The 144,179-nt window shown below is 45.2% G+C and overlaps 1 protein-coding gene across 2 annotated transcripts; it reads left to right on the forward strand.

Moving 5' to 3' along the window:
• Positions 1 to 27,412: 27,412 nt before the first annotated feature.
• On the forward strand, positions 27,413 to 92,763 carry SV2B (synaptic vesicle glycoprotein 2B). Of its 2 annotated transcripts, XM_055793753.1 has the most exons (14): positions 27,413 to 27,741; positions 33,267 to 33,439; positions 64,853 to 65,739; positions 76,917 to 77,097; positions 77,735 to 77,886; positions 79,745 to 79,878; positions 81,051 to 81,140; positions 83,246 to 83,356; positions 84,471 to 84,559; positions 85,295 to 85,459; positions 88,047 to 88,180; positions 88,856 to 89,056; positions 91,326 to 91,485; positions 92,436 to 92,763. In XM_055793753.1, the coding sequence occupies exons 3-14, from the start codon at positions 65,223 to 65,225 to the stop codon at positions 92,617 to 92,619; spliced, it is 2,118 nt and encodes a 705-aa protein (XP_055649728.1). In that variant the 5' UTR covers positions 27,413 to 27,741; positions 33,267 to 33,439; positions 64,853 to 65,222; the 3' UTR covers positions 92,620 to 92,763. The 2 variants fall into 2 exon arrangements, with proteins under 2 accessions (XP_055649728.1, XP_005242480.2); XM_005242423.3 differs by lacking the exon at positions 33,267 to 33,439.
• The last annotated feature ends 51,416 nt before the right edge of the window (positions 92,764 to 144,179 follow it).

Consider the following 144,179-nt stretch of genomic DNA (forward strand, 5'->3'; position numbering starts at 1 on the left):
CCCCACCTGCCGGCCGTCACCTGGCCGCGGCCCCCGCCCCGCTCACCGGCTGCCGGGGGGATGCGGCCGCCGGCCCGACCGGCCGCGCCGCTGGCGTGGAAGGACGCGGGCGCCTTTTTACGCTGCCAGTTTATTTTTATTAGAGGGGGACGCTGCCTTCCCACGGGCTCGACTCCGGCATTAAGGGCCTGTTTCCCTCGGGACCCCGCTTCCCGTGCTCCCACCTCCGGCACCTCGGTATAAAGCCTCTTGCAGCGCCCCGAGCACGGGCGGTCCGGCACGGGTGGGATCTGCGGCACATGCTGCGGCACATGCGCACCCATCGCAGGTCCTGCAGCTCCACCTGAGCCCTCCAGCCAGCCCACCGCCTGGTCCTGCTCCTCACCCCCTTCCCCGCTTCCTCAGGTGTGTACATTTGGTGGAGGCACATCTCCCGCACCGTTCCCACGCCTTGTCCCAGAAAGACACGGAAATGGCAACCCACCATTAGCAAAGGAGTTCATGTGGCCTGTGGTCCGCGTGTGGCTGGGCTTGAGGAGGCCCCTGGGAATGAACAGGCATGATCTGTTGTGGTGGTGGCTTGCCGTCAGTTACCATTTTTGCTGGAAGCCCTTTGGAAATGCCTGTGCGTGGTGGCCCAGCGCTTCCACTGGGCTCAACCTACTGCGCACACGTGTATCCCGATAGCCCTGGCCCTGCCCGCATGATTGTGCCCACAGAGACAGTCACAACACCGAGTTTAATGTATGTGTCCTGCCCCACTGCAGCTGGGCAGCCTCACTTCATGGCGATCGACCCCAAAAATGCTTTACAATCCTTTCCAAAGAGACCTTGCTGCTGGCCAGGGCGCTGGGCAAAGGTAATCCCGTACATCGTGTTCTCTCCAGGTAGAACAGAAATAACAACACTGCGTATGGCGCGTATGAAAACCCCGTGTGTGAACGTGGCATTGTCTTCCAAAATATGCACTGTTGATTCCATTTAAATCAACTGAAATAATAAAAACGGTTTCAACACTTGTGCACGTGGTCATTTTGGAGGCTGGAACATACCAGCGTTGTACACCCTTTTCTACCAGGATGTAAAGCAGTAGTTTTTCTTATGTGGCTCCAACAGGGTGAGACAAATGAGAGCAGGGATGCTGGAAACACATTGTCTTTTGCCTTTCTCCCACCCCTCTAAGAAAGGTTTATGAGGCAGATCACCGGGAAGGTCCCAGGATCAACAAGAGGGGTCAGGCACCGTGATGGCTCAGGAAAGAGCACCATCTAGTGAAAAGCCAATCTCGCAGAAACCGTGTCCCCTACCAGTCTCAACCAAACAATGACTAACCCAGCCCAGCCCAGCCCAACCTACCTCATCGCATCTGAGGCAATCCTGACCGAGGTAGCATGGTAACCGATAACAGATGCCTAAAATTTTCCATAACACACACACCACACCGAGATCTTTAGCTCTACCCTCTTGATTGTCCATCAAGGGAACATTTCTTCTCTGCTTGTCAGCTCCAGCCTGGCGTGTCAACCTGCCTCCTGCTGCCTCGCCTGGAGCTGACACAGCCCTGGTTTTGCTGTAGGGGCTCCCCAGTCACACTGGGGGCTCTCCAGTCACACTGTGGCGATCAGAAGCCCCAAAGAGAGGGCTCAGCCTCCCGCTGAATTTGTGCCGGCTGCATGCATGCCCATGCATACGGACTCACATGGGCGGCTCTTGCAAATAGTTTGGAAATGCTTTTGGAGCGTCTTTTCAGCATGGAGGTGCAAAGGTGATCTGCCAGCAAGGCTGTCCAGGAGCATTTGCCACAGTCATAAAATTCCACACCAGGTGGCAAGGAAATTGGCATGGAAGATATTGAGGAAAGATGATGCAGCAGCTTAGCACCAAAGCAGGAGGATCAGCAGATGGGCCCCATTCATCAGAGGTGTTATGACCCTTTCAGTCAGGGAGGGTGAATCAAAACACAGGCAAAGAAGGTGTAATTTTTCCTATCAGAAATACTTCCTGCAGAGTAGCCTTCTCCAGCTGCCCACATATCCCCAGAGTGCCAGGTGCTGGCTTAAGGAGGGAATTGGCAAAGGTGGGCAGGGCTGTGAGACCAGTAGACAGCTCCCCGGACTACCAGGGGGCCGGACAGTGGCTCAATTTAGATCTGAGCCCAGGTCCCCCTTGCCTGTGGGGGGGCTGCTGGTGCCCCAGGACCAGAGACCTGGAGCATCTGCCACAAAAAGCCTGTATCAGCCACTTCAGATGCTCAGCTCTCCTGCTCTCAGCAGCACTTAATATACCTTCTTACCTCTCCTTTCCCCAAGACGCAGTCTGCACTCTACTTCTATCTTTAAATTGTTATCCACCCCCAAATTCTTTATCTCAAAATATCCTGTCTGCACCCACGTATAACCACAAACCAAAAAAGAGAGGCAGCAGATGAAGGGAAATTTGTGCAGCAGCTTTGTGGATGCCAGCCTCCTGAGAAATCATTTGCCTTCAAATCATCTCTGACACTAGTTCCCCTGGGCTTCACCATTTGCCATACATCCAGGTCTGCTTTTCAAACACTATTAAAAAAGAAATAAAATATATCAGATGTTCTTGCATTGCCTCTTTCAGGTTTTAATTTGTCACAAGCTTTGCTGCAGGGCTCCCTACTTCTTGCTAGGGAACTGGATTTAAGTGCGAGTTGCACTCGTGAATGAGACTGGAATTTGGATCTGCACAACATAATCTGAACATTTGTGTGTAGTGGCATGAATTAGCAATATGAGCTCATTGTTCCCATTTGCTGGAAATTAGCTGTCCTTGCAACTGAATAGAAAACAGAGTGCAATGTAATGATGGAAGCAGCAACTATTAAAGATTTGTTTTCATCATGTTTAAGCAGCTACAAAACTGAGACACTGAGCGTTAATGTGGCTGACAACAGCACGTGGCATTTTCTTTGTGTTTGTACTTGTTTGAAGCCAGTGCCTGGTAGATAACAGCAGCTACATCTGAAGATATTTTACCCTCATTTTTCTTCTTCAAACTCTGCTATCGTCATCTCTAAAGTCCTGTGAATTGTACAATCTTTGCTGCATTTACGGGCTGTGGCTAGGAGCAGCCTTCAGGAGAAGTTTCCCCATTCCTGCAAACAATATATCTCAGTTACCATCATGTCACAATCATCAGGTATTGGAGCTCGCCCTTGGGACAGGAGATAGCCAGGAATGGGGGAACTGCAATAAAAACCACCCAAACAACAAGCATTTACGACCTGCAATAGTAAATTAATGATTTTTTTTCATAAATAAAATAATAATAAAATAAAATTTAAAAAGAACATTTCCCTGGGTTCTTCTTCCACACTTCTGTGGGAAGTTTGTGGGGCTTTGGTGGGACAAGTCTGCTAGACTTCTGTCTTGTACCTAGCTGTCACCCACCACGTACCTCAGCTGCTCACCACTGCTTCTTCTGATTATTTCTCAGTTCTGGGAGGCAGTGCTCATCAGTTGCTCATGTAAATGTCATTTTAATTAGTCACTCAATCGGTGGGCCACATCTAGCAGATCCATCTCTGCAGCTCCTGGGGACCCTCCATGTGCTGATAAGCTGTGCTAACACCACGCCTTCAAAAGTCCCCCTTACATGTATCATCGGAAGCCCTGATATAAGCACTGCCTTTTTCTTCTGGTCAAAATTTTCCAGTTACTAATGTTTAAAGGACCTGAAAACAGGTAAGGGAACATCTCTGCTGACAGCCCCAGCAGAACCACACCCACACGCATTTGTGACAGGCACAAATAATCTTATTTCACATTGTATTTGCTTTAAATATTCTCAAGACCAATGAAATCACCTGGTGATCTCCGTGTTGTACCTGTACCTGCTGCCTCGCTGGGTCTGTATCTGCCACTTCCAAGCAGTTAACACAGAAACAAGAAATAAAAGCAATGGCAGAGTGAGAAGAGCTCCACAATCAGCTTTGCCATCCCACAGGGATAAGGCGTGTGCAGCGGTATTGCAAAGAAGGTGACATTTCATCCCCTTTGCACTCCTGCCTGGGCTCAGAAATAACAGTAACTATAACAATAATAACTCCCACAGCCTCTTACTGCCTCTGCCACATCTTTGGAGATCTGACAGTGTTTGCTTGTCCCAGCAGATAGACTCAAAGCCATACCTGTGGGCTCACCCGGTGCTCAGCCCTGTAGCATAGGTGCTCGATAGAGCAGAAAGCGAGGGAGGAAAGCAGACTTGCAGACTGCAAACACTGTTATCGTTAAGCCTCCTGGGGTGCTTTTCTCTTGCACTTTGGCTTTATACTTCATGCTTTGTCAAAGGACACTGCTAGCAGGCGTCTGCTCTGGCCATCCTGTTCTTTTCAGTATCTTTTAATTGAATACTCTTCTATTTCCATCTTCAGCGAGGGTTGTTGTCCAGTTACGTGCGAAGCAAAGGATAGGCAAATCTGTGCCAAAAGGCTTTATTGAAGTATCAGAAAACATCCATCATATCAATTTATTAAACTGAATTATGTGGGACCCCAGGAGTAAAAAATGACAAACACAGAGAGTTAAATTGATAGCAGACCAGGATAAAAGCTTTTGGTCAATGCAGGCTATAAAATTAATCAAATACAGTATACTCCCTAAAAATTAGAGCAGTTTCCCCATCCCCTGCGCTCTGCTCAATTTCAGATCTAAATAACATACAAAGTAGATTAAAATTAATCAATACAGCACATCCCACAGTAAAGCAACTAATCAAGAAAGCAACACATGCATTTGCAAACAATTATTTATTGCCATCACCACGTGTGGCCAGGATGTGAACGCATATGGCATCCCTGGCTTCTCTTGAACCAATGCCAGAGCTGATGGGTGTATTTGCTTTTTGTGTGAGACAGTAAGAGAAACTGTCAACATCTAGGTCACTTAGAAATATTTACTTAAATCTTGCAAATATTACAAAGGATGAAACAGGCCAAACCTGTATGTATAGTACAGATTTGCAAGGGTATCATTTTCTCTGCCTAGGACATGAGTTCTCCATCTCTGACTCCTGCTACTCAGGTTTTCGCTGTAAGTGTACATGGGCTGGATGAGACCTCCCAGGCTACAGAATGTGAGAGGGGAGAGTCCTCCAGGTGTTGGGAACCAATAGCCAGCCCATAAGTGATGGCTGGTATTTCCAGCTTATCTAAACATGTAAAGACCGTCTCCCTTTCATATCCTTGCGTTAAATACCTGCCCAGACTTTTCCTATTGATGTTCATGAACCTGCCAAAAGGAAAAAGAAGTACAAAAGGGACGCCTTGCTCGGAAAGGCGAACAGGGAGCATGTGTGTTTTACAGAGATCCAGGTGCAGCTTGAGAACTCACATCTCGGACCATGGGCTTCAGGCATATTCACAGAACCTATGGGCTGAATATGAGCTGCTTTAAAAACTGCTCTGAATTTCCATCATCAGCCACCCACCAGCTGTGTTGCCAACACCTGTGTGTTACAACATGTACCTGCAGCAGACTGTGGTAGTTGGCTTCATATCTTGAGAACGGAGTAGACTCCCTTTATTGAGATTTTCAGTGCTAGAAAGCCAGCAAGTTCCTCTTCTCGTGTCATGAAGCCCCATTTTCTCATACACAAGTCCTGTAGCTGATGCCAGTCAGCTCAGCTCCACAAGGTGATGTACACCCACCAGATGGTCCTAGTACTTCTGCACCAGAATTGCTGGTGGGCACAGGGGTCAGCAAAAACGCTCCGTGCTTTTCCTCAGCTTAACACACTTCCGAACTACAAAAAAGTACAAAAGGCCATTGAACATCTCTGCTCAGCAGCATGAACAGTTGGCCTGTTAACAAGTGCAGATCTCTTGTGGCAGTGGATTAATATAACTTCAGTTCTCCAGAGGGGAAAAAGAAAGCTGCTTCACCATGCCCCGCAAACCAATGTCCTGTGGGTCCTAGGAAACCACAGATACGTTGCCACGAATCCTAGTGCCAGGAGGGACAGTGGGGACTTGGACATTCGCTGGGTGCTGTGCACGCATGCAGTGATGAAGTATACGATCCAGCATAGCAAGCGTAATGTCGTGACACATGAGGTGCCACTGGTCATCGACTTCTATTATCACACTGCTTCCCTCTGCCCTTCCTCTGAAAAGTTAGTTCTGAATATATAAGAACAACACATGGCTTCGGTGGGGTGGTTGCCCCCACTGCCAAAGGACGTTCTTGAGGACAGGCCAGGCTCACGGACTCCCTTCGCTCCACATTCCCCAGACCAGGAGAGCCACTCTAACAGCATCACTTCTCCCATCCCCTTTGGCTGCATTAGCTCTGGCTGCCAGGGGCAGCCTGGGCTCAGCTGGCTATTTGCAGCAGCAGGGATGTGGGACATGCTGTGAGATGGACACCCCGCCGGGCTGCCACTCTGGCTTGTCAGGGTCTCCTCTCGCTCCTGTAACGCTAGTCTGCTTCTCAGCCATTTCTTAGCAGCCTGGGCTAGGAAGTCCATTACATCGACTGTGTCAAGAATGGAATACGGCATCTCTGGCATCCTAGGCTGGGTAAGTTGTGTTTTGCAACACACACTGATGTGCTTTTGTGTGGAAGGGATCTATTTCACATCCAGCAGCCGTCATACAGTATTTTTGATCACCACCTGTAAGCAAATCCAAGCAAAGCTCATTCCAAGGTCAGCTGGGTATTTCTGCAGACTTATCTCCAGCCTTGCAGGCTGCGGAGCAGCCCATCGCACTGGCCATTTAAATCTCTGATAGATCAAACAGAGACAGAACTGACCGGACTGGCAAGAAAGAGATTAGAATCAAACAGCCCCCTCCGTCCCTGCAGCTCTGTGTGGACAGGTGTCCAGGATGTCATTACAGTTGGCAGATGACTTCAACTAGTGAGGTCTTTGTCTTCATAACTTTTTTATTTTTTTGCCAACACAGAGCAGTGAGACCATCCTTAGACACACTTGAGCTTGCTCTCAGCGAAGCTGGTTCAGTACATTATTGCGTACCTGCTCCGTAGCGAGGCGGGCAGGGGCTGTGGCAGCAGCTCTCTTGGGTAACCTGAGAGCCCAGAGAATTTGTTTGTGACTGATTAAATAGCCGTGTCATCTGAGAACTTCAGCTAAATCTGTATTTCCTTTTTTATTAACTTCTCCCTCCTCCCACTGTCTGCATGGGTTAGCCGAGAGCAGAGTAACTTATGTGCTTACAGTAACAGACTGGAAAGTTGAGAGGCACCTCATCCAGCAAGATCACTTGACAGAACAGGAGATTAAATGCCTTACATAATAAAAGTCTCAAATATAAAAATCCCCTTGATGTTACACAGATGGACGCAGGATTTGGTGGTGTTTCTCTTCCATGACTATGCCCTTCAGAATCCTTTGCTTTGATTTTCATTCTCTCTCTTTTGCGGTGTGTTTCCAAATGTTGGCATCCATTTTGTCATGTTTGTCAGAAGCCAAGAGCGTTGGTGCATGTATATGTTCAACCCTAAACCACAGCCAAGGGTTTAGTGTTACATGGTGAGAGAATCAAGTTGACATCCCTGAAACTGTCCCTCATTTATTCCCACCAAGTTGGGAATAAAGGTGCCTGCAGCAAACTTTGTCCTACAAAGCATTAGGCACCTTGGGATGGTGTTAACATTGCTGTTTCTCATTGAAGATAGTGAAATTACACTCTTTACAAACTGGGAACTGTTTATTTGATTGGCTCATGAAATGCTGTTGAAAGCCTGCATGTACACAAACAGACAGGTCTCTCCCTCTATCATGAGTCTGATTTACACACTAATCCAAATATCAATAAAACTATTTGTAGCTCCTTTACGTCTGTGTAATTACTAAAACCACAGACACTCCTGCCACACTATGTATCTGATTCTGAAAGTCAAACCAGGAGGCTCATCCCTCTGTGCCGTTGTACGGCCACATCAGGTTACTCCTGTAATCACATTCAATTCCTTTTTCAAGCATCTTTAAAATGAAAAGAGGAACTGAGATATTCTCTCAGCTGCTGTGGCAATCAGAAGAATAAAGCGGACATTGCAGCTTATGCTGAAACCCCTGGGTAAAGAAATAGTTTTGGGTCAGGAGTTTACAGCTGTGCCTGAAGACATCTTGCTGCGCATATGTAAGGCTACTTTGAAATAATCTGTACTTTAAGAACAGTTTTATAGCTGAGAATTCATGGGCAGAATTTGCCTGCTCATTTACTTTGACTCTATACGCCACCTGATAATTACTTCTGCAAATAATTGTTTAGATATTGAGCCGTTTATCCTTACACAGAATTTAATTGTACAAGATGTGACTGCTAATGATGGAAGAGCAATCCCTTCTAAATATCTGGGCCTCAGCTGATATCTACAGTCTCTGCATGGCAGCAATTTTTTTCATCTCTCATTACCTTCAGATGAATCACGGCAGTCCCCTCTTCTCCGCTACGGCCACAGCATCCTCTCAGCTACCCCCCGCAACCTGCACCAACTGCGTGTCTGGAGAAGAGCCCATGGTGCTCCATGCGCCTCAGACCTCTCAGCACGCTGCTTTCAACACCCATCTCTTCTAGCGCAGGCAGCAAGAACCTGGAAATCCAATGGCCTAAAAGCCTCTGAGAATTTTTCCTAGCAAACATCTAACTACCCACCCTGATGTAATTTATCCTAAGTCTATAGGAGAGGACAGGAGACAGCTCCAGAAACTTAAAGGACTATGGAGGGTTTAGATGTTTGTGCAATACTGCTTTGCTGTCCATTGGAACAAAGCACTGTGATGATTATTATAAAAGTGAGAATGAAGGTTAGACTAATCACTTTCCCTCATCTATAAAGGGTGTTGGTTGTTTTCAACATTTTATCGTTGAGTATGGCTGGTGTAATACGGCAGGCTGGAGTTTGTGCTGAAAGACTGAATGAAGAAGGGACCTGGTTATGTTTGGCAGGGAAAATACACATGATGTGTCTCGTTACTATGGCTTTGTAGGATCACAGAAGTTAACATCTATTAGGTCATGTATACGGCTTCCCCACACCCTCACACTACTTCTGCTAGTTCAGTTAGTTTCCTGAAATCCATTTGTAGTGTTTTATCAGTTGAACTTTCAGTATCTCAAGCAATGAAATAGCCATCTTTTTTTGCTTGTTTGTTTGGTTTTTTTCCCTCAGAGATTCCTGTGATCTAACACCTCACAGATCTGTGTCTGACTCTCCTGCCTGAAACCCTTTTCTCTAAAAGCCGTGTAGCCATTTGCATGTGATCCACACTCACTAGATGGAGAACAGCACCACTTTATTTGCTTTGCATCCCTTGTTCAGCTCTTGCTTGGCTCTGAGCCCCTCAGGGCTGGTCACGGTAAAGCCATTACCTCTGTGCACGTGCACACCACATGCCTTCCCTGTGCAAATTCTGCTGCAACTCAGCATCAGCTGCTTAGCTCAATGCTTGAAACAAGTACAATGAATTAAAAAATAGGGTAGCAGGAAGTATTATTAGTCCCCAGGGAATTTGCTACCTCCTAAAGCACTGCTTCCTAAAGCTTTTAGAGCAGATCTTGCCGCTGTTGATTTCTTTTGCTCCCGCTCTTGTAAGGAGTCCAGTGTCTTTCCTATCAATTACTTCTTGACCCTGGACTCCCATCCAACCAGCCACCGTCTCGCCTTGCCTTGCTACTTGTTCTAGACAGTCTCTAAACCAGGCTTGCACCTTACATTTGTGCTGCGCTTTCAGCAGAGCTGTTCACAGGTATCCTCAGGGAAAAAAACCTGTTATGAGAAGGTACACCCTCCGGCTGAGGCTGCAGGGGCAGAATGACTGTCACCTCTGGTGCTCCACTGCAAAAGGAGCAACAGCCAGACACATATTAAGATCAGTTTTATGGGTTAGAAGTAACATTTTTAAATTGCGTAAATTATCCGGGTGCCAGCACTGATGGTGTAGCATCAGTTGATTAACATTAGTTCTTCACCCAGTACACCCATGCTGCTCCCTGGTTCAAGCTGGAAAAGGAGTGACTGCAAACCTACAAGTATTCCCAAGGAATAAAAGCATCGATAGTCCCCTCTGGGCTGAATTTTCTGTGGTAGGGGACTGAAGGACCCGACTTTTTATTTGCAGCACAACAGGCTGTCGATAAGCGAGCTACTGATCTCTTGCAGAAATGAGCTGCTTATGTGAAACAACTGAGAAGAAAATACTCACGCTGCTGCACGTGTTCTTTCTATTTAGGGATGGAAAGGAAAGTGATAACCGGGGGCAATTAGCTTCTGGGCTTGGCACCACCTTGCCAGTGGGCTGTGAAGTCATGCTTTCAGTTCTTGAACTGGGCATGAGATTATGCAGGGACGTAGATGGGAAATGAACAGTGACCCACCCATATATTAATAATAGCGATTAATTAACGCTTACATTCAGAACTGCTAGAATAGCTAATCAAAGAAGCCAGCATTGCGGAACAGATGGGTAAACTGAGACAGAAAGTAGTAAACCTCAGCCTCATGTCTGTTCTGGCCCTAAGTGTCCTGCAAGGTTGATGGCAAAATTGAGAACACTCTGAGCTGGACTGAATTTTCATCCACATCTAGCAGCTCCTTCATTAGGCAATACTGCTGATTCGGTGCCTGAATCCCAGAGGGCCCGTGGGGAAGGCATCTTCCCCGCACATACACACCCTCTGATGACTGCATTTCCACTTGGAGAGCAGGAAGAGGTGTAACAGCAGCTGGAACAAGCCGAATGCCTTCAGCCAACTTTCATTATGACCGAGACAGACTGGGGCACACCATCTCCATCCCAGTTCACTGTAAGCACTCTGTTCCCCCTGGTACTGGGAGTAATAAGATGATAAAACACAGGCCAAAGAGCAAGTTTGTCTTCATAAATCTAAAAGGCAGATATTGAAAAAATGCCATATTGCTGAAAAATTAACACCCTCTTTCATTTTCTAATGAAAAAGGCCCTCTGTCTCTTAAAAAAAACCAACACATTTTGAGCTATTCTAAAATACATTGAAAGCTTTTTAAAGAAATTCAGTTATTTTAAAAAGAATACTGATGGTGCCCTACTTATTTTTCCACATTGGTGCCTTTTTTAAGAGTAGCAACCGGCATTCATAGTCACCTCTCTGTTTATTTCACTAAAGGCACAGCTCGGCTTCGTTTTCACAGATCCAAGCCATTTAAAACATCAGAGGCACCTCACATATTGCTCCATCACTGGATGCATATGAACGGACCTGAGCTGTGAAACTGCAGCAGGGAAGCGATATTTTTATGTATTTCAATGCCCAGTCCACTTCGTATCTTTTTTATATCATCTTAGTAAACACACAGAAGGTTAAAAGCTTTGACAAGGGTCAGCTCAAAGCAACATTATCCCAGCTGGAAGGGCAGGTGCCACGGGCTGCAGGGAGGGCAGCGTGGTTGGGGCAGGAGAGCAGACCATGCCCTGGTGCAAGGTAGCCACATTTTTGAGGTTACGGTGTCTGAGAGACTCCAGACTTCATTTTGCTTGCCTTCTTATAAAAACTCTTTATATCACATAGTCTTAAAGATATCTGGGTTGGAGTGCAGTAGCCCCTTGGGGCCTGCGTTTACCAGCACGGCTTACTGACGGCTGGTCTGGTGACGATGGTGAGTTTGGAGGCGAGGAAGGGAGGGACGCAGCCGCTTGCATCACCCCTTTGCAGAGCGCAGAAAGCGTGGCTCTGACCCAACGCTTTGCAACACGCCTGGGGATCCTGGAGCCAAGACATGACACCACGGAGAAGAGAGAAAAACATGCTGGAGAGAGGAGCATGCTCCGGAGCGAAGACCACACCAGAGACCTTAGCCCTGGAGTTATTTTTAAAGCATACAGCAGTGGCCTCTACCGGCTCTGATCAGGATGTCAGGTTTGCTTCTTTTTGCCGTTTTTCTCCCTGCCCTGATGGGGCTGCCTGCAGCAATGGCCAGGCTTTGCAGGGCACAGGTGCCTCTTTCCCAAGGGAAAAGCAAGAGCTGGAAAAGGAAGAAGTGATTTTGCAGGATGCGTGACAGCACTCATTGGAACCCCGAAACTGACAGGGCTGGTTTGGCACATCCAAACTGCGTCTGAGGAGGGGTTTGACGAAGCTTGGTCCAAGTTCCTGAATAGTTATCTGAAGTAAACCTGTGATGTGATGCCTTATGAGGCTGAGCAGTCGGGTCTTTTTCTGTGCAGCTTTCCTGATGTCTGTGCCCAGTCTGAGCTCTCCTCCCAGCCTTGCGGCCAGCCTAGGATCAGGCACCACACTGCAAGGCAGGACTACAGGTGGCAGCCCAGCTTCTTCCCTAACGCTCCCCCTCCCCATCCTTGCCAAGGGGGGAGACCCAAGTGGAGCGGAGTACAAGGGCTGCCCTCCTTCCACCAGCACACCTCTGAGTGATGGGGCTCTCGGGAGCTGCCTTTCCCCTTGAAGGACCTCCCAGCCTCACGCCATGTTTCTGCCGGTGCTGCCTGCGGGCAGGAGTGACAGGCCCACACAGGGACTCACAGAGCAGTGGCGTGTGCTTTCCCATACACATCTTCAGTTTCAAGATCCATTTCCACCCAGAATCATAACTCTGAATCACGAGTCCTTCAGCCACTGAATTTCAGATAGCTTCAAGAGCGCTGCTGCTGACCTTCCTGGCTTCTTCCTGCCATCCCCACTGGGAGCATCCCACACCGCTCCGTGTTTCAATGAGAGGCACGGGCAGACGAGCGCCATGGTCAGCATCACCCAGCCTGGGTGGGGATGGGGACAGCCGCCAGAGCTCCCAGCTCCCCTTTTAGTGCCTCGGCTGCTCGTTCCACCACCCACCATCGCTGCTGGGACCCTCTCAAGAGCACAGACCAGGCACCTTCCAACAGCAGCTACTCCTTTAAGTCCACGTTACATTTATATTTATGTGTTTATGATCAACAGCCCAGAGCAGCTGATAAACCTTAATTGCTAGGGCTATAGGCAGACGTGTGGAAGACTGCCTGCATCTGCTCCCCAGCTGCTCGCTCCCCCCGGCCATCCGAGAGGATATTGGGAACGTGGCTAAAGGCTTGTGGGAGAGCTGCAGCAAGCTGCCCCCCATATTAAGCAGCCTTTAATTTGGCCCTGGCTGGGAGGAAGTGACAAGGACAATGCAGAGATCAGACACTCGAAATTTTTGTGCTCAGTGTGAATATTTTACATGCTTGTCAAGCTGTGCAGTAAACGATGAAGGGCTGTAGCCAGCTGTAATTCAACACAGTGGGATCAATCCAATATGAAGAGCAACAGACTGTATCTTTCCTCCATATGGGCATCTAAACAAACGTTTTATTGATTTAAACATTTCTCATCATTCATGGGAACAATTTATCACCAGGGTCTTCTAAAGCATCCCATCTTGTACTTTAAAGCTGTAGATGGGTTCAAGGATCATACAAGCTTTTTCAACTTAAAATTATTAAAAATTGCAGCAGAACAGGGGATGGCCCCACTCTGAGGACATCTGCATAATTATTGCTCTTAATTACTTGCTTTGCACTGAAGTTGCTTTTAGCACTCGATAGGACAAAAAATTGAAGCAGCTCCAGATCCAAAGAAGTTGCAATTGAAATGAGAGAGCCAGAGCAGAGAATGCATAGGGGTCTGGGGGCTGCGAGCACTGGGGACATCTCTCCACCCCTCTGACTGCTTTGTAAGACTCCAACACGAAGCTTCTTACAGCAAGCATTGCAAAATGGCAGGTGTTTTACATGCAGATCCTGCAACTCCTTATTCTGGAGCACTGATGCATCAATACCATCCACATGGTCTAACCTTGGGACAAAGGCAGGGTTACTTACTGAGCTTAATTCTCTTTTTAGGGAGTCTCAGTCTTCACATTTTTAATTTTAAGGTTATCTCTTGACCCAAAATGTGCTTTACCTTAACTACTGAACCCAGATGTTCTGCTTTGCTGGTCTTTCTGTCAACATAAAGCAATGAAAACCCAGGCTACTTAGAAGTCTATATTCCTTCTGCAGCATCTTCTTAGCTGAGACTATTTTTTTACCCCTTTAAGGGTCTCCTTCAGCTGCTAACAAGTTCTGTTTTCCAAAACATTCAAAACTCTTTCTCCAAATAAAATTGACTTAAAAATTACCGGATTTGAAGTAGATACACTGGTTCATTTTCTTTGTAGATTTGAACCTGTCCCACTCACAAGCTTTTCTTCTTAACAGTGAGGAGTAGAAACTGCTGTTAAAATCAGAAGCTGAGTTGCCTGCTTAATCCCATGATTCCAGAGGTTGGGACTGTAAGAAAGGAAAGCAAATGCTATGAGGCTTGTGATAACATTGCAGGAGTTGGCAACAGCGCTGGTGTTTAACCGTGGGTGTTGCTGTGAATATTGGCTGCCATTTGGTTTCACGTCTCGGCAGGGGATGGAAAATCCGGCAAAGCGGCAAAGCTTTTTTTTATTTTATTTTATTTTTTTTCTGCCTCGGTTTGTTGTTGCAGGAACAGAAGCGTAAATCACAAGTCCTTGGCACCGGGTGCGATTTTGCACTCCACTAGGTCCTGTGCTAAATTACATTCCATCAGATCGGTTGCTCCCTTGTTCATCAGCCAGCCAGAAACATGAGGCTGTGAAGGGTGTCTGCATGTAGGAGTGTGTGTCTGTGCGTGACTGTGTGTCTGTCTTTGGTCCCACACCCAGCATGGTCAGGGCCAAAACGTACTAGTGAAGTGTTTTAGAAACAGTATGGTAACTTAGATCACTCTACCTCCACTACAATGACAGCAACATGGGGTGATGCAGTAGTGGCCAGCTCGTCCAACCAAGAGTTATAACAGGACGCTGTGTGGTGATGAAAATTGGAGATAGGCAAGTCTGGCCAGACCTGGGACTCTCAGTGCTTTGTAGCTGTGCTGAACCTCATTCGGCCCCAACATAGATGTCCAAAGAGTGACTGCAGTCTAGCTGCTCTCTGGTCCAATCTTAAAAAAAATCACACAATCTTAAAAAATCACACTGTAAAGGGTCTTAAGGTCTTCCCTGCTACAGTCTGCCACCCCCAGGCAGGGCAAGGTCCCCTTGCCACCACCTGGCAGCATCCATGTGTCATTTCTGTGGCCAGCATCCCCCCAGTCAGGGGCTGGCAGCCCTGGACCTGCAGCTCAGCTCTGTGCAGTGACCAAGCCATTGCTCTGACCCAGCCCCACTTCAATTCTGTTATTCACTGAACCCATTTTGCTACAGTTGTGTCTGAGCTGCGCTTTGGTACCTATTAACATCCAGCCATCAGCCAGAAAAGATGAAGTCTAAAAAGATGCTCTGAGTGTTCTACAGAAGCTAACCCCAAACTAGAAGTCACAGGGGTCCCTGTGCCTGAATCAACTCCATGCAAGGTTTTGAAATAGCCACATTTGTAAGTCAAATGCTGCTAAAGACCTGAAGGCTGAGGAAGGAGCTGGGTGCCCTGCCACCGGAGCTGTGCTGCTTTACCCTCTCAGGACTGGCCCCAAGCAGAGCGGCAGAGGCAGGGTGAGCGGGTGCACAGCAGCGATGCTGGCCTGGAGAGAGCAGCCCCAGCTGCAGACGCTGGCCGAGATGAGCCAGATAACACTGATTAGCCAGCCACTGACGGCTGTTGTTATTATTTTGCTGTTTCTTCAGCTCTGAGAGGCTGATCTCACAGCCCAGCTGTGCCAGGCACTGCACGTACCATGGAGGAGAAGAGGCGTTGCCTGCCCAGGAGCACACGCAGTCACAGCAGAGAGCAGAGCAGGAGCTTTCCCATGGGCAGGAGAGGGGCAGGCACAGGGACACCCAGGTGAGCAGCGAGCAGACCCCTGCACCCACATCCCCACTCCCCCAATTCTCTTTGGGGGCAATTTTCAAACAAGAAAGACTTGCCTAGTGCCATCTGAGAGGTTAGGGATGAAGCCCACATGTTCAACATCTCTGGTTGTCCCTGTACTCCTTCGGACACCAGCGGCAGCAATTTTCGGCGGCTTTGGAGTTTAGGTAGTGCAGACACAGCCTGACAGGAGCTCATTCCAAAGTGACATCATTTAGCAACAATTCCTAAGAAATAGGTCCCAACTAGCAGCAAGGAGTTGTGCCTCCAGGCAAACAGATGCTGGTTCAAGGCTGTTATCAGGTAAAGAGTGTGGGTGAAAAACCTTCTCCACAGCTTGTCTGTTGCCATGAGAAGCAGCAAACAAAGCAGGGACAAGGCTGGACTCCAAACAAATGAGGCTGCTGACTGGCTGGCACCAAGTCCCTGCTAGAGACAGTGATGAGATGCTTCCTTCTCATGAGGGCTGGGGCTCTGCAGTATCAAAGAAGCGTCTCAGCTCTTGGCAGGCAGCAGCTCCAGCAAGAACAAGCATCTCCAGATCCAGGGACCCAGCAATCCCAGAAACGTAACTGGTGCTTAGATGCTTACAGAGGGAAAAAAGGTGAAAAGAAGTTGAGTTTACATTTGTTTCACTTCTCTCTTCTCCCCTGCTATACACATGCAGCAGCAGTGGGTCCCCTGGGCACTGCCCATGGCGGGAAGCATCAGCCATCTCTTCTTGTGTCCCCTGTTCCCTTCTGTGGCATGATTTCCACCTCTTGGATCATCCACGCACTGAGTTGCTGCTGGAGTGATCCTGCTGAAGACTGCAGGTCATCCCAGAGGCGTGTGTGTGCCTGAGCAAGCAGATGGATCCTGCTTAGTATTGCCATCTTGGCTGGCTCCAGCTCCGTGCTTGCCTTGGGCTGAAGGGTTGTTAAAAGGCACCAGAGACCTATCTGTGACCTAGTGTGTTGGTCCAACCAAAGGTCATGTTTTCAGAACTCCTTTCCCACCCCTCCACCCCCCCTTAAACAAAAAAGAGAGCAATGAAACCATGTCCAGCATTTGCCCAGAATTGGCTTCTCCAGCTTTTTTGCAGCACCCTCAGGCATCCAAGAATGGGGGGAGGAAAGAACCCAGGAAGATGTTTTACATGTGGATATGACATAGTGCAAGGATTGCTAGCGAACTACAAGGCAGTGATTTCAGGCAGCAGGAGTGGAGCCCCTCTCCTCTTTGCGTAAGGAAGTGCTGTGCTAACAGAGAAACGTCATAGCTGATCGTTTGCAGAGCTAAGAAATTGCGTGCATTGGAAGTAAAACTTTTAGACAGCAAGTACACATCTGGGCAGATGTACACATATGGTGGAGGGAGATGATTAAGGCAGTGGGGGGTAAAAGGGGTGGGTTTGGCACATGATCTGCTTCTCAGACTGTTAGAGAGATGGGGCAGAGACAAGGCTGCAAGCAAGTGCTGGAAAGGAGGCCATGAACTGAATCTGCAGTGCCCCAGCAATCCCACCACACTCATTTTCCTCATTTAGTCTCCAAAACCTTAGGAAAATCCATCTGCTTACATGTCTGGCAGGACACCGAAGGCTCTGCTAGGGTCAGGAGCTCACATCCTTCCTGCTCACTTGCATGCATCCACATGAAAAGTGTGTTGCTTTAAATGTCTCTTGGATCTCTAGTGAAGAAAACTCCCTTCATGGAAGGAAGGGCCGGGTGAGCTTACCTGCATGAGAAGACTGGAAGCCCTGTTTCACTAGGAGGTGATGAGTCCACAGAGTGGGCAGCATAATACCGTCATCAGGGAGGTCGTTAGGGACCCTGGTGCCTCCAGATGAAATGTATTTACATCACATGTGCCAGGTCACACCATGGAGAGCTTCAAGCTGAGTGCACTGGATTTATGCTGTGCTGTAGCTTCTGGAAGAGCTTGCTTCTGGTCCATACACAGGAGGAAGGAAAGGTTTGAGCTGGGGATCAGATAAGGGCTCACCAAAAGAAGCTCAAAGTCTCCGATTCCTTGGAAGATCTTGTGTTTTACCTACTGATAGAAGATACTGAGTCTCTCTAGTTCAACTGGTACTCGGGTGTCTATCAGCTACCATGTTTAGGTTTCTGCATATTGCTTAACAGTTCAAGCTCTGTGTTTTGCACTAAGCACAAGTGCCTGGTTGTTGTTCTACAGTGGTGCTGCACAGCTATTTTTAGAGAAGCCATCTACATGACGTGGAGCCCTGGTCACCCCGAGTGCTCTCCCAGTGACATTTGACAGTGGACTGTCAGCTTGGGCCAGGAGCCAAAAACCAATGGATGACCCAGAAGCTCAGAGCCAGACAGGGCACTATCTCTAATGTCATTTCAGGCTAACGAGTTGCTGTACATGGCTCAGTCTCCAAGAGGACACCCGTGACAAATGGAGACCAGTGAAAAGTGGCATTCCTCAAGGGTTGGTATGGGGGACATGCACCGTTCAACATCTTTCTCAGTGACATGGACACTGGGATTGTGTACACCCTCACCAAGTCTGCCAACACCACCAGGCTGTGTAGCGCAGTCAACACGCTGGAGGGAAGGGATGCCATAGAGGGACTTTGACAGGCTTGAGAAATGGGCCCGTGCAAACCTCAGGAAGTTCAACAAGGCCAAGTGCAAGGTCCTGGGCATGGATTGGGACAACCCCAAGCACAAATACAGGCTGGGTGGACCATGGATTGAGAGCGGCCCTGAGAAGAAACACTTGGGCTGTTGGTTGACAAAATGTCCTGTCCCAGCACTCTCGAAACTAGCCAGCTGCAACGAGGTTTATTTTACCATCTCATACCAACAGACTCTTCATGCCAGTCCCTCTGCTGCCTTCTCCTAGTCTCTCCTCATCCATGGTGCAGTCATGTTCTCACACTCTGTCTTCTCTCTGCTTCTTTCTCCTCTCTCTTCCTCGGCTGTTCCCTCTTCCTTGGCTGCCCAACCTCTTAACAGAACCAGCCACACTTGCACTTTATCTACATCAGCCACCCCCCTGCCCCTGAAGCCAGCCCACAGCTGTATATTATCAATGTTAATTAACCCAGCTTCATTCCTCTACAAAGCCCAACATGACCCAACAACACATGCTTGCAGCCCAGGAAGCCTACCATACCCTAGGCCGCATCAGGAGAAGCGTGGCCAGCAGGGTGAGGGAGGCTATTCTCCCCCTCTGCTTCACTCTTGTGGGACTCCACCTGGAGACCTGCCTTCAGCTCTGGGGTCCTCAACATAGAAAGGACATGGACTTGTTGAAGTAAGTCTAGAGGAGGGCCATGAAGATGAACAGAAGGCTGGAATATGTCTCCTCTGAAGACAGGCTGAGAGAGTTGGGGTTGTGCAGCCTGGAGAAGAGAAGGCTCTAAGGAGACTTTCCAGCACTTTCCAGCACCTAAAGGGGCCGGCAAGAGAGCTGGAGAGGGGCTTCTTACAAAGGCATGTGTGACAGGACAAGGGGGGTGGCACTGAGCTGAAAGAGGGCAGGTTTAGGTTAAATATTAGGAGGAAATTCTTTTCTGTTATGGTGGTGAGAGCAGCTGTGGGTGCCCCGTCCCTGGCAGTGCTCAGTGCCAGGCTGGATGGGGCTGGGAGCAGCCTGGGCCAGCGGGAGGTGTCCCTGCCATGGTGGTGGGTGGAACGAGATGGTCTTTAAGGTTCCTTCTGACCCAAACCATGCTGTGATTCTATGATTTTGTGATATGAAAAACATGGTCTGGAAATCACATGAGAGCCAGCTTTCTCATGGGGTATCCAAGCAGTCCTGTTTCCAGCTGGATAAGACAAAAGCGTCTTTATCACCGTTGAGCAAGCCTGTGTGCCCATCCATACTGAGAAGATCAAACCCTGTGTGTCTTGGCAGTGGTGTTTGTGGTCATATGCTGACCTGTCACACTGTCTGATGAGAGCTTCTGGCACTGGTTTTACACGGAGCTGGGGGGGTATAAGCATGAGTCACATAGCCCCCAAACTGTGTGTTTTCTTCATTAGCTCTAATAAAGAGCCATCACGCATTTTACAAAACCAAAAGCTTGTGGATTTCCTTTTTGTTTTACCCTGGGGGCTGGGTGAAAGGAGGAGTCTATCTAATCCCCGCTAATGACATTCCTGTTGCAAGGCGCACATGGACATGCAACTGGCATCCAGCTGGATCCTGAGGAGAGAGGGAACACAGTTTGGGGAATGGTCAGTTAATCATGGGGCTTTGGAGAGCAACGAATGAAGTGTTGCACCTGAGCAGTTCTCTGAAGGACGTGCAGCTAACAGGAATGGCAGTTGTGGATATGGATGGTTCCTCATGTTTATTTATATGTAACATTAATAGTAAATGACATTAATATTATACCAAAGTCAGGCTAAAAGTAGGGAAGCAAGTCTCCTCCCTTTTCTTCTTGAAAGTAGCTTATGTGCTGGCCCAGGATTGCAACCGAATACTTGCGTCCCCACCTGCACCAATGAGTCTGGTCCAAACAGGAACGTTGCATTCAAAATACGAGCCAAGCTGAGGCAGGGGCTGACCTCAGCACACACTATACCCCAGAGCTCACCTAGAGGCCTTTGTGAAGGAAAACACAGCTTCTCAGGGGACTGCGATACCTGGATGCTAGGACAGAGCTAATGCAATAGCTATAAAATAAAAAATAAGTGCTAGTGCCTATTGGCTGCCTTAATAATGTAATGCTTCCAGCACATCACCTAGCTGCTATCTCGGTTTTTTATGCTAAGTGATCTGTCGATTTTGTGGTTTCATTTTATTTTTTTTTCTTTTTACCTTTTTTTCTGGTGGACAGAAGTTATCAGGAGACCTGAATTCCCCGTGCCGTACCACGGATGCCCTGGGCACACAGCAGCATCCTTTGCATCCACATCCATCCCGGCTCACTTGCTGCCACCTGCTAAGGGCAGGTCCCCGCTGTAGCCGCCTGGGCCAGCACCCGCTACTCCTCACTCCAGCCTTGTGGCTTCATATTGATGCTTTTCTCTGCTTTCCTCCACCTCCTCTTCACTTCTGCTCGGGGAAATTTCCCCCTTTCTCTCCCTTTTTATATCTAGTCTCTGTCCAAGTGCAGGCACAACCGGTTCGTGACAAGCCTCGATGGTGTTAGATAATTTCACGAAGTTATAAGCCAGCGGTGCAAATATGTGAAACATTTCTAGGATCATCAGTCATTCCATTTTCATGCACTTTTCAGCTGAATCCTGTGAAAATATCTCCCCATCCCTTTCCCCCTCCAGTTGCATTACTGGAAAGCAGGCTGGCTGTGGTGCTTTCTGCCCAGTGAGGCTTCTGGCTGCTGGGATGCCCAGGATGCAGATGAAGCCCAGTGGCACATTAAAATCATTAAAGTCCTTTCTGATACCGCTTAGAGCAACCTTCTGTTTCGGGTGTGAGTCAAAGACATGATTAAATGGCTAACGTGATTTTTGTTTGAAAATCTCAATGTTCCTTTTTTCCCTTGAAACAGAGAGGCCCCTCTGCTTCCCTCAAGGAAATTGCCCAGAAAGCATAGCTTCAAGAAAAAAGGCTTTTCCAGATGAGTAAGAAGAAATGAAACCTGAACTCCACCTTCCTCTGTCTCTTTGCATCTGGAATTACAGGGTTGTATTTGATTTCTCAGTAATGTAAAATAGCACATTTTCTTACACCCTTAGATGTCCACATCTAACAGAGAGTTCCTGAAAATTGCTCAGGTGAAATAAGTGCTGTAGACAATTTCACGTAGTTACAGAGTAATCATGGAAATATGGAAAGGCTTTTCAAATATAGCATTTATGGGCAATTTAAGTTGAAAAACAGCCATAGCGCTGATACCTGGAAAGCCCACTGACAATGCTGATATCTGTTCTGTACAGGGGAGCAGGATGGAACCGTCTATGAAAGCTGTATCACGATGGGTACATAGGAAGGACAGATTTAGGATTAATATTTCTTTAATGTAACATATAGAATAAATATGTTTGTGTGTACATATACACATAGAAGAAGAAATATTAATGATTTAGGGTTCACATTCTCAATGTACTTAGTTGTCTAACTCACAGGAAATCTGAATAAAAGATGTGAGTCTGAAGTGACTGTGCTGTACAATGCCTGCTCCTCAGGGGCTGCTGTTTCTCTGAGTTTTCTATGTCCTACTGTTACAGGAATAATCATGACTTTGCAGGGGATGTACGCTGGTTTTAGTCTGTTAGATTTTCCCTTTCATTTCTCATACAATTAATACCTATGTATGCACACAGGGCGAGAGATAGCAGGCAATAACATTAAAGAAATCATGTGGTGAAAAAAGCCACAGAGCGCCATTGCAGTAATTTCTTGCATGTATTATACACTACACATAAATGCACAGTTTCTTGACAATTGAGTTACCACACATAAAAACAATGTCTTTTCTGCTCTCTGCTTTCCACTCAGAGAACTCCCACAAATAATGCTTATTCAATTCCCAGCAGCTTCTGATCTCCTGACTCAGCCCTCCCTGAATAAGTCAGGCATGCACATAACAAAGGACGTTAAATATTAATGCCGAGAATTTTGTCACTGATTGTGCTATTAACATGTAGGGAACCATTCATCCTTTCCACACAAATAAATTCTGCCTAATGCCTTAGAGCTCTGCAAACTCAAGAGTTAACCTGACAATATATTCCTCTGTTTCAAAAGATGAAAACAGGGAAGCAAGAGATGTGTGAACTGCTCTTTAATGGTTCACTGCACTTGCACTTGGGATTTTAAACCTAGACCAACAGAACCATTAGAAAAAGAGAAAAAAAAATGTTGAAGGTGAGCCTGGAGGATGCAGCTGTTAGGTGGGGCTTTGCCTTCAGCAGAGATTTGCATGAGACAGCAACATGCTACGCTTGAGCAGGTGCCGCGCTGTCAGCACAGGTCCTGCCGCCCTCATTAGCCTGGCCTTTGCACCAGGACCTGCCGACGTACCTGCGCTTTTCTGCTTAGGCCTGTCTTACGGAATGGTTTCTGCTGGATTGGAGAAATTTAAGCACTCTCATCCCTTTACATTCAACCATTTACAGGCAGTGATGCTGCTGATGGACGTCATCTGACATCACAACTCCTGGCCTGTCACAGCACGCAGCAGCAGTACCTTTTAAGAGCAGTGGCTCTTTGGAAAACTGAAGCTTCTGTGCCACAAATAGTTTTCAGATAAGTGCTTACTATAATGCTCATTTTCTGTTTTATTAGTGTGGTACAGCCTCTCCAGCTCACATTTCCAGTTCAAGTAAATTGATATTTCCTCAGCAACTGTAATTTTGCCCTGAAATCTCAGTGTCAGTGGCGTCGTGTGGGTTTTAGGTGGTTTTAGGTGGTTCGGGAGCCCCTTTGGTTCAGAGGACACAAATGTAGGTGGTGTTTTGCAGCCCGTACTCTGCGGAATCGCCTCGCTGAGGCGGCCACGGGGCTGGTGCCCCGGAGCACAGGTTGTGCTGGGATTCCCCGGTCCTCCTCGAGCTGCCGACTGTGCAGCTGTTTGGGTTGCTGCAATAATCAGGAGCTTGTGTCAAGCAGAAAGTGACAGGTTAATTTTAGTAAAAAAAGTATTATTTTGCTTTCATTAAACAGAGCCTTAGTCAGACAAGCTCAGAATTTCAGTGGAAAATATAAAATGCGCTGGGATTTTTTTCCCCCCCATTTCTCCAAGTTTCAGTAACTCATCTCTCCTTTTAACATTTCTGTGCAGCACGTTAGCGATGTGGGTGGCAAGTCGCATGCTGCAAGTATTACAGCATCCAGTAAGGGTCTTTTTCTGCTCCTGACCAGCCCTGCGTAACGTGCCCCATCCAGCAGGTATGTGTGTGTGTGTACATATCCGCATACCCCAACTGAACCATGGGCATGGAAAGCTTTCACAGATCCAGACCGTGCCTCCAGCATGATTTCACGCTGCAGTGTGTCGAGTGTAAAAGCCTGGCTGCCCCGGTTTGAGCTGGGCACCTCCCCAAAGCAGGCAGCCGCTCGGTCCCCCGATGCAGTGCAGCCCGGCTTCACTCCTTGCTGGATGCTGTGTCCTCCTGATTTATTTGTCGGTCTTGGCAACGTAATCCCTTTGCAGCAAGACCTGCAGCTCAGAGGACTGACAGCTATTTTATTGATATCCAGATTTTTTCCATATGCTTTTTACCTACGTCTGCCAGCAAACAAGCAGCAATACCAATAATTAGACTTCACTTTTGTACAGCTTTTTTACGTTGTATTCATTATCCGTATTACTAATGCCACTTACTGGGTATAACAGTAAATGCAATCAAACATTGCCTGGGACTCTCCCTTCTATTAATGACGGATTCTGGCTTTCCTAAGTAAAGTTACATTAGCAGAAGTGGTGGAGGGAGGGGGAGGTGAGGGCTGTTTCTAGATTGATGACTGTCACCAGTGGAGAGCAGCAGACACCAGCCTGCTGGCACCGCACGCCTCAGAGAGGTAGCAATGTGCAGCTCCTGTGGCACCACACTGCAGCCCCCAGCCTCAAGCCCTGTCAGCTCAAGGATTTGCTGTGACACCCCTCAGAGTTGTTCAACACCTGCTGGACATTGAAACTGGCTTCTCCTGGCTCCTGTTTGGACAAGGACATCTCTGGGGCCAGGGTGCGGGAGCACGTGCTGTCACACTCCTGTGCGTGGGGGCCCGTGTCGCTGCTCGGTTGGGGCTCCCTGTGCAGACCGTGAAAGAGGGCTCAGGGCTGGAGAGGGACATGTGAGAGTGCGTGTGAGTGTCTGTACCCACACACACGTATGAATGCCCATGTGGGGAGGGAACCCTGAAAACCATGCCAGAAAGCCCTGCCCTGAGCATCTGCCCATCTCTCAGCACCCTGTGATGCAGAGTACCTTTGAGGGCAAGCGCCCTGGCGTGTAAGTGATTGCTCTGGCAGAGCCATGAAATATGCATTGTGTGTTTTCAGAGTCATACTTTTCTTCTAATTATCTTCCTCTCATTTGAGAGCCTGCAAGCCATCAGAGCTCCAGCCCCACTTAACTTCTTGCTTTGCTTCAGTTTCCCTTGTGCGCCTTCCCAACAGCGCCTGAGCACTGCTGAAGGAGGGTACTCGGGGCTGCCTGGCTCTGCACCAGCGTGCAAGGGTTCCTGGTGTCCTGTTCATGCAAGTCCTGATGCTGCAGGCGGGATAAAAGAGGAGAATGGAGTGATTATGGCTGTGGGGCTCTGCTGCACTCACACAGCTAGGCCAGATCTCCCATCCCACCCCCCTGCCCAGGAGGTCTGGGGCTGCTCTGTGAGCTATACATAGGGCTACATCAACCCCCCTTTGCCTGTCTGTGTAACCATGTTCATATGTATACTTGTGCGATTAACCCTTACACAGACACCTATTTCCTTGCAGTAGGAGAGTTTGTATCATTTTCTCCATCTCTTCGCCAGGTCCTTGTTCTTTGCAGCTCAGCTTTGTCTGCCATTTACTTCTTGCAACTCTGAAACAGTTGGATTGCTGCAGATTTCATCAACGTGCTTTTTAAAATAGAAAGATATTAGGCCTCCCTGCCCTGCTGCCTTCAATGTCAGGCAGCCTGTGAGGATCAGGTTCCCTGCTGGCACCATATGGCACTGTGGAAAATGGTTCTTCTTTCTCTGAGGTACCTGGATACAGCCAGCAGTGATTAACAGAGTTTCACAGTTGTGCCTAGGGTGCAGAGGTAATTAAAAATGCTGATAATCACAACGCAATGGTAAAGGACATCTCCCAGATTTATTGCCTCCCTCCCTGTTGATCCTACAGTGAGATTTAAATCAAATTTACTCAAGCTAGACCTATCCTGCATAGAAAACAGTAAGCAAAGTGGATGCAGGGAGTTTTCTGGGAATTGAGAAAAGCCCAGCAGGGACGTTGGGGTGCTCGTTTGGCTAGTCTGCCACATCTTCCCTCGCTTGCAATCCCATATGCAATGAAAGATGACATGGGGCAGAGCAACCTTCTTCCGATAGCAGCGGCAATGGAGCTTGGAGAACATCTCCAGGACTGCCCCAAAGCCCTCTCTGGGGAAACGCAATTATGAACCGTGCTGCGCTTTCTGAGCGTGACCCATGCAAGGTGCAGTAGATCTGACACATGCAAATAGAGTTACTGTGATCTGAAGAATTTGAAGTATTAATGAGCTGGAGAGCTCAGAGGAAGAGTGACAGACAAGCAAAGTGGTACTCAGTGGCACGGTGACAGACTGGCTTGCTTTTTAGTTTTGCCAAAGCCTTGATACTTGCCCTATAGATGACAGGAGTACTGATAACAATTTGACTTCTAAAGTGTTCCCACATCAAAGCAATCAGTGCGCTGTACCAAAACCAAAATGCAATTAAACTAATGTATCACACTAGGAGGGATAAAGCTGAACTTCAAATCTGAGTTCCAATTTTTAAATGAGTGGATGTGAAAAAATTTAAATTAATTAGCTACCACATTTTTGCTGTGGAAGTGGTGCCACCATGCAGTCACAGGAACTGTACCAGCAAAGAATTAGATAAAGAGAGACTTTCCAGGCCCAATTTTCAATGCTGTCAACAATTACAAACACACCTGAGCTGGAGATTCAAATCAGGTGAGCTGAGGGGAGCAGGTTATAAAATACAGGACAGAGAGGTAAAGGCAGAGTGTGTGTCTGGAGGGGCCTTGGAGACAAGTAAAGAAGTTATATTTCCTAGTGCTTATATAGCCTGGAGAGACCAGTAGCACTAGCACCGCTTTACAGGTGAGGAAACTGGGGCACAGAGTGTGAAAGTAGCTTTCTAGATGTTAGTGGCTGACGGAGCCAGGATGAGTGGCTGGATTTTTGGTTTCACTACTTTGTTCTATCCCTTTAACAAGTGCAAGGAGTTAATGCTGAAAATTAATCTCTGTTTCCCTTTTGAGAAGCCTGTGTCTCCATATTCCTATTTGGTTATAGGTTATTAGAAGCAGCAATGGAAAGCTGCTAGTGCAAATCTTTATTGCTGCCATTATCTGGGTAGTTTGGGTATTTCTCTGCATGGAGAGATGTTGCAGGGTGTGGACATCCCCACCGTGTCCGCTGGCAATGCTTTCTTAATAGTTAGGAGCTGTGTGCTTTGTTCCTCGGTAAGACACCTCCTTGTGTTATCTGGTTATCTCTTCTAATAATACAAAATGATCGTGGATGGATTTCCATGGCAGACTACATTCCCCACTGTTGTGTCCACATGGTCTCTTGTAAGTATAAAATTGTATGGACAGTAGGGTTTTTCCTGCTGCTACTTCTCTCCTGGCAGTGGACTCCCAAATTATAAACGCAAGGGGATTTTTAAATAGAACAGACTTATCCCACAGTAGGATTATCCCTGAAACATGGCATTTTCCCTAGCCTTGCCCTTTAGCCACAACAGGGAGAGGGGTCTCAAACGTAGCAATGGTCTAATATATAAAGTGGAGAGATGAAGGATGCCAGCATAATAACCAGTCATGCTGGGATTCCCTTCTGCTTACAGCTAGAAACATTTAAAAAAAAAAAAAAAAGCCCGAACAGAATAAAATCCTCCTTCGTTGCATGGAGAACTCTAGTAGAGAGCTGCAATGTTTAGCACTAGGCTGGATTTTATTACTGTGATGAAATTACACAAGCTTTGCCTCTCTCTCTCTTTGCCTGCTGTGCAGCTTCTCGCGTTCTCCCCTTCTCTCTGGCTGCCTCCGCACACTCCCTCCCCGCACGCTTTGCGGCCAGGGTGGGGGAGGCAGGGATGCAGGTAAGACAGGCAGCACTGGGCTCCCTCCCAGCCCTGGGCTCCCTCGGCTGGGATCCCCAGGGCTGCATCATTGGCATGCTGCGCCTGGCAGGACTGCATCACTGCTAGAGAGATGCCAGCGCGGAGCATCGCTGCACCGCACGCCACGCTGCGCCGCGCAGGCAGCACCGCCGGCAACTTGGGGAGCCCCAGGTAAGAGAGAGTCGCTCCCTCTGCTTCTTTGGAAAAGGGGGAGAAGCAGTTGCTGGAGGGCTGGCAGCATGTGGGGTCTCGGTGCCGAGCGCTGGGCAGGTGCTGAGGCAGCTCTAGGGGCACGGGAAAGCTCCCTGTAAAAAACTAAAACAAAAGATGCCGTGGAAAAGGGGATGCTCAAGGGTGTGGAGTCGGTGTCTGAGTTGGGATGAATCGGTGGGGACTGTCAGGGACTCTGCTCGCTTGTTGAGGTTGGAGAGGTCAGAGCAGGGGCGAGCGGAGCAGCGATTTAAACTGGCCCTGCTGCGCTGCCTGGCTGCCCTGGCTCTCTGCAGAGGAGCTGCTGTGCCTAAGAGTTGTAACTCGGGCTGAAGCAATTTTTAAAAGCGTGCTCCTGGTGCGTGTCCAGCTTGCAGTGGGGTGGGGGGAAGAAGGAGAAGGTGTTTGCATGGGGAGAGGGGCAGCCGTGTCCGCATGGGAGCTGTGCATGCCTGTGTAGGTGGTGGCACCCCAGGGCTGGGGGGGTGTGCTGGTACCTGCACGCACCCCGGCCCCGTCTCCCCCGCTGGTTACCACACTGTCAGCACCCATTTTGATTGTCCTCCCTTCGTTATCCTCCCCAGTCTCCAGGAGAGCTTAAATGCAGCTAAAGCTGCAGTTAGTCACCTGCGTTAGGAAGCGTTAAATGAAGGCACAGAGAGAAAGTGATGATTTTAGGGGCTGGCGGGGCTGGGTCTCTGAGCGGTGGCTGTAGCAGGACCTGGTTTCTCTGGTGAGAAGTTTCCGTGCGTGTGTGCATGCCTATAGCACATCCTGTAACACATCCAGGCGTCTGTCTCTGCAGGGACTATTTTTCTTTTAGAGGACAGGTGTTGTTCAAAGGAAATTTTCATTACATGTGTCAAACTGCAGTAATATGATCTATAACACCAAAACCCCATTAAGAATGGTGGGTGGGAATGGGGTTCATAAGGATATTACTGGTCAGGGATGACCTTTTCTCAGGAAAAGAAGAGAGTAACAACCTGATGGTTATAATGTGTAGGTGAGGAGCAGTGCGGTGCCCCGTGTGCACCGCAGGGAACACTCGCTGGGTTTAGGTCAGGCACTCGTAAACACGTATTAGAGCTTAAAAGGGGTCTCCTGCCACGAAGAGCCACAGCAGGAATTTCAGGTAGGGTGAGAGTAAAAATCATGTGTCTGACATGGCATGAAAACTGCTGTTTCATGACTCCTCTGGCTCTCTAGTGTTATTATTTGGGGGAAGAGAGAGGAAAAGGGTTAATTCTCTGGCTTTCTTAGCTAGATATTGAGTATACAATAATGCTGCAGTGATCATGCCTGGCTGAAAGGACTGAGCCAGATGTCTCCTCCTCATTTGGAAATACATCTTAGTGCCCCTGCCCTAAATGACGTGTGGCCCTAACGCTTCACTATGCCCATGGTCAGATTGCCCTGTCCTACATGAAAACCTGGAGAAAGGAGTGGGAACACCGTCCAGGGCTGCTTCTGATTCTGCTTCCCAATGGAAAAGCCTTCTTCCACCCCCCAGCAGAAAGAGGGGGGACACGGGAATACCTCCCTCCCCTGCAAGAGAGCTGCCACAGGCAGCAGTCACCTACACAGGGGCCCCGGGTCTCGAGCTCCCCGAGGTCCTAGTTAGCTCCTGATGCATCCCCTCTTCAGGGCATGTCCACTGATATTAGCTGAACTCAGCTGGGGATCAGATCTGCAATGACACCTTTGCTTTCCTGACACGATTTTGCAAATGTGTCATGCGAGTGCTGAGGGAACCCTCCCAGAGCATCAAAGCAAGACCCAGAAAGCAGCCGACGGGAGACAGCCTGCCTGTCCAGTTTGCCCAGTCATGAGAGGTCTGCCCCATGAAGCAGCTGTGCTATTTGCGCCCATTTATGTTCCAGAGCATCTTTGAATGAAACTCACTGGTACCTGACAACAAGGGGGCTGAGCCAGGGGTGGAAGCCCAGTTTTTATACCTCTTTGTGCCAGATTCTGATACAGCCCCCAACCTGCACATGCACAGCTGGATGCTCCCCAGAAGTCAGCCTTGCACATACAGATGATCTCTGCAAATCTGGCTGCTTGTCTGTAGGCAGCGTGTGGGCACCAACTTCTGAAAGTGTAGTCAAAGCAAATGTGGAAAATCCCATGAGAATAAGAGTACATGAGCTGGTGTTTGGTACATGGGGTGCATGTGTTTAACTTCAAAACAGGAACTGATCCAGCCTGTACCTGCAGGGAAAAGGCAGGATGCTGAAAATATACCCCTTTCTTGCTTGTAATAACCTCTGAGCTGGGAGCATTGCTTTGGGTGAAATGAAGTAGGAGAGATGAAAAAAACCCAGGAAAATCCCTCATGATCTGTGGTGAAGCTGTGCCACCCATACAGCACGCTGCTGGGCAAAACTTGGTGAGGCAGGTCTGGTTTTTGAGGCATAGCCTGCACTTGGTGCAGCATGAGCCCAACTCTTTCCTTGCCTGCTCTGGGTGCCACCCTCCTCTGCTCAAAGCTGTTGTGGGTGGCCTTCTCCTGGCCTGGCCACAAAGTCCCAGGGCTGCTGACAGCCCTGCTGGGGAAGCCAAAAGCCAGCCTTGAAAATCCTCTTCCTGCCTTGTCAAGTCGGCAAATTGATTTTCCAGATCATGAGCTGAACCTCCGAAATTGTTCTCTTCTGAAAAGATTATGGAATTACTCCTGTGCTAATGAACGCTTTAATGTTACGGTGACTAAAAGTCCCATAAGGACTTTAACAGCAAAAAAAAAAAAAAGAGACGTTGTAGGAAAGAGGAGCCTGTGGTGGCTGTGTCAGACCTTACTTCACCATCTGGGGCAGGGGGGAGGAGGAAGATGACAGACTGGAAAATGAGAGGAGGGTGAGGAGAGAAGCGTGGTCTGCTGAGAAGCTGCTGAATCCATCAGGGATATCTTCTGCAGCTCCCAACTTTATCCCTCGTTCCGCGAGGGCAAGCTGGGAAGGTAACGTGTTACCTATTGCTTTTCCTTTTCAGCAGAGCCAGGTCGCCATGCCCAGCTCCCCAGGGCGGGCTGCTGCAACCTGCCGTGGGATTATCTGAGTTTAGCACTTACCCTTCGGCCCTCCTGATGCGCTGCTGTCAGGCTCTGTAGTTCAGGACCGTGACACTGGTTTTCAAACATACAGTAATACAGTATGTGCCCTGACCCCACCAAAGGAGCTTGGCACTTATTAGGGAGAAAATATGCTTCTGCGAATGTCTGCCACAATCCTGCTGGCTTTCACAGAGCTACAGTCTTGCCTCTGCTTTACTAACCCTGATTTTATTGCACCATAACTCTATGGGTTAAAACCGGGTTGTCCCAGGTTTGGGGGAGAGCAGGGTTAACCCCCCAAGGTGGGACAGAGCAGCAGTGCAGGGAAAATGTCTCCTGCGATGCAAGGGGAAGGCTGGTCTATATTTAAGTAAGGGCTCTGCACAGAATGGGTAATCCTCTTTCTGTGAATTATCCAGCCTGGGGATTAGACTGCTTTAAACCCCCCCCCAGGCCAGCCCTGCTGCCGGTGGGCTGGGTGGGAGCCAGGGGGGCAATGGCCAGAGGGAGGGAGGTGCGGGCAGGTTGCTGATGACTCATTTGGCCGCTGCCAGCCTTGCCAAGCGCTCGCTCCAAGAGGTCACTGCGGGCCCAGACGCAGAGTGACACACGAGTGACGTGCAAGGCAAAAGGGAACATTATGGCATCCCGATTAGGAAAGAACACAGAGCTTTATAAATAATTGTGGAGGTGAGGGAGTGCGGCAGCAGGTAGGAGGAGGGACTAGAGACCCAAAGCAGCAGTTTTCCAAAGTGTAATATCCTTGCCAGACTTTTTCAAGCTGTTTCTCTAACCAGAAAAAGGGATGCTTTTTGAGCTGCAGCCGATACATCTGAGAAGGTGCTCCAGACCCACCTGCTTGGGCTGGCTCTGCAGATGCAATTCTGGCCATGCAAGTCAGGTTCATCTATTTGGAGTGCGACTGGATCACTGTCAATAATCCATTAAAATGTTGAATGGAGGCCAATGACACAACTCAGTGACAGTGAGGGTTGCGGGGGGGGGGGGGGGGGGCGGGGTGGGATGTGAGGGGGGAAGCAGGCTGAATTGCACCAAAACCTGGATATTTCACAGTTATGGAGCAAGTGCCCTGTGCATAAAGATGACAGATTTCTGTCCTTCACCTAGTCCACAGCTGCTGGAAAAAAGGAGCCCTGTCACTAATCTCACCCTGGGGACTCACACATGCCATAGAGGAAACGTTCTTGTCACCCTTGCAAGTGGGTCTTGGGACCAAGCTTTGGTGGGGAGAAGAATGAGAAAGGCTCGGCTGTGCCATGCCAGGCTGTGGCTGTGGCTACCACCCAGCTCTGCAGGGATGCTAAAGGCACTCTTCCTCTTGGTACTGAAGGCAACAGAAAAAGCGTGTGTGGGATCTGCTTGTGAAGCAGGAACAGCGTCCTTGTCTGGGAGACCGAGATAGCTGGCACTGCTGATTTTCTGTGTCTGGGTTTGTGGTGGGGCCACTCTTTTTCCTCCCCTAATCTCTAGAAGCTGGGCTCTCTCTCCAAGTTGGTATAGTTTGTCTTCCTTCACTTAGCTTTCCAGGCTTTAACTAAGAAATTGGTGCAGGATTACGATTTCTTTAATTCCCTTCACATTTTACTGCTGCCTGGACACCCTGTCACCTTGTCGTGGAGCTGTATCCCCCTGGATGCTAACCCTAAAAGCACAGCTGCCACCCCTCAGACTCACCCTGGCCACCCTTGTCTGAACTGCTGAAAAGTCAGGTTTGCTCATGGGGAAGTTAAGAGCACCAAGGCACTTTATTTTTCTTGCCTTTAAATCAATTTATTCTACTCTGTGCTGCTTATCCTACATAACTTAAATCAGGATTTAAAACCTATTGTATTTTCCCCTGCCCAGACCTGGGACAAATTGAAAGCCTTGTCATGCTGTTCAACGTTCCCACTTTTACTCACATCATCTAGAGGATGCCATTTAAATAACTTCAGGGGAGACTGAGTTGAAGGGGGAATAAATGTCTGGTCTCCCAACTCACTGCTCGGATGGGAAATACCTTGGCTGGCCCTGCAGCTCCTGCCTTGCCCAGACACACAGGCAGAGTCAGTGCAACCCAGGCTTGTTTCTGTGTGTGAGGTTAGAGCTAAAAATCACCAGAGACAGCCTGGATGGGAGTGGAAGAGGGAAAGCAATGAAGGGAAAGACCAGGGAAAGTCTTCTCCTTTAACATGAGCTAGTGTCTTTCCTCCCCGTGTCGCACATCCTCAATTTCCTGTTCAACTTAAAGTCAACACATCTGTCACGTTAGCATCTCCGCTGCCTGGTTCCCCAGCCACCCCCCTCCCATCTGCTCTCCCTCCTGCCTCCAGCCTCCCTCCACTCCCATTGCTTTGTGGCTGGAGTGTGTGTGTGTGTGCGTGCGCCTGTGTTTTCTGCTGGCTGATGGACTTTTCCATTGATTGTGCTTCAGTACCTGGATGCAGGCGCAGTGGGATGATCGGCTTGGCTTGCAGAGCATTTACTTCTAATCTCCGGCTTGTGACATCCTAGCAGAAAGGGGTGACCCTTTCAGAAGCAGCTCCAGGGGCTAGAAAGAGGGGAAATGGCTGGTGAACGGCTGTGGTGAAATATTTCCTAGTTCTGGTAAGCGATGCTTTTCTCTTTGGTCCCTCTCTGGGCAATCAGTCTGGATGCAAAAGCAGTAAGGCTTAAGGGGGTAAAAAGCAAAAGGAGGGGAGCTGAAAAAGAGACAGAAAAAACCAATGAAGCCCATTCAGTTTGTACTGAAGCTTTTCCAGGGGTCAGTGCTCATCAAAGCAATTTAATTACTATTAGCGAGAGGTTGGGAGCCGATCAGATCAGACAATGTGTGTGTGTGTCTGGGCAGTTGGAGCTGCTTTCACTCACATGCAGCTTCATCGCCCACTCTGTATCTTTTTTTCCTACATGATTTCCAGCTTGGTCTGGGGCACATTTGAAGCTCATGACCAAGCATCAGTGATACTCTCCGTGGGGTAGTCCTAGGTGAGCTGCTACCCGAATGCTGCTTTTTCTGCCCTATGCTCTTTACTGCAGGAGCTTTGGAAGGTCATTCATGAATTCTTGCCCCTCAATTTGCATAAAGCCCCTCAGCTTTTCTAGCTGATAAACTATAATATCCATCATGAAGGCTAACTGCATTTTACCCTGAAACTGGTCCCCTAAGTTCTGTGAATAGCTGATATTGAGATGCATATAAAGATGCTTGGAAGGACGAGGGTCTAGCTGGACTACAGTGTTGGGACTGTGAGCTATCTGATGTCCTGGACATTGGCTTTTACCCTAAATGTGAGGTTTGTGGGTTGGTTTATCTCACAGGGCTCTCAAAATGGGTGTCCTGCTTCTAAGTGGAGTGATTGCAAAGCTCTTACACTGGGGATGAATTTAGGGCCCTTCTTCAAAGAGGATCAGGAAATAATAAACCCAAGAGCAGCCTTTGCAATCTGTCTGTATCGAGTCTGCAAAGGTCTGTACATAACATACCTCTGATGACAAAAAATCAAAGGAAAAATACAGTGGTAAAGCTCTGGCAATTTGCTGGCAGGTACAAAGCTATGACCCTCTTGACAGACCTGTGTTCCACCCAAAAACTGCTGCAAAATTTGGTTTGGGAATACCAAAACAAATTATTTCTGGATTCATTTATGACAGGCAGCGTTAAAAATTACTCCTGAAGAACATTTCAGAGATGATTTGTTTATAAAAATATTCCTCTCATGATGTATTCATACAGAAACCTCCACTTGCTAAAAATTCATACATTTCCTACTCTTTGATGTTAGATACTGTGCCACTTCGAGTGGGACACTCTGGTTATTGCACTAATTCTAGAGCAACCCTGAAGTCTCAAGCACCAGTTACTGTAAATCTAAAGAAAAACATCCTCCTCTCCTAAGCAGTGAGTTTTGGCTTGGATTTTTGTTTCATGTGTGTTTCAGCATGACAATCTTTTGTACCAAATCTACATCTGACAATCAGTGGGTGAAGTGAACACAGGAAAGTGGAAGGGGCTTTGCGTGACTAGATCCCAGCACCATACGAGAAAGCGAGACTGTGGGAATTGCCATGTTTGTTGTCTTGGGGGGGGGGCGCTGATGATTGTATCTGTGAGGAAATCTTCTTGGAGAAGGCAGCTTTTGCTTCCTTTAACCAAAATATCTTGGTTTCTTTCAAAAACTCAGAAATCCTTCATTCCATGTTTCCTAGAAAAACACTTCTGAGCAATAGAAGCTTCTATACATTGTTTTTCTAGTTAAATTATCTTCTAAAGCTTGCAGGAATGTTGATGTCAGAGTACTTTTGCTGTCAGCTTTGTGCTGGTGTGCACTTGACTTTTCTCCCACATTCAGTCTGAGGTACTGGCCAGTGGTGACTCTGCTTTCCTGGTCCCTGCTGTAGTGCTGCCTCCAGCACTAGGTTAATTTCCCCTGTTTAATTAATGGCTCTGTAATATTTATAAAGAGAAAATCCTCATACCCATCTGTGGTAATTTCGGTATGTCTGCCAAGACAAAATTCTAGGGCCAAATGAATATTGCAATATGCTAGATATACAGATTTTTATAGCATCCCAAAGATATTTCCTGAGAGACACTGATTTGATGCTGGGGAAGTGAAGGACAGATCCTAAAGTCTTTGACTCTGGATGGAAAGAGAATTGAATGTACTACAGAATTAATGAATGTTATGACTTCCAGTTGAAGTTTAGTCTTCTCATGGACGTTTGGGATATGAAAGATGGATTTCTCTTGTGAAAAAAAAAAACCAAAACATTTGGTAAGGGCAGGGAGTCATATGAGATCCTAAGTGAAAAGTACTGCAGATCATTCCTATGAAGACACTTGGCATCAGTGTCATTATGTCTTCAGGACAAGGTAATCCAGGAGATGGAAGATGAAACTTTCCTTGCCAGGGAAACTTGGAATTGGAATCCAGTCACCTCTTGCTTGTCTCTCTAGATTTTTCTTACCACATCTGCTAAATTACCACCAGCTATTTGCGTTTTAAATGAGGGCTTCCTCCCGCACAACCCATCTGCTCAGCCTGTTTGTTCTTCCCGTGCAGTCACGACTTTGTGATCACGTTTATGTCAGTAGAAACACACTGGTGTTGGAGAGAGAAGGAAGAGGGGAACAAGATGACCTTGCAAATTCCCTGGGCTGGATTGAATTCAAAAGAGGACTTGGGTTAAAAGAGGGGGAAGAACTCTTACGAAAGAGAATTAAGCCAGGGCAAGGGAGCCAGGAACTTCAGGCTACTTTGAGGATAAATCTTCTTTTTTTTTGGTACTGTCCTAGGCAATCTTTATGATTAGACATTGTAGACTCTCCCGCATCTAAGGTGACATAGCTCACCTCATCTGGGCATGTTTTTGACTGCCTTAATGCCAGGGAGGAAGAAGAAAGTAAGGCTTTTCTTGCTTGGAGGTGGCTGGAATGTGAGAGTACTTTGTGGTATTTTAATCTGCCTCATTGAAGTGGAGGGCCTGCAGGTTTTCAGAGATGTTTTCTGCAGATATGATTATAGATACAGAGGGACATGATAGAGTTCTACAAATTTGTGACATGGAGACAGTGAGTAGGGCTGTTGACTATCTCTTCAAGGCCAAGACCCAGGCAACAGAAGAACTAGCCAATAGAAGCCAGGTACAGACCAAGATGCCTCTACCCACCCATCCAAATGGGAACTAGTCCTGGCCCATAATCTAAATTACCATTTCCAAATAATAAGCACTCCTATGGCCAGCATGCCTTCCAGACCAGAACTACGCTATGGCTAACCAGCTTGGATCTATCTGTACCCTTATATAGATAAGATATAGATATTGATTGTGCTTTATAAGATGCCGCCCACCTCCCACAAAAAAAAAAAAAAAGCTGGATGTGCTGAGATGTACTCAGCTGTGTTTTCTTCTCCCAACATTTAAGAGTGGGCATCAGCAGGATAGCTCCCACAGCCGTGTAGACTGTGTTCCAGATATTTGGGGTGTCATGACCTGGCTTAGCTCAGCTTATATGACAGTCACTCATGCCTGGTGTGCATTTTCTATAATGAGAAGGTTCTATAATCAGGGGGATTGCCCACCCATGGCAGAAAGCAGCTGTCCTTTAGGTAGCACGTAGCAGCCAAGAGAGCAGAATATGTTATATTCAACAGTAGAGATTCTGGGAAAGAATGGAAAGCAGTATGTGAGCCCCAAAGTGATCCTTTTGACTGAAAAAACTGCTCATGATGGGCCATGCATGAACACAACCATGTAAGAGATGCCCTCTCCTAGCTCCTGCTTCACAGTCATCGTTGTCCTGCCTAGGAGAGAGCCCAGCGCTCTCGTGCGAGGGCTGTGGCCAGCTGATGCTGGGCTGGCTCCTACAGGAGATGCTGCAGGACTGTGCAGCAGCTGGTTCTGGATGATTCAGTGTTTCCAGTTAAACCTGGTGTTTTGCTGTGATTCATGGCAGCTCTTGTGGGAGATGGCTTTGCAGGAAGCTGGAATTCATCTGCTCCCAACTGGGTGATGGATGGATTTGTTCGAGTTCTGGCTCCCGCCATGCTGCCAGCACAGCTGTCTCCCTGGCCTCCCATCCTCCCAAACTGACAGAGGGTGAGAAGAGTGGTGTCCTCAGGACAAGGCAGCTCTGGTATTTCTACGCAGCAGGGCCCTGGGCACCACTGCGAGGTGGACAGTTTCCCATTCTTTGCTTGGAGATGATCCCTGCTGTTTTGTTTTTTAAATGTGGGAGGGTGAGTAAAATCCCTGCGGGAGATTCTTGACCATGGAGAAAGTGCTATGGGAGCCAATCTGCTCCTGCGTGTGACATGTATGTTTTACACCCCTCCTACTCTCGAGGGCTGAGCTCTGACACTGCAGTGGTGGGCTGATGGCTGGTCCTCTGCTGAGGTCACAGCCACGTCTGAGGGACTGCTCCCACCACATCCCTCCAGGCAGCAGGGAAGCACCTGCCTCCTCCATGGGACATTTCTCTTGCCCTTTATGGCAGGTGGTCAGGTTGCTGCAGCTTTGCTGGCTTTAACTGCTCTAATTATGGCAGTTTACAGGTTCCTGACTCCCTGAGCTCATACCCATGCCCTCCTTGGGCATTTGCGATGCTCCTGGTGTCTCCCCTCTGCTTTGGCACTCGGAGAAAACCTCCACAGAGGTGGTGGTGGTGGTGGCTTCTTTGAGGAACTTCATTTATGTAGCAGTCCTACAAGTAGCGGTGGTCCTCAAAGAAGCCTGATGACATCTAGGTTGGCAGATCCTCCTCTGAGGCACATTCCCAGGGGGATTAGCACAGCCAGAACATGAGGCAGATTGAATTGGCTGCCTCCACGAGGGTGATTGAGGGATTAGCGAGGCTTGGGGGACAAGAATGGAAGTATGCAAAAATACTTCTCCAGCTGCACTTGGCACAGAAGATCTATTGCACTGGACGCTCACACTGATGGATAAAAGCTCTTTTAGATTTACAAGCTATCATGGATGGGTGGATCCTGATTTTAGTCTCAGGGCTGTAAATCCAGTAAAATAAGCAAAATTCCTCTGGATTTATACCAGAATAAAAGATACATGGGCTACTATGAGGGATATGGCACCTCTAATGTAATAAACACAAAAAGTGACCATTCTGCTCTCTGTACAGGTGGGGCCAGGGTTCTGTCTGCCTCAGAAGACGTGGGAGGGAAGAGAGAGTGATTTGGGCTCATGGCTGCTTAGGGCCAAAAGAGGTGGGGGCTTTTTACAAAGCTCTGCAACAACCAGGATCTGGTTTTGAAATGCTTTCAGCCAACTGCAAGGGAGAAAACCTGACCCAAATTCCTGTCGCCTACTTCCACTGAAGCTCAGAGTGGACACTAGTGAGATCAGCCACTTCTTGAATCCTGGGGTCAGCACTGGGCCCTCACTGCAGGGGGGACACTGAGGGGCTGCAGCGTGTCCAGAGCCGGGCAGGGGCTGGGGAAGGGGCTGGGGCACAAGAACCATGGGGGGGGGGCTGGGGGGGGTCAGCCTGGAGAGGAGGGGGCTCAGGGGGGACCTTATCGCTCCCCACAGCTGCTGCAAGGGGCTGCAGCGAGGGGGGTCGGTCTCTTCTCCCAGGTCACAAGTGATAAGACAAGAAGAAATGGCCTCAGGTTGTGCCGGGGGAGGTTTAGATTGGGGATTAGGAAAAATCTCTTCACTGAGAGGGTGCTCAAGCCTGTAACAGGCTGCCCAGAGAAGTGGTGGAATCCCCACCCCTGGAGGTGTTTAAAAAAGATGAAGTGCTCAGGGACATGGTTTAGTTGGTGGCCTTGGCAGTGCTGGGTTAATGGCTGGACTTGACAATCTCAAGTCTTTTCCAAACTAAACGATTCTATGATTCTATTCTTGGGGGGATACATTTGTCCTCGTCCTTCTGCAGCCCCCCATGCCACATGCACTCACAGCCCAAATTCACAGGTGTTTTAGCAGGGCTGTCTCATGGCAGGGATGTACTGTGCATCGGTTATGAGCATGCGTAGATGAGATGTTAAATGATTTATACACAGGTCCCAACTGAGAAATCCCAGTGGTTTCTTCTGATGTGTAGCTGCTGTTGGTGATTAACCGAACTTTCCTGGCATTCAGGACCTGAGGAGCCTTTTCACTTGTGATATAGACCCAGTGTTGCCAGGCTTGGTGGAGGCTGAGCCTCCCTGGTGAGCCAAGGCTAGCTGTGACCAGCATGAAATGAGCGTGGAGCCCATTTCCAGTGGGGCTGGCACATGTGTCCTGCCATCATCGCTGCCATTCATTAGCCCTCTGGGGACTGCGGCGATGCTCTGATGTCTGGCCACCCCTGGGAACATGGGGAATCCCTTTTGCATTCTCAGAGCCAGAGAACTGGAATTCAGAGCAGAGTATTTTTAATTAATCTTGTATTTATTATTTATCACAAATTGAATATGCTTTTGGCTCTTTTTTTCTTCTTTTAGGTAAGGGTATTTAGGGTCGGTTATTAGTATCTATTTTATAATGTTAGCAAGACAGGGTTTTTTGTTCTTAAGAACTCAGACACTGCAAATCATCAGAGAAGCTGCCTTTGCTGTGGTCGTGGCGGGCACGGTGCCCATGGGTGTAGGGCAACATGGGCACCTTCAGGGCAGGGTGTCCAGCAGCAGGGGACGGAGAAGGCAGAAGCCAGAGCCTCGCTGGGCTGCTGGGGGGCTGCAACGGGATGGGGAGGGGCAGAACTCAAGGGCTCTTGTCAGAAATGCTCATGGACCGTTTCTGAGCAGAAGGCATTTGGTATTTTGACACATTTTTGAAAAGCCAGGTATAGCCACTGGCTAAAGCAGGTCACTTTGGGGCTCCTGCTAAAGGCTTTATTTTAAAGCAACCCTCCTTCAGCCCAGTGGCTAAAAGAGTCTGTGCTGAATGCTGCGGAGCCAGCCCACTGGAGGATGATGTCCTTTCAACCTCTCTGATCCTCCTGACAAACATAGGACAGGCACTAAGAGAATGAGGAAAAATTAGGAAAAAACTGAATTTGCCACCCTGTGCTCCCCCCCGCCCCATGCAAGTTCTGCAGAGCCTTGTCTGTAGCTGAGATTTACAGCTTGCCTGCTTTAAAACCAGAAAGGAGTGGGAGAGTGCTCCAGTCCTGCTGACTTACAATTACGGGGTGCTGAGCACAGCAGTTTCCCAGCCATCAGTAGGAAAGCAAGTAAGATTTACACCTGGAAGTCAGCTGAGAAGTTGGAAGAGAGGAATGAAAAGTAAGATGCTTCGAAGCCATGCTCTTTGAAGGCTGCTGGGGCTAAAGCAGCAGGCTGAAATGGGGCTTCTGTTTGGCTTTCTACTGCAGCAAGTTTGTGAAGGAGGCAAATGCTCAGGATGGAGAGAGGCTCGGTGAGGATGGGAGCACTCACCCCCCCGCAAGCTCTGTGCCAGGCAGCTGCTGCCAGTCCTCACTGTTTCAGGCCATGCAGCTGATTAAATATTGAAAGGGTTTGGTTGCTGTTGCTTGAAAGCTTCTGTCTGGATGAAAATGAAGTTACACGAGGACAAGTTTGTGCTGGTGCAATTAGTCTCGGTTTAAATACAGTTGACCGTAAACAGACCAAAAATAGCTTTGTGGGTTTTAACGTAAAAGCACCGTTAGGATGTGGGTTTGGGTTACTCCTTTTGGGGGCCAAGGTGTGGGAGAGCTCAGGGAGGGGGGATATTGCAGATGGGGTCAGGCTGAGTTCTCAGAGAGACCCTGTGGCATTCAGAGACTGTTGCGGGGGCTCAAAGGCTGGTTGTGATGGGAGCTAACACCTGAGGCTTGCATGTTCACACAGCAGCCTTGCTGCAGGCTCACCTCCCACACACCCCTGGCACCCTGGGAGAGACAGTGATGGATGGAGAGGCAGGCAGAGAGGGGAGGGAGAAGGGCTTTGCGGTGGGTTATAGGGTTAGGCAGAGGCAGGAGGAGAGCTGGGATTACGGCTAGGGGCCAAAAGTGGGTGGAGGAAGAGATGAAAAGGGTTGATGTTTCTGGGAAGCTGCTTATAGACAACAGGAGAGCTCTATGAAAAATCAGGCACCAGAGACCTTGAGGTACCTAAGCAGCAGCAGAAGGAAGCCAAGGGTGGAGGAAGAAGGTCCTTCACTGACTAGTGGCACAGCCAAATCTCAAATACTGATAAGAAGAGTTGCTTTCCTGTGAAAGTAGAAAAACTGACCGTTTTTCTGCTCTCCAGCCAGGCCCACGGCTGCACTTTCATCTTCTGTGAGGATGTGGAAGGCATTTTCCAGCTTGTTAGCTGCACACAATCAGGAGCATCCTGAACTTTAATGGCTCGGTGCCTTCCTGACAGACCACCAAATGGGCAAGCCTTCACGGTCCCCATCCGTGAGTCCTACAGATTTCCAGTCACCCCCTGAGCTTTTGGATAACCAGGGTGTTGGATTCACCCATGGAAGTCCCAAAATCACTAGTAACGCTTGTTTGTGCTTTCATGGGTTTGTACAAAATTGCTTCTTTCCTGCATCTGGCCCCAGTGAGGATGCAGAGATCTGGGTGTCTCTGTGGGCTGTGTGCTGCAGGGAATGTCACCGCAGGCACAGGGCAGAAGGGCTTGGCCCCAGGCATTTAGTCACTTGGAGCACTCAGACCTTTGAGCCGGAAAAGAAAGTTCCCTTCATTATCTGAGTGTTCAGACTGGAAAGTCAAATCTTCTGTCCTGTGACCAAGGGGAAATTTTGCAAAATCTCTCTCCTCTGGTTAAGTATAAATATATCCAGAGAATAGTTATCCATTTGATTTCAATGTTGCACAGATGCTGGATAGTCTGCCATCCAAGTGCAAGCCACCCAGCAGGCAGAGTGGCCATCCAGCCTGGGGAAAAGGGCAAGCTGGGTGCATGGTGCTGGTCCCACTGGTTCACGCAGAGTTTGGGGCACAGAAAGTGTTTCCACCCTTCCCGCAGGAGGAATTTAGTCCTTTCATTGGACTGTATTTGTTTTAATATATAATCATCACTTAAAATGGGTTTCTGGTCATTTTCATCTACAATTTCAGTCAAATCTGCCATAATTTTACTAAATATTTCTAGGTTTTGATGGTAGCATCCTATAGCAGAGGAGACCTCTAGAAACTCCTGTGAGTAAATGTCCAAGCAAAGTAAGCTTTGCTTACTTGCAGCCTTAGTGAACTGGACAGGATTTGCTAAACCAAACAAGGAATTTAGCAGCTCTTTTTTTCCAATGGTCAGGGAAAAGGGATCATATTTATCTTTCTTGTTCAGACTAAGGTGGTGTGTCTGCAGCAGAATTTACTGTTCACATTTTCATTATTCTTTAGAGCTAATTGAAACTTGATTTAAAAAATTACGCTAATCAGTTCAGCTTGCAGTAGCCATTGATCACTTTGTAAGTGCTTTTTAATGGTGTTATGTGACAATCGTTAATTGTACTTGATTAGAAGAACATGATTACAACAGGGCTGCGGGATGGATGGATTGTCAGCTCAGCAAATCTGGATTAATCTACAGTCCTGAGGTTCTGATGCATAACATATTTGAAATCAAAAATACGGGCTAGTGTTATTAGAATGGGATGTGTGTTCATGGTGAAAGTCATTTGATATAATTTTTGCATATTTTTTGTTCTTTCAGAACATCTAATGTAGCTGTTCAGTTTCAATTATTGTTTCCCAATTGTTATAAAAAAGTTGTCTTTGCACTGGGAAGTATTCCATCTGGAAGACTTCCAAAACAAAATATTTCCTTTGACATTTAAAAATCAAATTCTGGAACAGATTTTTATTCCTACTAGATTTAGATGTGACATTTGATTAAAAACCATCCAGAATTTCCATGTCCATGTCCAAACAGTGTACAGTAAAATGCATACTGATAGTAATTCTTTAATTAACCATTGTTGGGTTTTGCTTCCTCATACCTGCTATGAAACAATACCACGGTTTTGGCAGGCTTACAACATCTGAGACCACGTGGCTCAGCAGAAGCGTGTGGCATGTAAGGAAGAAAACACGATCTGTTACATCTATGTCCCACACCAAGTGGGAAATAACACCAATCCCAAAAAGTTGCAATAAGGCTTCCCAGGCAATCCGTTCAGCTCAGAACAGATGTTTCCCAGGGGTCTTGATCTCCTGTGCATCCTCCTGGCCCAGGACTGGCTGACTAAGAGTATTTTCCCCTTCTGATGCTTTGTGAGGGCAGCAGCTGGGGCAGAAGCTGAGCCCTGCTGTGCACAACCTGCTGTCTCACCAAAACGAGCTCTTTAACTCCCTCAGAGGCTGTGGCACCTGAATGACAAGAGACAACTTTTGTCTCCTTCCAATTAGCAAGTCTAGCTGGTGTTCAGTTTCTTCCTTGCTTTCTTTCCTCCTTTCTTTCAGTTCAAAGTGCATGGGAGGCCCTCACCATGGAGGGTTCTCTTTTGGATGGGAAAGGCTATCGCAGGGGGACGACTGCAGGAGGGACAGTGCTGGGCTCGGGGACATCCACCTCCCTGCCGGGGAGCCTCAGTGGCCTTTCAACGGCAGCAAAACAAGCAGCTCCTCACCCTGTCTTTACAGTGGGCTGGTGGTGGCAGCTGGTCGATCCCTACCCTGTGGGAGTACAGGAGATAATGGAGCTGCTTCCTTGATTAACTCTGGCAGCGGCTGCTGAGTTAATTAGTGGCCGAACATAGGATGCTGGCAAAACAGCATTGCTAATTTGACCACAAATGCAGCTTGGAGCTGAGTGGGATTGGGGTGAATTTCATTCCCCCCTGTTAGCAGAAATATTTTTCAAGATCCATTTCAAAATGAGTGAGCAGGAGATGCTATGGCTATTTCCACTGTGAGGTTCCATCATGAGATTCAACCTATGTGAAATTTCAGTGCGGAGTCTTCCTACATGGCTTCATTTTGCATCCATCTGGCCCTGCTTGCTCATGTCTGGATCGTCTTTGCCTTGCCAGAGGTGGTCATTCAGGTTTCATCTTCCCACTAGGAAGGGGAATCTTGCTTGCTTCAAGCGAGGGAGATCTAGTTAAGCACGAGAGGCTCCTGAGAGGTGTCTAGAAATAATTCCTTTCCTGTGGTTGCAAAAGCAGATGCTTGCTCTGACCAGCCATGCACGGTTAAAGCACATACATAAAGGCAGAGATCTCTCAGGATCCAGCTCACGTGCAAAGGACAGATAGGATCCATGAAGCCTTTAGTAATTTCACAGGGAGACGACCATTCAGGTTTGTGTGCACTCAGCATCCCAGTGAGAGTGCCTGTCCTTGCAGCTGGAAAAGAGCTGTTAACAAATGTTCCTTACAATAGTAACCATTTAGCCGTTGGCTTGTCTCCATGCCAGGATCTGTGCATCAGCAACTCTTCGTTTCCGGCTGGTTCCAGGTAGACAGATGTTTTCTTTGGGGGTGCTATGGAGACTGTAAATGGTTTGGATCAGGATATTGCGCCTGTGCTGTGTCTGCTTTCATCAGATGCGCTTTCTAAAGGGCATTGGAGATAACATCTTCTGAGTGGGTGATGGAAGAAAGGTGGAGTGAAATGGGAGAAAGGGTGAAAAACGGAGTTGCTTGTTCAGTTACTGCTCAGTTACCGAACACAGAGGAGAGTTTTTGTTTTTTTCTCCTCAGTAATTGCTGAGTCAAATGTGCATATCAAAGTTTACTGAACAAGCCCTTTCTGCATCCAACCTTATGCAAAACATTTCTTGCCTGAAGACAGAGCCAATTACCATGCATGTGTTTACCCAGCTCCAGGAGCCTGCCTAGCTCCTATCTATATTTCATGAGTCCCGACACTCCCCGAGGCTTGCTGCACTCTGCTCTGCCTGCAGTGAATGGCTCCTCAACTGCAAAAGCCGCAATGACTCAAGAAAAAACACATAAACAGAGGAAGCTCCCTGGATTTACCTCCCCTGGCAGCCTTGGCCTTATCCCCTTAATGCTGGGTGGCATTTGGATGCTCTTTCAGAGCCTGCCAGCAGTCAGGCACATGCAGGAGCCACCAGCTGGTTCTCAATCTACCTGCCATTGGGCCGATGTAGAAAACAAGCTGCTCCTCAAACCCTACACGAGGTGGTAGCCCATAACTACCAACTTACCAGCCATGCTCTGCTGTCTTTTCCATTTTTAATTCATGGAAGGGTTAAAGCAAGGTCTCTTACATCTGGATCAGCCGTACGGTCAGCGCGGGGCTCATGCTCACAGGATACTTCCCAGCAGTTTGTCTTTGATTTTTTCAGGAACTCCAGTGATGAGGTTTCTGTCTTTCCCTTTGAGGTCCTGTCCTTCAGCCACAGAAATATTGCTGTTGGGAAGCTTTGCCTAAACTTTGACATCAATTTGCATTTCAGGCTTTCACATCTGCTGCAAATGCCCCAGCACCTGGCCAAGCTGAGCTCTCATCTGGTGTGACTGGGAATAGATCAGTAGCAATGCAGCTTTCCAGCTTGCTCCCCTGGTATATTCCCCATGCAAACGTAGCCAGCTCTGTTTGGGAAGTAGACAGGGTGGGGTTTTATGACTCCTTGATTGCTTAGAAACTTTCTTTTTATGCCCAGTTGAAATGTCTTCCCAGCCAGTTGACATTCTCCTTGTTCTTGCATTGATGTTGAATTTGGAGCGTTTTTTCCATCCCTTTTCTCTTCCCCTGCTCTTAGCACAGCTGGGTCCAGCTGAACAGTATGGATGGTCTATTTACACTGTCCAAGGAAGCCAATGGATTAGTGTAAAAGAGAAGCTTCTCATCTCTCTTCAGAGACCATGCTCCTTCCCTCTGGTCAAAGAACGTTCATCCAAACATTCTATTCTCAAAAGAAAAAGATCAGTTCTGGACGAATCAGAAATGCTCGGGAAGCAAATGTTTCCTTTTGTCTTTTTTCACTGAAAATGATCGAACCTACTGCAGAATTCTGAATCCTTGGGGAAAACCTAGTGAATTTTGAAAAAAATATATTGACTAATATGAAGGAAAAGTTTATTAGCATCTCTTTTTTTCATATAAAATGAGACCATTTTTTGACCCTTTCTCCCTGCTTTATCTGCCTAGATGAAACAGACAAGCAAGGAGCAGAAAATGCTTCAGACTGATTTTTTTTTTTTTAATATTCAAGGTTTTTCCACTTGTTTCTAGTAGATTCCCCATTTGCTGGGCTCTCTTAGTCAGAATCATGTGGAAGAAACAATGCCTGTTCCTATCAGCAGAGCTGTATTTTTAGAAGGGATGCAGAAAATAGAGGTAAGTTTGTGTGTCTTCAAGTAAGATGTGGGCTTTCCGATGGTGCTTTTTTTTTTTTCTTATTTTAAATTTACTTTACAACTGAAACACTGTGGGTCTTGGCTGGTATTTGAATCCAACTCTGTGATTTCTTTATGTTGCTTTTATTGTGGAAAGAACAAATGACACACATCAGAAATCTTCAGTCATTGACAGTGCAGCTTGCTGTTCTTCCAGTTGGTATCAAGCCAAAGGAATAATGTTTATCTATGCAGTACATATCTCTGAAATCTGCAGTTCACATTGCGATCTTAACCCAGGTGATTTTATGACTGCTAATAACCACTGTAATTAGGAACCTAATTAAATATCCTCTGATCTTACCCTTCTGAGTCGATCAGCTCAGGGGGCTGCTTTGGATTCTCCATATTCTCTCCACACAGCCTCATACAGCAGGTAAAGCACAGATGATTTTTAGAATCCTTTGAACTATTAGATACTGCTCAGCAGCATCCCAGAGCTCAGGGATGAATAGACCAGCAGCACGAGCCGATGTGGCTAGCAAGTTCCTCCAAAGTATATTGAATGTGCTAAAAAAAATAAATCACCCAGAATGACAGAGCCAGGAAGGGCAGGAAAGGTTCGCCACTTCCCAGCAGAGAAAGTCAGTCGTGCCTCAACCATCTGTAGCAGCACAGCAAATGATTTGTCAGGTTGGCGTTAAAACAGCTCTAAGAAGGATCTAATCTGTGGCTGGGGGCAGGTGCTGGGGGTGCTGTACAGAAGGATCAGCAGTTTTGCCTTCACTTGGCAGCCAGGGTTACTCTACCAGAAGAAATCAGAGCTGTCCATGAGCCAAGGGAGCTCTCTGCATGATGTCATGCTGCAGGGGAACCCCTTGCTGCAGAGACCACAGGCAGCACTTCCCTTCTGCAAAGCACACAAGGTGAGAGAAGCAGAAAGAAAAGTCAGGCAAAAATTCTCTGCCCGGGCTGGGGGCTGTGGGACCTTGGGCTGGCTCTCTGGGAGGGGTGGGTACCCTGAATGAGCTGGGCAGAAGTGGCTGTTGGTCTGTAGGAACCGCACTGAGGCACCCTTGGGATCATGTTGGGTCAAATATCTGGGATGAATTTGGGTTCACCAAGCCCTGCTATGTTTTGCAGTCACTGTGCTGAAGAGCACATTTGTGCTGGCCACCCACGTCCGACCACAGGGGAGTTCCCCCAGACTTTGTACCAGTCAGACTCAGAGCAGCAGATCGGGGACCCCCTGGAGAGAAACATTTGCTCAGCTTCTAACGAGTGAGGAGACTAATTTGTAAGAGATCAGGTGGAGTTACTTCCCAGAGAAAATCCTGCTCATCTCACAGTAAAAGTTCCAGGCACATCGCTTGCAAACAGGAAATGTCTGCAATCTTCTCTACTTTGCATCAAGCTCTGGTACCCCAAATTCAGGCACTGTGCAGCTGGTGTTGAACAGAGACCTCCTGCAGAGCCTGGATCTCCACCAGCCTTGGAAAGAGAATCCTCATGAGGACAGCTGGGCGGGTGACACTTAGGAAGCAGGGAAAGGTGTCACCTGCACTCCGTAGAGGACGGACACTGCTTTTAGACACCAACTTTTACAAAAGTTATGGTCTTACTAAAACCAAAAAAACCATGATGGGCCAAATGCCTTACCTGGAGGATGTGTATCTGGCTGGGGTTAGTTTGGAGGTGTACTGTGGGTCGGCTTCTTTTTAGCTCTCTGGCCCTGTGGAAAAAATATTGTACCTGGATCCTGCGTGGTGGTGAACAGACTTGTACAGCAGTGCACGACAATGGAAAGCAGTGAGCTGTGAGCATCCACGTGTCATGTTGAGGCAGTCATGGCCCATGAGTGCCTCCACTGGAGGAAGTTCTGTGCTGTGGTTTAACCCCAGCTGGGCACTAAGCACCAGCAGCCACCGGGTCACCCCCACTCACCCCCAGAGTGACAGGGAGGAGATTCAGGGGAAAAGGTAAAACTCATGGGTTGAGATAAGAACAATTCAGTAATTAAAATAAAATATTATTACAATAATAACAACAACAATTGTAATAAGGAGAGAGAGGGAGAAAGGAATAAAATCCAAAAGGCTAAAAACACCCCAGTGATGCATAGCACAATGGCTCATTGCCTGCCGACTGATGCCCAGATGGACGTCGAGCAACGATCGGCTGATCCCTGCCAACTCCCCCCGATTTATACACCCAGCATGATATTCTGTGGTATGGAATATCCCTTTGGCTAGTTGGGTCAGCTGTCCTGGCTATGTCCTCTCCTGATTTCTTGTGCCCCTCCAGCCTGCTCGCTTGCACGGCCTGAGAAATGAAAAAGTCCTTGACTTAGTATAAACATTACTTAGTAACAACTAAAACCAGTGTGCTATCAACATTATTCTCATATAAAATCCAAAACACAGAACAGTACCAGCTACTGAGAAGAAAATTAACTCTGTCACAGTCAAAACCGAGACAGTCTGGCGCCAGCGCTGCAAAGCGAGGAGGTCTGGGCAGGATGCAGCCCCAGCCATAGTTCATCAGTAACTGTGGAAGCCTCCACTGCCCGGGGCATGTCCGATCCTCTGCTTCTCTACAGGGAAGTGAGAAATGTATTCTATTCGGAAATAAAAGATCCTTCCACAGACCAGTTTTAAACCCCATCTCATCCCAATTGCAGCAGCAAACCCATTTACCGTTGAGCAGAAGCTTGGCCCTCTTCCAGCACCGAGCGTAAAACACAACAGGCACGTCAATGCCTTTTGCTCACAGCTCTGCACCCATCAGTAGATCCGTTTGTGGTTCTCACGCACGCAGGAACTGTAGAGACTCAGAGCTGTCCTCATTCCATATTCATTACCTGGATTCCTCATATCTGCGCCTTGCAGGAGAAAGTTAACGAGTGAATTTAGTGCTCAGGCGAAGCACCAGCTCTACAGCCCTGAAAACCCACCTCCTCTACAGCACAAGAGTACCGGTTTTCCCAAGCAACAGCCTTTTGGCTGCCCTCGTCCAGCTGAGATACAGCATTGCCTGCTTCTGTCCCCAGGTATCCCACAGCATACCTGGGAGGCAGACAGCACTCTATCCCACTCCCAAAACGGGAAATAGAGGCAGAGAGAGCAGTCACACAGAGCCCTACAAAAATTTCTGTTGCAGAGAGAGCGCTTTCTATATAAAATGTCCAAACCTGATGTGTTAATCATAGGTCCCTAGTTGTCTTCCTGCTGTCACTGCTCTCCAGGGATCTCAGGCAAGCAAGGGATCAACTGGTCAGCTCTTGCTCCTGATTAGCTTGCAGTGACAGGATCTGTTACTGCAGGCTTGGCACCGTGGGCTTCGGTGCTCTCGCTGCTTATTCCTGGGTAACCACAAAGATTTTTCAACCACCAGCAAATTTTGCATTCGTCTTTCTCCCTAGCCCGTCTGGGTAAGATGAAAGCCTTGATATCCACCCGCCACCCGCGGGCCATTCCCCGGCTACCCATCAAGTAAGTCTGATGTTACGCTTTGATAAATAACTTTTAACATCACCTCCTTCTTGCTACTTTCTTCACCTGGGATATTCTACCCTCTTTCCCCTGAAGAGGCACCAGCATGATCTGCCTTGAAGTATTTGGTATCCCCTTGAAATGTGCCAGCTAATCCCCCCAGGCTCATCACCTGGAGGACACTTGCTCTCACACTCCATTTCTTGCCTGCCTTCTCCCGTATATTATCCAGGATTCCTGCTCCTAGCAAAAGTCTTGAATTTATTTTATCTTGGATTTATTCAGGGTGTGATAGACCGTACTTCTGTCCTCCCCCTCGGGAGCAGAAGCCATTTGCTGTGATAACACTATCTTCTGGTGTCATTTCTGTGTAAACAGTCCCAATGTAGCCGGTCAAGGGAAAGCCACTTCACAGCCGCCTTGTTACTGCTTCCCAGGATCGACCACCCAGGGAACCCTCTAGCCTCGGATCCCCTCTCTCACAGTGGGCACCAGTAAATACATGTAAGAAGCTCCTCAGTGGATAGTTACAGAGTAGCCTACACCAGCGTAAAGTTCTCTTGATGTTTACCTGATGTCTTGCAGATGTCTTGCAGAGGAAAAACTTATTTCTCCCAGTAGAAAAGAAGGTTGTAGAAACTCAAATGGAACTCATGTTTTCCTTTCCCTTACATACATCTAGTCTCTGCTTTCAGTGCTGCCAAGACCTTGCCTTTTATTCCCAGGAGCCCCACAGGTGACTGTGTAGGTAGGGCTTTCCTTGTGCAGGATTTCAGCCTCTTGCCTTTCAAATTCCCTGAATGTCCCTTTGTCTCCTATTATGAGACTGCAAGTCCCTCTCATTTACGTTTTTAGGACAAAGAGACTGATTTTTTTTCCTTTTCTTCCCTGTTGCAAGAAATACTTTTCACGTCCCAGAGCATTGCTTGAAAACCGAGCTCACACAAGGCGTAAGGCAGGCAGATACTGCCAGGTGACCCCTCACCAACCTGCTCTTCCCTTCCACCCAACGGAGGGCTCAGGTGCCTGCTGATCTGGAAGCCACTTAGGCCACCAGTGCCGTCCACCAGTGGGTGACTTCACCCGGTCCCGAGAAGGCGTCTCACAGGAGCGTTGCCAACTGACTTGGGGTTGAAGGGAGGAACGACAACAGAGCTCTGCGCAGCAGTGCAGGACGTGATCTCTGAAGCGAGGTGGGGATAAACAGTACCAGCAGTAGGAGTAAGTGCGATCAACACATTTCAGGCTGCACCGGGCTGCAGACTCTGCCAAATTCAGGAGTTCCCCTATGAGTACTGGGGAAAGCAGGAGCTAGAGGAAAGCCCGTGCTCTCTGATCCCACTCATCTGCTCACCAGAAGCCAGGTGGAGGGATGCTGCTGTGGGGACAGTTTGCAACAGGTGTACTTGAAGCCCAAATCCTGGCAGGCAGTCCCTAGCATGCTTTTCAAGAGCAACTTTACATGCTCTTTAAGGCCTGTTGTGCCTGACTCTGCAGCACAGAGAGCACGGCCAGCTCTCCTAAATCTCAAGACTATCAAACTGACAGTCAAAAGGACGGGCAGTCAAAGTGGCCCTGAGGAGCCTGGCAAGGTTTGGTCTCAGCGTGTCAGGACGTGGACTGGAAGCTGGATAATAACATGCTGACAGATGAAATCCTCAGATGGGGCCAAGTGCAGCTGCCCACCGCAATCCCACAATACGCCGGCTGACATAAAGAGCCATGCTCCAGCTGAGGTTTAGAGAGGCATGAAGGATAGAAGGCGTCCCGGTGCCAAATAACGTTTTTGCGAGCAAGCTAAGGAGAAGTGGAGGCCAGCCAACTGTGTGGGAGCAGACAGCTGCTGAAGAGGCATAGCCTTGAGTCCTGTCTGTTGGTGACATGCACAAGGGCACATGGTGACAGTAGCAGTGGGATACACTCTGTCCCCAGCTCCCAGCAGGGAGGAAGATGCTGAGTTTCTCAGTATGTGAATCTTGCTAAAAGTCAAATTCCTCCATTAAACTCATTTCCAGCAAGATTGCAGCTGGAATTTCTGCTATACAGCCCCTTGGCAGGCTGGGTCAAAGAGGCTGGGCTTTGGGAGAGGGTGGGGGGATTCCCTTCATTTCAGCATCTGCAGGAAGGAGCATGCTTAGACCAGGGACAATGAGGAGCAGTCCCTGGGTCACAGGGTACCTGCCCTCCCCCTGGGAATGCCAGAGCAGCTTCCCTGCATGAGGATGCCAGAGTTTCAGGATCCCTTTCCATTGCCTTTCCGTTTTTAAGAGTGTCTGATGACTATTAGTGTCTTTAGCATGTCTCTTTGGGTAGAGCTGAAATAAGAAGAGTGGGAGGACCACTATGGAACAGGCTGGAAGTATTCTTGATTTTGGTTAGACACAGCACATTGGAGGTCATTCATAGGAGACTCTGTCCTTGTGAGGATAATTTCAAGGTCACAGTTTTGGCAAGGACAATCTGAAGTCCAGAAAGCTGAACATTTAAGCTCTCCATTAGTGGTTACAAGATTCACTTTTCAGTTATATATGTGTCTTCCCTGCACAGTCTGTGATAGGTAAATAAAGTAACTTATTACAGCTATTTTGCAGACAAGGAACTAAACCTAAGAGTAACTAAATGTCATCTCTAAGGTTAATTGAGCCATTTGTGGCAATACAAATCCGTACAGAGTTCTTGATGCTGCCCAAGACATTAAGCCATCTTTTCTCTAACCAAACCTGTCTGAGTCCTGACAAATAGCTGCACAAGCATGCATTTTTCAAACCGTTTTCTTACCCTTTTCATATTTTACAGAAAAATTACAGGTAAAACATAACCAGAAGTAGCCTGAATTCAACTCTCCTGGCATAAATTACCCTGATGGCAATTTGACTGTAACTCCCATCTGTACTGTCGCACCCCTACCCACAAGCATGAGTCACACAAAGCAATAAATAATAACTAAATCCATCTTCTGCCTCGACAGGTGATTTTGAGGATTTTTTCTCTGTGTACACATGAGCTATGATGCTATACCTTGATGATGTATTGTAGCTATTAATTTGGGGAGATGATGCTTTTTCATCATTAATGTCCAACCTGAACACAGGAATTTATTAGGCTGTTTGGGAGGCAAAGACACAGCCTTCTCACCGCTGTGAAGTGGAATGCCTAATTTCCTTCCCCACCTCCCCTTTTACTGTCTCAAGGCAACATTACTTTCCAAGGCTGGGGACTCCAGCTACTGTTATGCCTTCTCCTCTCCTTTCCTTGCTGACCTCCACCCTCCCACCCCGTGCCTTGTCCTACCTCCTTTGCTGTATCTCACGCTCTGTGGTTGCTATTGCGCATTCTTTGGCTCCTGCAGCATCTGCGCCTTGTTTCAGTGGTTTCCTCCTCCCCTATTGATCAGAGGCACGAACCTCATTTCAGCAGGCTGTGAGACAGTAGGTGACCCATGGCACAGCTGAGAACCACATGACTTTGCACTGTCAAGATACTGCCCAAGCTTAAGGCTCTGCATAAATGAGCTGCTGTGGCAAATATCCATGCTAAAGACTCCTGCAGGGACAAGAAAAGAGTATGGGATGCTTGGGAAAAACCACTGCCCAGCAACCCACCTTCCCATAATGTTAGGGGCCCCACCACGTGTGCTTGAATTAGCCACACTCCTCTTCTGCTGTACAGCACAAAAAACCTGCCAGGGGCTCTTTTGAGTTGCATGTCTCCATATGGGTATAAAATATGAGTATAAATGTAGTGTTGCTATATGTGAGGTCTTATGTTACTGTTAAGACAGTGCCAACATATTCCAGGCCCTATGATAATTTTAGTTTATGCATCTAGTCAATAAAAAAAAAAAATATCTATTTTTGTGCTTTTCTGTAAGATGCTTGTTTCAAAAGCAGGTTCTTCAAAGATCTGGGAATCTGAGATATTCAAGATAGAGTCTCCCAGCTAAGACAGGCTTTGCAAATTGCCTTCATCCAGAAGAAAACATCACTTTGTGGGTATGTTTTGTTTGTGCTGCAGTGATACATGTGATGCACTAGTGAATTTGACAATCAAATAATGGAATCTGTTGAATTATCATAAATGTTACAAACTTCAGCTCTCCTCAGTAGTGTTTCATATTCAAAAAATGGTCAAACTAATCAAAATGCTATGAAAATGGATGAAGCAAAAGCAACAGCTCCAGTGTTTTCCCTGCTACATAACCTTGAAAGGAACCTCAGAGTCAACACCTCTTTAAATCTGCTGCTGCTTGCACTTTTATTTCTCCACAGGCAAGGTGCATAATGAACAGTGTATTTGCAATTTTGAAAGCTCTTGTGGTCTCAAAACAATTGTAATGGAGCGTTCACGCAAAAAAGAAAGAGGATGAGTTTAGTTTGAGAACCACCCTTCCTGTTTGATTCCACTCTTAGCATCATAGTAGCTGCGCTCCTCAGACTTGATTTTTGAACAGCTCCAAAGGGAAACATAAGTTTCAAACCTGTTAAGGAGCATGGAGGAAACATAAGGTTGGCTGTGACAGGCTGCAGCACAGGGGATTTCTTGGAATGAGCCTGAATTCTGGCATGGCCAGTACCTTGGTACATTTCCCTGGAGCTGGCAAGCGGGGACTGATGCCTGAGCATCCTGAGCTGGGAAAAAGCTGTTCCCAATAGCAGGAATGGTTCCGAGCAGGGAGATCTCTCAGCCTCTGGAAAAGTTTCTGCTACAGCCCTTTCTTAACAGACTCTGATACTATGGTGGAAAACAGGTGACAATAACCCTGCAAGGGCTGCTGTGAAGCGCAGTAAATGGTTTGTCTGTCTCCAGTTTGTGGGCAGGTTTGTTGGTCCCCCCAGCAATGGGAAGGTGGTCACGGACAATAACGGACAATGCTTTTCAGTCCCTCAGACACTGCAGTCATTGCCCATTTGAGACACGAGATGATGAGACACTGCATCCTGGCCGCAGCAGCACGTTAACTCTGGGAAAAGAGGGGTTTTGTGGCACAACACACTAAAGACACCTTGACTGCATGGAGCCAAAGGAGAGGGGGAGCTTCAGGCTTCAGCAAGGCAGAAAGTAGGGAAGGACAAAAGCAGGGAGTGCTGGGGATGATGAACACACGCAGCAGACCTCAACACTGCACTATTAGCCAGACGCAGAAGAAAGAATGAGGTATTTAGTAAAGATACTTGCTCAAATAAAATCCTTTCTGGAAGAAAGCAGTATTTAGAAATCACTCTGGGTTGTGTCTACTTTCATGACCGTCACTGGAGCAAATCTATTCATCACAGGCATGCATTAATGAATTAGTTAATTAAGTGGCTTGTTATTTAATAACACAGGTTGCAAGTGTGATGAAATAAAAGTCCCCTTTGTAGCTAGAGGCACATCCTTGCCAATAAGCTAAGCGGTTCATAGTTAATCAGGCATGTTTGCTGTCTGACACAGGCACAGTTTGCTGAATTGCAGGCAGTTTATTTCCAAGGTTATTGCTTACACTTATCTCTCAGAGCTTGTCAGGGCCTCCAAGCCTGGTAAGGTTAGACCTAATAAGCTGTCCAAGGGCAAACACACATAGAAATGCTCAAACTTATTAAAGGGCACCAGGGCACCGTTGTTTCTGAATCAACACTAAATTACCTATTGGTTTATACTGCCAGGTGCAAAGCTGTTAGAGAGGATGGTTTATTAATAAGCAGTAAAGCCTCTAAGACTCTAGCTCTCTATGATATTGAAAAAGACAAGGACATAGCAGAAACATGTGCTGGATGTTTGGCACTGATATGGCTTCCCTCAGTGATCTTGGGAAAGCTTCTTGATTTACATCTACATTGGCACATCTCTGAGTATTCCTTGGTATCTGGGTCAGGGTTTGTGCCTCTGCTCCACATTAGGAAAAGATTTGCGGGGCAGCAACGCTCGCTTTTATCTTAGTCACCATGACAAAGATAGCTGGGTGTGAAGACTGGAAGGAGGCCGTAGCTTACTGGTCTGCAGCTGCCACGGGGGTATGGGACACAGTGCTCAGCACTTCCATTTCAGTGCTCAGATGAAGTTTCAGACCATCTTGGGTCAGGATGTGTGAAACAAACCTAAGAACTTTTCCCAGCTTTTCACGGAAACAGTGAGCACTGCAGGCTGCTTAGGTGCTGTGATAGTCAGAGAGGAGGAGAAGAGGGAATAGAAACCCAGGAAAAAGTTTAGAGACCCTTGGTATTTTCTCAGCTAAAAGACTGTTAATCTCAATAAGATGGCCAAATTCCAGTTCAGGCATATGCACTTCTAAGTTTTCTTTGGGTAAATTATCATCTCCAGCAAACTGTCACTTGAAACCAGACAATCCTCTCCCACCAGTCCTCCTGCTGTGATTCTCCTCCATCCTCCATGGTTTTGTTCTTTTCCCCTTCACCACCTCCCTTCTGAGTAAGCTCTCAGCTGTGATTTCTCCCTGCTTTTGCTCCTTGAAGCAAGTCTGTTCATTATTTATTAGCTACCATACTCTTATACCATCTGTCTCAACTCATTATCCATATTCAGCTTGTCAAATTGACCTTTTATGGCCTTTCTCTGGGATCCGAATGTGAAGTCTGTCCCTCCTTATATAGCTTTGTGCTGCTAAGCCATTGCTTTCCAACTCCTACTGTTAAACATTCCCCTTTATATCTCACGAACACCCAGCTTGCTAGCCTGCATCCTTAACTTCAGAAAAGCTGTTTATTCTGCTTGACTGATGCTTGTTCCTTGTTTCATCCACTACACGCTCACTGTGCCAGCTTGTGGCAGCACATAGTGCCTTAGATATGACCTTTAACGCATCTGCACCGATAGAGTATCAGGGTTTAAGATATAACCTCCCTTTAACAGTCTGGGGGACTTTCTGTCCCTTAGTTCATAGCATAATGTGGTGGATTGCACATTAAATTCAGCCCACAACCTCTTTGCTGTGAAAGTCACCACCACATAAGGCAATGGCATTTTAGTGCTGGGAACGAGAAATCTCCCCCAGCGTGCTCAGGATGGGCTAGTATGAAAAAGCGTAATGGCATTAGGGCAGGACACCCAGATGCTTACTCAACAGAAATCAGGACAGCTCCATCAAACACATCGGAACCGTTCGTGCTCATACCACGGCCAGCTCCGCCTGCAGATTGGTGAGCTATTGCACACGCCTCATCTCCAAACATTAGAGCTTCTCTTCACAGAGCAATGTGCTGCTGTAGCAAAGTAATGCAGGACTCCAGGACCAGATTACACAGTAGGTGTTTTGTTGTGGTGGAAGAAAACATACACAGTCTGCACCTACACAGAAATGCGTAAAACCCACCACAGATCAATGGAAATTATCCAGAAACTGTAAAACGATTTAAGTTCAGTAGACTCTGTAGCAGAGGGGTTTGAACTAAAATGTTTTCTCTGTTAAATAATTAATCTGATCTGCTGGTAACGCACTAAATTGCTTCAGCTTTCTTTTCCCTTCATATCTCAATATATCCTGACTGCATCAGCACCAATTTTCTTCCGATCTGCCGCATGAGAAAGGTGAATAAATGAGTCCTGTCCCAGAGACCTCGGCAGCATTTTAGAGCAAATCGATGATTTTTACACTGAACTTTTGCCCTACGTGTCCTGCCTGTGCTGCAGGGCAGCGATCATTAGGTGCCATCCCTGTACTGCTGAAAGTCAGTTCTTTCAACCAGACGATTTCAAGTCAATGACTTTCAAATATCTTGCTCTTCATTTCACTCGCAGCTACCAATACAGAATCAGTGGCACAGATAGCTTGCTTAATAAGCTCCATGGAGAGTTTTTGAACATGTGTTACATACCTATCAAATAACTTCTTAATAATAAAAAAAAGAGTCTCAGGAGAAACTTGTTTTTATCCTTAGTTTTCACTTAACGCAGCGCTCCTCTCTGAAGTCACAACGAAAGACACCTCTTCATCCAGAGTTCAAAGCAAACTCTTGTTAAGGTAGGCTCTGCTACAGACTTGGATTTTTAAATCTCATGTTGTCCAGACCCGGATAGCCTCCTGGTAGTCTCTGCAGCCACAGTTGATTATTGTAGCCATTAACACATAACTTTACACTTTAAAACCATATATTGGCATGCTCACCACATAATCGTGGTGTCTTTGCTGACAAAGAAGCTTCTTTTTGCTTCCAGCTACCACGTCACTGATTAAGAAAATTAGAAAACTCACATATGTGCCTTGATTTTTCTGAACAAGTGCAGAAAAAAGAACTAAGAAATTACATCTGGAGCTGACGTTCCTCCAGGTGCAAGGGGTTTCCAGCCTGGGACTGTGATATACTCCTCCCTCAAGAATGACTGATGACCATAGTTTCTTTTGGACATTAATCGCAAGGGCAAATATTACTTCCAGTCTTGTGAGACTGGAGAAGGAATGGGAGGAATCAGGTTTGGGGTTTTTTTTTCCTAGTGTGTATATAGTGCTCCCTTACCTGTCTGCAATCATACATAAACTCGCATCCCAAGGACTGATCTATATTTCAAAAAGAGACCAGGTCTTCAGCTGATTAAATCACACTGATTTACTGGCCAGTGTTCAGACCTGAGAACATCCTACTGGAAATTCCCCAGGGACTCATTTTGCATCAACACCAACTGATTAGGATATTTGATGGAAAGGCAAAGTAAGGAAAGTGACTGCTGAAGACCTGCAAGAGATGTGACCTATTTTGATACAATCACACTGTTAAATAGCAGTCCTTTTTTTTTTTTTTTTTTTTTTTGACTGAGTGATGATCCCCACAGCTAACTTCTTCCAAAAGTGTTTCAGAATCCTATGCTCTGAGACTTTTGTCCCTGTCTGTTTATTACTTTGGCAGCGAAACAGAATTGCAAAAAGTCAAGCAAGAATCAGTAAGGATTAGGGCTGAGCTCTAACAGAGATGGCCTGAGATAGGTTTATAATCCTTAGATATGAAGGCGAGAGCTGCTATTATTAAGCAGTAGGTATCACTTTTTTTTCCCTGCAGTTTGTGGATCAATATGTCAGGGCTTCCATCCTTCCCTGGCTATTTCCCCTTTTATCCTGAGCACAGTTTGGACCATTAATCCCCGTTCTGGCTCTTTGACTTCCTATTTCACTTGGTTTCTACCTCTCTGCAGCAGAAGCCCCCTCATTTCCCTTTTCTACCTTCGCTCACACATATATTCTCTCCAAATCCTGCTGCTTTTCCCTCTGCAGGATCCTTGCCAAGAACCCAGCCTTGCCATCTGTCCAGGAAAATGATGGTACTGCTCATCTCTCTTCTGGATGTTGAATTGTGTGGCTGCAGCAGCAAGGTTAATGGTAGCAAAAGAAGAATAACCAGAGCTCTTTTCTGCCTCATGGCACAGAAGTCAGATACTTTTAGTCATACGCATATAACTAGCGAGATTGCTTTTCCTATATTATATTTGTTTATATTGCCTTCTTAAACATGCACCCTAGACATCATACCCACAGTAAAATTGGAGAGTTTCTGATGCAATTTTTGTTGATAAGAAAATGCCAGTTTTTGAAAACCTGAATTTTTTAGATGAAAAAAATACAGTATCAACAAACGTTTCTAATAAAAAATGGATCAAGCAACTGACACACTGGCATTTCCTAAATTAAATGTTTGTTGTTCAGTTAGAAAGAGCTCTCCATGCACCTGCCTTTTTTTTTGTGCCAATGAAAAGGGCAACCTTTTACCATAAAAGATGAAACATTTTAAACCGACTTGATGTGAAAGTATTATTTTTGTGACTTATGGAGTTGTAAATTAATTATTTTTTTTTAATTTTAAAAATTATTATTATTATTTATACTGGTTGGAAAGACAGGAAGTTTCAAAACTCTCCTGAGGGAAAATAGCAGTTTTCTTGGTTTAAAAAAAGGCTCAGCTGTGAAGCAGGGAGCACAGGGGCCTCTTTTCTCCAATTTCTGGTTTATTTAGGCTTTTGAGGATATAAATTGCCATCTATTCATATAGCTACAGCTGCAAGGGGGTTGAGTGATTGATCTGCAATTCACCCCAGAGGAAGCCAAAAAGCCAAGGGATGGACCCGGGGATGCAGCACAGAGCTGTGTCTCAGGCACTGCAGCACTGTACCTCCATCTAGCAACACGGTGATCAGACACTGCTACAGTACTCAGTCTGTCTAATAATATTTATGCAATTGCTGGCTGCCTGAAATCCAGGATACGGCTCCCCTGGGAGCAGTGAGTTGTTAAGCATCTAAAAAATCTGGTCCTTCGTGTGTACAGATGCATTCATTAATTGCATCCTCACTAAAAGTCTGGGGTTGGAAACTCACAAAAACTATCCACACCTTTCCTTTCTTCTTTCAGTGGGGAAAATTTCCTCTCAGGATTTTTTTTAGAGTCAGCTATGTGACTGCAGAGTGTCCTTATGGTCACTGTAGGATCTGGGCATCTTCCCGTTACTGCCAGCAGAAAGCAGCTCTGGGAGTGAGGATGTTTTGCTAGAGGACTTGTCCTTCAGGCATAATATTAAACCTCTTTGCCATCTGTTTTACATGGATTATTCTGTGAATGCTAAAGATCACTTGAAAGCATTCTTATAGTGTCCCTGTACTGCTCCTTATCCTTAGCATTCACATAACCTCTCCCTTCAGCTGTTGTCTTTGAGTGTTTTCCCTTTACTGAGCATGCAAAGTCAAAGAGAAGGATCTGGAAGTCAGCTCATCGCCTTGCCCCTCTCCCTACTGCATATACACATGCACCCACAGCTCCCTTCAGCTCTGGCTCCTGCAGAGCAACAACCTTACTCTCTTTACTTTTCCAGAAACTCCATCAAGCCCCAAGGTTCAAAACATTTCATCAGAAATCACCTCTCCATAACTGCCCTGCTTACTAATTTGCCATAAGGTCTGTTCTCTGCAGGAGCTGAGCTCTCCAGCAAACCCTGGGCTCTCCATGTAGTGCAAGGCACTCACCCCTCTGTGCATCCCCTCCAAGCTCTGCCGCCCTTCAGCTGACAGTTCATCACCTGAGCCTGCCGGGCACCTCCCTTATATGCCCTTTCACAGGGGCAAAAGCAGGTGTTAAGCTCTCTACTTAAAGGTTCCTTTTCCTAGAGTAGATACCATCTCTATTACGAGTATATCCCAGACTTTAGGTTACTATTTTAAGTTTCAGAGCTCAAAAGGCTGAATTGCTGGCTAAGTATGCAACGTCTGAGCTGAGTAAAGAGCTAAAGAGTGCTAGAAAACTGCAGGGTGAATAGTGTGTATTAAAGAGTTGCTATTAGATAAATGTATAAATAAAACAAATGTGCAAGACACAGGACTAAGTGAAGGATGCTTGCTAGCATCAAGGTAACTGATGAGCTAGACTGGTGAGGAAAGACGTTTAAGCAGAATATAGAGGAAAAGCTGTAGTGCAAAAATTACTCAGAGGGGGGAAAAAGCAAGATAATGTATTGAGGAATAAGTACTGTGCTATGGAGAATTACAAGAAGCAGAAAGAAACTGTATTCCCAGGTATAAGATGTTTCTGTGCCCAAAGCTCAGTTTAATGGGCTACTTTGGGGCGGCCCAGGATGAGGCTTCCCTGGCTCTGCCGCTCCCTCCCCTGCAGACTCCTGCCTTATGGAGCCTTAAACCTGCTGCACGTTTGTCTTGCTTGCATGTCTCAGCAAGGTAGCTGCCAGTTTAAAAGGGCCCAAAGCTGTAATAGAATTATAAAACCATTTATGTTGGAAAAGATCTTTGAGATCATTGAGTCCAACCATTAACCCTGCCAAGGCCACCACTAAACCATGTCCCTAAGCACCGCATCTACAACCTTTTAAACACCTCCAGGGATGGTGACTCCACCACCTCCCTGGGCAGCCTGTCCCAGTGCTTGACTATCCTTTGAGTGAAGACATTTTTCCTGACACCCAATCCAAACGTTCCCGGGGACAACATGAGGCTGTTTCCTCTTGTCCTGTTGCTTCTTACTTGGGAGAAGAGACTGGCCCCCACCTCGCTAGAATAGGCTCGGTGTGATGTGTATATTTGTCTCAAGCTCTCATGCATCACTGTGAAGGGTAATTATAGCGATCCAAGTCTGCAATCTTTATGAGAAGTCATGATTTCACATCTAAATGCTAAATGGGGCTGCTAATATGAGTGAGTGCAGCTCAGCTTGAGTGAAAGGGTGTTAAAGAATCAGGTCTAGAGTGAATCAGCCTGTGCATATGTGGCAACGAAAGGAAATGCGTAGTATGAAGTGTCAAAGTAATGTATTCAAGAGTCCTAAGTTACAGCCTGCTTCTGAGCACTGCCCCTTCTAGGGTGATCCCAGAAAATATCCATCCTACAAACTGGATGGGAACCCAGTGGCTATTATTTGCCATGACCTTTTTTTTTTTTTTCTGAATTACACCCTCTTCCTGACACAGGTGGCTCTCACTGGTCTATGACACTTGTCAGCTCACGCCATTGTTTCCCACGCGGCCCAAGAAGTAAGTGAACCCATACAGTAAATAAAAACATGTGTACCAGCAAAAGAACAATCAGGGATGCTTCAATAGGTATTTTCTATGTTTGTGATCTTCTTTGTTCCTGTTATTGTGGGAGACAAAGAGCCCAGCTTCCATCCTTGGCAGCTTTTTAACAGAGAACGAAAAGATTTCCAGCACTTGCTCTTCAAGAGCATACTTTTACCTTTTGGAAAAGTAGGTGTCAGGCTAGGGGTAGGGTCTGTGGAGACCCTCAATCTGATCGGTTAACTGTTATTGATCATCAATTTTATTATTATTTCATTTCCTGAGATGAGTTTTCAATGCACTTCTGTAGCAACCAGGGAGGGACAAACACGGAGAGGTCACTATGTCCTGCTCCAACCTTTCTGGTCGCTTTGAAACATGACCTGCCAACACGTGATATTTAAAGACTTCCAAAGCAAGGCCTAATGTTCCTTAGCACATATTATTCTTTCTTTTTCTTCTTCTTTTTTTTGTTTTGTTTTTTCTTTTTAAAGAAAGGCTCTTTCCCTAGCTTGTTCAAAAGAAAATATGTCTGTGGAACTACATTTTTACTGCCTTGGAGAACATGATGTGCAGTCATGACACAAGTCTTTGTGTAATCAGGAAAGTTGCTTCAAGACTGGGAGGTTCTGAGACTCCAAAGTACTCTTGGATTTTTTAACCATCATCAGTGACACTCCAGCACTGAAACAAGAGCTGTAGAACCCACTCAGGTACTTCTGATGGCTCCCCTGCACAGTAACACCTCTACTGGGGATGCAAATACTTCTCTCTACTGGTGCCTGCACTGTATCTCCTGATCTTTCTAACCTGATCAGAGTGTCTTTAGGATATTTATTTTTTTTTTTACTTTATTGATCGCTCTCTCTCAGCTCTGGAAGAATGCCCTGCTGCCTTTCTAACTTCATGCCAAATGTATTGTGTGATTCAGCATAAAGAAAGAGAAGCGGAAACACGTTGAATGCAGTGACAAATGGCAAGAGGGATCAGAGAAAAGGAGGATGCTCTGGCAGGGCCTGCAGAGGCTGTGTCATAATTATGTGCCATAAATATACAGGTAGCTAAATCAATATGCAGGAGAAGCTTTTATGAAGCTTCTTGGGGCAGTTCCCATGAGCAGCATAGGCAAGGCACGGCCATGACTCCAGGCAAAGAAGTCCAGCCTCTGCTCTTCCCTTATCCTGGCAGCTGGGCTGCCACAAAAGCATTTGCAGGAGTGATGCCCTTCTGAGCATTTTGTAAGAGTGCTTCTACTGAATTTCTCCTCTAAAGTAATTTTATCTGCATGTTGTTTAAAGCCATACTGTCTGCCAAATAAGATGCTGAAGTGCAGAGGTAGCACCGGTATTTACAGTGTGTGCATTTGTGTACACTTCCATAGGTCCACTGACTGTGTGACGCCCACATACACACAGACATGTGCCTGCCCATGTCATTTCATAGCTCATTTACACTTTATTTAGGCAAGTAACTCAAAGCTTGAAGCTAAGTCCACATTTTGTGCATGCCTACGCTGTGCTGGCTCCTTCAGCGTGACTGCTCAGTTTCCCACGTGAGTCTCTTTTCAAACTCCTTGTCTACAGCTGCATGCAGCAACAAATGCAGAGGAACACTGGAGAGCCAGCTGGCTGAAAACCACTTGAAAAATAATGGAAACCAGGTGTCCAAAATGAGAATACGTTTAGATGTGACTTGGATTCCCTTGGTTTTCCCTGCAGAGAGCAGTGATTCTATATTAGCTTTGTTTTTTGCTCTCTGTGAAAATCATCCTTCGTTGATGGTTAGATATGGGAAGAACAGAGCTTGGTGTGACTTTCAGTGACTTTATCTTGGCAGACACTGCGTGCTAGTTGTACATCTGTCATACAGACGGAGAGACACTAGGGAAAAAAAGAAGCTGTTAAATAAAATTAAGTTTGAGATCTGGATGAAAAAGAAAACCAAGCTCATAGTTTGTGTCATGATGATGTTAGCCAGCTGTAGGTACCAGGGATAAGTGTGTTCTGGGTAGATGGACAGAAACACATTTAACAACCTGACAATTCCCGCAACCCAGCCCAGTACAGTTCTGCCCCCTGTAGAAACCAGGACCACATGTGGGAGGCAGGACTTTGGGAATGACAGAAATTGGGACCACACATTACATTCTGCTTTAGGTTCCTGCTTGGTAAGTTTTAATGCTTTTGAGTTTTGATGATGCAAAAACATTCCTCAAACACTTTGTTGCCATTTTTTTTGCAATGGAAAAGCATGTATTCAAAACACAGGGCGTTATATCTCAATGCATGTGTGCTCGCAAACTTATTGCTTTCTCATTGCTATTGTTTCCTCCTTCTCAGGACGTGACCTTCACCGCCACAATGAATCAGAAAAAACCTGTCAAATCCTTCTAGCTGCCTGGCTGTGCAATTTGCTGTTCCCTTGCTATTCACCAGACTGCAGCTCTTCCTACCCAAAGCACAGAAGAAGCCAGCAAGTCACAAATGACAGCTGAAAAGTGAAGCATTATCAAAAACTGTGTGAGACTGTCAACGAGAAACTTTATATAGTAATTCTCCTTCTGAGCCTGGGAAACTGTGTATCCCATCAGTTGCAAAGAACATAGAGAAGATATGTTCAAGTAACCAATACCAGAAATTGCACAAATCAATATAGATATTATAGTATCTACACGCAGTGATCTAGAGCATTCAGAAATCTCCATTCAGAATGGAGGATGGATATAAAAACACAAACCTCTATCAAGGGGGCAGGGAGGCAAACCAAGTCTCAGATGACTACAGGTACCAGGATGGTAACTACGAAGGGTATGCGCCCAATGATGGCTACTACCGTGGCGGGGATGAGCCCGCTCAGGAAGAAGATGCTCAGAGTGACGTTACAGAAGGTCATGATGAAGATGATGAGGTCTATGAGGGAGAGTACCAAGGGATCCCACACCCAGATGACATTAAAGAAAAGCAGAAGAAGCGAGCTCCTGCTGTGGCTGATGAGTACAGAGACCGTGCTGATCTTATGGCAGAGAGGATGGAGGACGAGGAGCAACTTGCTCACCAGTATGAGAACATCATTGAGGAGTGTGGCCACGGACGCTTCCAGTGGACCCTCTTCTTTGTTTTAGGGTTGGCACTGATGGCAGATGGGGTGGAAGTGTTTGTGGTTGGATTTGTTCTTCCCAGTGCTGAGAAGGATATGTGCTTATCCAGTTCAAACAAAGGGATGCTAGGTAAGTGCCACTTGTGAACAGCTATTCTAATGCAGTAGACAGTTGCTAGAGCATCTTTTTCTAGTGGCCAACTGATTTCAGGATCCTCCGATGACTCTTTTGTGTTGTATGCCATGCAGAGTCATGACTGGGTGGATCTGACTCAAGAGCAGTTTGCATGCTGCTGAGAAGGCAGCTATTCAAAAGCAGCAAAATTGCACCACATCTAAGCCCATATTATGAATGTGCTGAGGCCCCAGTACTGGTCACTGCAGGCTAGATCTGAACAAGGCAGCTCACAGTCAGCAGGTCCACGAGGCAAAACTCATAGGGATGTTCAAGTACAAATAAGTGAAAGGTCAAAGGTGGCTTTTCCTACCTGAGGATCTAGTGACTCAGATTTGACTGCTTTTAGAGACTACATCATAGTGAGAAGTCCAGACAGCAGGTACCAGCCAAGCATGAGAGTTAAAGAAGACAGGGGTCTGTTTGCTCTGGATCACTTGGGTGTTACGTTGTGGTTCCTGATGCTGTCCGGCTCTCCAGTTTTCTGCTTTGCCCAGGTTACCCTTTTCTTCAGCTCAAAGTCCCAACTGGTAAATCAGCTGCACAGTTGGTTCCTTCTGCTTATTAACTTCTCGGTCAGAGCAGTTTGCTCATACATACTGCATCAGATGCAGCTAGTGGAGGTTCCTCCTTAGGTTTGAGGAATGCAATTAATGTGCTGCATGGGGATTAAAGGCCAAGGCTACAGACAACATCCCTTTTGCATCACCGTTGACATCTCTCTGAGGTCAAAATAGAAAGGCTTATTTATTGGGAGTGATACTGGGTGGAAAGGTTTGGGTGACGAATTTTTTCCCTTGCACTTTATAAGCCAAAGACAGCAAAACCTCCCAGATCTCAAGAATCAGGAAAGTATCCAGCATGGACCATAGCGAGAGCCAGCCAGGCAACAGTACAGTGTGTCTGGAAGGAAAATAAAGTAGCTCTTGGAAGAACTGCTTTAGGAGGGGGAGAGTGTGTTTCGATGGAGATGGACCAGGGTTGTAGGGGAATCATCAGGGCCTGAAGTTCATACAAGCTGGCCCAGAAGCCTTGCTTGATGCAAGGTAAATGAAGATTTTGGATTAGACCCCAGCCCTTGACTCCATTCTATCTGCATTATTTTCATGAGACAAAGGCAATAGATAATTATCTTTCTACAGACCTCTCATCTTGTTTTACTGAGGTCCTAGACACTTTTCCATTTCTTCCTTTTTCTTTGAACTTGAGGATCAGGATGTTTATTTCTGTAGTTAGCTAGGTTTGTACTTAGACTTGTGCCTTTAAAGAGTTTACTAATTTCTTTTACTTCACAAGCCGCTTAAAAATTCTAGCTTAAAATATCTCAGGTCAGGTATCTAAAAGCAAATTGCTCACAATTGAATCCTGATTTCAAAGGGACTTCTGAATTCACCAGCTCCCTATGGGACACCAGCCTGGGTGCCTTTTCAGTGGTAAGAACATTTTTGAAAAGCAGGTCATTTATTTTAGTGACTACATGAAAGCTGAGATTTTCTGAAACTCTGACCCCATAAATACCTATCTCTGTAGAGCTCAAGCTCTGGCAGGCACCCGAGTCAGAAAACTTCAAATGTCACAAGAAAATCTATCTTTGAAGTATTTCTGGCCCAACCACAGGTAAAAATGAACAAGAAATCTCCCCAGAGAGCTCGTTCTGCTTTCCCCAGCTCAGTATTGCAAGGCTGAAAGTTCAGGATGTTCTGATAAGCTCTGAATAAGCAAGGAGACATTTAGGTGCAGATCCAATCCCAGCTCCAGCCTCCCGCGCATTAACCGAGCTAATCTGGAATTGCTAATTAGGGGAAGAGCACTCTTTTAGCCGTCTTTCCTGCCTACTTCTAAAGACAACTTTTGAGAACCTGGTTTTGCAGAACAATTTCTTCTATCCTTAACTTGTTTGCTAATGGATCTGCTGTCAAAGGTTGTATCCATATTATTTTGTGGCTTAAATATGAAGGGGAAAAAAAAAGAATTTTCCTGAAGACAATAAAAGTTGATTCATCTTAATTTGAGGCAGAGAAGAAAGTAGATATTTATGGTAGCACTCAGCTGTTACTGATCGGTATTGTCCATGAGGCAGCTCTCTGATTCACTCCATCTCACTTGTTAAACGTACTTCCTGTCTGCTGGACATTTCTCTGCTGCAGGTTTCCTCTTGGATCTGAGGTTTGTGAGATGATCCTTTGTGAAAATGAATTAGGCATGGCTAAGAAAGTCTTAGATTGCTGAGTGATGCACTGATAGGAGCAATGAATACCCAAGGGCATCAAGAAGTGAGGGTGTGAGGAGGCTGGAGTGGGTACAGGGCTGCTGGACGGTGTAAGAGGGGAAGAGTGCAGATCTCTGGGTCTGGAGAGGGGGAGGAGGAGGAAAGCTTTCTGACAAACTAAGGGCGGCATCAGGGAGTGGAAGGTGATGGAGGTTTGGCAGGCAGCAGGGCAGTGCAGGGACACCAGGTTTCGGTGCAGACCTGCCTCCAGCGCAGCCCGGTGTCCCAAGCACTGCCCCTGCAAGAGGGTTTCATCCCTTTTCTGAGCAGCTGTGGGTACACGGCATGATAAGGGCGGACGGATATCAGCTACTGAAGGGAAAGGCTGGGGGAATGTTATTAATGGAGACAAGAACATAATCTTCCTCAACAACCTTTCCTAGATTAGCTTCAGCATCCATCTACCTGCAACTAGAAAAAAAGACCTAACAAAGCTCAGAGCCTCCAACACATACCCATTTCCCTTGGTGTTTCCATCCCCCAGCGGTCTATGGGTTGTGCTGTTGCACGCTTAACTTGCTGATACTCAGGGTTCAATGACATAGACTGACTTGGTGGCAATCAAAGAGCTCTTCACCTCAGTTTCTGCCTCATGTGCAGTGATGATCTTGCAAAAGTGTGTCAGCACAGAATGGAGGGGTGATTAGAGAAGGCACAGCTTTCCCTCAGATTATCATGAGGTTTTATGGGAGCGGGGTTATTATCCACACGAGTTACTACCCCTTTCCTTATCCCTGTGTACCCATAGTTGTCTACAGATAAACTCATGTTTATTCCCAAACGACCATTAATCTCAACACATTTTTGCTAAGGAAACATAATCAGGTCATCCCAGGTGGAGTTAAGGTTGCTCCTAGGCAGCTGCTAACATTTAAACACATGAGAAGGTCTCAGCCATAACAAGAGAGGCCAGGAGGGAAAAAATGGGAAAAAAAGTCAGGTAAGTAATCAAACTCTTGCAGAAATAAGAAGGGACAAATAAGAGACCTAAAGTAGATGCCCCCTAAAGACCAATTCCGTGAAGCTCAGCATCTGCCAAAAGGACATTTTGCATCAAATACTCTGTATATTGCGTATTTTTCCTCCCTTGGAGAGCAAGCATGGGAAAATATCGAGTAAATTATGGCCAAATTATGCAAAAATTACAAATAAACAGATGCCCACAGTGTTTCATGAAATGTGTGAAATGAATATGACACATCTTAGAAAACGTTTACATTTTGTTCTGAAAATAAACATCTCGTCATCAGATGCAAATTAACAGCTATTTTAGCCCTAAATATCCCTAGTGGGACAAAACACATATTCGGAGGTTTTCTGTTATGTGAAATGCTATTTTAAAGATGATTAAAGTGGTATTACAAAAAAAAACCAAAAACACCCAAACGAAACCAACCAACTGTATATATTTTAGCGGTTTGATTTCATCAATTTTTATCGCTAGTTGTTAAGAATAAATTTGGTAGCTTGTAACATTGTTTTTGCATATTCATTTGATAGATCTCCTTTACTGAGCTTTCACCAGCAGTAGTCTAATAATAATTAATTCCTTAAATTTACTGAAACAGAATATTCCTTTTCAGTATAATATATCCTGTCAGAAACAGATTTTTTTTTACTTGCTAAGCATAATCATAAGAAAAATCATAAAATTTGTATTTACTTATTTGCTGAAAGGCACACAGTATCATTATTTGGAGAAATACCATATAAATGTATATCTTCAAGTGCTTTTAATCACCTCTTAGAGAGCTAAATATCATATTTGCAAGCATAGAGCAGTGAGTGGACAGCAAGTATAAAAGATGGTGACATAGTAATGTTTTAAACTTTTTCGCATCCTGCATATGAAAAACTCCAGGCACTGTTAAAGCATCAGACTTCCCAGACCCCCAGAGCTGCAGTTGTGTTATCATCATTTCACAGTTCAGTAAACTGAGACAAGACAATTTTTAAGGGCTTTGCCCGTAACTGCAAAACAGCCACACCGGTGCTGAGAATAAAATCACTTTTTCAGGAACACAGCTCCCTTTCCATTTTATGATTTCATAATAATATTTTAAGGAGAATATCATTTTACAGACTCTTAACCTTGCAATGTTAGATATAAAGAAATAGAAAAAAGATCCTATTAGTAGTTATGGAGTCAGGTAGCAATTCAAGCTTGGCTGTGTGAGTCAGGTTGAATAGGACCTGTAACAATATCCCTGCTTTTAGTTGTATGAAGACAGTGTGTATTTTATTATCGGCTGAGATAAAATCTGGCCTCAGTTTCTCATTGACCTGAATTCACCTGATATGACAGTAAATCCTAATCCCCTCGACAGAGCTCACTGGATTTTCTCCACTTCTTTTTTTTTTTTTTTTTTTTTTTTATGGATAAGTGCAGACGAGCCCAGCCATGGCTCCCTTCTTGCTCTGCCATGGCTTGGGGGTGCCGGCTTTGCACCTCCTTGCCTGCGGAGCCCCAGCACAGCAGCCAGCTATACCCTGGCGAGAACTGCCCGTGTCCACGTGCCGAGCATCAGGCACGAATCCCTGGCTGCAGATTTGCTCCTGGGCACAAACACTCCCGCAGCCCAAGGAGCATCATCACCTCGAGCAGTAGGGACATGTTAGGGGAAAAAAGGTGGGTTTGCACTTCGGGAACACCCCACACCTTGTGCAGGACCAATATGGGGACGGCTGCATCCCCGTTTATACACACTGCAGGAATTTCATCTGATGAGAGCCAGCATGAACAGGTTTTCATTTCACAGCAAAGGATTTGTTTGGCTTCCCCTGTTGAAAACTTTGCTTTAGCAGAGGGGTTGGGTGGGGAGAACCAGATGGTGCCCATGAATATTGTAGTGATGGACAAGTCCCGTGGGGGGACTGTGAAGCCGGCTGCATGTAAACAGGCACCCACGTCCTGCTGGCAGCGCCCGCGGAAGGGCTCGGTGCGCGCTGCCTCGCCAGTGCTGCGTCAGAGCGCTCGTGGATTCGTGCAGCCACCTTTGGCTGTAATGTGCAGAATCCCCTCGATCTCAGCAGCCAGATTCACCCCATAACCACCCCCAGATCCCTGAAAACAGAAAGCTGCCTTTCGCATGGGTGACCCGATTCTCAGTGGCAGTCATTAGCTGTAGTTGAAGTCTCTCTTCTTGTCAGCAAGGCCAGTGCAATGAGACTGCCCCTTGATTTGATTTGCATTTACAAAGGCAAGGAGATTCACGGGGAAAGCACTAACAATCCTACTAGGAAAAGCAGATTAGAAATTTCAGGAAGAAAGGGAAAAAGGCCACTCAGTCCTCAGCTCATCCTCTGCCGAGACTGTCCCCGGTTCTGGGACATGCCAGTCATCACTAAGGCACAAGACAGTCAGGACTGCCACTGCCTTATTCTTATTTAAATTACTTACACACACTCTGCCTTGCTTTATCCATCTCCCAAATCGTCTAGACCTGACTCACAAACTTTTCTTTGTGTCCATGAAGCACACCCGTGTATAACAGACTCTACACCATTAAAAGCGTTGGGATTTCATTTATATTACAATTTGAATTGCACGATATGTAAGGCCCTAATTCTTTTCTGCTGTCCAGATGCTCCCCTTCTCCTTCTTATGCCGTAGGGCTGTACTCGTAGTGGCCTGGGCTTTGAAGGCAGGTAGGAGCATCCATGTTCCTGTGGTTACCAGCTCCTTGCAGACCTGTTAGCAGAGGTGAGACAACTCTGTGCCGGGACCCAGGCAGGCTCCTCACCTTCCTGACAACCCCAGGGGCTCTGGGACTAATTCTTCCCATTGAGCTGGGATTTTTCTGCTCAAATTTTCCATTTATTCCATGAGTCCTTGTCCTGACATGAAAGGGATTATTTTCAGATGTGCCTCGTTTTTAACAACTTTAATCCTTTTAACTGCCAATGACAGAAATTCATGCCTGTGATGGAGATTTAGGTAAACGTTGAATTTTTTGTTTTCTTTCTGAGGCTTTTATGAGTCTACTTTTGATTATATGGAAATAGTAAAAATACGGTTTAGGGCACACATAGCTGTACACTGTATCCGCCTTTCCTTATTCCTAGAACTTCAGCTTTTCAGCCCAAAATCCCTGCCTAACATGGAGCACACAACTTCAATAAAGGCTAATAAATTTTTTAACACGAAAATGCTGTATATGTTACCTCTTTTCCAATGGGAATAAGCCCAGTCAGTGGTCACATATTTTCCTTATAACTTCAGGATTGGGTGAGTCATGACCCCAAATTTATTCTTAGAATTTCTGCTCTTTGGTTTTCCACTGATTTTATGGGAGGCTGTTGCAGACTTTCCCCACAGGCATTCATTATACTCCATGACTCGTGGAATAGTCTGCAAGTAATGGTTTATTCAGCCCTTAACATTTCACCTAGGCAAGCACGTGTTCATCTGGAAGCTGAGCCCTGCTAGCACAGTCTAGGTCTGCCTGATCCAAAACCAAGGTTTGAAGTCAAGTTTCTGGTAGAGACCATTGTAATGCTGTGCCGTAGAACATTTGATGGACAGAAGTAACACAGCGAAAGAAATACCATTTAATGGTCACTTTTCTTGGTCTAACTCTCCTTAAAATTTCAGTTTCCTTGGTATGAGCTGGATCTCTTTCAGAGGTAATAACCATGACTGTGTTCTCCAGAAGACTCTCTCTCCTGCATGGAGACTAACTATTCTACTCCTCCCTGGGTCCCTGCACCTCATTGTTAATTCAGGGCACAGCAATCTGCAAAGCCTGACGTTGTTCTGCACCTTGGGTCCCAAAATCCATTAGCTGACAGTGTTTTACAGCAGCTGCCCCAAAAGTTTTAATGATATTGTCCAGAACGTGCAGTCTTCCCAGAAGACACCTCTCCATCATAATACAGTGTTCTGCTGATTTTGCTTCAGCCCTGAAGTACACATTTCCATAACTGGGATCTTTCCCCTCAGAAACTGGCTAAGCGGACAGTCTCTGATCATCTGTGAGGTTTCCTTTACTACAGATTTTAATTCTTTTAAATTTCTGGGGGACAATGGATCCAGTGGTTTATCACATACAATAACCAATTAGGGCCACATCCTCTGAGTTCGTGACACTAACAGCTCTGCTGTGTTTTATGTTGCTCATTCTTTGATGGATGGTGTGTTGCAGAGCTATAATCCTCCCTTCCATCACAGGTTTGAGGTTCTCAGTCAGAATCTGCAGGGGTTTGTCCACAAAAGCTGCTCCACTCCACTGCTTGGTGCTTGGTTTCAAACACTGCCACATCTCATGCTAAGCCCCCTCTTGCCCTGGCCGGAGAGCTGGCTGCCCTGCCACCAGCCAGGGCACACCAGCTAGAGGACAATAACAACCTCCTCCACCTCCTCCTGGCCTGGGACATTTTCTTTTACCAAGGGGATTTGGATGAACATCTGCCATCCAGGGAATTTTTTCCGGGGAAAAAGAAATAGTTAATTCTGGCAGATAACTTTTTCTTCCTCATTGGGGTCTGGAAGCGTGGGCTGAGCTGTGCTGTGAGCCACTCGCACGGTGCTGGCAGGGCTCCCAGGGTGGCTGCGATGCACCAGTGAGTGGACACAGGGTGCGCCATCACTTCTGGCTGAGATCAGAGCTGCTCCATTAAATGTAGCTCAGGGGCCAGGATAAAAGCATTAAGCCTTACAGCACTGCATTAAGATTCTTCCTTCAGAAAGATTTTGAACTGAAAGTTTTTTTCCTCAGCTCTCCCTTGTCATTTGCACTTCTGTGAACAAGCTGGAGGCCAAAGGTAGTAGAGAAAGAGATCCCAGATTCTCAGGTGTGTCCATACCTCCTCTGGCTGCTGCAGATCAGTGTCTGAAACTTTAACACACCTTCAGATCACCTCACCAGGACAGCTCGGGTCAAGAGGGTAGGGCAAGGAGTCAATACTGCAGAGCCACAGGCTTGGTGGAGGTACAATGGTGGTGGCAACTTCCTATGCCATGGTTCTGCTACAAAGGCTGTTAAAAGGCAAGAACAGATTTTTTTGCCTTTGACACACAAAATCCTGATTGCCCGGTAGACATTACATGGATAGAAAAAAAAGCATTCACAGAGCGGTGACCCCACCACCCTGCTGTGGAGCAGGGGAGATTTCAGAAGTCTGAACTTTCCCACTTCTGATCAACATGAGACAAGCATCCTTCAGATGCTGTAATGGATCTCTGCTGCATAGCTTTTAATTTAGTAATGCATTTCAAATCTAGTGTAGGTATTTGCAATCAAAAGACAGAAACAGCTGCCAAATAACTCTGTGCATTAGTCCTTGGCTTTGCTGGATGGCACAGAACAGCCTTCAGCCATCAGACTGATCATCTTGTTTAAACATTAACAGACTTCAAAAAAAATTCATCATCACCTTGTTTCCCAGGTGATGTATTTTTGACAGAACAGGTCCTGGGGAAGATGTTGGCTCTCAAGAGAAGTAAACGTTTGGTTCAAGGTGAGGAATGACCCTCCAAAGGGATGTTCTTCAGCCGTGCCTGAAAAGTGTTCCTTTTAGCTGCATTTCTTCGGTCAGTGAAAAGGAATGTTTCCTATCAAGGCAGCGTATTTACTTGCTCAGCATCTGTTGGTTTCACTAGGATCCGGGGATGCAGGGAACTCTGCTGCTTGAGTTATGGCATTTCCTTCAACCCCTGCTCAGCTGGGTTTTGAATCTAACATGACCGCATTCTACAAACATCTCCAAGCATCATTTTTTCCTTCAAGAACTACTTGCACTGCAAGTTCTGCTTTCCAGCAAGCAGATATTCCTCCATCCTGACATAATTCTGCTCCTCTGGATCGTATCCAGCCATGATCAGGCTGTGTCAGGTTCTCTACAGCATGACTGTGCAGCCTATAGGCATAGATTGCCTATGGTGTGTGAGATGACACAGGAGGTGTTCTGGGAACAGCTTCTTGCACCTCTGTGCTCCCCAGGAAGCACAGCAGTTGCCACCACTTTCTTCTGAAATGTGGTGATGGTGATGCTGCTCCTACTCTGCAGACCACTAGCTTGCAGTAAGCAGCTCTGAGACATGTGCGGCTCAGTAGCCATGGAGCTGCCAAAGCAGCAACAGATGTGCTGCCCCAAGCCCTTCCACGCCAGCAGCTGGCAGAGCCATCAGAGCATGCAGTAAAGTCACCTGGTCACCAAGCGTTTTGGTCCTGCTATGCTAAGGCGGAGGCAGCCGCAGGCACACACAGCAAGTGAAAGCATCAAGGGCTTTGTCTTCTGCACTGTGAAACTCAGAATAACTTCAGTAGCATGGACCCATTTGCTGATAACCTGTCTCCTTGTGGTCTTGCCTCATCTGGGCTTTTTCAGAGGAGCCTTCGAGAGAGGAGCCTCCTGCCTGATCCCTTTCACCCTTATATGGCTCAAAAGAATGAACAGAACTTCTTCACAGGGAAGCCTAAAACAAAAATCTGAAGCCCACACACCAATACAGCCTTCCAAGACCAGCTTCATGCTCTGCTAGCTGCTGGACTGATCAATGATCAATTCCCAGGTGTTACTACTTAACAGCAGTGCAGATCATTTCACTCTAGCTGAACAATGTTTCCAACTCCCTAGCACTGATTGCTATTAGATTTTAAATGCTTAATATCTGATCCTGCTTTCCTTTCACATCATAACACCTGCAGGCTTCAACAGGAATTTTGCCAGCAAAAGGACCATAGCTTGTGGTCCTTCCTAGAGCTATTGCTCACCAAAGTCACTGCATCTGGAAAGCAGACAAAATAAATAAATAAAAATATTCCTGGACCTTTGATCGTTACTGATTAGTGCTATTTACACTGGTACCTGCATAAAGGAAAAGGTAATATAATAGATGGCCCTTCTGGTGGTGGTGTCGGAAGAGCCAAGGACAACTGCTGTGTCTGTAGACCACAGCTGCAAGCACAGTGAGCTGGGTACAGGGACTTGGTTTGGAGAAGAAAACCATTCCCTCCTGTTCAGCCTGGCACTAAATGTAGTCACTGAAACTGCCTTTTGAGGATCCCCTAGAGAAGATCTAATGAAACCGAGTTAAAAAGAAGAAACCATTTTTCTTAACGATGTCAGAGTGATAACTCTGTAGAGCAAACTGTCAAGACAAGCAGTAGGTTCACCCTTCTCCTGAAATTGTCATAACAAGACTGCACTCTTTTCTGTATGTTGTCTTTTAGTTAGAAGCCAGAACTTGGCTCAGTAGCGAAGGAGGTAGCTGTGCTACACAAGGTGAGTCTCAGTAACAGACTGCTCCTTTCAAGTAAAGCTAGGAAAAGTAGAGGATGAAAGAGATGATATACTGTGAGGGAAGCACGGGTAGGACAGGTAACCTGCAGAGATCTAGCCATGCTTTAGCAGTCTCTCTGCTCCCACAGCTTTCCGAGCACAAACAGCAGCCAGAGGCAGCCTCCTCCCTATGACCCCCTTGTGCTCAGGGGGGTTAGCAGAGTTAAGACATCAGATTTCTGTTGTATTGTTGGTGGCACATAGCTGGGACACGTGCATCCTAAGCTGCTTATGCCTGGCCATTGCTTACGTGCGGGGGATGTGTAAGCCGTAAGGTTGGGAAAGAAAGATGGGGGTCTAGTGAGACGGGGGTATGTCTGTATTGCATGATGCAGTGCAGTAGGGAGTGATGCGAGCTAACGGGCACAAGGTGGGGAAATTAAGTTCCAGAGATGGAAAGAGCTGGCACCTGAGACAGCTAATCTGAGGGGGGTGGGGTATCTACTTTAGTACATAGTATGCTGGGTTGACATCAGCTGCCATACAGGAGCTTTAAAATCTGCTTCTACATTGCGTACTGTTTCCACTTGGTTACCAAACTCAGTCTCTCTCTCTTTCTCTCTCTCTCTCTCACTTCTAGGCTTGATAGTCTACTTAGGAATGATGGCAGGGGCTGTCGTGCTGGGAGGCCTTGCTGATAAACTGGGAAGAAAGAAATGCCTCACCATATCACTTGCCATCAATGCTGCCTTCGCGTTCCTCTCCTCCTTCGTCCAAGGATACGGATTCTTTCTCTTCTGCCGCCTTATCTCGGGCCTCGGGTGGGTAACTGGTGAATCCACCCCATGTCCTGGAGGAGTCCCATCACAGCTGAGCGGTCTGGGTGTGTGGGGTAGGAGAAGGAAGGCTGCCCGGGAGATGCATCTCGGGTACCAAGCTGGGATGGCACTACTGTTCAGCACGTGTGGTTGCATTACCTCACTCTTGACCCTTAAAGCGTTAGTGGTAGGAAAGTGTAGTCATTGACATTCTTCTGGTGCTGCCCAAATTGTGCAGAAAGGTGAATGAGACTGAGAAATGCCCACCTGGGTTTGCAGCCCTGACTGCCAGGGCCTCCAATGAGACACTCAGCAGTTCCCATCGCCTGCCTGTATTTTGCCTCCCTAAAATGAGGGATCACAAGATAACAACAGAGAAGATGTCGAGGTGAAGAGCAGGGGATTACACTGGCTTTATATAAACTGTAGAGGAAATTCAGTTTTCAGAGCATGAGAAGCATCTTGTTTATCTTTGATGTCTAATACCAGTCCAGCCACAGAGATTTGCATTGCTCCTACAAGTCTCACTTTTGTGTAGTGTGTCTGTGAGTGTGACCTTCCCTCTTTATATGTGCAATCCTCACTACAAAGACATCATAGAAGACTCTTATTCTTCTCCTGTGCTGTTTTTTCTCCTCAGTATTGGGGGTACCCTCCCCATCGTGTTTGCCTATTTCTCTGAATTCCTATCTCGTGAGAAGAGGGGGGAACACCTGAGCTGGCTTTGCATGTTCTGGATGATTGGTGGCATTTTTGCTTCAGCAATGGCCTGGAGCATCATCCCACATTACGGTAATTGGTTTGTGCTATTGACTTTTGACAACACCACGTTCCTGCATCACTGCACTACTCCAAAACCCTGCACAGGTAGTGTTAGTCGGTCCTTACACATCACAGCATAAACACTGAAAATAAAAGACACCTGAAGTGCACACAAAAGGTCTGATAAATTGACTGCACGAATGATTGATTGATACTAAGGCTGTAAATAGGACTGGCGAGGGCTGCTTTGCATCAAAAGCTTCAAATATACCCCTTGAATTATACTGCTAGAGCCTGCGCTCTTAATCTAAATGTCAGTGCATTCAGGGAAAACTGGACCGAGATTATATTGCAAAAATTGATCCAGTTATCAAAAATAACTTTAATCAGGGAATTACTTGGTACAATGAATGACATCAGTGAGAACAGCACATGCTCTTTTCCTTAGCCAAATGCCAGCGTGTATCTGGCAACACATCTCCCCAGCATGTGACAGGCTGGAGTCACATCTGACTTCACCTGAATAGGTTCAGGAGTGGAATGGGTTCCCTGCCCATGAGCTGGAAGTGGGAGAGGAAATAGTAGAAGGATGTACTCCGAAACAGATTCATAATCTGAGGAGCAAAAGTCTGCATGTCACGTGGTATCCTTGTAACTCCTGTATATCCTAGGCAAACATCAGAAGCAAATATCTAGTGGAAAAGATTAATTCCCTCAGTATTCAGTGACACCAGCTGTTTGCAAAATCCTGTTTGAGGAAAGTAGGACAGGCCACAAAGACCATGAAGAAAAACACTAACATTTAGCTACCTATCAATTCATTTTTACCGTGTTTAAAGTGCACTCAGTATAAAGAAATGTTCATGCTTTTGATTGATATGACAGACCATTGGAACAAATAGGCAAACTTACTGCATAGTGGTTGAAATAATTCTATTATATGCAACTACATTTGTTTTAAAAAGTCCTGATGTACTTACATTACATTTATTTTTCAGATTATTTCTTGATGTGGTCTTATAGCTTCTCTTTTTGGTGTCCCGTGTTCCACCTACTATTTTGGAACTTTGTGAAATGAGTAGAGCACCATGGCTGACTCAGATGAGACCTCTGCAGAAACCATTGCTTGATGACTTCCTTATTATGCGAATGAAAATGTTTATAGAAAAACACTGAATTAAAAAATACTTCTCAGATTTGATCTTAGGGAATGTAAATGGAACAATGTAAGAATGATGCTGTACTTTCTAGTTCTTAGCAGGGGAATACTTGACCTGGTCAGACATCAGGAAAAAAGCAGGAGAGGGGGAATCTGAAATGTGGGATTAGGTTCCTGATTCTTCTAACTTGGAATCCCAGCTCAGGTTTTGCAGGTCTGGAAAAAAATAAACTTGCTTTCCTAGCTCACTTCCATAAAATGTGAAATACCCGTGTGACGTATGAGATGGAAAGGAGCTGTCTTTAACATGCCTCTCAGATCAGAGAAGATTTAACCTTTGTAAACTTTTTGTAACATCACTGAGCAGCAATAAATTATGGCCCTCATTCCTCTGCCCTTTCCCAGCCGTACTTGCCTACAGCTGTGTGGAGCTATTCTTATCACTGGACGATTTCTAAACTCAAAGATAAAAGAAGCTTTTTAAAAGGCAGAGCCTGTGCAAGTGTGTACCATTTTCCGTAATGAACATGAAGTTCATTGCTGCTATCTACTTGCTGTTATCCACTGAGCACGCTTTCGAGCCTCTGAGAGCCATCGTTACTCAGACTAGCAAACTTTCAACCTGTCTCCACGTCATACAGGGCTGTAAATTTCAGAGCTGGTTTAGGAAAGAAAAACCTCAGAATTCTTGGTCAGTTTTTAAAATTTTTTGGCTCTTTCTGTTTCCAGGCTGGGGGTTCAGTATGGGAACCCAGTACCACTTCCACAGCTGGAGAGTCTTTGTGCTTGTCTGCTCCCTGCCCTGCGTCGCCTCCCTGGTGGCACTGAAATTCATGCCTGAAAGCCCGCGGTTTTTGCTGGAGGTAATGTGATTAATCTGAACGTTGCGGTCTGATATTAGCAGAGAATAGCTGGTCCCTAAGGTGCCATTGTCTGTCTGTCTTTCTCCCCTCGCACACGCACAGCATAAGCTCAGAGGCAAAACCACTCCTACATGTCTACACTAGCTCCACAAATTGCTTGAACCCCAAAGACTATAGACTGCAGGGTCAATCAACGATGGTTAGTGCCTCACTGCCAAATGTGGTACAGAAAGAAGGTGATGAGAACTGGGAATTTTATAAGTCCAACCAAGTCATTTTGAAAACATCTCACGGAGTTTGGGTATGTAACTACTGAATCCTGGTGGAAGAGCAAAGGACAGAGTACAATTTACTGAGTAAAATACACAAACCTCAGAAATCTTAAGCAAGTATTCTTTACTCCCCTGTCACAGATGGTGAAGGGGCTGCAGTGTAAGTCTTACAAGGAGTGGCTGAGGGCACTGGGGGTGCTCAGCCTGGAGAGGAGGGGGCTCAGGGGGGACCTTATCGCTCCCCACAGCTGCTGCAAGGGGCTGCAGCGAGGGGGGTCGGCCTCTTCTCCCAGGTCACAAGTGATAGCACAAGAAGAAATGGCCTCAGGTTGTGCCAGGGGAGGTTTAGATTGGGGATTAGGAAAAATTTCTTCACCAGAAGGGTTGTCAAGCACAGGAACAGGCTGCCCAGGGAAGTGATTGAGTCACCACCCCTGGAGGTATTTAAAAGACATGTAGATGTGGTGCTTAGGGACATGGTTTAGTGGTGGCCTTGGCAGTGCTGGATTTATGGTTAAACTCGATGATCCTAAAGGTCTTTTCCAACTTAAACAATTCTGTGATGATATGATTCTAAGTTAACCCTGCAAGTTTTAGCAGAGGTGGGATTAGAGCTCAGGTCTCCTCATCCATCTCCTCTTCTTCTGGTTCTAAAACTCTGTTCCTGACTCCTCTTCTGCCTCAGAACAGTTTTAGGGTAACTCCTTTCTTCAGCACAGAGATGCTGCGCTCCGTGAATACAAACTGTGATTTCAGCTATTTGCATTTAATGCAGCCAGTGCTGTATGTGTGCTTCTTCTCCACTGTATTGGACCTCTAGAGTTGGTTTCTCTCTATGCTTTGATAAATTACAGAGCTGGCAACTCCAACATTTGTTTTCCTTTTCTTTGGTGTTTTCAGATAGGTAAACATGATGAAGCCTGGATGATCCTCAAGCAAGTTCATGACACCAACATGCGGGCCAAGGGTGAGCCAGAGAGGGTGTTTACGGTGAGTTTAGCAAAGCCATCAGCATGTAAAAAGAAAAGCTGGACATACCTTCCTTGGCGCAGCACAGCACCAATTTATTCCTCCTTGGGACTCTCTCCAGACTCTCCCAGACATCAGAAAAAGGGCTCTGAGATAGGTTTTTTGCATTTAAAATTAGATGCCAATCTGTTTTTTCAAGAATTAGTCAATCCTGTGAATTGCAGTGAGTACTCTTAATTTCTGGTGTTACTCTACAGTGCATAGACCAGTGATTTTCCAATTACACACATGCTTATTTATTCTGCTCTAAGAGAGTAAGACCAAACAAGAAGAGTATTAGTCATGTGGGAGATCTGAGTCACTCCTTTCTCCATTCTGGCTTCTAATCAAACTCTGATTAAACTTCACGTACCTTCTAATGAGCTTCCCAAACTCCACCTGCCTCATAGCCGATCTCTAATCTCTCCAAGGGAAAGTGGGATGAGTGGCTATTACTCATTAGTCTGCTGCTTGTTGTGAAAAAGGTCACACCAGTGGACTTCATTAATATTAAAATCAGGTAAAAGGTGCATGCTGGGGTTAGTTGCAAATTACCATAATTTAGCTGTAAACTCCTAGGGAGCCAGCCAGGGAATAGCTCTTGATTTATGCTTTTAAAGATGAGACTACATGTGCTTTTAGAGGATGGAGAAAAGGATATACAGTTGTTTGTAAAGTATGTCTTTTGGAACAAGGAGAGCAAGGCTCCATGTTCAGAAGGGTTGTCATGAAACAGGGCCCCTCAGAAGTGATCCTGCAAGAAAATTAAAGTTTAATATCTGTGCATGAGAGTTGTGTGCAGGTTCAGATAGGAACTTAATGAGCAGATGTTATTTTTAGGCTACCAACCATCTGACAAACGTGAACCCTCATAGCAAAGGCAAAGGAGACCTGCATGGCAGCAGGAAAAGAGGAATCAAACTTAAATATATGTGTGTGTGTGTGTGTGTATCTATGTTAAAGTAGGGCACTGTGAGAGTCTGAGCTGAGTAAGAGAACGAAGGAGCAGCTGCACAGCATTCATTAGTGCTCATTACTCCATCCAACAGTGTCATGACTGCCACAGCATGAGCTGATCTCAGTATCACACCTCACGATATGGCGCACTGGCTGAATCAAGATTTACTGACATCCCTTGGCATGGGCGGACAATCAGTGTGGCTGGTGTAGCACAAACTGTCAGATTTTCTGTTTTTCTGATAGGCCAGAAGTTGCCAGTTTATGGTGAGTCAGCTGGTACCGGGACAGTTCCAGATCTGACATTTAAACAGTGCCAGCAAGAGAACACGGAGACTCCGCAGCTGAGCCAAGGCTCCCATTCATACTCAGAAATTTATTCAGTAAATTTTCACCTCCTTGTTGTGTTTACAAACAGATCTGCTTTCCTTGACTATGTCCTTTATTTAAAGTTACTGAGCAAATATTTTCTGGGATCCATTTTTAAGGGGTTTTTTATGCCATCCAGGTGTTCAGTGTTGAAAATTCAGACTGTTTTGGTGATGTACACTGATTGTGAGGTGTGGGCTCACTTGATGACAGGATGCATTTTCAGATGCAAAGATTCCCATCTACACGTTCATTTGTCATAGAAGTTCTGCCAGTGGTACTTAAAAAGGTGCTGAATGAGAAATATTCCTGCCAGTTGTCTTTGAAGAAAGAGATTCTGTGGGTGCTGTTTGATGCAGATACAAGTGGCTGATCTTGGAGATAATTTTTACTGTAATAACCTATTCCCAGTTTCTAGTGGGAGCCTAAGGGATAGAGAAGTAAGGCACATTAGCCAATAAATGAAAGATTAAAGTGGATGTGATACACTTAAAACATTCTGTGGATGGAGAGAGGGAGAGAGAAAGGGTGGAGGGGTGGATAAAAGGAAGGAAGGAGAATAGGCTTCTTTTGTAATAAAATTTCTTGCTGTAATTAGATCAGTTAGCTCAATTGTTAGTGATAACATTCAAGAAAGAGGTAGTAAGTGGTATCAGGTGGAAACATTTCCCAGAAGAGAGTGGAATTTAAAATCTACCCACAATCGATTCTAGAAACTTCAGTCTGATTTTTTTTTCTCCTTTTTATTTTCTTTTTTCCAGGTTTCCTATATCAAAACTCCAAAGCAAGTAGATGAATTTATTGAAATCCAGAGCTCAACAGGGACCTGGTACCAGCGGTGGCTGGTCAGAATCACGACTACTTTCAAACAGGTAAAGAGAGGGAAAAACATCCCACAAGGGCTTCTGAGCTTCAGGCTCCAGCGCCTCGCTGCTTTGGGTCACTGTGCCTTGAAACCCTGACTCTCACTCAAAAACATCTGCTGGTGTTTGCGGAGGGCTGTAATCTCATTGCACTTTCTGTGCAGATGTGTGCAGCTGCAAACTCCCACACTGCCAGCCAGGCCCCGAGATGCCCCGTGAGCCTCACGGTAGTGCCGCTGTGCAGAGCTTCCAGGACAAGCCACAGCTCCAAGCACTTGACTCTCCTGATTGATTCCCTCTCCCCCAAGCCCAAGTGATTTTACCACCCACAGTGGATTCAGAAGAGTGATTGCTCCTTGGTCCTGCTGAGACTGAGTGTCTAACAGTGGTATATTGTCTCTTTGGCTAATTTGGCCTTTCACACACACTATGCTTGCTTACCTATGTCCATGCAGAACTTTGTGGAAAATCTTGCTAGATCTTCTAGTGTAGAAGGATGAGCTTAAAGTAAATGAGACTCTTTCTTAATTAATAACAGTTCAGGTGCTATACTACTACTATATTTATGTAGCAGGTGAAGAGCACGAGGAGTTATGTCCCCTCATGTTCCTGGCAGTGTTTTCTGCAGGGTCAAGAGGAACATATCTCGGTCTGCCTCCTGCTCTGCTTGGCTTCATCCCTACCTGAGTTCATCTTACCCCTCCTAAAGTGCCAGCAGTTTGGGGTTTTCCTCTTCAGCGAGCTTTGGAGCTCAGTTTGAAAGCGCCCCTGAGACCATACGTATATTTAAAAAGACAAAATCATCAGAGGCTCCGAGAACAGGCTCATATCCACATTTACTGATATAACCTGAGACACTGCATCAGCCCAGCCCTAGTCATGCCCCCCAGCTCATTACAGACGTTTCAGGTCAAGTACCCTGGCACAAAGCTAAGTGATCTTTTTGTAAGTCATTTATCTCAATAAATATGGTTTTTAACAAACACTGAATATAAGCCACACATCTGAGCTTCCTCCAATGAGCCCTTTTTACTGACATTAGATTTACGATGCACTCAGAAATTAATCAGCCAAGTGTCTGCTTGGGCGTCCTGGCAGCTCATTCCTTCTCATGGATTTGTAGGTCTGGGACAACGTGCTATATTGTTTAACAGCCCAGTACAGGATGAACACACTGATGCTGGCTGTGGTTTGGTTTACAATGGCCTTAAGGTAAGGTACTTCTTTAACTTCTTCAAGAAACTAGAGGGCCCTCAGAGTTTGAATAATTATTTACACATTTAAATAAACTATTAAAAATTAATCCTGGTCTTATTTTAAAGAGTCTTTGTGTACCAAGCCTTGCTCTCTTATGAACCATTGATCACTCTAATTGCTTATAAGAGTACAAGGTGCTTTGAACAGACCAGGACTTGAGAGGTGGGCAGTAGGGTGGTAGTATATTGACTTTCTCACCCCTAGATCTTTCATTTGATCTTGTCCACACAAAAAAGATACAACCCTACCTGATTCTCAGCTGTTCCTTAGTCTAGGTCAAAACTGTTCAGGTGAGCCTGAACCTAAACTACAAGTAAACTTAGTCCAACTCTCACTTAAACACCACACTTAAAGAAGTTTCCAAACTTCCTACTGCTCTGCTAGTCTCTTGGGCAGCAAGGATAGCACATTGCTCTATTTCCCAGCCAAGGAATCAAACTTAAATGAATTGTTCTGCTTGAAGTGCATGAAAATGGATCAACATGCTTCTGAGATGAGCTGAGTGTGTCCAGCAGGGAGACACTTTGCTTAGTCCTGTGTCAGGGCTGAGCACGAATTTGTATCAGAAATGGATTTGCATTAGGAGTTTAACAAGTTTACAAGTTACGAAGTAGATCATTGGAAAATCACCACAATATTTGCAGTGTCAGTATCTTGTACCCGTAATGTACGTCTCCTATCCTGCTACAGTTACTACGGCCTTATCGTCTGGTTCCCTGATATGATCCGGTATCTCCAAGAAGAGGCATATGAATCCCGAGTGAAGATATTTGATGAGGAGGAAGTCTCACACTTCACCTTTAACTTCACCCTGGAAAACCAGATCCATAGAAATGGGGAATACAGAAATGATAAGTAAGTGAACAGAACTTGGTTCAATGCATTTGGAATGAAAGACGTTTCTAGAAAACTTTTTGTTTTCCCCCCATCAACTTGAAAAACTCTGTTGTTCTTTTGGATGCTCAGTTTCTATCTCTCAGATCCCAAAGGCAGTTTTCCACAGACCAATAGACTTTTTATCCTGTTTTTCACACACTCTGCCCCCGCCACTGGCATCTCCAGAGCCAAGGGGATGCCTGTGAGGAGCCCTGCTTCCAGCAGCCCCTCGCTGGGAGGGGGGCGGTGGGCACCCACCTGGCTGGGCAGCCCTGGGTGCAGGGGTGACTTCCCTGAGCACACACTGACATCTACTGGTCTTGGGCAGCAGAGCCCATCGCTTGTGAGACTGCTCTGCTGCCTCATTTCCAAAAGGAAAAGCAATTTTCTCTTGAAGTCCTCAATGCGACCTGCCCTGCCTTCATCCTTGCAGCCCATCAGTGCGTGCTGTGTCCCGGCCAGCTGTGCTTCTGGCACACCGCTCGGCATCTCCCCCCAGAAGGAGTGCGTCACCTTCTCTTCTAGTGTTTTGAAGTCAGGGAGGTCACTGTAGCGGAACATCACTGCTTTCCTCCCTTTCTTCTCCTGTTTGGGGTGGGCCTGGTGGTTTTTTCTTCTGCATCCACACCCCAATCACTCTATGTTCCACAACGATATAAATCCTCGTGATTTCTAGCAGGCCACTATCACTTTTCTAAAACCCAATAAAATGTGTGGGAAAAATACTGCCATGTAAACCCAGTGGCGATCCAGTTGCCCCAGATAGGCTAGGCAGAGTGTTGCTCCAGCTGCCTTGCTCTGTGTGGGGAGGTCCCGCTCGGTGTTCTTTACTACACGAAGCACTCATTGTTTTAATCTTCACGGGTGAAACCATGCCTCACTGCCCAGCCAGGTTGTTCCTCTCTCCTCAGAAAATATTTGTCTCCGTTTCCTTGGTATATATCTGATAGACATCGGTGGGGAACCTCAGCATGTGTCCCCATGTCCTTTCAGAGACCTTCCCTGCAGCAACGAGCTGTGCTTGACACTATAAACCTAGCCCCATAATTCTTATTCCCCTGCCTATCGAGTAGCCAAACAAAGTCTGATGAGATGTGGATGGTGGTCACATTTTGGGATTAGGGAACCTTATCTCATACCCAGATGAGATACTCAGTTCTCACTAAGTCCATTGAGAATTAAGGATGCTGAGCACCCTTGCAGTATGAAGGCATAAAGATATGATGTACCTCACTATTCTCCTGCCTTGGTGTTCTCCAATTCACAAACTTAAAACCTGATCAAGCCCATTCCAGTAATGCCCAGAGCATATCTCAATATGATTTATAGCTGCATTTTCCCTCCAGCCCTTGGAGTTAATGAGTTAAAACTCCATTGAACACCAGGCCGTTGCTATGTGGCTCTTTTAAAGATGGATATTAAGAAAGCAGACTGCAAGAGAGGGACTTCTAACAGTCTTTGGGAGTAAATACATCACAGACCATTACTGAGCAAATGCAGAACAGCTTAAGTTTTGTTGTAACCTATGAGACCTTCTACACAGAGCAAAAGACTTGAATAGTCTTCTTGTGGTACTTTGTGCATTAATAATATCTGTTAGTAGCTTCAGTTAAGAAACCCTGCAGTGCTCATTTAGTGATGTAAACAGCCATCATGCTACATGGTGTTGTAAAGTGCTCGATTCAATTAAGTTTCTCAGAGTATGTTAGAAGGCTTTTTATTCAGTGACAGTCGTGGCCTCCTTAACTAGAGCAATAATGCTTGCTCTTAATAGCTCCTTACATCTTCCAAACATGCCTGTGCATTAACTAATACATCTTCTCACTGTGCCTGCAAAATTTCACAGGTGAATCAATATTGTGTCATCCTTCAGACAGGCAGGTCAGACATGTCAAGCTTCCCATCAGAGAAGAAATCAATCACCTGACACAGTTGATTATTTTTAGCGTAATCTGTTTTCGTTACAGGATAAGCAATAGTCCCCAAACAGAGATGGTTACAAGCAGAACGCAGATAATCTCCCCGCACTCTAGAAACCCTGCTGCATTTTTGCTTAAAGAATCAGTTTGACTTTAAACAACTCTCAGAAGCCTTTCACCAAATGTTTCAATGGGCTCCTGATAATGTCTGGTTTTATTTATGCTGGAGGAAGGGGCAGAATAAGGAAGGCAGCTAGGTCAGCTCACAAATAAAATGCCATGCGGTGAGTGATATTATGTCTTCTGCAGATGGACTAGTAGTGAATGTGAGAGGACTTGTGTACACTCAGCCTTAGAAGCACGTTTTCTTAGATGGGACTAGTTTGAGGAATAGAAAAACTGCCAGAAATCCTGAAAGGCCTATTTCTCTTTAAAAAAAATCCTTCTTCAAACCCTTCTGTCCTACTAAAATACAAAATAAGTAAGCATGGAGTTGGAAGGACAGTTATGCATTCAAGCAATGCCTTTTCTGTAAACGACCCTAGAAACTGCCTTTGGTGCTGTGACTCCTGAAACAGCCCTTACTTGCTATACAGTGTAGGAAATAATGTAAGGCACGGGTTCAAGTTCTGTTTCCTACCCCACAGATTTATTGGCATGAAATTCAAGGAAGTAAGATTTGAGGATTCATTATTTGAGGAATGCTACTTCGAAGATGTGACATCCAGCGAGACCTTCTTCGAAAACTGCACCATCATCTCTACTGTCTTTTATAATACTGGTAATGGGATTCCTGCTAGGGTCTCATCTGTGTAATCAGGAAGTCTTTTATCAGATACTGGGAGAAAGGATGATAAGCATCTGTGCATTTGTGTGTGTGCTCTGTGTAATGAGAGTCATAGTAGAAAAAAGAGGGGGATGCATTTGGAAGGAGTCTTCAGGTTGCTCCATCAGTGTTTTTAATCACATGGCTTCTGGTGTCATGGGCATCTGCATGGGAAATGCAAAAAGTCTGCACTCAGACCTTGGCAGGTTAAAGTAATGACAAAATGCTGAGCACTTTAACAGCTTGATTCAACAAATGTGGCTTAAACTATAATTTTAACCAACCTGTGGTTGATGATCGTAAACAGTAAAATATTCATTAATCCATTCTGAAAAAGCTTTTTGCTTCTACTCAGAGAACAAACCATAATGCCATCAAAGCAAAAGCCTGCATTGCCCTGTCCTTGTGGCTTGGGGATACTGGTCCAGGTGACTCCACAAATAAAAGGAGTGGATGAGCTCACACCCACCAGGTGCCAAGCATACAGCTAGAGTTTGCCACTAAAATAAAAACTCCCTGGCCATTTCCATTTGATGAGGTGCTCCTCTCAGATCTTTGATTTGTTTTTGATCCTGACTTCTGTTGCTGCTGTACGAAAGGGGATCAAGACTTTGCCTCTTTCCCTCACAGATCTCTACGAACACAAATTCATCAACTGTAGGCTCATAAACAGCACGTTTCTGAAGGAGAAGGAAGGCTGCCATCTCGACTTTGAGGAGGACAATGATTTCCTGATCTACCTGGTCAGCTTCCTGGGCAGCCTGTCTGTGCTGCCGGGCAACATCATCTCTGCGCTGCTCATGGACAAAATCGGGAGAATAAAGATGATCGGTGAGTGGGGACGATGGGTGCATGGCACAGGTCGTGGGTGGGAGCATGGCTCTGCAAAGAGCCAGGGTCAGTGAGAAGGTCTCGCTGCATCTGCACACACCAATACGAGGGGAGGTGGCTCAGGTGGGGCTAAGTTATTCCCATATCAAAAGAAGCAGAAGGGTAAAAAGATGAGGCAGTGTTGTATTCTGTGGCACTGGGCAAGTTACCTGCTCCCACCTCCTCACCCTGCTTTTCTGTGTATCTGTGACATCCTCCGTTTTTATTTTGGCTTTTATGTCAAAGCCTGCGTGTTTATCCAGTGCTCAGCACAACAGGGTCAGAGCTGAAGCAGGACCTCTTGGTGCTCTTGAGTTGATGCTGATGTCCATAGCACTCTGTATAAAGAAATAAATGCTTTGCTTGTAGCAATACATATTCACAAATATTATTTGATGTGGCCGCTTGACAGCCCAGGAGTTCCCTCTTCCAGTTTCTGATTTTCAAATGATTTTGCAAAGAGCTTCAGAGAGCATACAGTAAATTAAGTGGCCATGTCACAGCCAAGCAAGATGCCACCCTTTAGCGATATGGTAATAAGTTATCACCTTATCAGCTCTATGATTACTTTGGAAACTTCTGGTGTTTCTTCCTCCAGGGTTCAGACCTTGCTCTCCAGGTACTATGGGAATCATGCCTTGAGGGACAGCCAAGTGAGTTAATAAAATCAGTGCTGTGGCTCAAGGATGAGGGATGAATCACTCTCCCAAGCTCTCCTCTCTCTTTCTCCTCTGAGAACAGAGGGATGTTCAGTTAGCTTAGCCTCACTGTCAGACAGGTTAAGGTAAGCCAAATGACCCCAGCAGTGTGTCAGGAATATACGCTAGGGGGGAAATGACCATTCATGTAGTGAATTTGGAAAAGACCCAAACAAACCAGTGGGTCTGTGGGGAGTAAATTAAAGAAAGCTGAACGAGAATCAGATTGTCCACCCTGCAAACATGTCAACACGTCAGCATTTTTGTCTAGAATTGTGATGACAGCTGGAATCCTAAATGCTTATTTCTTCTGCAGAATGAAAAGTACAGAACAAAAATTAGTAACGACGCATTGAAACGTTTCACTACAGAATTTTCAGTTGAAACAGCCTTCTGGCATCCCATCCATATCACTCTGTTGAACATATTATTTCTGGTCAGCTTAGCATGAAAACGGAATTTCACTTCAGTTCAGGGCCGTCATGTTCCCCTAAACCCTCTCCTGTGCCCATCAGCAGATCTCCTGGTGCCCGCGTGGTGACCCTAACGCTGCATTGTACCTCTTCAGCAGGGGGAATGTCCACACCACACGGTGGGGGACCTAGTTTGGCCAGGTACCCATGGAGGACAAGTGAATATGGAGTCCTGCACAACAACTTTTCATAAACAGGGCACCACAGCGGCGAGATGCAACCTAATGTCCAAAATAAAGCATTTCAGTTGCAGTTCAGCATGCAAATTATTTTGGATGGTATCAAATTGATTAAAAAAAAAAACCTCAAACAAACAAACAAAATGGATTTCTGGTAGTAAATGGAGATATTTCAGCAACAACAGAACTTTGCAGTGAAAGATACTTTGATTTTGTGAAAATTGCATCTTTCAGGTGGAAATTCCCAGTGGGGAACAAGGAGTGATGTAGCCATTAGTATTTCTGAATCTGAACTGTGCCTAACTGAGCATGAACGTTCTCACTTTCTCCCTCGGTGATGTTCATAAAATTATGGCTCCTGTGCAAATGTGCCATGAAATCTAATGATGTTCTTATAATTAAGAGAGACCTCAAATGCTTCATACAATTGACTGTAAATTATCCTAATTGGGACTAGAAATGTGTCAAGTGATTTCAATATGATATGAAATGCACCAGCTCTTCACTCAAAATTCAAGCTGAAAAACCTTCACAATGATTCCTCCTCATTGACTTTCATGTTTACTTGCCTCTGCTCTTTCTGGGTCCATCTGGAAGTCTGAGATGCTGGAAACCTGCCTGGAAAAGCCTGTCTTCAGAGTCTTCATAGGGCAGGATTATCAGCAAGATCAGATGGTCACTGAGAACATTTTCAGGCTGGTTTCCAGCATCGGCAAAATACAGACAGGCAACATCAAGGTATTTTTGGATTCCTGCAGATTTAATTTGTTTTGGGGTGAAACACCGTCGCTTGAAAGCCATCTTTATCAACAAATGTGTTTGCTCAACTGTGGACAGGGGAAACTCGTGCCAACATTTTTCTCTTGGTTTCCCCTTGTAGGTGGCTCGATGTTGATCTCAGCAGTGTGCTGCTTCTTCCTTTTTTTCGGCAACAGCGAGTCGGCAATGATTGGCTGGCAGTGCCTCTTCTGCGGGGCCAGCATCGCTGCCTGGAACGCCCTGGACGTGATCACTGTGGAGCTATATCCCACTGACAAAAGGTGCTCAGAATATGTCTCCTTTTAGTCTCCACCCTTTGACTTTGTCGTCTTGGTTCCTGAAAAAAAAAAAAAAAAAAAAAAAAAGTCACTCTAGATACATGTAGATGGGGGATGTGTATTTTTTATTATTTTCACCAGTCCTTAACCACTGGGTAGTCCTGCAGCTGTACTGGATCAGCATAGACAATTTGCAAACCTAATTCCGCATGGTGGCTTGTATGCAGGGAGTCACGTGGGAATATGGAAATTCTGGACAAATAAAATATGGAGTCTGTCATCTCCATGAACGTGCATGGAGGTCTGGTCTTTCAGACCGTCCCCCAGCCTCTTGTCATAGCTCATCACTGTGACAGCTTTCCCTTCCACAACCTGGAGACAACCACTTGCACAGAATGGTTTGGGAGATGGGGCAGCACAGGAAACTTTGGGAGAATGTGCTGCTGATGAAATCTTTCCTTACAACATCATTATCAGCCTTTTTTGCCTTTTTCAGGCTGTTGGAGGAAGCCAGGAGGTAAGGAGAAGGACTGTGCTTTGAAGGCAGTGTGCTTTTAGCTGCCAGGTGAAGCGGGATTTGGAGGAGAGCTGTGGTTGTTTCTCTGGTGACAAGCCACTCCAGCCAGCGCTTGGAAGGGATTTGCCAAGTTCTAGAGCAGGTTGAGGCCAGCTGTCCTGGGGAAGGGCAAAGGCTGACACAGTGGGCCACTCTGGGGCTAGGCAGAAGCCGAGATGAAAAGGAGAAACGAGTACACACAGACATTTTCCTTATTCACACAGACATGCAAAACAGAGACTTCTGTTTATCTATTTATTTATTCTGCCTGGCCTTCCTTGCTAGAAGCATAGCCTGGGCAACATAAGAGCATCCACAAAATTACCCATCCAGATCTTCTGTAGTTATGCCAAGAACCTCCCACCTAACCACTGCTTTCTGCTGTTCTTCCCCACAGGGCAACGGCCTTTGGCATCCTCAATGGGCTTTGCAAGTTTGGTGCCATCCTGGGGAACTCAATCTTTGCCTCTTTCGTAGGGATAACTAAGGTGGTTCCCATCCTTCTGGCTTCCTCTGCTCTGGTTGGAGGTGGCCTGCTCGCCTTGCGCCTGCCAGAGACTCGAGAACAGGTCCTGATGTGAGCAACTGAGGCCAGGGGGGCCGGGGGGGCAGGCGTAGAAGAAGAACAAAAAAGAGCCATGTTTGGAACAATCAAAATGTCCATCGCTGTCCTGTTTTGTTGATACCTCAAAGAGAGATGGCAGAGGGAAAGAAGAGCCCAAAGGGATAACCCCCCCCCCCCCCCCGTAGTTTCTGACCCTTTTACAGCCACGACTGGTGCATGCAGCTGCCCCGCACCCCTTGCAGAGCTCGGGTTAACCTTGCCTCGGCGGGGAGCCTGCCCCTGCCCTCTCCATCCCAGTGTAACCTCACAAGACGCCAACAGCGGCTTCGTGCATGTGTGCGCCCGCGTGGGTGCGAGCGTGTCCGACGGGAGAACAGATGCTGCCCCCCTCATGCCTTTGCCGAGCTGTGAGATGCCGCCTGCCTTGCCCAGCACCCCTTGGCAATTCATAGCAGCTGTGCTCAGACAGGAGGGCATCCAAAGGGGAGGCAGGTAACAACCCTACTGCAGGCGAGCTACAGCCATAGGGACAAGAGCTACAGATATGGCTAGTGACACTAGCTGTCTTGAGTTTGGAGTTACCACCCAAACTGTCTGGAAGAGTGAGAGTCCTGATTTCTGGAGGATATGAGGATGGGTGATCGGCGCACTCAGAAGAATCAGGGTTTCAAAGCCCTTTACTGTCTTTACTTGGGCATAGAGAATCACTAGGCACCTTCTTGGTCTGGGAGAGGAATATATACAGAATTATATACATATATATATGTATTTGCACATACTTTCAAACATACATACACACATCGAAATGATAAGCTATCGAAATTTATAATTTTTGATTTCTGCACCCTTAAGAAGATCTTCAGAGAGATGCTAAAAAATAATCCAAATAATTTGAGATTATCTGGAGTAATGACCAATTTAGTAACACTTCATTCTTTATATCCAGACACCAAATATTGAAATGTGTTGATGGCTGGGAATATATATTTCTATGATGATTAAGAGGTTTTTTCCTACAGCTTTCACAGGAGAAATTGATATGATGTTGGAGCATTCTGCAAACCAAATGTGTACATATTATCCAGTGTAAATAGGGGATTTTTGGTCTAATACCTAGAGTATGGTAACTGTGAATATACCAGCATTTTAGCCATATTATTTAAAGAATATGATGCTTGATTTTCTTATCTACTTGGGTCTCATTGAAACACTGTAAGCACAGTTACTTAAAGCCATTTAACTTGTTACACAGGGAATGCATGCAGCAAGCTTTCACTGTACAGAACATTAAATTCCCCATTAAGTGGCACGGTTAACTTTGATAACCTGTAAAGACCATTTTTGAAATTCATATGCCCTTTTTATCAGATGACTTAAGTCCTGTTGCACCTCAAAGCAAAGCGAGTTGTCTATTTTTGGATATTTTTTCTTAGGAAGCAAGAATGAAATTCATACTGTAAAATAACACACCAATGCTCACAACTGGCTAGATAATGTTAAGTAGACCTTTCAACAAACTCAGCAATGGACCGGAATTTATCAGAAATTGTCACATAACGCAGGGAATTTGTCTCACCAGGAAATTTTGTGACATAAAAAGTTCTTTTGTACTTTTGCTAATGACCTTCCTACTTAACTTTCTTTGGATCCCTCTTTTTTTTTTTTTTTTTTTAAAAAACATTCAAAACTAGGCTGAAATCCAGCAGGACTGAAGTATAACACCTCTGCCTTCAGGTGCACAGAGACTGTCAAATACACTAACAGCTGACACCAGGGGCAGCCCCACGCAGCCGTGGGAGCCAGTGCTGGTGCAGCTGAAGGACACAGAGCATGGTTAGATCACAGGAAGCAATGAGACCTGATGATGAGGCAAAACCCTCTAATGAGCATCACTTCTATCATTGCATCAATCAGGGATAAATAGTTACGGAGCAGCTAGGCTACAATGGGCTATTTGGGATTTTTGAGATTTATTCTGAGGTTTATGAAATTGATAAAATCACAAGCTGCTGTAATAACTGAGCTTATTATGCCTCATTTCTTCATTTTATGGGTAGCTTAGGGCCTTTTTTGATTTGTCTTCGAAACAGCAAGGCTCCTTCTCTAAGGTAGGAGTGAATGTAATTATGTCCTTTGGCAGCGGTTCACAGCTTCTGTTGAGAATCATAGCCCAGAATGTGTTTTGGGTTCTTGTTTGTTGTTTTTTTTCTATAAGAATGTCTGGTCCTTTTGTATGGGAGAAGCAGCTAAATATGTATTTCAACACACAAGATCACCATGGTCTTTATGTTTCATCAATTTTGTTGGGCTGTGCATGCCAATTACCACATTACAAATAGGGTGAAAAAATTATTTCATTTTCTAGACTACTCTGTTTTGCTCCTCCGTGGAGCCAGAATTTGTCTCTATTTATTTTATGAAGCACTCTCATTTACGTATCATCCAATGCTCTGACAGCAAACCTGTCTGGTTTTGTTGTCCATTGACATTTTACAGTGACACTAATGACATAATTTCTTTTGCAAAACTTCTTTGTTAATTTTTGGAGAAGGAAGAATTTGAGGTCTTGAGGGGATAGAAATGGTAAGGTAATATCAGGAAATATTATCCAATCTTAGAAACCTTTCTTCTTTAGAGAATGGCTGTTTCACAGGCTGCTAAACCTCGCCTGCAAGAGATTAGCTGAGGCAAGGTAAAGAGCAATAGGATCTTGTTGTCAATGTCACCTGGGATACATGTAGAAACTCTCTGCACCCCTAAAATGCATGGGTCAGTCACTTGAGGTGTAGAGGATGATGCACATGTGTTGGGACACGGCTCCTCTCCCTGATGGACCAGGGAGTTCATGATCTAATAGGAAAGGGCAAACAGGCACTGCAGCTGGTACACAGGAGCCTGGGAAAGGACAACAGTGAGCAGAGAAGGAAGAAAGGAAAAGCTAAGGAGAAACCGCATTGCCTAGCCTTAGATACCTACGAGTTAGATATCTAGATCTGAACTCATCACCCTGGGTTCCCGTTATTCTCAGTCGAAAGGCACAGGCAATTTCTCAGGCACCGTGCCGAGAAGATGGCTCGCCCTGGAGAGCCTGGCTCCTCTCCTTCCCTAACGGAGAACTCCAGGGCAACAGCTCCAACTCATTTGCCTTTGTGACACCCAGACTGACGTTTCCCATCCAACTTCAGTGTGAACAAGGCTTAGTCAATACTCCTGGTGTGTTTGCTTATTGTCCTTGTCGTGGTGTAAATCAGCGTAGGCTTCGCACTACTGCTCTCCAGAGCAAAACGGTTGATGGTGCAGTCCCCTCAACATCGGCTGCGTTTTGATTTGGGTCTCAGTTTCAAGCCCAGGACTACCTGCTGGGCTGAGCCTGAGCCACAGAGCCCTGGAGGTCCGTAGAGGGGGAGATTTCTCATCAGGCACCTCCTCTGACAGCTCGGCTTTATTTCGACTGTAAAATCAGCAAAAAAACCACCTGCAGCGCAAGGGCCAGCATGCCTCCTCCAACGGTCCCCCCTGCCTACGTCTGCCACAGTGAAAAATCTCCTTGTCTTGGATACACTGGATCACCCACAGAGAAAACTGCTGACCACAGGTCCACTACTGATCCCTGCAGAGCACTATTTCCTCGGATTCATGAACTTTACTAGTAGCAGCAGGGGCACAGAGGACCAAGACAGGGGACTTGCCTTAAATCCCAAAGACCTCTTCTAGAGGACAGCTGGACCCCTGCCTGCATGCGTGGCACACACCAGTACAGGGACTTTGTGGCGCGGGAAGGGTGGGTGTAGGGCACCCGAAGTGGCCTGCTGTCACTCGGTGTCTTTAGCTGTACAGCAGGGCAGCGGGGGTCGCGGGAGGGGTTCGTCACCGAGTTTCTGAGCATGCAGAAACAGACATTTGAGGAACACAAAGCACTGTTGCTACTGTTATAAAAGACCTGTGGCATTAAGGTAAGAGTTCTGCCTCCTTATATTCCCTGTTGATTTAAGTGGTTGTTTCGTACCTATTCCTTTACTTCCGTTGTTCAGGACAGATTCTGCCTCTGCCTTTGGCTCTGCTACATCCTACTGGTGGTGGCTGCCAGTTGTGCTGGGTGGGGTGATCCCCTCCTCACCTGTATGAGCCTCAGCCCCTTGAAATGCTACGTGACTCATAAACGGTGGTGCACAAGATCTTTTGGACCAAGAAAAGGATCATACTTGGAAAACCCATATGCAGAGCCAGATGTTCTGCACGCTGGGGAAGGGTCAGGCAGCCTGATGTCCTGTGGTGGTACTGGAGAGATGCACAAAGGGATATTCCCCGAGCCTGGGAGTGGTCCAGCCCCCAAGGCTGCGTTCACATGGGGGCACAGAGCAAGGCTGCATGGGGCTGAGCTTTCTGCAGATGTGCAGGTCTCTTCCAGGTCCTGCTTTGAGACCTCCGACAACAGAGTATACTCTGATACTGCTAAGGAGGCCCTAGGTCCATTTATGTTCCCTGCTTATGTCCTTTGACTTTCCAAAGGACACACAAAACCTGAGAGTACGTTTTTAGGTTTATGTAGATTTGCCGCCCTATATGTTATATTTCCATCAAATTTCTTCCTCCATTTCTCACCCTTGTATTAGCAAATGCTGTTTTTAGGAAGAATCAATCCTGGGAACCGCAAAGGAAACAAAACGAAAGAAATTTCTTTGATGTACGTGATGCTAGTGCTGTATAAATGTACACACACTGCAAGTTCCACTGTAAATAGCACCCAGTGTTGTGCATTTAATGAAATGTTTCATTTAGATGTTCTGTCAACTCTGTGTGTGAAATAGCCAATTCCAGTCCCTTGGTTCCTTTTCTTCTTTGGAAACCTTTCTGCTTTTTTTTTATTATTATTTTATTTGATCTCTGTCTGGTTGTCACTGGAAATTGCAGCTGTTCCAATGGACTTTGTTTTTGTTCTCTCTGTCACATTAAAAAGCTGGAAGAAGAAGAATGACTCTTGTAGTGTTTGTGTTTAATGTGCATTTTCAGTCCTTTTACAAGGGCTGCTGCGGGTGACTTTGTACCCTGGCAATGCGGGAACTTCCTCTGATGTCTGCTACTTGTATGTCCTTGCTCTCTAACAATCCCAACTCAATTAAGTCTGTCTTCTATCACAACTTTTTCACCCTGTATACTTCCTAACACACCATATGAGAAAAATCTTTATCCTGAAAATTCTTCTGGTGGAGGCAACATGAAATATTTTTAAGTGCCATGCAAAACCAGAAAGCTAAACCCTGCTTTGTAACAAGAATATGTCAAAAAAAACCAAAACAAAACACTGCTTGTAGCTTGGCATGCCATTTGGCTATAGCATACACTCTTATGGATGTGTTTCTAAGGATGTGTGCTCTTTTTTTATTTGCAGCTCTTTGTATAAATCTAACTATCCACCCCATGCTTTCAGAGCAGGATGATAGAGACCTGCACAACATAAGCTGAGTGAGAAAAGCGCTCACGGTGTAAGTAGTGAAGGCTGGTTGGCAGACTATGGGGTTTATGCATGAATTTCAGCTTTATGTAGTCCATAAAATGCAGCAATATCTCTTCCCCCAGACCCACCGAAGGTCAGCAGGGTTCTGATTCTGCATCAACTCTGGTTTCTTGGTAAGACATTTAGCTGCTGAAAGGTTGTCAGGTCAATCAGCGTTTAGTCCTCTCTTTACATACACTGCATAGACGACATGCTAAAGCTAGTATTCAAGTGAGAGATAAAGAGCTAGAAGATAATGGAAATGCAATAAAGGAACCATGAAGGTGCCTCTGTTATCAAGACACTAAATCAAGTATTTTTCCTCAGCTCAGGTTCAGCCGGGTCCCATAGCTGACCCCATCTGAGCTGGGGTCCCACTGGGTGAACCAAAGCCAGCAGCAGTCTGGGGGAGCTGGTAAGGTCTGGTCTCAGCTGCGACCTGGTAAGGACTGCTCGGGGGTGGGAGCTGGTAGGGTCTGGTCTCAGGTGGGAGCTGGTAAGGTCTGGTCTCAGGTGGGAGCTGCCAGCTATGAATTCTGTAATGTTCATGTCCAACTGCCGAGTACAGAGCCACGGAGTCAACAGTCTGTAAGCCCCTTCTGTGTGTTCTGCCTCTATGTAGGAAACTGTGTGTTAGCAAACACAGTCAAAAAGCATTTTCTACAAATTGGGCTTTCAAATAAAGGTCAGAAATTTGCACTGAAAGCCTTGGAGGTGATTTCGAGTGGTCCCTACTCCAGGCGAGTTGACATTCTGCGTAAGGCTGAAATCTCAGTAAGCAGGAAAATCCCCTATTTGAACGTTCAGACAAGGCTGCTGCTAAAAACTGTGCATAAAAAGGCCCTGACTAATTTTACAGTAGGGCACAGGAAATTTAAGAGCAGGGCATGTGATAATGGCCACCTGAGACAGCATAGGATGGACCGGCTGACAAGAAAACCTTTGCAAATCTGTGTTCCTATTTTTCCATATCGATGATTTTACCTTGACCGTCTCATGTTTCACACTATGTGGAGTTTCTGGCACAGATTCTCGTAGCTACTAATAAATGACCCAGATTCCCTGAATGTGCAGGCTTACCCAGGCTGTCCCAGCAGGTTACCTGGTACGGGAAGAAGGCTGGAAATGACAGCATTCCCAGCAGCCACTAAATCCAGCAAAAGGTCTGAGTTATGCTTCTGAATTCTGAAATTGGAATATTAATTGCATCAGATGACAGTAAGATGACCCATCATTTTAGCAGGTACCAAAACTCAGGTCCTGGTTTTGGGACTCTTAAAGTAGAGATCAAACTTGGCAACTTGCATTCACGTTGGCTGAAAAGTCAGGGGAAGAGCAACAACGTGGTCAGGCGCTTGGTGCTGGGAAATGGAGCCCGGTTTTTCCAGCTTGTGGCAGAAATTGCCAGATGCTGAGCACCCTGCCAATGCACAAACACTGATATGACTTTGTGGCTGACATTGAATCTTTAATTCTCAGACCAGTTTCTTGTAAGCAGATGTGTATAAAACAGAAAGAACTAGCCAAAGAAGTTCCCACAGATTTTTATCTTTTTTAATTTTTTTTTTTTATTGCTCTCAGTGGCCAAGGAGAATTAACTGAAAATCTACAGCTCCTTGGCCCATGATAATGCATACAGTTAGGGCTTATATATAATTTTTGACATTTTAATTGTATACAGTTATTACTGCATGTACCCATAAAGAACTACTTGAAAAAAATTGCAAGTGAGATATAAATTTATTATTCAACATTTGTTTCACCTATTAAAATATGTGTGTATCTATAGCTACACATATATATGCACACATGTATTTATATGTAAAACTAAATTACTACACCTAACCGTACTGATCCTGCCTCTACTTTTTCTGGCCAGAATTTAGACCGTCTCCATAAGACCAGAAGATGGCAGCGGCTGCACACACCATGGACTGCTGGTCCCTGCTCACCGCTCTGCAGCACCTCTGAGCCAGGGACAAGGTGTCCTGGCCAGGACCCACATCATGCACAGGCAGGGTGCTGCAGCAGTGCCATCAGGTACAGGTCACAGGGGTCTGACCCCCGAGAAAGTCAGGGGAAAGGGGGTAAGAAAGCAGCGATTAGAAAGCTTAGAGGAAAAAAAGAGTCCTGTTGCGTGCCAAAGCTTTCGAAATAGGAGTTGTGCAAAACTAAAGCAAAGCAAATGTAATTATGAGGGCGAAAACAGGCGCATTTCTGCTTCAGTAGACTAGTGCAATGGATTTCAAGCTTTCTTAGCCTGAAGCTTCTAAGTGTTTTCCAGGGGAGATGTAAATCCCTTGTAAAAATGTGTTGAGACTCCAATTAGAGGAGAAAAGCTCCCGGCTCGCCAGCGCCTTACCCTCAGATGCAGGAACAGGTCAGCACAAGCCGGGACTCCTGGGGCAGCCTGGTGAGATGCTGCAGTGAATGGGTTTTGTAAACAAGGTCTCCAGCCCAGCTGATGGCAAGATGTTATCAGTATTGCCTCACCAGTTCCTCCTTCTCCAGCCTCAAGCACAGGCAGAACCTCCTGCAGTTACAATCTGAGCTGTTAAAATGAGAAGTTTCTCCCCAGAGTGGCTTTGTGAATCCCTCCTGCATCCCATGCATCAAGACAAGGGACAACACGTACATTTCTTAGTGCTTCGTTTATCACCTCAAAACAGCCTGAGGCCACAAATCATCAATGCCTTCCCTATATGGGTGGTAGGTGATTCATATCAGAGTACTGCGCCTGCCCAAAATTAACGACCACCATCACCAAAAATTGCAGTTGTCTTTCTTACAGCTTGCAGGAACCATGGAGCCTAACCTGAAATTTGTGATCTACTTAAGCGGGGCTTTAGCCCAGCCTTATGAGTTTGCTCCCACCACAGCTGGATGCAGCTGCGGTCGAGAATGGATTTTCTATTGATGGTTTCTCTCTAAGAACCAAGATCTTAGGGTCCCTTGGAAAGATTCTCCACAGAAAATAAACAAAAGAGCTATCCAGTAAATATGAACAGACCTAATTTTTGCAAGGAGACCAAAACCAGATGTCAAGTGGCTTCATTCCTCTCTTTTGTAACCCTGGCAAAGCAAAGAGACTTACTCCGGGGGTAGCATCTTCCCAGGGTCGCAGCCCATTCCGTGGTGGGGTGCCACAGGCAGGACGGGAGCTGGAGCAGGCTCCACGCTCGCTGTAGGGTTTCAGAAGCTGGTAATATTTCTCCAGAGGGAGCCCTTTCTTAGCCTTGAAATCTTCTCCTTCAGACTGGGAAGAGAATATTGTATTCAGCCTCGTGAAATACATCTTTGAACGATAAATCCAGCACTTTTACGCTTTCTTATTCAGGACAAGGGTAAGAGCTTTGAAAACTTCCCAGCAGCCCTGTTCCTTCCCTTAGACCCCTGAACAACACACTGCTCTGCAGAAACCAGCCACGTACCGAGCCCTTAGGCCTATAAATATTTCAGAACAACTTTTTTGCAGCCCTCGTTGACCCTACCCAGAGAGACCATAAAGAGTTCGCAGCCCTGGCTCGCCCCAGCTGCAGGACCCTGCAAAGTCACTTTGTCCCCTCTCACATCCCACCTGGAAGAGGACAGGAACAGTGTCACCTTTGTGTTGGTCTCTTGCTCTATGTGTGGTCACCCCTGCCCTAGGGGCCCGAGAGACCTTCTTTGGCAGATTTTCAGAGGTTTGGGGTTTGATGTGCCAGTTACCATTCAATGTCCCGAAGCTCTGTTACTTTGTTGGTGTTTATCTCTGGTGCTGCAGCATGTCCCTCCTCCAGGTCAGTTAAAACAGCTTTTTCTTTTAAATGTGTAAATGTAACTCCAAGTAACCAGTTTCCCTATCTCCTCAGGTCAAGGTTCAGTATACAACTTGTGTGGGAGAAATTCTGGTTAAGGAGAAAAAAGAAGTAACTGGGCGAATGCCGCACCCACCACAGGGCAGCTCAAGACTGAAGATAAGCGTATCCCTTAATCATGGCAATGATTATTGCAACCTTCTGATGCCCACTGGGAATGAAACACTGCCTTAGATGGGCTTTTGAGATAGGATTTCACAAAGAAGAGGAAGCCCAAATGGCAAAACGATGCAGGGAAGTGCTAAAACAAACAAACCAACCTCACAAATTAAAACCCAAACCCTTCCCTGACCATTATCTGGTTTTAAACCCAGAGTTTTAGCAATTGCAGCTTTTCATGGTCACTCCAATTTTGGCTCTGGGAGAAATTCTTGTCTGGAAATTTTGACATCCCAGCCTGCTCCTTGGCAATGCACAGACAGCCTAAACAACATGGTGATACTTGTCTCAGGCTGCTCAGTCAACAGCAGTGAGAAGACAAACCTCTTATACCCTCTGAGAGAGACGAGACCAAAGCCCATCTCCATTGTTGTAGGGGTAAATGGTGTCACAGACAAGCCAAAAGACTCTCCCAGCTCACGCCCTGTGCTTGTAGGTGAGAATTCATGGCCTTTTGCTGGACATCTTGTTCACATGGGGATGGTGTTTTGGAGAAAATAATTGATGAGAGGAGCAGCTTCAAGACCGGCTCCACTCAAGCCCGAGCTGAGAGGAAACTCAGAGTACAAGCTACTTGGGATGTCTCAACCACCTTCAGCTCACTGCCTTTCCTTTTCTAGGACTGGCTTTAGACTTTGAGGCAGGCTTGCATAGGAATTTTTACATTATATAGTCTGGACTTCATCAGACAAATAGAACATTTTATCGTCCAGGTTATCTTTCTGGTAGCACTTGCCAGCAAAGGATGCTGAGCCCTTGCAAAGAAACCAACAGTCTCAAATAATTTCCAAGAACCACAGGCAACACAGACAAAAAGCTTGTCTGCATGAGAGAGCTGCTTCTGATGGATGGGCACGTGATCTTAAGCAGGGTAGCTATCCTTGAAAAGTCTTCACCCCGATGGTCTTCTGTTGAAGGATGCACTAAAACATGAGAAATCACCAAGCTAATCAGGAGACAGTAATCCTCTTCTGACTGCTGGTATCTGTTCGGTGTGAGGCATTGCAACGGGCCTGTCCAACGGCTTCTGCCAGTACAACACTGGTCAAGGTGCAAAGCAAAAGCCTCAGCCCAAACCCCTCCCGCACCTGCAAGCCCCACGCTGGCAGAGGTGTGGGTGGCAGGTTCGCTGCATGAAGATTAAGGTGGTGGTGTGGCTCGCTGGAAAGCTGACAGTTCTTTCTTGCTTCGTTAGAAAGACTTTCTGAACTAGATCTCTGAGGTGACTCACAGCACAGCAAAATGTGGGAAAATCACCTTCTGTCTCCTTTTCTTTCTCTGTGTTTTATGTCTTCAGCTTCAGGTATGACTTCCCCAAGCATCCACCTTCGTTTGATGCAGTTGGAATCTGGTGACATGACTCAAATGCAATGTTGATTTTTAAGCAAGATTATGTAAATCCAGTATGTTCAGTCACTGTAGTCCTGGGAATTCCCTTATCAGCAATATAATCATTGAGAATTAATTCCTCCAGTCTGTGAGACAGTGTCAGGGAAGGAATAAGGGCTGGGCTAATCACCAGACATATCCCAGCCAGGAATTCCTCGTGCATGACAAGGAATCAGCAGGTGAAGTGTTTGTACCACAGAGATTTCCACTGCAATGACCCTGCTTCTCAAAGGGTGCACCAGGCATTGCACAAAGCATTAAAGCCAATGTGAAGGAAAATCTAGTTTCTTCTGTTGCCACATAGGGATCCTAGTCTAGTTTGGTGTCTTCCCTTGAGCTGATTTAGAGATAAAGCATCACAATTTTCTGTCAAAGAGCTGCTCTGTGGTCGTAGCCCTGACTATTAGTTCTTGTGTTTCCCTTTTGCTCTGTAACAAGAACTTGTTGCCTGGCATTACACTTAGGAGTAAAGTCCTTGGATGGTGGCCTGACTAATTTGGTTTCAAAATGAGACATGGGGGAATGATGCTTCCAGTACCTGTATTATGTCCTTGCATCTTTCTTACTAATTATCTTCACAATCACAACTCACAAGTGACTACTTAGTTTTCCTTTGGATATAATTTAGCTTTATTTATTGTTTTTGTTGGTATTATTATTCATAAAATGAATTATCAAGGTAACCTGGCTGATGGCATTTGGTAATGACTTCTGCAAATCACAAAGAAAAATCTACCTTCCAAACTGAGGCAGAAGCAAAAGCAGGGCAAGGTGATGATGAACTTTAAAGAATAGGTGTCCTTTCAAGTCAAAGATTCATTCCAGATTGAGATTATAAGGCAGTAAATAATGCAGCTGAGCCTTTGACAACAAGAAGCAAATTTACCCTGTTGCAAATGTACTAATCACTAGCCTAGTGACTTGCATTATTAGCTGAGAACAATTATTTTCTCCAGGAAAAGTACAGACTTTCAAAGGAGATAACATCTTAAATCACAGCAAATTTTAATTTAAATTCTAAGTACAGGAATGCACCTAATACCCTGTCTCTCTGTTATCTGGCTGGGATGTTGTCATTATAGTGCTGTAAAGACAGCCCCAATCATTGAACTAAATACCTGCAGCCTAACACTTTGCAATTTCATTTTCTCCTTGTCAGACTGTGTAATTGATATTTGTACTGGAGGTAACAAAACAGAAAATGTGAAGGTGTTGATAACTGTGCCATTACTGTCTCTTAAAGTGCCTGAGAGGTGGTGAGGACCAGACGACAGTGAGGAACCGGTACCGTTATACCAGAATATAAACCCATCCACATGGCCTAAGCCTGTAGTCAGTGCCTGCTTGGACTGGGATAGCCTTGACCTGATACTGCCTTGCCACAACGTTTCACACGATCACTTCTGCTAGCAGAAAGCCCAGTCCTGCAAAGAGCCAAGTCCACTGACTTCTGCAAGGTATCAGCTTGCTGCAGGACGCGACTGGGGATCTGGAGTTTCAGTCACTGGCAAGTGGCAAGAAACTGGGCTTTCCATACAAACATCCCAGTTTAAGATGCTTCTGCAGGGACAGATGGAGGAAGATGAAATGTTTGCCATTGACTTGCTGTCTATCATCTGCGATTCTTGGTGTCTCAAGGACTGACGGCTCCCATCTACAGTCATATCTGGGGAAGCAACTGATTCTGTTCCCCTCGTCCCCAGCTCAAGGACAGGGTAATGGGATCTGTTTCATGGGCTTTTTTGCTGAGCATGAAGCCACCAGGTGAATAAGAGTGATTTTTCTGCCTCTGTGGGAGTTTGTTTCCTATACCAAATGCCTTGGGTTCAGTAAAAGCACTGCTATAGAAAATTGCTTAAAAGTGTCAAACTGTGGTGAGGGTCAGGTAATTGCAAAACATTTCTCTGAAGAAGATTCCCAGAGGCAGCTCAGGAAGATTTTCACAAACGCACATCTGAAATTACACAAGCTACAAACCGCACTCAAGACACTCAATTAAATTCACATTTTACTCCCAACACTAAACACAAAGATAAATTAGCTAGATGAGCACATTCAGACGATTCCTGAATCTTCGTTGACTCCTCCAAGTGCCCTACCTCATGAACTGAAGTTTATTGTCCATTAATGGTACATGTTGCAATTGGAAGAGAAAAAATATGTCTTAAAGTCAGCACTCTGTGACTAGTCAGACCCCAGGAATTTCCTGTCCAGAGTTTGTGTGTCCGGAGGAACACAGAAAGCTGTCAGAAAGGCAGGCGAGGAAAGACACGGGTTTAAAAGTGATTCCCAGCAGACATATGTGCAAGAGGTACCTGGTTCATTGAACACCTGGCTGCAATGGGCTGGAGACACAAGGACAAGATGTAAACACAGATGACAGGTGTCCGGATTAAAAAGGTGACATTCTGGCACCACAGAGTTCAAATTCCTCAAATGTTCATATGATAGAACTGAATCTAATTTTCTTGAGTTTGTCTGTGTTTCTGCAGTTTGCAGCAGAAAACCCTCAGGGCTCAGGTCTTCAAGACACTGCACTGACGCAACTCCAGAAAACTTGGGTCAATTCAGTGGAGTGCGTTGCGAGATCTGTATTGATTATTCCCATCTTTCCTCTTTTACCACCCTGGTGCTATCGATGTCCATGCCTGGAGAGTGTTGAACAGATGTCTAAGCAGGTCTTTTCTGAGAAGTCAGCTGTAACATGGACCATTCTCCCACTCGGGAGCTGATGTCAAACCAGAGGCAGTACCTCTCTGCAGACTGCTGCCTTTCCAGGTGCTGCAGCAAGGTTTTCCTTGGCCATCATAGCCCTAAGGCTACGTAAATGCCCAAAGACCTAATCTTCTCCACTGCTTTCTGATCCTTTTCACATTTTGCTTTCAAGTTTGTGCAACAGAAAGTGCAATAGGGCTGATGAGCTGTGGAGATGCAGATGGCCTGCAGAGGTGACCCTAAGTCTGAAGCCTTTGAAAACAAGGACTTTCATGTTGAAATTACTCATCTGGAAACAAAACAAAAGAAAATGCCACCACCACCACCCCCTTCAAACGTGAATAATTTGTTGAGAGCATCTTCCGGGGTGATAGATAATTGCTACCCATTCCGCCTCCAAAGCAGCTCAAATCAGCCCGGTGACATTTGTCACAAATGGAGGCAGTTATTAATAGGCTGCATACTTTTAAGACTTCTTTACAATGCAAATTGCTTCTTACTGAGCCACCTTTATCCCAGCTTTTGGGCCATTTTATCCATATATCCCTGACACCTTGCTCCTCAGTGGTGTCTGAATATCCTTAGCAGAAAGAGGAGTGAAAGCCCAGCTGACACCGTAGCTTGGAGCAGCACCAGGAGTTCTGGATGTTCCAGCAGGGATGTAGGAGACTGCTCCAGCAAGGATTCAAAGGCCCTGGTGCCTCTTTATTGGTAAAACAATTATCCAGAATAAGTCCCAGAATATGTCCAATATACTTATCATCCAGTGCTCGATAACACTGGAGGAGAACACGAGGCTTGTGCCCATCCGCTTGGAAACAGTGCTTGAATCAGAAGTTTATTTGGATTTCAGAGATGCTTTGGCAAAGGTAGGGTGGGGATTGCCTTGCCTTCTTTTCAGCATTACATGAAATGTATATTTTTGGCACTTCAATTCAGAACTGATTTTTCAGGAATTTCCTGGCTTTAAGCCTCTCAGTTTGAAAAATAATCAGTAAAACATTAAGAAAGGCTGAGGGAAGGTAGCAGGGATGGGGACAGCTGTGAGCTGTTGCTGATGTCCCATGTTGATTGCTCAGTGTCAGGAAGAAAAACAGATAGGAGAAAGCAAATACAGTGCAGCCTCCAAACAAAATATGTAAATGCAAATCAGCGTATAATAGTAGCAGTGACCCAGGGGCAAGCACTTGCTGGAGAGCAGCGGCTTTCAGACTCTCAGATGAGATTTGAAATTGAAGACCTGAGCTCGTCTTGTCAATAATGGATTAATGAAATTAATAGACACACTGTGTGTATTATGGGAAGATGTCAGAAAAGTAAGTACTGGAATCCTGGCTGTATTTTTGTGTGCAGCACAGTATACAGAGTTGCTCTAAGAACCGAGCTTTTGTTTCATTGAAAACACACCCACACACTGAAAAATGCCCCTGTATTTATACACAGATGAAATTAGACTTACTGCAGTATGTATATTATATAAACAGACGCTGGTAGCTCTTGCAGTCAGATGTGATTTAGAAATACAGATTACTGTTATTATTAATAACTACGATCATGACCAGCTGGGGTTTATAACCCAGGACATGCTAGTCCTGGCAGTCTATTACTAATGTATGTGTCCTGATCGTTATCGTATAAACCAGCCAACCAAAGTGCTATACCGCATGTAGGAAATCATCCCCTCCGCACTGCTAAGTGAACTGAACGCATAGGTACCATTAGTCCTCCATTATGTACTCTTCCAAGTACAATTAAGTGCAGACAGGGTCTAAAACTGGGGCCTGTTGTTTTTCCCAAGTGCGTGATGTAGGTGGAGTTGGCCTATTATGCCCATTTCTGTTCTTGTGGGTTTTTTTAAAAAAAATGCTAAATGGTCTCATTAAAACCTCATAGAGGAAATTTAGTCATCCTACTGAAATATTTTTGGGCTCTTCCAAAACCAGTAATCAGGGTCTGAAGACAGTCATCTGCCTTGCTAATGGACCACAGTTACATGTGTAATTGATTAATTAAGGAAAGAAAATCACTGCTGAGACCAAGGGAGGAATCCACAGCTTCAGCAGGCATTGAAGTGAAATAGCAGCTCCTCCTGGGCAAAGCGGCTGAGTTTGTTTCAGGTATTTTTGTCCTTTTTATACTGCTCCACCTTTTCTAGACAGGTTCTCGTTTGCTATCCCAGTGTTTGCCGTGTGGGTAAAGAACAGGGAAAACAAGAAACACTCCAGCCCTCCTTTTCCAGCTGGCAGAAGGAGCAGTTTGCTGGGGTTTAGCATGTGTGTGTTTATTTCCATGTAGTCATTCACCAGCTTTGTGTGCGTGAGCAATTGTGTACATGTAAAGAGGTGACGGGGGAAACTCAAACAAACAAGCTCTTTGGCAGGCTTTGGGCGAGCAGGGTGATGTCTGCTATTCTTTGCAAGCTGTGTTGTCGTGGTTTACCTCCTGTGGAGGTTGTACCTCCTGCCTCGCTGCTTGTTTTACCAGTTCGGAGCATCACAAGCACCTCGCAGCAAAGCTGTCTTACAGGGCCCTGGCGGAGGAGAGATTTCACATGTAGGAAGAGCCAAACGCAAAGATCTCAGCAGATATTTTGAACAGGGGAAGTGGTGCAAAGCAGAGTCATCTCTGGTGAGCCCATGGTGAGCGTACTGCTAGGCAGATGAATTGCGCTCCATGGGAGCTCTTTCAGGGCATAAGATTTCTTCAAGAGTAGAAGGAAGCGGGATGCTGAGGGATGCTGCCTACAAATGTTACGGCAAGTGCTGGGGTCTTGCTGCCCCCACTTAATACCTGACCCAGGAAATTCCTTGCACTTTGAAAGGACTTTCTGGTGTTTTAGTGGTATAGGTACTAGTGGCTGCATTTAAGAGAAAAGACAATTTGGTTTAAATGTTTCCCATCACTAAATCTACTGCTTTTTTTATGGCTCTCATACACCTCTGATTCTGGGTGTGTTAGCTTGACCTTACACAGAGCTCCAGGCAAATCCAAAGATCAGGCAGAGTTTAGAGTGGGTTAGAAAGAGCCACTGAGTGATGAAAATTGATGAAGAGCCCTAAACCTAGCTACAGACAAACATCTTGAGCCCTCTAATAGTCGAGCCATTGGCTGCCCTAACAAAGCCAGTTTTTAATAGTTAGAGACCAAATGGCTCAGCTTGCTGTCATCATCTGCCAATTAGCCACCTCCCATTAGGTGTTGCCACTCCATTTGTGTGCTGGTCAATGAACTTTTGGAGAACAGGTAGTTCTTACAAATGCCACAGACAATTTTTCTTTACATCAGGAACGGTTTTAGTTATTTTTGTTCTTGAGGATATGTAGACTGCCGGTACAGTTTTGGACTCCTTACTCCCTGTACTCTGGCGTAGACCCTCTCTTAGCCATCCCACTACGCATCCTCCAGGAGGTTATTTCTGCTGTTGCTGATGTGAACTGTTTGTGTTAGCTATGAGTTATCTCAGTTGGTCATGACAGGTCAGGAGACTAACCAAGATACTGAATGGTTTCCACTCAAATCATCTTATTAGATGATGATTTTCAAGTGTTGGAAACCGTAGGTAAGCAGCTACAAAACAGCATCCCTAGGTTACTGTCAGATTGGGTAACATTTAAATTTAGCTTTTAGGCAGATAAAATGAAATATATGAAGTCATCTGGGTTTTATGCCAGTTGTGAGCAATTGCTATCCTGAAAACTTTAAAAGCAAAAGCAGTATTTTTGTGTGTTTATTCCTTAGATTATTTATTTTTTTTGAGAGCCAGTTGAACCTTTTCCCTCCCAGCTCCCTTGAACTTTTGCTTGTGAGTAGCAAAGATCTGAAGTCAGGTACATTTCCTTAACTGCACCTTAAGGTATTTGCCCCTAACTGCTAAGAACAACTGTAATAAGCAGCTTTTTGGAGGTCGTTTAGCTCTGCATTGCTATCCAACACCATATAAAGGTTTGACAGAGCAGTACTCATTTACGTTGAATTTTAAGCATGACATTAATTGTGTTTAACTCATCTTGGTATCAGTGGGGCTTGCAATGAGTTTTAAATGTTTCACTGAATAAGGATGGATGCAAGCAGGTGCTTGTTGTTAAGCATGCACAAAAGCACCTGACAGATTGAGGACCTAGGAGGGATAGATGGAGAGAGTTACAGAGCAGCTGGCATCTCTGCCTTCCTATCAGTGTAATTTCCATTCAGTGAGCAGGTCAAAAGGAAAGGGAGTCAGAAAAAAGAAAAACTAGTTTAAATTAAAGAAAGAATGGAGACAAAGGTGTTGGTCAGGTTGTGGGCATGTTCAGAGTGACACATTGAGTCTGTCTGGCAGATCCCCTTGTATGCATGTGTCCTTTCTTTGTGAGGGGCGATCTATCTTAGGGTTATGAATGATGGCCTAATAGAAGGATCATCAGAATAAATGCAGTCTTATTCATAGTCCATAAACTAGCAGAGGAGATGCCCCTGGTCTTCTGATTTATGTCAGCCTTGAGACCAAGCCAGAAAACCTGTTATTATGGTGCAACTTTGTATGCATGTGCACGCACGTATGTGTCTGTGTATGCAAAACCCATCATTGCCAGACACAATAATGGCATTTTATTGGAAAGAAATTAAACTTCCCTTGTCTTTTGGGGTTTTGATTCATCTTGGAGAGGCAAAACTGAGGGTCCTGCTGCCACCTCAACTTCACTGACTTACAATTGAAGCTCATTTTATTGTAGATTTTGTTTTCTTACGCATTCAGATGATAATATGTTTGAGAAGGGAGAGCGTACGAGTGACATCAAGAAATCCTGGATTTTCTTAAGAATTGTGTGGTTTGTCTGTTGTTTGATTTCTCTTAAACAATCTGACCTCCCTCCTGGATTTCCATTTTACATAGAAAATGAGAATAGTGATACTTCTCTACCTACCTAAGAGGCCCCATGGAATCATAGAATGGTTTGGGTTGGAAGGGACATTCGAAGACTATCTAGTCCAAACCCCCTGCCATGGGTGGGGACATCTGTCACTATATCCCATTGCTCAAAGCCCTGTCCAGCCTGACTTTGAACACTTCCAGTGACAGGGCATCCACAGCTTCTCTGAGCAATTTGTCCCCACGTGAACGTATGTGCAAGTTTGTGGTTTTCCTGTCACTCCAGGATTGTAACAGCAGCTCTGTATTGAACTGTCACTTCCCCCTTCTCTGGATGGGGATTTATTTTGCACACACAAACACATACCACTCAGTTCATGCTCTCATCTGTTGGGAATACTTGGTCTTTACATGATACCCAACCCAACTCAAAGAAATCAATTCATTCAGACTCGTGAAGACAACGATACCGCAGGAGGAAAATAAATGAGTAGCGGATGTTTAGTCTAATGGATGATGAAAAGCTAAAGTGTTTTAAAAACTAATTTATTGCCACTGAGACTAGCAATGGGATTTAGAGGCAGGAAGAACTGAAGCTCCTGAGTTAGATCATTTTCCTGCTGACACCTCCATTTTTCTGGTTGCAAGCCCAAGGTTCGTACCAGTGGGTTGAAGCGGACAGTGCCCATATGGTACAGCAAAGAGCCTGCAGGGTGGCTGCTTAAAAACAGCAGCCTGCGGAGGTCCACGTTCTGCCACTATCCAGAGACAGAATAAAGGTGGCATGAAAGTTCTTAGGACTGAAGACTAAATGAAGAGAAAACAGAGTGGAGGATAAGAAAACAATGCAGTGATAGCAGTGAGCATGACAGGCAGGGACATCTGCAAAGCAGCCTCCGCAGTCCTGATTTGCAGAGGGTAATTGTGGCAAATTTTTTAGTTCATCCTCATGCAGTTACAATCTTCTATAACAGACGTAATCTATGGTTTCCTTGGAGCTGTTCCAGCCTTCAGAGACCAGCCTGGTAGCATCTCACATGTGTTTGATACAGTGTGGGAATGTCTGTGCCTCAGAAAAAAGAGGGTCAATCCTAGGCTAAATTTTAAAGAGGTGCACTTCGCTAGCACAGAGAGACCTGCTGCACTTTTAGGAGCATTTCTGCTTTCAGATCCTCTGCAGAGGCAATTGCAGAGGCTTTCTGGCATTACTCTGTCTCTGCAGAAGGTTTTAAAAGTGCATTAAGTACTGAACCATTTCAGTGCCTTGCCCACCCTGGCTACTTTGACAAAGATTACTGATGCTTTTCTGGCCTTTGTTTAGCTCCTAGAAGAACAGACAACAGTCTCCTTTGTGGTCCTGACACTGTTCGGTGGATCTAGGGCACAGATCCACCCAAAGTCAAGTTCCACGAAGGGATTTGGCAAAAGAAGCAGGGAAACAGGTGACTGAAAGTTGGTGACTCCCATCATAATTTGATTCTTTATCCACTGCTTAAGAAATGATGCAGTTACAAGTATTTGTATGTTGATGGTAACCATCAAAAGCAGAGATTATATGAGATACTCAAGTTTGTAATTACTTAACTGCAGTAAAATGCAGTTAAAGTGCCCAATTCCCCCCTAAGCACCTCCTCCCTTCATTGTGCCTCCCTCACTGTCCCACAGAGCACAGCAAATTAACAGCTGAAAGGGTTAGATCTAATAATGTTCCAGCAAAAAAAAACCCTAACTGAAGCAGTTGGTCACGTTAACGTAGCTACCCAGGCTCAAACATGGCCTGCTGCTTACTGCAGATACAATTTTCAGTTGACCCAAGCAAACTGAAGTGCTAGGCAACATGCTTAGCTTCACTAAATGGATTTAATTGAATGATATAATTTTTTCCCTCTTCCCTTTCACTATGCCCCTCCCAAAGTCAGTATTTATAGGAATGGGTTATTATTTTGCAAGTGGGAACCAGAGAAATAGTTTTTTGAAGACGATGTCTTTTTCAAATTCATTTAACTGAGTTTTGCTTTTGTATAGAGAGGCTTGGGCTAGGAACTGTCAGTGAGCACACACAGAGGAATGTTTTTGTGTGTTCCTCTCTCCTGCGAAATGTGCAGGAGTCATTGCCGAGAGGCACTTGGGGAGAGCTGGTCCCACTGAGCTGTACTGCAGGCAGGGGGGCTTTTCCCCTCTGGGCTCACTGCTGCTCCTTTGAGGTGTGTGGCTTGGTCAAAAACTAGTCCTTAGTGATGGCTCAGAAGTAAAATGCTCACATGTCAAGAAATGCATTATTAAATTTCACTTGTCAGTTTTAAGCCTGATGCTGATGTTCCTGCCTTAAAACACTCTCTTCCTTCATGCCATTGCTTTAATCATCCTACAGTCAATTGATCTGAAACAGCACTCAGACCATTGGGGACCATAATCACTGCTGCAACACCAAAATCAATTACACTTTGCTGATTTGCCCCACTGGAGGCTTGGGTCATCTCTTCCATTTGTCCCAAACCAGGCAAGTCCCTGGGTTTCTATATCCATCCCAAATCAGCAGCGTGTTGCAGACATATGATGTCTGAGGTGTAGTGCACTCAGCGCCTTGCAAACTGAGCCCCTGGAGAAGTACATTCATCTGACAAACATAGTATTTGGTATCTGCTAAGACAGACTCACAGAACAGAACAGCCACTTGGGCAGAGAAAATATAAGAGATTGTATTCAACGTACTGTGTACAGGAGTCCCCTTTTCAGCATATATCCTATTAAATTAACTAAAAATGAGTGTTCATCAGTCTCTAAGGGAAAAAGCTGGAAGCCTTTTCTTTTCTTTTCACATCAGACACTCATCAGGCCTTTGATCTTACTGCTCGTGACTACATTGGCTTACAGAAAACGTCAGAAAACAGCTCTGATAATACAAGTTGGATTTCCAAGGGCCAAATTCTTCAGTTCCTAGGTGGGAAATTTTCAATAAAATAACAGTCAAATTCAGCAGGTCAATCCTATTCTTTTAATTCAGTCAGTGCTGTTGGGGTTGTGTGAAGACTTTAATTTCCCTGTTGCTTCTCTCCAAAAGCAGGATGAATTCAGAATCAGAGTAAAGTTATCTTATTTTTCACGCTCAAAACCTTTGGGTCTTTTTTCTTACTCCAGGCATCTTCTTCAAGAAAGCTCACACTGATGACTGCCCTATATTCTTCCATTTTTTGGCAAAAAGCTAAGGCTTTGCTTTAGGGAAAATGACTGGCCTCAAAAAATCCTTTTGAAGGCTTCTCACTTCTGATGAAGAGTGACTATCTCCTCGGCCTTGATGACAAGGTTAAAGATACAGCTAGAGCCATTTGCTGTGACCGTTTGCTTATAAACGTGAACCTAAGTCCAGGTTTGGCTTTACCAAAGTGTCTCACTTTAGTGCCTCTTGTTATATGATACTATACATAATCTACTTGGAACAAAACAGATGGGTTTTGTCCTAAAATTCTGCTCTGAGATAAGCAAGCTTCACCTGTCTCAGATTCACCAGTGCTCTTTGGTGTTGAGTTGGGTGGCAGAGTCCTTCTGCAGAAAGCACCTACTTTCTTTCTCCAATTTGTATTTCCAAAATAGATTGAAAGCAAACTCCTGAACCCAGACTCTGGAGAGAAGTTTAATGCCTTGCTTGCAATCTGCATGTCCCCAGTTTGGGGAGGAAGAGTCATCACGCGTGCTTTCTGGCAGATGATGCCTCTTGCAGTTATGCCACCATAAAGGGCCCTTCTTGTGCCTTGTGAAGCTTTTCCAAGTGATAAACAGTGCTTTCCTGTCTCTCCATATCCATCAAAACCTCTTAATGAATTTGATTGCACTCTGAAAGTGCACCCTTGCCATAGGAGTGAGTTAACGTCAAGGGGGAAAGTCAGTTTTCCACCGATTCACATCATTTTTTCATTTGTCACATTATCTCCGCAGCTTTAAAATCCCTAATGCTCTGGGTATAAGCTACTGATCAATGACGTAAACTTTCACCATTCATCTATGCACTTGTATAAAGCATGAAAAATGCACAGCAAAACCAGACCATCTACAGAGCCTCTCTGCCTTACCCTTGAGCTTCCGCGGTGACCTCCACAAGCAGCTGTACTTGGTGGGATGTCACGGGTAAGTTAACAAGTCTGAGAGATTTCAAGTGAAAGTTTATCGCAAAGCTGGGGGAAGAACACTCTACTGTCAACTCCTTCGCTCAAAGTGAGGATGATCTAGCCCAGTTTTCTTTAGGAAGTGCAATCCTGGCGATATAGCACAAGGAGGTTTGTCTCTTGAGCTGAAGGTTTGCTCTAAAGACCCCCAGAGCTTTCAAGGCAACCCTGAAATATTCCAGAGCAAATCCTCTGGCAAATGTGTATTTGCATTAGCTTTTGCAATGACTTTTCTTCTCACCAACTTCTTGCATGCAGAAATCTATCTAAATATTTGCAGAAATCAAATCTAAGGGAATGCAAGCAACCAAAATGAACGCCTCTTCCTCCAAGGGAAGGGAGCAGCTTTCCCAGACTTCAGCCAGGAGCAATGTGTAAAAGCACACGTAACAGCCTGGGGGTTTTGCCTGCCTCCTCCAGAGTTAATACTGAGAACAATGCCCAGACTCTGAGCTACTGCAGGCCACCTTATTGCTGGGCTGTGCCGGTTTTATGGGAAAAGTAAACTGAAAGGCAGTGATACTTGGTCCTCTTATCGGAAACCTCATCGTTAAACAGCCCTGTCTTGTTTAACTGCTCTAAATTATACTTCTGTTCTGTTGCACTGACTAATGGGCGCTGCGGCCATTATTTTCATTTTAAACTAGAACCAAACTTGAGTCTCCATGGATGAATAAATGAATTAATTTATTTTATTGCAGTACCCAGTCCTCGATAAAATGTCAGAGGTAAAGTGGAATTATTATTTTTTTTTAATGTTCTTGGGTAGGAATATTCTGGGCACGTGCTGTACACATGCTTCCTGGGGAAATTAATTATTGTTATTTTATTATTATTACCATTTAACACTTGTATGGTGTTTTATATCTTCAAAGCATTTTGCAAACATTTAGCTAATTAATTAAAGTGTGTTTCATGCAAATTCATTTCCATCTGGATTTACAATCGACCCTCCTTTATGGGGAAATTATGTCACATAAACTAAACTAAAAAGCCGGTTGTAGCTAGGAGCAGTAGCTTGGTGAGCAGTGGGAGGTGGGACGTAATGATGCCTCTACAGCTGTCACCCTTGGCTGGGGTCCTGGCGGCTGCGGCACTGCTCGCTGCTCTGGCCAGCCCCTAACAGCGAGGGACCCGCAGCTCATGGCCAGGGGCACACCAGCACAAGGTTTAGAGACAACGCAGCTGCCTGATTTCAGAGGAGAGTTTTGGAAGTGTTGATGGCTGCCTGTTGTCAGAAGTATTGCTCCGTCCTGTTTTCGTCGTGGGATTGACAACAGTTAGTCCAGCCTCACCCCAAGTCAGAGCGATGGCAATGACATCCTCTAAACATCTCTGTCCTGGACATGAAGATAACGTTCATCACAAAGACTTTTTCATCCCTGTTGGAGTTCAATGAGGCTTGAAAGACACTGAGAGCAAGTGACTAAATGGGAACGTTGCTATCGACAATGTGGCATTGGGGAACCTGTGGCTTGTTGGTTGGCCTTCTCCGGCAGCACGTGACAGGTCTGCCTCTGCCTGCCAGCCTGTCTCCCACATCAAGCTCTTAAAGGCAGAACTGTGCTCAGCCATTGGGATGAAGGGAGGAAGGACAGTCCTCGCTGCACTTGGAAATGCCTTTGCTAAGCTCACAGAGGATCAGTCCTGGTTACCTTCAGAAGAGGCTTTGCCAATGACTTTGAAATTCTCTAGAGCATTTACTAAACAACAGCATAATGCCCAGAAGCAGCAGATACAATTTAGTAAATGCAAACATGATCCTAAAATTGAGGAGCTCCTACTGTCTCAAATAGATGGGGCCAGAGCCACCACCCAACAGGCTCAGCTAAGGACACCTTCATTTCACTGGCACCCTGCTTCAGCACCAGCTGCTGGAAATTAAATATATACAATACATATATGCATATTTTATATACAGACATGTTACACGTGGAAAATAAGAGGTCTGGACAAACGTCACATCAAGAACTGTGGAGAATCAATGTGAGAATGAAATGACAGCAGGAAAAAAATCCACAGCTGGCAGAACTCAGGAATATTAAAATACATTATGACCAAAAGGAAGTTTAACAATGTAGATGATGACTAGATTTGAGTGTGGTTCTGGAGAAAACACTAAAAAAGACCCCAAAATGTCAAAACGCCAAAAAAATTAAAACTGAACACAAGATGCAAACATTTAAACAACAAGAGTAATTAAGCAGAAGAATAATCTAATGTCGCAGATGTCCCATCTTCCATGTTCTTTAAAACAAGACTGGATGCTCTAGCCGAAGTTCTGCATTAGCTGAACAGCAGTTTGTACACTCAGTTCAGCTGAACTAGATGGAGTTTAGAGGTGTCTGATGTGAGAAGCTTGATGAGACAATCTAATCCTTTGTCCTTGAGCAAAAAGCGTAGTGCAGGCACCTTTCACATAGAAACTGGTGTAAAAGCTTCCCTAGAAAGACTTTAGCGCTGGTGGGAGGTGTGCTCAGCTGACAGCGTGACAGGGCACCGCTCCAGACCAGCAGCATCTGGGGCTTTACCAGGCTTGTGCTGCATCAGTGGGCTCCAGCTCCTGTGCACAGGGGTTAAACTTGCAGGGGTGAGCATTTCTAGGGAAACAGCATTGGGAAGGGATGCTCTGGAGCAGTCAAGGAAGAGGTGAAAAGGAATATAGCTTGTACCAGTGACCGGGTGAAGATAACCCAGAGGAAGAGGAAAAGACTTCACCAAAGAGGAAAATAAAACACTTCTGGTTGTTGTTTGGTTTTTTTTTTTGTCAGAAAGATTTTATTAATAGTGAGATGCTGACATTCTTACAAAGACATTTTGATTGCTTTTTCCAAATCTGTATTAAGTTGGAATTTTAGCAGTCAACGGTTAGTATTTTCCAGCTGAAAATTTAAATGTTCTCTTTCAGGACTCCAATTATTTTTTTAGGTGCATGCCCAGAATTTGAAGGAAAACATAGATGTCTTTAACATTTTTCCCTCTAGTGAAAATTAATGTTCTCTTAAAAAGATAGGTTTTAATAAAAAAACTTGATTACTGTAACAATCTGTAAAGTCATGGTAACATAAAAAGCATGCTAAATTGTGTCTGTAATACTTTAAAACTATCCTGCTTCTCTCTTTGTGTCACTGCTGTTGGACAATACGGTCATACCCAGGAAAACTGACTGGTAGTAATTTAACTATTGCCCCAAGTCCATGATTCTTCACTTAAGTGAGAACAGAAACCATTTTTGACCCCTGGTACAATCAAGATAGCTGTGTTTTCCTTTACAACCTGTTAAACATGTATAAGATTTAAGAGGCAAGAACTAGGGCAAATGAGATTTCAAAACAACCAGAAGCTTATGGCTGCGTTTGCTTTTTGAATTCTATCACAGAAATTGCAATGTTATATTCTAATGCACATTTTTCCTGGAAGGGAAGAGGGGTTAGGTGAAAGCTATGAATAGGCATTTTCTGCATCATGGTTGTGTTCCAAAGGGAAGCCTCCCCCTCCTTATAATGATGCCCTTTAGCACTTTAGGTTTTATCTAAGTTGGTTTTCCACTTTGATGATCATTTCTAAATTGTTGTGTATTATTGTAATATTGGCTCTTTGCAGAATGCTTCAAGCAAGATGTTTCAAAATACAATGCATAAATACTGTTGTAACTACTACCGGTAATCTCTACCATGCCTGCAAGAACTTTCCCAGGCTGGGAAGTGAGGTAATCCCAAAGCTCTGGCAAAGGGAGGAATTCAGAGTTTCTCTTGTCTGAATATTTTTAAGTGCAGAAAAGTCTCTGACCAAACTGTTATGTTTTCACAGGGCAAAGCACAACTCCTCACACAGAGACCTGAACTGGCTCCAAGGACCACACAGAGCCATGCTCTCAGCTCCTGGAGAACCACAGCAGCTCTAAGGTTTGTGGCAGCCCTGGAAGTTAAAGGTGCTCTGTAGAGCTCTCCAGTTTAGCTGGGCTTTCTGCACAGCACATGGGGTGGGAGAGCTATTTATCTTCTATCCATTCCCTCTTCAACCCTGCAGACAACTGAGCATCTACTTCTGGTAGGTGAACACCTCAGTGCCACCAAACACTCATGCACTGACTATTGCCCTCAAGACCGTTTATGGGTGCAGACCATGGTCCTGACTGAGTTTCCTTTACCCCAAGGAGGAAAGAGCTCCCCCTCCTACCAGAACAGCTGGCAGGATTAATCATGAAAGGGGATTTATCAGCATTATAGTTCATACTTGGCTGCTTGGTGCTGGCGTTTCAAACTCTGGCCCCCATGGATTAGTTTCCTAAGCACAGGAGGGAAAGCTATGCATGGAGTATCTCTGGGCAAACACTGGCTTTAGCTAGAGAAATCAAAGGGGAAGATATTTAGGAAACTATTTTCTTTTCCTTCTGTGCCTTACTGCTTTCTTGCCTTCCTGAGACTCAATTTCTATAGCTGAGCTTCAATTTTCAGCTCTGTGTCACCTCTCTGAGCTATAGATTGAATTTAGTGTGATAGAATCACTGAAGAGAGATTGACCCATCAAGTTCAGGTCTTGCTCTACTTTCATACTTTATCCTGCTTGTGCTTTTTTGGGTAGCTTGATAGTTGAAATGCCTGGTGAATTTTCAGATTGTCAAAGTGTGATCCAAGAGGCTTCCTCCTCCTCCCTCCTCCTTTTCCTGCTTCTTAAGTCAGAGTCCAGCTGAAGTATTTCTTGTTCATGATATTCCACTGGGCAAATGACCCTAATGAAGAGGCCTTTTTTCCCCCAACAACATTATATCTTTCCAAACTGTTGAAATGAGCTTGCTCACCCAGAAGAGGCAACTCCGCAGGCTTGAGGCTGCAGCAGGTTTGGAGGGATGGATCTAGGTAGAGCATCAACATGATCTTCCACGCTGTCCCCATCCCTTTGCTTCACCTGTTTTTTTTTGCTTTCTTCTTGACTGCTGGATTAAACAGCGTATGCACCTTGTTCACATTTGACCCCTCTCTAAAGTGATGTCCGAGGCAGTAAATGAAGATTTCAGCGGCCCACACTCTGCTTTTATGTAATGAACAGACACCACACGGGAAGAGTCCTCAGTGGCTGGTGCCATAGCTGGCTGGGATCAGCTTTACAGATGTACCTGTCAAGGTATCCTTTGAAAAAGGGATTTTGTAAATCATTCAGTCATCGCTGTCTTGATAGTGCTCATGCATCCTGACCACAGGGCAGGAGCACTGCAGCTCAGGCTGTGCAGAATGTCTTTATTCAGGGGGTTATTTTCATTTCTTTAAGCTGCCAATATCCTGTAACACTTCAACAGCCAAAGAACTATTTGTTCTTGGGCACCATTTTCTGAAAGGGGAATCTGTCAAGTGCTTTAATTTCAATTGTCAAGTGGTTTAATTTCAGTGACTCCTTGTTTGTTTAAGCCCTGATCTACTCCAGGTTTTGAAAAGTTGATTTTCCCCTGCATTTGGTAAAGGCTGATTTCTTCCAGCCCTCAAAAAATCTTGATGAAGCTTAAAATGTCCCTTCCTTTTCAATCCAAAACAAACAAAGTTTGTGTCCTTCCATGCTCAGCTGCCTACGACATTCTTGGGAGCAGGTCTGTTGGTTAGCTCACGCGGTTGGACTGGCTGCCTCTCCTCCAGCACATGGTGAGTGCAGGCAGGGTATTTTCAGGGCTAGCACAAACAGGCTTCCTGGCAGGACTTTTTGATGATAGATGAGGTGAAAAAGAACCACGTGAATTTACGAAACTTCTTTCCTGCCGTTTTGTGTCTGGTGTTTGGATTATCCTGGGTTTAATAGTCTGAATTGCAGCTGAACGTGAGCCCCCCGTGTGCCCGGGTGGCCAAGGAGGCCAGCAGCACCTGGCTTGTGTCAGACACAGCGTGGCCAGCGGGGCCGGGGCAGTGACCGTCCCCCTGCGCTGGGCACTGGTGCGGCCGCCCCTCGAATCCTGGGGTCAGCGCTGGGCCCTCACTGCAGGGGGGACACTGAGGGGCTGCAGCGTGTCCAGAGCCGGGCAGGGGCTGGGGAAGGGGCTGGGGCACAAGAACCATGGGGAGCGGCTGGGGGGGGGTCAGCCTGGAGGGGAGGGGGCTCAGGGGGGACCTTATCGCTCCCCACAGTTGCTGCAAGGGGCTGCAGCGAGGGGGGTCGGCCTCTTCTCCCAGGTCACAAGTGATAGCACAAGAAGAAATGGTCTCAGGTTGTGCCGGGGGAGGTTTAGATTGGGGATTAGGAAAAATTTCTTCGCTAAAAGTGTGGTCGGGCACAGGAACAGGCTGCCCAGGGAGGTGGCTGAGTCACCATCCCTGGAGGTGTTTAAAAGATGTGTAGGTGTGGCACTTGGGGACATGGTTTAGTGGTGGACTTGGCAGCGCTAGATTAACAGTTGGATTCTATGATCTTAAAGGTCTTTTCCAATCTAAACGATTGTGTGATTTTCCCATTGCTGGGATACTAATAATAGCTCTGTCTGATGTTGATTCTCTAGTGTCCAATAAGGAACGTGGGTTCAGCTCTAGTATCAGTCTGAACATAAATACAGATGCTTTTCTGGCCTATTTCATTCTGGGAACTCGACATCTTTCAGAGTATTCACATATCTGGTTCAAACCAGCCCGTGGACATCACGATTTTTAAGGAGCCAGAGACAGACAGCTGCATAGATAGCACGGATCACACAAACCTCGCTTTCTCAGGTACGCTGGCTAGAAGCCATCTTCCTTTCTTTGGCTGCAGATCCCGCCAGGCCTGCCAGAGTTCCATGAATCGAGACTTTGTCTTCCCCGTTATATTTGGTGACATCTTCTGTTCTCTTACCTGTAAACTACAATAACCCACCAGTTGCTGCCCTTTTCCACTGCAGCTGTGGTGAGGGAGGGCTGTGGTTAAACCACCTTGTTTCTGTCCAGCTGAATCTGGGTCCTCCAACCCATTGTCTGCTTAAAAAGAAAAGAGTGAGAATCACTGCCTTTCTTTTCCTTTGGTCCGTGTTTCTAATTCATTCTTAAAACAGCAGCGAATCCCACCCTCCTCAGCCCCCCAGGCCCCAGAGGAGCAGAATGCTGTTAATTAATTCTAATGAACATCAGACCGCCAGCTCCTTTCTCTCTGCACTGGGACAGGGGTTACTTTTATCTCCATCATTTTCCTTCCTTGATCTGATTTCTCCCCAGCTAAATTAAATCTCTGTCCTCAGTTTCAATTGATTTTTCCTTTCTTGCTCCCTTTTTAACTGAAATAAGTTTACATAAACGTAAAAGTAACAAGACACGGTCTTGGAACAGACACATCAGCTGTCTAATGTGGCCCAGGCTGTTGTAAATCAATAGTAGTGTAGTTTAATTTATATTTTCATAACTCATTCAGCTTCCCCCTCCCCTCTTCCCCCCTAACCCTGAAAGCTACATTTTTATTTAACTGTCACCAGGTCCTGGGAGACTTGGATGGAGCTGCCTGGCCCATTGGACCATTCGTTTGATGCAAGAACCATGAAAGACTCAGATTTCTGTCACAGAAACAATATTTCTTGCATTAGCTATTTATGGATTTACACATTGCTGCATTTCTCAACAGTAAATAAAATAAGTAACAGGCAGCAAAAGCCTGGCAGCGTGACAGGGGCCTTTATAGGATGCCGAACAAGGACAAAATTAAAAGCAGGGAGAGTAAATAAATCTGCAGACAGGGCTTCTGACACTTGCATGGGTAATTGCTGCACTCTGTGCTTTACAGTCATCATTATATCTGTGTGGGGGTCAGAAGGAGTAGGTGTCCTCCAGGGAGAATGAGGTTCTTGCTGTAATGTGAGCCCATCCTCCCACTGGAATCTGGCATGGACAACAACCTGGGGACGAGATGGGAAAGAGGCGGAGGACTAATGGCATCTTTGGTTATGAAAGCTGTTTCTTATGTTCACCTAATAAACTTGGAAATACTTGGCCTTATGTAGGCAAACATGATAGCTGCCAACAGCAAGCTGGCTTCAATAACTGAAAAAAGCTTTGGGGGTTGTGGATGAGGAAGGGTAATATTTGTATTTATTTGGAGGAAAACATCTAACAAGCCTTTTAGATTTGGAGCAAGATTCAGAAGTATTTAAACACTGTCTGTTGTGTATAACTCCGAGATGGCCAAGGAAAACCCCACTGACTTGTGACTCCTCGAAGGGTGCAGCAAAACTACTGGGCTTTAAGACTGCAGCATTTGGCCCTGTTTGCGTACAGCACCAGCATGTGGGGTGCTGTGATGGAAGGCAACAATTTGTGCCAGTTTACTCTAGATGATCTGACTGCTCCTGGCTTTCTAGCTGCCCTTGAGCTCCCAGATTTACGAAGATAATAAGGTTCCTACCAAAAAGCAAGTTTAAGCATGTGCTTGATGTTCACCGCGTTCAGCTTAACCCCGTGGTCGCTTAAGTATGCGTCCTATTGCTTTGTTGAACGTAGGCCTAAAGCCAGAACAGATGTGTACGCACAAATATGCATGTGTGCATATATACATACATATAAAAAGCATATAACATTTGCTGTCATCATAGCAACAGAATGTCTGTGTGTTGCCGATGCCTTGGTAACAGCATCTGTGTATGTCTGCACATATGTGTATACTGAGTTGCCATGGGATTGGGTGTGGCATGTACTTAAACAGAATAAATTAAAGTGTAGGAATAGAAAAACCTAAGACATCTATCTGCTAAATCATTTTCCCTTTTACACATCTCCTTACAACCTCTGCATGCAGTTCTACCCTCTGTTATAACTATCTACAGAGCATCCTTTTTTTCCTGTGCTTGTCCCCAGTGCCCCACATGTATTAGACAAAAAATGGATAAAATTTAGATTAAAAATAACAGCATTATAACACAATGATATCCAGACAGGAGTGAAAACAGTTTTCTTTGGTGAATCCTTTTCCCCTGAAGAATGAGTGCAACAGAACACCAGGGAGAAGGAAAGCACTGTGCAGTCAGATGTATCTGCCTTGGTAAAATCACGGTCTAGTCTAAACGGTAAGAAATACCTGTTACTCTACAGTGACCATTAAAAATTACAGATAATTCTAAATCCCTGATTTTCTAAGAGTCAACAACACAAATGTATTATTCTTACAACAATATTTTAGGTGTCAATGTATCAGGTTGATACCTAAAATATTGTTGTAAGATTAATACATTCGTTGCGTATCCTCTGAACAGAGATAAGTCAGACTGCTCACATCCATAGCCAGAATTCAAGGGAGGCATTGCTACATTGACCCTTTTCCAAAAGCCATCTTGAATCATTAAATGTACCCATCAGCTATTTTGAAATTCAGTAGCTCTACAGACTTCAGAATAAAAATCCCAAATCCTAGACAATGAACATGAAAACATTATAAGGCAGCAATATAGGACAACTGTCACTGTGTGAGGATGATGTGAACACTGTTCATATCAAAAGAAATCAAAGCTATTACTTCCATCCTATGTAATCATGTCCATGAACTCGGGGATCCTTGAAATTCCCCTCCTGCGTTTTTCTTGCATTGATTTAACAAATCATTCTCACTGGTTTTATTAAACTGGAAGTGTAAATCCTGGCCTGACCGCCATTGCATCTCAGTCAGTAGGAAATTATATTTAGCAGTGATGAAACCAATGCCTGAAAGGACAAAATAAATAACGCAGGAAGAGTGAAAGAAAGACAAAATATCAGGGAAGAAGGAAAAAAAAAAACAAAAACAAAAAACCCCAAACCAACAACAAAACACCAAGAAGGAGAGTTGCATTAGGCTGTGCTTGATTGCAAACACAACTGACAGCAGCACTTTGCATTTTGTTCTTCTAAGTATTCTTGCAATCAAAATGTGGGAAGGCTCCCTTTGGACCAGAGATGGGCTCCTCCACAGGACTGTTGCCTTCAGCCCTTGCTGCATAGGAAATTGATTATTTTTTTTCATATTTCAGAAGGTTTGATTACCACTGCCTGCCTCCACATCTCTGCTCATACCAGTGACAGTGTTTTAGAGGCAGACTCGTTTACTGGTGAACTTGGCCAAAAAGTGCTGCAGACTCACTCCATTACTGTTCAGTGAATACCCCATCCCCAATGTACCATTTCATTTACCATTCCAGTTCTTGTTAAACACCGAATTTCTGTAGAGAACCACATGTGATACCAGCTCCTGGAAGCCTTTTCTAGAAGCTTATACCAGTAATGCACAGGGCTGGAGTTGAACCCAAGTCTGGTAACGAAGGACTGTGTAATGTAATCCACTGAGCCTCGTAAAACCTCATCTCTAACATGAATGTATATTTCAAAGGAATCCAATTTTAAAAGCAATGAACGGTTATATGAGCATGAGGAAATTCTTACAAGAATGGGTGATTTCTGCAAACTTCTTCAGCTCTATTGGAAAAATTCTGTAGAAATCCATAGGAAAAAAATGAATGCCTCCAAAGAAGTTTAGGGTGAGGAGGTTAATAGAAAAATCATATCTCTAGTGTGGAATTTATTTTCATTCGGTGCACCTCAGTATAGCATTCCGTTAGGACAGCTAAGAGAGGGGGAAAAGAAAAATCTATCAGAAAGTAGATTTTCTAATCTAGTTGACTACAGTTCTGCCCTGCAAAGAAATAAAGACTCTCTCATCCCATGAATCTGGCAACTGTGAAAAGCAGATAGGAAATAATTTGTCAATAGAATTGCAGATAGAAAACAGATGAGAGAGGTTAGGGCAGGCACAAACCTCTGCACAGAGCCATAGCTTGTCTGACATTCTCTTTAGCAGCTCAGGGAAAGCAAATAGTTTTCCAGGAACCTGTTCATCAGAGGACAATAAGAAACAGGCCCCCAGCTGCTGCTGCCTTTAATTACTTTGCAGGTGTTCTCAACACTGGCACCTCTTGCCTGATGCATAGACTGAAAGCCAAAGATTACAAGTAAGAGTCCAAGGAAAAAAGAATTCCACTAGTTCAGAAGACTGTTCAATAGGCTTCATGTTGAAAACAGGGTGTACTTTTTCAAAGTTTGCACTTGTAAGGTGCACCTAGTCAGCCCAATAGTAAAATAAGTCAGTGTGGGCACTGAATTCCTTTGGCCTTCTGCAAATCCACTCTGGGATCATTGATCCAAAAACCAAGGGAGAGCAGGAGTTGGTTTGAGCAAAGATCCCCTTTAAGCTACAATACACCAAATTACAGCAGACACTCCATTGATCTCATCTGCCTTGAAAAGAAAAATTCCTAAACACCAGTAAATGCAACAGGCATTAGCTTTCCCTGGCAGTGAGAATTTGTGGGTTTATTTATAGCCTATTAGTGCTTATGAAAGGTAAGGAACAATAATCTAAACCAGAGTCAACAACAGTGTGGTCAGGTAGAAAAATCTGCCACTTCAACCATCCAGCTTGCTCCTGGACCAGAAAGCCCTTGCCTTGTCCTGCTCTCCTGCCCATCCATCATCAAGCACTTCACACCCTTGCGTACCCAGCTGGGCTAAGGGGCTCGGGCACAGGAAATCTGTGTTGCTGCTGAGCAATTGTAACCAAAACACAGAGAGTACAGGACTATTGAGAAAGTCCAGAAAGTGATTGTTCTCACCCAGAAATACTCTGGTAGAAGTAACACTTCTTCCTTCCTTTTAGATCCAACTTTGCCTTGCAAAACCCTCAATATTTTAGGTGAAAACTATTCTCTTTTCATAAAAAGGTCTAGTCTATGGAAAAAGCCTGGTGAGAGAGAACTGAAAGTGTCTAGAGACTAGATTCTCAGAAATACTATGAGTATTGTCAGTGTTGTCAAAGCCCCACACGCCAGCCCCCACCTGAACAACTACATTGCTCCCGCAGCAGCCCCCTGCTCCAGCTCTCTGTTCCTCCACTTGCCTGTGAGAGAGAACAGGGAGAAGGGAAGATATAAATGGAGCTGTAACAGGTGGCACCAGCCTTCCTTATGATAGGATGAAAGAAAAGCGCAGTCATTCTTGATTACTACTTGAATAACTGAATTACAGGCTCACCAGAAACCCCAGGCCTGGGTGAAATGATGGCCAGGTGATGCTGCCTGCTGGGGAGGAGGAACAAGAAAGAGAGGAGGAGCAGGGAAGAGCTGGGCAGCTTATATGCCTGTTTAAGGCCCAGATAAACATTTTGCATGTCTTTACTCCTGGTTTTCTAGGGATACTTAAAGCTTTAAATAATACTAAAGATTGTAATGCTCTCTTTCTGTTTCTAATTTTCTAAGTTTCCTGTTTCTAATCTCCGCCTCTCCTACCTTGCACTGGATCTGAATTGCCACCCTTGGCTGGCCCAGACCTGCGTTACACCAAGCTGGTTAGAGCAGCAGCAGAACAAAGAGCAAGGAGATGTGCTCCCCTTCTGCGTGGGCTGGAGTCAAGCTCAACGCCTGCAGCCTGTGTTCATTTTGGCTTAGAAAGGGGCAGAGCAGCTGTACCAAGCAGATTGTGGAGGGATCCCAGTTGCTGTCTGGAGAGGCTGTTGGATGACAGGAGTCTCAAGGACTGTAGAGTAAGTAAAGAGAGGAGCCTGCTGGTGGGAGATGGGCTTTAAGATCTCATCCATGAGTGTGGCAGAAAAGGGTTGACGGTAAGGCCACTTCAGTTTAAACAAGAGTAGTCAAAGTGAAGTGCCACATGTAAGATTGAGCTTGTGGAGGAATAATTCTGAAAAGGGCAGCTGGGACCCAGATTCTGGTGATTGGTGTATTATCCGTGTGACCCACAGGAGAAATGGTTTGGCTGCTCTCATTTAAGCAGCAGCGAGCAGCAGAGCATAAGGAGAGGAAGTACAAGGTCTTAAATAAATCCAATTACTCATGCCATTAATTTAGATTTACTTGAGTAGTTGGAGCATGCTAAATAAACAACAATTGATTAGTTAGATCATGTTCCTTTGAAATTTAACCATGAGTAGATATTTATCTTACAGCCTAATTGTAAAGGTTTGCCAATATGTTTCTGTGGTATTTAAAAGGAGGTCAGTCACACTTTGCATCTTGGATTTGCAGTTATTCCCAGGATCACTTTTGTCTGCAAGCCTTTTTCCCTGGCTAAGTGATAGTGCTGTAGTGATGACAGGTGTAGGCGACACTTATTTTGCACGTTGCCATTGAACTAGGCACATATACAAAAGAGTATGCATGGAACAAACCCCAAGGTTTGCCTCTAGCTCACGTGAAGATCAGCTGCTGCTCACAGGAGGAGCCAGCTCTTGAGGGAAAACAGCAAAGTATTACTTGAAACTGCATCGTTACAGCAGCCGTAGCAGAGAGAGGTAATACAGTCTTCATGGGCTTTGCAATGAAATCAAGCTAAGCAAGAGCTGGTGGCGTGGAGACGTTCATGCTGAAGCAGCTGAAGAACAGCAATTCATTTCGCATTGACTACATCCCATGTTATTGGGTGGTGGGGAAAAAAAAATGATGTCTTTATTTAGAAACAAAGAAAATTCCTCTTCCTCCCATTTCCTCTTGACAAAAATCAGTGTCTTCCCTGTAACTCAAACACTTCTAGAAGTGGGGTCCTTTCTCTCTCCCCACATACACAGAAAAAAAATAAATGCAACTTCATCCAACACTTCCCCATGACATGTTCTACCTCTGCCTGTTCCCTATGTAAAATGCAGGAAGGACTGTCTCCCCTCTGAATTGTTCTAAGTATTCAATCTGTCAATGAAAAGAGTGAGAAATCTTTTCTTCTGGGACTTTTAATCTTAATCTGAACCCGGTTAAAATGATTATAAAGTAATGTGCTTCTTAACCACATTACTATCAGCTAACACTTCCTGTCCATTAATAAGTTTCTGAGGTTGCTGCATGGATGAAAATGGAATTTTAAAAATAATTTATCATTTCCTCCAGTGGCAACAGACTTAGGAAGTAGGTACACGTGAAAACAGAATATTCTCTTACGTTCAGAGGTCTATATAATCTTCCCTCTGGAAAGTACATCTTGATGTTTATCAGACATTTGTGGATCTTTGGGGTTTTTCTCTCCATGAATTCCGTATTCAGTTCCAGTTGGTCTGCTTTCTGTATGCTATTTTTATGATGAAAACACTTTGACAATATTGAGATAAAGCCCAGTTCTCCCAGCCACGGAATATATGTGTAGAGAGAGCAGAATATTAAAATAAGCTCTGCATTGTGTATCGTGGTAGCATTCTGCCCATGGCTTATAGAAAAGTAACAAAGGTTTAGATGGCAAAACCAAGCTGTTTCTTGGCAGATTTTATTTGCTTCTTTCATTTGATGGTCTTCACTGTTTATCAGCCTATTTGTTTTTGCCTTTGTCATGCTTCCGAGTGCCTGAGTCAGTGTTCTTCAAAGAATGCCCTTGTAAATGAAATATTATCTTCTCCAATGCATTTTTAAAGAAATTAAAGTACTCTCAGGTTCCTACTTGGAAAAAAAATAATCAGATCTGGCAATTTTGGAATATTTCAGTCGTGTCAGGTTGTATTTCAAGTAGACAGCTCTGTGTGCAGTCTTCTAATTAAAATGAACAGATATTATCAACTTATTAAATTATCCCCCAATCTGGTAATTTCACTTTTTAAAATAAAATCTTTTCTGCTTAGAAAAAATCTGAAACGAACATAACAAGTGCTAAACTGATCCTGAGACTGCCTATGCAAGAAAGCTTTACAAAGGATGAGGGTGACATTGGTGTAGGGAAGAGAGCAATTGATATTCCTCATACAAAGTCTGATAGTAGAAGATGAGGACTACCTGGTGGGGAAGGGAGTGATGATGATCCTGAAGGTTTTACTGGCTCCAGATCAGTTTGTACTTTAAGAGTTTTCCCTGAAACTCCCAGCAACCCCCTTCCACCGGCCTGTGAGTCCTATGCAGAGTCCTTCCCCTATTCTAAATAGCATGAGTAGATTTAGAAAGAGATATACCTTATTTATGTATATCACATATGAGTAATTGATATTCCAAAAAGGAGGGAAAATTCAGCTAAACAGTCAATTTATTTTATGCAAAGCCATCCTCGCATCCCTGAGTTCACCCTTGGTACCATCTATCTCTGGCAGCCGTGGCCATTTGGTAGGTGAGGTGTGGGTTCAGGTTTCCAGACCTGGTGGTATCATCATCATCACGTGTCCCCCGCAGACAGGGATGTCAGAAATGTAGCTTCCTTGCAAGCTGTGACATTATGAGTGCCAGTTCTCAGACTGTGCTCATGCTTCTCCTTGCCAGGGCCAGCAGCAATAACACGTGCTCCAGACCAATCCATGTAATTCTCCTCTGCTTCATCCCACCACTACGGGATGCCAAGAGCCGCTTTGCTGCTGTCTTCAGCTGCCCAGGGACAGGCGCCCACCCTGGAGTGCTGCTCCCAGTGGGGACAGCAAGAGGAATTTCTCAGCTCTTATTCCAGAGCCCCCTGACCTTTTAACTGAAGGATTGTCCAATTTTGAAAAAAGAAATAGAAAGAAACAAATTCCAAGGACACTCTGATGCAGTATAGCTACAGGAGTTTTCACTTATAGAAGCCAAAAATAAGGTTACACTTTGAATGCTTTTTAATTGGATCCATTCTTCTCCATTTTGTTTGTTTGCATCCACAGGAATTTGCGTATATAGCTTAAAAAAATATATTTTTTCTTATTTCTTTCTTCCTCTCATCTGGAAAATCACTTCCTGATGCCTTGAAGCCTCCCCAGGACTGGAGGCTTATGAATTAACAAATACTGCTTTGGCAAACCAAGATATTAGAGAAGACCAGCTCTATAGTCACTCAAACGCATTTCCACTGCCAAAACCTACACAGCAGGGGAGGAAGAATGGACAAAATAGGGGTCCACACATCTGAACGTTTTATGAATCAGAGGAATTTTGGGGAAAGTAAAATCTAATAGATAGCATCTGCTGTACCTGGCAGCATTAGCCTAGAATAGATGCAAGTTCTTACAAGCTTATTGCATGACTCGGAGTCTCCCTCCTGAAGATGCAGAGGCTTTAGGGTCTGTGGGAGGAAGGACTGGAACCCAATGCACCAGTTCTGGGCAAGAAGGACTACAGGATGCAGGCCAGGTGACAAGGGTAGATCCATCATGGTAACAGTCTCCTTTTCTTGGCTTCCCACTGCTTGGAGTTAGTAAATAAGGAGCAAAATTACAAAAGGAACACCTACGAACAACCATCTGCTGGAAGAGAAAGGAATATAACAGGAAGAATTACTCAGCTGGCTGTGGGAATGGCTTTTGGCCAAAAAAAGCATCCCAAATGGCCATGTTCTGAGAATGGAGATGCCTCAGCTGAGGCTGGGCAGAAGGACAGAGCATGATGGGCCAGAGGAATCCTACCCTGGCAGCACAGCTAGGACCACTGCATTACTCACTGCAATTACTCACCTGTGTTAAATAGTCAGCAAGGAGCAACAGTACAAGCTGCACCCTGAGTTGTCAACAGATTTGGGAAGATTTCTAGCTACCCCGATCCCCGAGATAACAGCTAAAGCCAATGTAGTTTACACCAGCGATATTTTGACCCATCTTTCCCATGAGGACAATGCACTGAGATTTCTATAGCAGCTTAACTCGGAGTAGTCCTTAACAAATCCTTCCAAGATGTCAGAAGAACTATTGGGCTGTGGTTAAGGGAGGGTTGATTTTACTTCAACTTTCTGTTACACTTACAATACACACAACATAAGAAATAAACCTTCTCTTTTTTTCCCCCTTCCAGTGAGTGTTTCTATCCAGTTGTAAAGTGGGTGCAGAATCAGAAGAATGTGTCTCTTTCCAGTAATGGTTCTGGGATAAAGAACGCATCAATCCGATATCCAGTTCGGATCCTGGCTTAGTAGTGAAGAGGCAGTAACAATACTGTTGGATACCAAAGCAAGAAGGAGAATTTTAGCCTTAAGTTATTGCCTTCAGTTCCCTCCCCAACAACCCTGATTCCCCAGAAATGAGGGAAAAGAAACAAACCAAAACACCAAAGAGGAGCATTTTGTTAGCAGATGAAGCAAGAAATTCAATACAGATGACATTTGCTTTGCAAAGCAATAAAATCAGCTCAATCTGTTTAACCATTAGGTACTTCAAGATAGGATTTAGCACAGAACATTTTCCAAACCCCATAGCAATGTTAAACAATCGGCCCTTAGGACAGATGTGGGGTAGAGATGGGGAAAGAGAGGCAGAGAAATTGAGAGACATACCTCAAACACAAGCCATGGTAAAATTGAAATTAGGGCTCTTGGGCTTTGAGGTTCTAGCCCTAGGAGCAGAATGTCTAATCTTACCTTGCTGGGTGAGGTAACCAGCATGGCAAAGGTTAAGCAGCATTTCAGCAGCAAGCTGGGAACCTTTAATTTGTGTTCCTCAGCACAAGAGGGGTGGGACCTCAGGGTGGTGGTCTTACAAGAGCCATGATGAGTCACACCCACCCAGCTGTTGTGATTTCTTGGGTCCCAGAGCCATGGAGCATCTTGTGCTCCTGTCCCAGTGCTACTGTGTTAACGATGGTGGATGTCTGCAGGCCCAACGAAGAGACTCCTGCACATGACACTGATGTTCCTGTCTCTGCTGCTTGTTCTTCCAAGACACAAACACCAGAAATCTGTTTTAAAAAAGCAGCCCTTTTCTTACACCAAGGGAGCGTGCCTGCATTTAACATGCCGGGGCAAGTCATCCCCACTGAAGTGCACATCTGCTTTCTGCTGAGATAACACAAGATTCCCCAGCTCAGGCCTTTGTCAGGAAATAATTCCATTCTTTGTAATTAGATTCAAAGGGCAACAGCTCCCACTCCTCTGTGTAGGTCAGTGAGGTCCGATGAAGGGCTATCAAGGAACCAGCCAGAGCGATTAGCACGTAAGCACCCAGCCAGTTACTGCAAAATGGCCAGAAATACAAAGCAGGATAAAGCCTTGGCACATGCTATTTCCGACACAAACAAAAGCTTCCAATTAATTTTGGAGCAGTATGCGGAATACCTATCACAGCTTCACAGATATTCAGAAACAACAGCTGGTCTTTTCATGAATGCTTGTGGTTGAGACCTACCACAGGTTAAAGGTTCATTGTTTCCGTTATACTATATGTGTATGTATATATACATAGCGATACATGGGAGGATGGTGAGGGGGGACACACCTATTGGCATTTTCTTCCTAGGAGGGGTGCCTGCCTGTGTGTATCTGCATGGTGTAAAGATCTTGTTCATTAGCTCAGGATGCTCATATTATGTATATTCTATTAAGCACATATTGAATATGCATCTCATTTTCATTTCAATTAGGATCTGAGGGCTGATTTCATTCACGACTATTGATTCCTTCCAGGCCATTTGCATTTTATTCTGTTCATTATTATTTATATGCTCCATGCTGTCTAAGTAATTTAAATATCCCTCTCATGATTGCCCCCAAGTGATGGATTATATACCCTCCTTCAAAAATCAACACAACAAGCCCTGTGTTAATCCTCCAGTTTTTCTCTGTGTATTTATGGGGCTTTCTGCACTCGGGCTTTAGTACCTTCTGCTGTGTGAGGAGCTGGTGATGCCTTGCACAGTGAAGGTGATTTACTACTGCATGACAAGCTATCATACCACCTGTAGTTTTCCAGTAGAAAGACATATTTTGTCCCCAGGTCTGGTGGGCAGTATTCCCCTGCCCTGAAAGGGTGCTGGGTCTCCAGGAACCATTGACAACTTGACAGCTGAATCACAGACACCTCCTCCCTTCAGAAAATCACTCCAGAATTTTGTCCCTGACTCATGAACCAGGACAACCAACATTTCACACCCAAATCCTCTCCCTCCCCAAGCACACCCTCTTGCCTGACATTTCATAGCGTCATAGGATTAATTAAATGTTCTCCTCCTGTTTTTATAGGACGGCTGTGTCCTTTCAGGTGAGGTACTGTCGTTTAAGTTTTTTAGGGAGAGGTTTTAGTTCGGTGGCTGGCATACACATACCTGTGTGACTGACTGTGCCTGGTCCCTGAACTCCACGGGGGTGCGTGAAGAGCCAGAGATTCATCCTGACACATGGAGGCTCCCCAATGCCTTTTGATGATTTTACAGGTACAGCCTGAGATCAAATCTACACAATCCTTAGCCTGGAAGTGAAGAGACACGCAACTTCAAAAGAGCTGGATTTGCAGTTTGAATTGCAAAACAAATTGTGTTTTCATTGGAAGAGCTATGCAATAATTAATTGCTCACATAAATGTAGATCTACATCTGAAAAAGCTTTTGGGGGATTTAGGAAGGTCTGCACATTAAAACTGACAGGAACGTGTGCTCCTATATTGTTTTGATCTACCCTAACACAGCTGGAAGTACAAAAAAGTACAAAAAAAAATAAAATGCGAACAATGTTTCTAGGTATAGAAAAAAGTTGTTTGCTTGATTAGGTTATGATGCAAATGGATAAAAAGGTGAGACAAAAAAGGCAAAGGAAATTCTTTTTTCTTTCAACAAATTAACCCCTCTGTCCACAGTTCAGCTTTTTCATCCACCCATCAGCTAAAGCAATGGCATCATGCCACGTGTGCAGTCTCTCTTCAGAAAGGAGAGACTGAAACCCTGGCTGTCACGCCTGCTGCTGCTTTTCTCCACTCCCTTGGGGAACCCCGTGCTGTGATATCAAGGTGTAACAGAAGACAGAAAGTCCCAGGACACTTCTCCAACACACACGTATGAAGCACAGGTTTAAGTGGGATGGAGGTTATCTAGAGATTACGTTTTGGGCTCTCCAGTCACCAAGTTTACTGAGGTGCAATTAGTGTCCTGGCTACTCCTAATGGGAATCAACATGTAAGGAAAGAAGTCACAGTGCAAGTGCAATTTAAGTGCTGAGGATTCCCATACAGATAGCAGCAGTGGGGGTGCTAGCAGCTCCTCAGCCCATCAGGCATGTAGGGTATATGGACGGGAGAGAGAGGTGCAGGACAGATAACAAAGAGAGAATAGCAAAGCTTTCAAAACTGCACTAGGCATCCTTAAATAGAAAAAGGGAGGATGAGCTGTTGGACGAACTTTTAATTTCTTACAGCAAAAGGTGAGGAAATATATATATACTTTCAATTTTCCCATTAAAATTATTTTAAGGAAGCTCAGTAGTACCTTTAGTAACATATGTAAAGCAAAGTAAACCATCTCACAGTTTTTTGTGTGTAACTGGGTGGAGGTTTAGCTATTTATTTTTATCTGTAAAACCTCACCTGCCTTGTGGTTTGGACGTATGACTCATGGATGCCCTTTCTTGCCAGGCTGTTGAAATCAGCAGAGCCCTTTTAGCTGAGTTTTGGTTAGCTCTCTTCCTCAGAAAAGGAAGTTTAAAATCTATCCTGTATTTCATTGGAAAGGTAGCACAATCTGCCCCAACTCATCCTGCTGCGGAGTTATTTGCAAATACTGACCCTACCTCAACTGTACTTCAAAAGATTGATTTGGATACATGAAAACTTGAATTATCCTGGCTGTAAACACCGGCAGAAGATTTTGTCTTTAACCAACAGATGATAATGCGGACTCAACTGCCAGAGAGAGACGGCCCTGTGAAACTTTTATCTCTTAAGGGGAAATAAGTCAGAAGCTGAAGGACACTTTTCGGTAAAGGTCATATTCAGGACCAAAGACTTGATCCCATGAATGGTTGTGGACAGGCAGGTCTTGCTCTGACAGGGATTCCTGGTGTAAATCAGGTTTGGATTCCAGCCTCTCTTGTGTTCTGAGTCAGAGCTCCATCCCCAACACTTGGCTATAGGGTTGTCTATAAGTTACCAATGACATTGCCAGAGCTGCTTAACTGACTCCCCTACTGCAACAGAAGCAGAGTACATGAAATATACCACATACAAGGGAATAAATCTCACCCTTATATCTCATTGCCTGCTACCTGCATACCTCAAGATAAGGCGCTTTCACATCAGTGCCCTGAGGTACCCAAAAACCTGTCATGAACTCAAAGAACTTCTACTAGGGAAAAGAGAGGGAGCTAGGGCTAGGTAAGATGCCCTCAGAGTTTGCTCTCGCTGTATCAAGCCAAGGAGAATTAGTTTCTAGAATTCTTGTTGCGAGTTATCAGACACAACCCGCTCTGAAACCCAAGCCAGCTTCCAAGTCACACTTGTGAAAAAAATCCATCATCTTCTTTGGATTTTGAGGGCCTTGTAAACTAGGGCAGCCAGACTTAATTACAAACTTCTGTTACAAAAGTTGCTTATTCCCAAAACCACAGGAAGGGAGGATTTATTTCCAGATAAATCATAAACTTTGCCTGTACAGAGCTGCAGCTGAGCAGCTCACCTCTTTTCTGCCAGCTTCTGGGATGTGCCCAATGAATCTGTGGGAAGAGATGTTTCCCTATTTCATTGTTGTAAAAATAAAAGTCTGTTTAACTCAGTGTACAAAAGGCCCTATTGACACCAGACACTACGCCTGATAGAAGTCAATTATGTTGTACATACCACTTATAAAAAAAAAAAAAAAGGCCATGCTTCTTTCGTATGTACATTGGGTATTCCTTAATTTCTCTGGGAATAAATGCAATTAAACTGCCTGTAATGCAGCAGGGCAGATCAAAGGACTCTGGTCCTTTCCTCTGCACAGCAGCTACTGAAGATGCAGTGATGCAGGCTCCCCAAAACCCATGCCGCTCAGTTATTTCACTCCTTGAGCCTAAGTCACCACCACCATCTACAGAGGTGAAACCGTGGGCTGCGCAATGGAGATAAGACCCAGGACTGCTGCAGTCGCAGATGGCAGTCGCTATAGAACAGCACAAAGGATTCTTTAATTAAGTCTTCCCTTCCCCTTATTAAAATTCAGGAAAGATTACCAAGGAATTTGTACTGTATCTGGAAAACAAATCATAACAATTACAGCAGGCTGCCCCAGGCTGGCTAGATTGTAGCTTATTATTCCACAAAGGCTTGATAAATGTGTAAATTTATATAGAAAGCTTCTGCATGTCATCATCGTTGTGCAAAGACTTGCTGCTTTCCATATCCAGTTTTAGAAGGAAGACCAGCTGGCTAGAGTTCCTTGAATTATTTGGTCTTGTTGTTGAATTTTTAAAATACATATAAATTGTGTCTCACATCTACAGTTTATCTACAAGCTGTCAAACTGGGTCTCGTTCATGCTTTTTTTGATGCCTACTGAAAAGCCATCTAACAGCTCGGTTAATCCTCTGGCCCCGCATCCACTAAACATCACAAAAAACAATGGCTTTCAGATCCTAAACATGAAATTTTAAATGCCACAGGCTTCTCTTTAAGTAAAGGAGCAAACTTGAAAGCATTATTGTTTTATACCTATCAGCTTTATTGCCTTATAGGCATAAACCAGGTTGATCTGCATATCTGCACATCTGTAACGTCAGCCCATGTTTCCCCCTGATAGATTAAATGGTGGGTCAATGATGGGGGGCTGGATGAATCCACCATTAGATGTGTTTCCACTGAAAGGGGAGCTTTGAACAAAGATCTGGGTAGATTTTTTCCTCTTCATCATGCCCTTTGCATATGTAATTCCACGGAGAAGTCTGGAGCAATAGTGTGAATTATTGACGTGGCTTATGGCTGGTAATGCCAGCAGGAACTGCCGAGATCATCTAAGCCAACTCCCCTGTATAAAACAGACCAGAAAATGGCTCTGAATTAACATCTGGATGAGGATCAGAGGTTTGGAAAACATGTCCACTCTTAATTAAAACATATCCATTGCTGGATAATCCACTAACAACCCTGGGGAAATGTTGCTAGTGGCCACATTGTTTAACAGCCTTTTCTTAGGCAGAGGGCAGGCAGAGCCAACTTCAGCTCTTGCCCGTTGGATTTTGTTCTCCTCTAGACTGCATCGCTAGAAGAACCCTCACTTCTGAGTTTTTCTTCTGTCTGCAGCTATTAGAGATGGTGACATGTTGCCTCTTAGGCTTATCAGTAATACACTAAACAAATTAGATGCCTTTAACAAGAAAAAACAACAAACAACAAAAAACAATTATCAGGTTGCTAGATCTTCAGATCTTTTCTGCCTCTCTAATTCTCAGCATCCTTCTTAAAGCAAGAACATCGTATTGGGACACAGCACCCACTTGACCCAATGTCCATGCCTCATACAGTCTCTCTACTTTTACTATTCTCCTGATTTTGTATTCCAGACCTCAGGCTACAGTGTTGCACAGGGAGCTCCTTCACCATGCTCCCGCACGTATTACTCTTTTTGCAAGTTTAGAGTCATTTACGTGAAGCTGGTTCAGTGTGCCAGTTACCTTACATTTGCACTGGAAAAGAGGAAAATGCAGATTTTTGAAAGATAGTGCTTACGTGTTCTCTTTCCCAAATACAGCAAAATAAATGTGAAGTCAGCTTTCTGACAGAGATGTTACCAGGCACCTTTGGCCGTTGCTCGGAGGTTTCACTGGAGACATCTTCATGGAAATAGGGTACCTTAATGTTGCACTTCAGTGATCCTTTCTATTCTACACAAACGTGTACCTGCTAATTCTCTTTTCTTTCTCACAGGCTGTGGTTTTGGCAAGACCTCAGCATGTTTTTCCACTGCCAGGTAGACCACCAAGACCTTTTCTGGGGCCATCAGGTACAATTAGGTGCCTTTATAATGGTGTCAGACTACAGAGATTAGAATTAGATGCCAAGAATTCTTACCCTAGGGTTTCCTAGGGAAAGGGGGAATTTATTTAGGTGGATGATTTGTCACAACAGTAGTAGACAGCTATTTTTCAGCCATGACGTGTAGATGCTGTGTAAAAAAGAGGGTCTTCAGATCCCAGTAAGACTAAGGATGTTTTTGTGAAAGTTACTAAAGGTCACATAAGAGCTATTTGGCTTTGGCACAGCAGTTGGTTGCTAGTCTGCCCCTGCATCCAGTTGTGGTGACTTCTCCTTTTCATGCAGACTTTAAATGTTCAAATACATGCAAACCCCATTCGCAAAGAAAATACCAGGTACTTGCATAGCGCATGAGAGCTCAGAGTACTATGTGAGCACTTTGCAAATATTTTAAATTCTGCTTATTTTACTTCAATAACACCTTAAAACCAGGATTCCAGAGTCTTAACCCACTGGGCTGGTAGATGAGCTTAGGCAGCTAAATCAGAGAACTCCAAGGTAAAGGACTTCACAAGCTGCAAGGTGAGGCACGGGCTGTAATGTGATGTGACCAAGGTCATGATGAGAGACTTGGCAGAGAAAAAGGGAGAGCCCTTCAAACTTCCCACAGGGGGGGAAAGGACATAAGGCCTTCTGGTTTTGTAGTGGCTTGGGTTTTTTTTTTTTCCTTTCTGATTTTAAACTACATTTGTCATTGCACCTCCGTGTAAATAATCAAAAGGAGATACTCAGCAACCTTCCCCAGAGCTAGTACTTATTCTTCCTTTTATTCAAAAACACTCTGGCTGGGTTTGTCCAATGAATCAAAGTCTTCAGCTGATCATGAAATTAATAAATAAGGTGACACATTTGCTCTCCACTGCAGATGAGATTTCCCATTTCATGCTTCAGTTGCCTGAAGTAAGAATGCGAGAGAGAGAGATTTTTTCTCCTGGTGGTAAGGAAAGCTGATGAAAGATTACCTTAAAATCCCTCATAAGGGATGCACAAGCAAGACATAATTTTTTTTCCCCCTTAAAAAAGATAAAAGCAAAGAAATAAATAAAATAGAAGGGGCATACTTTATATTGATTTTCTTGGTCTGCCTGCATTAAGGCATCATTCTCCCAGGGACTGCAGGGAGAGACAAGCTCAAATGAAGAGATGAACAGATGCCACCGGCGTGTGGGCTGGCTACCAACACGAAGTGCGGATGCAGTGACGCTCGCCTTGCTGCCCACCTACGCTTTGCAGGGCTTCTGTTTGCAAGTCCTGCCCAGTCAAGTTTCTTCAGTGAGCACACACAACCCTGTCCCTAAAGATGTGTTAATTTAAAAAGAGGGAGTGAAAGGAAAGGCCTCCTGTGTTGAAACAAGAAAAAAAAAATGTTGCTGATTCGGAGGGTTTTTGCATGCTTTCGCAAAATGTGGAGGGTTAGAAGCACATTTTGTATTTCAGTTGGATAAAGTGGCCTCCGCTTCCTGGCCTAAAACTGTCTTGCAGAGTTGTAGGGTGCCATTAAGAAACTGATGCACTTCAACGGTCAGAGAAAGAAATTCTAGCCCAGGCACACGCTCATGAGTATACACAGACATAACCTAGCCATGCATTCTTTGTAAAAATTATCTCATTGACAAATAGTTAGTAAATTAAATGAAAATATTTTATAAAAAAAAAAAAAGAAAACATTATCTCAACAAAGTAGCTATGGGTTTTTTTATTTCTTTTAAAAAAAGGACACGAGGATATCTGTGAGTTCTGAAATACATTCTTTGCAGGCATGAAAGCATCTGGGAAAATATGAGAGATCGTTACTATTACTTAGAAGGTGGCTTAATTACATTTTTGACTGAATGTTTGAAGTTGGATGGCATTCTTCAGCAGCTCATAAAAGGTTGCAGTTTCTCCTACAAATTCATGGATTTGGAATGTCTGTCCTATTAGTCCAAGGAGGGAAATAATTTATTATTCTGTAAAGTGTTTTTAAGGCAATGGAGAGCTTCAAAAGAGAATAGATCTCTTTCACCTACAGGGCAAAAAGAATTTAATATGGCCAGTGTTTCCTTGTTCAAAGTATCAAATTATTCCTTGACATACAAACCTGTGTCTCTCTGATATAATTTTTTAAAAAATCTGTTTTATTAAGAAATAGTGTTTTTCTTTCAAGAACAAGTGTGGTGGGAGCAGGGGATCACAGAGGCAAGTGAAGCCATCTTTAAAACAATAGATTCACATTTTCTTTGAAAAATGAGAAGGAAGAGAGATGTGTGGCCACAGGAAGGGTTTTGGTCACTACTGGTCATAACAGCAAGAAATGGCGCTGCTGAGAGGCTGACTCTCTGGGGACTTTATTTCTACCTCCCCCTGTACAAAGCAACAGTTACTTTTGACACACAAAAAGCCTCTTTATTTGTTATTTGTATAAAAGACCTTGAATGTTTGTTAAATGTTAAATGTAAATTTGTTGATTAGAATATGCACTGAGTACAAAACTTTTGGTAAAGTCATTCCTGAGATGGAGACACTTTGACACTGAGGATATGGATAAGGTATCAGTGAAAGTGATTTTTTCTCAATGTGATTTTTAGAAAATATTTGTAGGATAAGAATAAAGAAATTGTGTTACTACAAATGGATTAGCTAACTAGTGGAATAAGGTATCCCAACAGTACTGTGAAATAGCAGTAAATGAATATGTAAATTTGATAACTTGTTTTATAGAAGAAAATTATTTGGAAAGTTTTCCAAAGGCTTTCTTGCTCTGTTCTGTCAGACCAAAGAGACCGTGAGTATGAAATGTTTAACAAAACGTTGGGAAAGCTTTGCTTTGTGCTAGTTCTTCTTCTTAATAGTAATAAAGTGCATCAGCTCCATGTTTTGCTTTCTGCCTACAATGCTTTTGCTTTCCTCATTTTAGTATGGTTCATTATAGCTTGCTTAGAAAAAATAACAAGGGTTAACTTATTTTTCCCATTCTCAGTCTAACCTTAATATCAGGAATAGCGTGGATTTCTAGTCTCTCCGTCACCAGGAGTTGCATCCTACAGCAAAAGGCTCATTATCACTCACTGTGGCAATGAATTCATGCACTGAACAGAAATTTCTCAGCTGTTGAAGAATGTATTAAATGCTCCCAATATACATTCTAGCAAGTTAATTAGTATATATATGCATGTATGTGTATAAAAATGTTAACTTATAAATAAATCTCCCCTCTATGAGTCTTTATGCCACCGTAAATTAACCCCATAAGCCCAGGTTTATATTACTTTATAGAATATAGGGAGTTTATTGTGTTTCTGCCAAAGGAATTACAGGAGGGTTGATGCTACCCTTGAGTCCTGGGCTCAGTGAAATCAGGGATTATTGAGCCTGCAGTTCACGTGAGCTTCTCAGAAGCTGAGCGTAAAAGATAAAACTGAAGTTAACAACGAGCAGCAGGGTAAAAAGAGGCAGGAGTCTGCAGCTGTGCAAAATCCCTGAGCTAGACTTGACCTCCTTTATTTGTAGCCCACCGCTCACATTAATTCAGCTCCTCTGCCTAAGAACACCAGTCTGCTGATGGGACACTCCTGGTTCCCTTGGATGACCAGACCAAACTAACAGCTATAGCAGGATTCTCCCACCTGCAGCCGGGCAGGAGATCAAGAGCTCTCAGCCTTAGATAGAACTGACACCACTCTGTCTATCCATATCTGGCATTTCAGTATCTGCATCATCTTTCTAGTCTACTTATGGAAGAAGAAAGCTACAGCACATTTAGGCTGTGCCTACAGTATGAAATCCAGGAGGGGTCCCCACGTCCTGCTGGTGCTCCTGGGTCCCTCTGAACCCTTGTTTCAGGACCAGGCCATCTCTACAGAGTCGATGCACTCTTAATTCTGATTTCAGCTACCCGGCTTGGGTTGACATCTTAGTAAAAATAAGACAGTCCGTACTTCAGAAGTAAAGCTCATTCTTCTGACTCAGCTCCGTCTTGGAGCTTCTTGTGACTCTCAGACACCTGAAGTCAGCTCCTCCTCTCTAATAATGGGTAAAGTAGAACAGATTTCATAGCTTATTTTTTCCCTTTCCCTGGGTCTATTGAAACCTCAGTTTTTCAGAAAGTGGAGTGTAAATCAGCGAGCCTTTTCCCTATAATTATCACCAATGGCTGTACATTGTGATTTGCAGAGCAGAAAGCAGACTTTATCTTTCCTGTAGTTTGATCCCCTCTCCCTTGCACGCTGCTGCCTGCAGGAGATTCAGAGGGCAGCGAGGCTGTGAAAACTGTGTGGGATGAAACCCTAAACAGGAAAGAATCTGTTGTGCAAAAAGCCTTTTGTCAGCTGAAAATTGCACTTGTAAAAAACCCAGAAACCCCAAAGCTTTTGGTTAAAGAGTAACATCTTTAGCTCTAATTTATACTGACATCACAATAGAGCTATTGCTCAGGCTCTGTCTCCTCTCGCCCCATCACAGCAAGGGTGTTATTAAGTGATAAATCAATTTCTACAAGGCAAACTGGAGATTAAGTCTTTATACAACATTCATTTGCAATTGAAAGCAAATAGAAATACCCTGGGACAAGGGCTTGGTGACCCTTTTCAAGGGCTAAGCTTGAATAAAGGCCCTGCACGGCAGCAATCAGTATTACAAGTCCAGAGTCAGAATCTGGCCCGCTAATGATTGCTTCTTTAAATTAATAAAGGCTCTGAATAAATAATTTGGGGTTAAATGGTCACTGCTGGCAGAAATGTTGTTCAGATCTGATGTCAGGTCTCAGTGCCTAAATAGGCAAACCAGTTCAGACCAGGATCTGTCCTCCCTCAGATCCTGTGCCAGGCGATAACTCACAAGAAGGTGCAGGGAAGCCCAGCAAGGAGTAGATTCATAACTGACCTGCTCACAAGTGACTCCTTCTCCAGGTATGGCACAAGCTCTCCACCACGTGAGGTAAAGAGCATCTCCCTTTATGCTGTCACTGCGGTGTTTTCATCCTCTCCTGCATCCAGGGAAAGCTGGAGTGGAAAACTCACCACAGCCATTTACAGTGCCAGTAACGAAACCCAAATGGAAACAGCCGCCCATCCCAGCTGCTGCTCACCAACTGGCGGCACTGAACGCCGAATGGTGGCACAGAGAAGCAATGGGAAAACCACAACTTTTTCCTGGCAACAGGTCTTTGAAAGGGCTTCCACAACCAGCCGCTCCGAGGTGGTATCGAGCGCCCAGGCAGCAAACACAGATGGGAACACCTGTGAGCTGGGGGACGGCAGAAAGCATGGCTTAATGGAAACGCAATTACTCAAAAGATCAAGGTGAGCTTTTGAGGAGATGTCTGCTTTCTTCTCCCTGCCAATATCCCTTCAGCAGTGCTGGAGGAAGTGGTGACAGCCTAACATC

The sequence above is a fragment of the Falco peregrinus genome, chromosome 1 (genome assembly GCF_023634155.1).
Source record: "Falco peregrinus isolate bFalPer1 chromosome 1, bFalPer1.pri, whole genome shotgun sequence".
Lineage (NCBI taxonomy): Eukaryota > Metazoa > Chordata > Aves > Falconiformes > Falconidae > Falco > Falco peregrinus.

Coding starts and splice junctions, on each gene's coding strand:
- SV2B (XM_055793753.1), top strand. CDS start 65,223: ATGGAGGATGGATATAAAAACACAAACCTCTATCAAGGGGGCAGGGAG. Junction 83,357..84,470: donor TCACGACTACTTTCAAACAG/GTAAAGAGAGGG, acceptor ATGGATTTGTAG/GTCTGGGACAACGTGCTATA. Junction 84,560..85,294: donor TGGTTTACAATGGCCTTAAG/GTAAGGTACTTC, acceptor ATCCTGCTACAG/TTACTACGGCCTTATCGTCT.